The 121,896-nt window shown below is 36.3% G+C and overlaps 21 protein-coding genes, 1 long non-coding RNA gene, 5 other non-coding genes and 1 pseudogene across 42 annotated transcripts in view; 10 read left to right on the top strand and 18 right to left on the bottom strand.

Moving 5' to 3' along the window:
• The window catches only part of LOC111801357 (ATP synthase subunit beta, mitochondrial), a 4,002-nt gene extending 1,557 nt beyond the window's left edge, over window positions 1-2,445 (top strand). Inside the window, exons 3-9 of the mRNA XM_023685327.1 lie at window positions 1-20; window positions 120-237; window positions 322-425; window positions 525-683; window positions 811-1,035; window positions 1,116-1,427; window positions 1,982-2,445. The exon at window positions 1-20 is cut by the window's left edge and continues 69 nt beyond it. Of these exons, the coding sequence (XP_023541095.1) occupies window positions 1-20; window positions 120-237; window positions 322-425; window positions 525-683; window positions 811-1,035; window positions 1,116-1,427; window positions 1,982-2,095 (1,052 nt within the window). The 3' untranslated portion in view covers window positions 2,096-2,445. The remainder of the gene's footprint in view (window positions 21-119; window positions 238-321; window positions 426-524; window positions 684-810; window positions 1,036-1,115; window positions 1,428-1,981) is intronic.
• Window positions 2,446-3,182: 737 nt separating this feature from the next.
• LOC111801358 (fruit protein pKIWI502-like) lies at window positions 3,183-8,215 on the top strand. The gene is made up of 5 exons (XM_023685329.1): window positions 3,183-3,940; window positions 7,024-7,123; window positions 7,209-7,304; window positions 7,396-7,476; window positions 7,674-8,215. Exons 1-5 carry the CDS (start codon window positions 3,369-3,371, stop codon window positions 7,734-7,736), a joined length of 912 nt encoding a protein of 303 aa, XP_023541097.1. The 5' UTR covers window positions 3,183-3,368; the 3' UTR covers window positions 7,737-8,215.
• Window positions 8,216-8,406: 191 nt separating this feature from the next.
• Window positions 8,407-10,960, bottom strand: LOC111801359 (uncharacterized zinc finger CCHC domain-containing protein At4g19190-like). 2 transcript variants are annotated; one of them, XM_023685331.1, is made up of 2 exons: window positions 10,754-10,960; window positions 8,407-9,446 (listed from the first exon to the last, which is right to left on the bottom strand). In XM_023685331.1, the coding sequence occupies exon 2, from the start codon at window positions 9,419-9,421 to the stop codon at window positions 8,612-8,614; it is 810 nt and encodes a 269-aa protein (XP_023541099.1). In that variant the 5' UTR covers window positions 9,422-9,446; window positions 10,754-10,960; the 3' UTR covers window positions 8,407-8,611. The 2 variants fall into 2 exon arrangements, with proteins under 2 accessions (XP_023541099.1, XP_023541098.1); XM_023685330.1 differs by having other exon boundaries at window positions 8,407-9,480; window positions 10,754-10,959.
• Window positions 10,961-11,747: 787 nt separating this feature from the next.
• LOC111801360 (repressor of RNA polymerase III transcription MAF1 homolog) lies at window positions 11,748-15,671 on the bottom strand. 3 transcript variants are annotated; one of them, XM_023685332.1, is made up of 11 exons: window positions 15,526-15,671; window positions 14,452-14,554; window positions 14,260-14,330; window positions 14,102-14,151; window positions 13,744-13,817; window positions 13,600-13,662; window positions 13,145-13,232; window positions 12,573-12,635; window positions 12,421-12,500; window positions 12,249-12,320; window positions 11,748-12,164 (listed from the first exon to the last, which is right to left on the bottom strand). In XM_023685332.1, the coding sequence occupies exons 2-11, from the start codon at window positions 14,481-14,483 to the stop codon at window positions 12,083-12,085; spliced, it is 675 nt and encodes a 224-aa protein (XP_023541100.1). In that variant the 5' UTR covers window positions 14,484-14,554; window positions 15,526-15,671; the 3' UTR covers window positions 11,748-12,082. The 3 variants fall into 3 exon arrangements, with proteins under 3 accessions (XP_023541100.1, XP_023541102.1, XP_023541101.1); XM_023685334.1 differs by having other exon boundaries at window positions 11,748-12,178; XM_023685333.1 differs by having other exon boundaries at window positions 14,452-14,549; window positions 15,526-15,670.
• Window positions 15,672-16,313: 642 nt separating this feature from the next.
• On the top strand, window positions 16,314-22,317 carry LOC111801361 (sulfhydryl oxidase 2-like). Of its 5 annotated transcripts, none has more exons than XR_002816126.1 (13): window positions 16,314-16,834; window positions 17,353-17,377; window positions 17,471-17,563; window positions 18,749-18,930; window positions 19,018-19,087; window positions 19,192-19,260; window positions 19,363-19,436; window positions 19,519-19,660; window positions 20,219-20,259; window positions 20,672-20,818; window positions 20,893-21,370; window positions 21,512-21,617; window positions 22,168-22,317. XR_002816126.1 is itself a non-coding variant. In XM_023685336.1 (13 exons), exons 1-12 carry the CDS (start codon window positions 16,629-16,631, stop codon window positions 21,570-21,572), a joined length of 1,539 nt encoding a protein of 512 aa, XP_023541104.1. In that variant the 5' UTR covers window positions 16,314-16,628; the 3' UTR covers window positions 21,573-21,617; window positions 22,168-22,317. The 5 variants fall into 5 exon arrangements, 3 of the variants coding, with proteins under 3 accessions (XP_023541104.1, XP_023541105.1, XP_023541103.1); XM_023685336.1 differs by having other exon boundaries at window positions 20,893-21,321; XR_002816127.1 differs by lacking the exon at window positions 22,168-22,317 and having other exon boundaries at window positions 20,893-21,435; window positions 21,512-22,030.
• Window positions 22,318-22,685: 368 nt separating this feature from the next.
• On the top strand, window positions 22,686-23,896 carry LOC111801363 (putative fasciclin-like arabinogalactan protein 20). Its single transcript, XM_023685338.1, has one exon. The coding sequence runs from the start codon at window positions 23,047-23,049 to the stop codon at window positions 23,635-23,637; it is 591 nt and encodes a 196-aa protein (XP_023541106.1). The 5' UTR covers window positions 22,686-23,046; the 3' UTR covers window positions 23,638-23,896.
• Window positions 23,897-24,515: 619 nt separating this feature from the next.
• Window positions 24,516-29,975, bottom strand: LOC111801364. Its single transcript, XM_023685339.1, has 9 exons — window positions 29,679-29,975; window positions 29,114-29,298; window positions 27,883-28,061; window positions 27,229-27,513; window positions 27,086-27,144; window positions 26,971-27,007; window positions 26,810-26,881; window positions 25,836-26,157; window positions 24,516-25,152 (listed from the first exon to the last, which is right to left on the bottom strand). The coding sequence occupies exons 1-9, from the start codon at window positions 29,800-29,802 to the stop codon at window positions 24,709-24,711; spliced, it is 1,707 nt and encodes a 568-aa protein (XP_023541107.1). The 5' UTR covers window positions 29,803-29,975; the 3' UTR covers window positions 24,516-24,708.
• A 3,761-nt stretch (window positions 29,976-33,736) lies between these two features.
• On the bottom strand, window positions 33,737-35,297 carry LOC111801420 (annotated as a pseudogene).
• Window positions 35,298-37,038: 1,741 nt separating this feature from the next.
• On the bottom strand, window positions 37,039-39,214 carry LOC111801514 (protein PIN-LIKES 2-like). 5 transcript variants are annotated; one of them, XM_023685534.1, is made up of 4 exons: window positions 39,091-39,208; window positions 37,513-38,676; window positions 37,329-37,409; window positions 37,148-37,222 (listed from the first exon to the last, which is right to left on the bottom strand). In XM_023685534.1, exons 2-3 carry the CDS (start codon window positions 38,633-38,635, stop codon window positions 37,354-37,356), a joined length of 1,179 nt encoding a protein of 392 aa, XP_023541302.1. In that variant the 5' UTR covers window positions 38,636-38,676; window positions 39,091-39,208; the 3' UTR covers window positions 37,148-37,222; window positions 37,329-37,353. The 5 variants fall into 5 exon arrangements, with proteins under 5 accessions (XP_023541299.1, XP_023541298.1, XP_023541302.1 ...); XM_023685531.1 differs by having other exon boundaries at window positions 37,039-37,222; window positions 37,329-38,676; window positions 39,148-39,214; XM_023685530.1 differs by having other exon boundaries at window positions 37,039-37,222; window positions 37,329-38,676.
• A 1,068-nt stretch (window positions 39,215-40,282) lies between these two features.
• LOC111801383 (ABC transporter G family member 7) lies at window positions 40,283-47,248 on the bottom strand. Its single transcript, XM_023685359.1, has 11 exons — window positions 46,735-47,248; window positions 45,644-45,837; window positions 45,419-45,569; window positions 44,655-44,787; window positions 44,032-44,233; window positions 43,304-43,574; window positions 42,651-42,782; window positions 42,182-42,402; window positions 41,873-42,085; window positions 41,687-41,771; window positions 40,283-40,720 (listed from the first exon to the last, which is right to left on the bottom strand). Exons 1-11 carry the CDS (start codon window positions 47,017-47,019, stop codon window positions 40,445-40,447), a joined length of 2,163 nt encoding a protein of 720 aa, XP_023541127.1. The 5' UTR covers window positions 47,020-47,248; the 3' UTR covers window positions 40,283-40,444.
• Window positions 47,249-52,149: 4,901 nt separating this feature from the next.
• On the top strand, window positions 52,150-53,820 carry LOC111801389 (heavy metal-associated isoprenylated plant protein 20-like). Its single transcript, XM_023685368.1, has 3 exons — window positions 52,150-52,315; window positions 53,230-53,308; window positions 53,403-53,820. Exons 1-3 carry the CDS (start codon window positions 52,235-52,237, stop codon window positions 53,693-53,695), a joined length of 453 nt encoding a protein of 150 aa, XP_023541136.1. The 5' UTR covers window positions 52,150-52,234; the 3' UTR covers window positions 53,696-53,820.
• Window positions 53,821-59,541: 5,721 nt separating this feature from the next.
• On the top strand, window positions 59,542-65,494 carry LOC111801390. Its single transcript, XM_023685369.1, has 8 exons — window positions 59,542-60,458; window positions 60,563-60,757; window positions 60,850-60,939; window positions 61,044-61,154; window positions 62,222-62,347; window positions 62,563-62,682; window positions 63,351-63,527; window positions 65,012-65,494. Exons 1-8 carry the CDS (start codon window positions 59,949-59,951, stop codon window positions 65,381-65,383), a joined length of 1,701 nt encoding a protein of 566 aa, XP_023541137.1. The 5' UTR covers window positions 59,542-59,948; the 3' UTR covers window positions 65,384-65,494.
• A 1,490-nt stretch (window positions 65,495-66,984) lies between these two features.
• On the bottom strand, window positions 66,985-69,519 carry LOC111801391 (uncharacterized protein C19orf60 homolog). The gene is made up of 4 exons (XM_023685370.1): window positions 69,300-69,519; window positions 68,908-69,001; window positions 68,703-68,807; window positions 66,985-67,471 (listed from the first exon to the last, which is right to left on the bottom strand). The coding sequence occupies exons 1-4, from the start codon at window positions 69,455-69,457 to the stop codon at window positions 67,202-67,204; spliced, it is 627 nt and encodes a 208-aa protein (XP_023541138.1). The 5' UTR covers window positions 69,458-69,519; the 3' UTR covers window positions 66,985-67,201.
• A 1,139-nt stretch (window positions 69,520-70,658) lies between these two features.
• On the bottom strand, window positions 70,659-74,490 carry LOC111801393 (pentatricopeptide repeat-containing protein At1g77170, mitochondrial). 3 transcript variants are annotated; one of them, XM_023685372.1, is made up of 3 exons: window positions 74,103-74,490; window positions 70,921-72,477; window positions 70,659-70,776 (listed from the first exon to the last, which is right to left on the bottom strand). In XM_023685372.1, the coding sequence occupies exons 1-3, from the start codon at window positions 74,316-74,318 to the stop codon at window positions 70,756-70,758; spliced, it is 1,794 nt and encodes a 597-aa protein (XP_023541140.1). In that variant the 5' UTR covers window positions 74,319-74,490; the 3' UTR covers window positions 70,659-70,755. The 3 variants fall into 3 exon arrangements, with proteins under 3 accessions (XP_023541140.1, XP_023541141.1, XP_023541139.1); XM_023685373.1 differs by having other exon boundaries at window positions 70,683-71,369; window positions 71,448-72,477; XM_023685371.1 differs by having other exon boundaries at window positions 70,683-72,477.
• A 1,201-nt stretch (window positions 74,491-75,691) lies between these two features.
• LOC111801394 (protein RBL-like) lies at window positions 75,692-81,233 on the top strand. Of its 2 annotated transcripts, XM_023685376.1 has the most exons (6): window positions 75,692-75,955; window positions 76,066-76,164; window positions 77,353-78,431; window positions 78,500-78,761; window positions 79,808-79,896; window positions 81,146-81,233. In XM_023685376.1, exons 1-6 carry the CDS (start codon window positions 75,937-75,939, stop codon window positions 81,185-81,187), a joined length of 1,590 nt encoding a protein of 529 aa, XP_023541144.1. In that variant the 5' UTR covers window positions 75,692-75,936; the 3' UTR covers window positions 81,188-81,233. The 2 variants fall into 2 exon arrangements, with proteins under 2 accessions (XP_023541144.1, XP_023541143.1); XM_023685375.1 differs by lacking the exon at window positions 81,146-81,233 and having other exon boundaries at window positions 79,808-80,087.
• On the bottom strand, window positions 81,065-83,292 carry LOC111801396. Its single transcript, XR_002816130.1, has 2 exons — window positions 82,999-83,292; window positions 81,065-81,400 (listed from the first exon to the last, which is right to left on the bottom strand). It is a non-coding gene; the product is annotated as an uncharacterized LOC111801396 (long non-coding RNA).
• Window positions 83,293-84,129: 837 nt separating this feature from the next.
• LOC111801395 (ethylene-responsive transcription factor WRI1-like) lies at window positions 84,130-87,962 on the top strand. The gene is made up of 6 exons (XM_023685377.1): window positions 84,130-84,537; window positions 84,639-84,721; window positions 84,913-84,925; window positions 85,672-85,756; window positions 86,006-86,207; window positions 87,245-87,962. The coding sequence occupies exons 1-6, from the start codon at window positions 84,275-84,277 to the stop codon at window positions 87,811-87,813; spliced, it is 1,215 nt and encodes a 404-aa protein (XP_023541145.1). The 5' UTR covers window positions 84,130-84,274; the 3' UTR covers window positions 87,814-87,962.
• Window positions 87,963-89,546: 1,584 nt separating this feature from the next.
• On the top strand, window positions 89,547-94,955 carry LOC111801316 (probable pectinesterase/pectinesterase inhibitor 25). Its single transcript, XM_023685264.1, has 3 exons — window positions 89,547-90,202; window positions 92,145-92,499; window positions 93,694-94,955. The coding sequence occupies exons 1-3, from the start codon at window positions 89,558-89,560 to the stop codon at window positions 94,389-94,391; spliced, it is 1,698 nt and encodes a 565-aa protein (XP_023541032.1). The 5' UTR covers window positions 89,547-89,557; the 3' UTR covers window positions 94,392-94,955.
• Window positions 94,956-95,114: 159 nt separating this feature from the next.
• On the bottom strand, window positions 95,115-97,258 carry LOC111801317 (proteoglycan 4). The gene is made up of 2 exons (XM_023685265.1): window positions 97,032-97,258; window positions 95,115-96,259 (listed from the first exon to the last, which is right to left on the bottom strand). Exons 1-2 carry the CDS (start codon window positions 97,168-97,170, stop codon window positions 95,172-95,174), a joined length of 1,227 nt encoding a protein of 408 aa, XP_023541033.1. The 5' UTR covers window positions 97,171-97,258; the 3' UTR covers window positions 95,115-95,171.
• Window positions 97,259-99,037: 1,779 nt separating this feature from the next.
• LOC111801784 (beta-glucosidase BoGH3B) lies at window positions 99,038-105,997 on the top strand. 2 transcript variants are annotated; one of them, XM_023685940.1, is made up of 12 exons: window positions 99,038-99,110; window positions 99,854-99,920; window positions 101,252-101,504; window positions 102,369-102,573; window positions 102,953-103,043; window positions 103,124-103,269; window positions 103,422-103,665; window positions 103,750-103,854; window positions 103,966-104,148; window positions 104,261-104,465; window positions 105,064-105,556; window positions 105,719-105,997. In XM_023685940.1, exons 2-12 carry the CDS (start codon window positions 99,879-99,881, stop codon window positions 105,807-105,809), a joined length of 2,058 nt encoding a protein of 685 aa, XP_023541708.1. In that variant the 5' UTR covers window positions 99,038-99,110; window positions 99,854-99,878; the 3' UTR covers window positions 105,810-105,997. The 2 variants fall into 2 exon arrangements, with proteins under 2 accessions (XP_023541708.1, XP_023541709.1); XM_023685941.1 differs by lacking the exons at window positions 99,038-99,110; window positions 99,854-99,920 and adding an exon at window positions 100,632-100,875.
• A 693-nt stretch (window positions 105,998-106,690) lies between these two features.
• On the bottom strand, window positions 106,691-110,066 carry LOC111801786 (sucrose-phosphatase 1-like). Its single transcript, XM_023685942.1, has 7 exons — window positions 109,859-110,066; window positions 109,482-109,781; window positions 109,215-109,316; window positions 107,750-107,944; window positions 107,153-107,657; window positions 107,018-107,064; window positions 106,691-106,920 (listed from the first exon to the last, which is right to left on the bottom strand). The coding sequence occupies exons 1-7, from the start codon at window positions 109,916-109,918 to the stop codon at window positions 106,813-106,815; spliced, it is 1,317 nt and encodes a 438-aa protein (XP_023541710.1). The 5' UTR covers window positions 109,919-110,066; the 3' UTR covers window positions 106,691-106,812.
• A 762-nt stretch (window positions 110,067-110,828) lies between these two features.
• On the bottom strand, window positions 110,829-110,900 carry TRNAC-ACA. Its single transcript has one exon. It is a non-coding gene; the product is annotated as a tRNA-Cys (tRNA).
• An 89-nt stretch (window positions 110,901-110,989) lies between these two features.
• Window positions 110,990-111,061, bottom strand: TRNAC-ACA. The gene has a single exon. It is a non-coding gene; the product is annotated as a tRNA-Cys (tRNA).
• Window positions 111,062-111,150: 89 nt separating this feature from the next.
• Window positions 111,151-111,222, bottom strand: TRNAC-GCA. The gene has a single exon. It is a non-coding gene; the product is annotated as a tRNA-Cys (tRNA).
• Window positions 111,223-111,300: 78 nt separating this feature from the next.
• Window positions 111,301-111,372, bottom strand: TRNAC-GCA. The gene has a single exon. It is a non-coding gene; the product is annotated as a tRNA-Cys (tRNA).
• Window positions 111,373-111,461: 89 nt separating this feature from the next.
• Window positions 111,462-111,533, bottom strand: TRNAY-GUA. Its single transcript has one exon. It is a non-coding gene; the product is annotated as a tRNA-Tyr (tRNA).
• Window positions 111,534-112,862: 1,329 nt separating this feature from the next.
• Window positions 112,863-115,185, bottom strand: LOC111801787 (plastidial lipoyltransferase 2-like). The gene is made up of 4 exons (XM_023685943.1): window positions 114,866-115,185; window positions 114,514-114,778; window positions 114,073-114,223; window positions 112,863-113,449 (listed from the first exon to the last, which is right to left on the bottom strand). The coding sequence occupies exons 1-4, from the start codon at window positions 115,036-115,038 to the stop codon at window positions 113,112-113,114; spliced, it is 927 nt and encodes a 308-aa protein (XP_023541711.1). The 5' UTR covers window positions 115,039-115,185; the 3' UTR covers window positions 112,863-113,111.
• Window positions 115,186-116,045: 860 nt separating this feature from the next.
• LOC111802180 (3-oxo-5-alpha-steroid 4-dehydrogenase 1-like) lies at window positions 116,046-117,714 on the bottom strand. Its single transcript, XM_023686447.1, has 2 exons — window positions 117,317-117,714; window positions 116,046-116,666 (listed from the first exon to the last, which is right to left on the bottom strand). Exons 1-2 carry the CDS (start codon window positions 117,641-117,643, stop codon window positions 116,196-116,198), a joined length of 798 nt encoding a protein of 265 aa, XP_023542215.1. The 5' UTR covers window positions 117,644-117,714; the 3' UTR covers window positions 116,046-116,195.
• Window positions 117,715-121,896: the final 4,182 nt, after the last annotated feature.

Consider the following 121,896-nt stretch of genomic DNA (forward strand, 5'->3'; position numbering starts at 1 on the left):
TTCTTGTCACTGGAATCAAGGTACAATGATGAATTTAGATTAGTCTATGTTATACTTGGATGACTTTACAAATGTCGCTCGTGTGCAATTATGTCATGTATACTGCTTGTTGGTTATAGGTTGTTGACCTTCTTGCACCATACCAAAGAGGTGGAAAGATTGGGCTGTTTGGTGGTGCTGGTGTAGGAAAAACTGTGCTCATTATGGAACTTATTAACAATGTCGCTAAAGCTCATGGTTTGTTTTGTGAAATACTTTCCATATAATGCTTTACTACGTCTATTTTCGTTCATTTAGCGCTTAATGTTCTCCTTTGATCAGGTGGTTTCTCTGTGTTTGCTGGTGTCGGGGAACGAACTCGTGAGGGCAATGACTTGTACAGGGAAATGATTGAAAGTGGTGTGATTAAGCTAGGTGACAAGCAGGTATCAATGGCTTTGATCACGATGAATTTCTTCATCTCCCTTTCTTTTCCCTGATTTTCTTTCCTACATAAATGAGTAATTGTACTTTTTCTTTATTAGGCTGAAAGCAAGTGTGCCCTTGTCTACGGTCAAATGAATGAGCCCCCAGGTGCTCGTGCTCGTGTTGGTCTTACTGGACTTACTGTGGCTGAGCACTTCCGTGATGCTGAAGGGCAAGACGTGCTTCTCTTCATTGACAACATTTTCCGTTTTACCCAGGTAAGCTTGCCTACCGAGGATCTTATCCATTGCCTGTTTCATCAAGATCCAGCCGTGCCATTGACATGTTGAGATTCTTATCAATATCTTGTCTTGTTATAACGTTTCTTTTTCTTCTGGCTCACAGGCTAACTCAGAGGTGTCTGCTTTGCTCGGACGTATCCCATCTGCTGTCGGTTACCAACCAACCTTGGCAACTGATCTTGGAGGCCTTCAAGAGCGTATCACAACCACAAAGAAAGGTTCTATCACTTCAGTTCAAGCTATCTACGTGCCTGCTGATGACTTGACAGATCCTGCTCCTGCTACCACATTTGCTCACTTGGATGCCACAACTGTGCTGTCACGACAGGTGCAATCCCTTCCATTTCCGAGATGGTTTCGTACGCTAAATTTTAATCCCTTTTTATCTGACTCATTTCATGTAAACAGATCTCTGAGCTTGGTATTTATCCTGCTGTCGATCCATTGGACTCTACATCTCGTATGCTTTCTCCTCACATTTTGGGAGAGGATCACTACAATACTGCTCGTGGAGTACAAAAAGTCCTTCAAAACTACAAGAACTTGCAAGATATCATTGCCATTTTGGGTATGGATGAGCTTAGTGAAGATGACAAGTTGACGGTTGCACGTGCACGTAAGATCCAAAGGTTCTTGAGTCAGCCTTTCCACGTTGCAGAAGTTTTCACGGGTGCTCCTGGAAAATACGTCGACTTGAAAGAGAGTATCACCAGCTTCCAGGTAACCTTCAGAATCAATCAATCCTTGTTTAGTCTTTATTTGCGGAGAGGATTCTTTCATTTAGTTTTCAATAACATGATAAAAAAAAAAATGATCTCACCCAGCTGAATCATGCAATCCCCTCTCACAAGCCACGAGAGCATATGCTCAAAGTGGACAATATCATACCATTGTGGAGAGTCGTGTTCATCTAACATGGACTTAGTATTGTGAGCCTCAGTAAAAAATGACTAAGACTCCAAAAGAAAAGGAGGCTCGATTAAGGGGAAATGTTCCTCAAACGTCGAACAAAGTATTGTGAGCCTCGCCAATTTAGAGGGGAAATGTTGGATGAAAGTCCCACGATTATGAGTTTTTATAATCAAGGAATACTATCTCCATTGGTATGAGGCCCAAGGCTTGCCCAAAACCAAACCATGAGAGCTTATGTTCAAAGTGGAGAGTCGTGTTCAGTTTGATGCGAAAATAGTTTATATAAACTAAGAACAAACTAGTTTATATAAACTAAGAACTAATAATGGGTTTATTACTGTTGTTTGTTTGAATGAATATAGGGTGTGTTGGATGGAAAGTACGACGATCTTTCAGAGCAATCATTTTACATGGTCGGAGGAATTGAGGAAGTGATAGCCAAAGCAGAGAAGATTGCGAGGGAATCTGCTGCGTAGTTGACTCTGTTTTTTCCTTTGATAATTATGAAAATTAATAATTTAGATGATGTGTTGGCGATGCCAGCAACAGAGAGGCATTTTCAAATTTTTTTTTCTTTTTTGTTGCGCGGTGTAACGGAACCAGAGATCTGCTTTGATGTTTTAGTCTGAAAGAGAGGGTTTATCTCCACCGGCCTTGCCGTCGGCCTTCTTCCTCCGCCCCCTCCCACCATTGCTTTTCTTGTGTCTGTTTTTTTTTCTTCAATAAGGTGGGAGGAAACAGGACAGGACAGGACAGGACATGTACAATTTTTCCCTTTTCACAACAACTTCTTTTACCTTATTATCAAATCCCTTCTTTTATATAATACAATTCCTCATCTTTTTCTTTGAAAACTCCTTTTTAGTCTATCAAATTGCTTGATAGTTCGAAGTTGGATAGGTATGAGGATCATTGCTATGTCTATGAGGTGTAGATGGAGAAGCCTCTTCTGCTTCTCGTCTTAACGATGTGGAGATAAGGGACGAGTAATCATCACTGGTTTCTTTCATTTCTCGAGAACCTGCATTTATTTATTTGNCTTATTTTTTTTGGAAATTAAACTTCCTCAATTTGGGTAAAGTTTTAATATATTTTTTTTGTCCGTTAATTTCATCATTCTTAATTAAATATTTTAATTACAAGTAACGTTTTTAAAAACTAAAACTTTAGAGTTTTTAAATTATTTGGTAAATTTTTTTGAATTTGATTCACAAATTGATTTTTTCTTTCTCTACCCCTTTTAATTTGTCAACTTATCCTTGAAATATATTCAATATAAAATATAAAATTTAAAATATAATATACCTTTTTTTCAGAAATGATTGGTGAAGAAATATATTCAATATAAAATATAAAATATAATATACCTTTTGTAATTTACTTTTTTTTTTTTTAAATCTACAAATTTGTTTTACAATATAAACTGTGAGTGATATGAAAATATTAAAATAGGAAAAACTATATTAATATTTTTTAAATAAAAAAATTAAAACCTACTTTCGTACCTTTCAATTTTCATATCAAACGCCCGAGAATGCTCCAAACCAAGGCGATCGATCCAACATCGTCTCATATCTCGCCACGTGTAACTTCAAATAAGTTCGCCCCCACTCGATTATTGCTTTTAGCGGCGCGTTTTATCCAATCGCCACCCATCGCAACCTACCTTCCCGCCGAAGTTACCGGTCAGCTTTGTCCCTTCCCCGCCATTAACGCCCAAACTCCAAATTATAACAAAGCTCCGTGTCCATGTCGATCTCCATTTCCTCAACTCTTTCCCTTTCCGCTTCCTCTTCTCTTCCCCATGCTCTCTTTCCTCCTCCCCATTCTTCCATGTCTCTCCTCCGCCGCCTGAGACCCGGCCGTCTTAGATTCAACATCCCTCAACCTCCCAGACGATTCGCCACTGCTGCTGCTGCAGCCGTACGCCAGGATACTGCTTCTTGGACCCAAGCTCCTCTCGTCGAAGTCGAGCCTGCTGCCGAGTCTCTCTTCCACGCTTCCATAGACGTGTCCGACGCGCCGGACCTCGTTGCTTCACACACGCGTGCTGGTCAGTACCTGCAGCTTCGTGTCCCTGACGTGGAGAAACCGACGTTCCTAGCCATCGCGTCTCCTCCATCTCTTGCGTCTTCGGAAGGCGTGTTTCAGTTCCTGGTGAAAAACGTGGAGGGATCGATCGCTGAGCTTTTATGTGGATTAAAGAAAGGAGATGTCGTGCAACTCAATCAGGTCATGGGAAGCGGATTCGACGTCGATCAAATCGCGCCGCCGCAGAATTACCCAACCGTTTTCATTTTTGCCACTGGATCTGCAATCAGGTGCGCCACTTATTCTCGTTGCAGAAGTTTAATCTCTTAAGCTTCGCTTTTCCCCATGCCTTGCTTTCTAGTTGTAGGTTCTATGTTAAATTTGTAGTTAAGAACGAATTGGACTCAGAAGATTCTGAAACTCGAATGCATACAGGCATAGCAAGATTATATATTGAATTTGTATCCTTTAGCTTTAGCTCCTGGTGTAGAAAGCAGAAAGCGAAGAGCTAAACGTGGTTGATTAAGGGAAGGGAAGGTTTGAGTAGAACAACCATTAAAGGCAGTTTGTGATAGTAGTTTCTTTGCTTGGAACTCAGATGTTGATCAGGTTCCTGGACAAAAGTATGTAAAAAATGAGAGCGGTTCATGTTTTGCATTGTTTATATGTCTGAAATGTGTAGCTCGTTCTTTCTTTTTCTATTGATTCTCAATTTGGATTCGCCTTCCTGTTCTTCTTTTCCTCTCCTCTTGTGACTTCTTCATAATCAACTATACAAAAGTCCCTTCATTATCTGGCTTTCTCTCCCTTGAAATGGCTTCCTCCCCTGCTATGAGTTCTCCTTTCGACTGGTTGACGCTTACAGCTGAACTACCACCTAGCGCACTAAGGCACCTCATAAGGCTGGATCAATTGAATCCGATAGTAGTTGTTTGTCTCTGTCCACTAGAGTTGTGAATGAAAAGCGTATTCTCCTATTGCAAGAGTGCTTGCGGAGGCGCTTGCTTAGATCGCGCTTGGCTTAGAATAAGCTGTTACATTCATATGAAAAAGAAGATGAAAAAGAAGAGAAGAAGAAAAAGGTATCGAAGATAGAAGTTTAATCAAAAGAGAAACAAACAACTACATTGTGGATAACTACAAGCAAGATTGAAGAAATTTATCAGAAGCTAACATAAACACTCAAAGAATCTCCCTTTATAGTATCATCTTATATTCAAAATCTTAAGATCGTTTTAGTACGAAAGATATAGTTATTGTTGGATAATGAAAGTCCCACCTCGGCTAATTTAAGGAATGATGATGGGTTTATAAGTGAGGAATACTAACTCCATCAGGATGAGGCCTTTTGGGGAAGCCCAAAGCAAAGCCATGAGAGCTTATGTTCAAAGTGGACAATATCATACCATTGTGGAGAGTCGTGTTCGTCTAACAGTTATAACAAGGATTAGATCTATTGGAGAGTCGTCTTCGTTTAACAGTTGTAACAAGGATTAGATCTATTGGAGATTATTGAAAAGCCTAAAGAACGGCCTGCTAGTTGATGGGAAACACAGGAATTTGGAATCTCAGGAGATTTTACATGTAAATATTTCTCTGTCTTCCTCACTAACAGAATCACGATTCAATGTGGCAGACTGTCTAAACTCTAAAGACATTGATGCAGCGTACGGTTTCTTGTGTAAAGGGAGTATATGTTTGAGATGAGGTCAAGATCAATTTTGTCTCAAAGATTGTTCAAATTAAGTAGTTTGAATGTGTCTAAACTTTGCTGCTGTGCAGAGTTCACTTCACCGAAATTATTATCATTGTGACACCCAATTAAAAGAGGGATACGTGAAGGAACCGAGACCAGATTAGAATGAGAGTGATTCTAAGGATATGATGGTTAAGAAATGCTTAAAAGAACTAAAAATGATTACTTGTATCATCAAAGTGCACTTTTCTTTTTGGTGGCTCAATCATAGGAACTCTAAAGTTAAGTGTGTTTAGTACTCAATTCGTGAGATCTTATGTATTTAGATTAGAAACATTGTGGATTATCAATTCAGTGAAGTTAGAAGTCAGGGCTGTAAATGTGACTAGGTGGATAGATTCCCTCTTCAATGCCTCGTTGTTGTCCTTGTTAGGGATTCTGGTAGATTCCAACATTACCTCTGTCTGCCCCTTCCCAAGAATAGGAAACGGGGGATTGTCACAGTTTATAACCTTATTTGGTTTCTGTTTTCGTAGTGACTTCTCAGTGGTTGAATTTGTTATATATCTTGGATATTTCCTCTTTGTATGAACCTTTAAATAACCCTTCTATACTTCTCAAAAAAAAAAAGAAAAAAGAAAAAAAAAAGCTACATTTATGATGTTCCTGTTAATTATTTTCCTTCTGATAAACTAAATGATCACTTGGACACAACCGACTTGTATTTTGCGGACTTTGTATAACAGCCCTAGCCCACCGTTATCAGATATTGTCCTATTTGAGCTTTTTCTTTCGTGCTTCCCCTCAAGATTTTTAAAATGCATATGCTAAGGAGAGGTTTCCACACCCGAATGCTTTGTTCCCTCCCCAACCGACGTGGGATCTCACAGTCCACCCCCTTCGGGGCCCAGCGTCCTCGCTGGCAATCGTTTTCTTCTCTAATCGATGTGGGACCCCCCAATCCCACCTCCCTTTGGGGTCCAACGTCCTTGCTGGCGCACTGTCTCTTGTCCATCCCCCTTCGGAGCTCAACTTCCTCGCTGGCACATCGCATAGTGTCTGGCTCTGATACCATTTGTAATATCCCAAATTCACCTCTAGCAGATATTGTCCACTTTGAGCTTTTCCTTTCGGGCTTCCCCTCAAGGTTTTTAAAACGCGTCCGCTAGGAAGAGTTTTCCACACCCCTTATAAAGAATGTTTCGTTCTCCTCCCCAATTGATTTGGGATCTCATACTTTGGCTGAAGACATTGAGATACTATATTTTGTTAGTTGGTAATTGGATTCTGAAGTATAGGACGTGACATGGTTATTAGTCTAGTTTTTCATAATCTTTATAGGCCCAGTACCCTGGTGGTGCATTCCTTAGCTATAGGATAAGATGGTGTTGTAGGTCTAGCATTTCATTTGTAACCAATCCTTATCGAACCATTCACTCTACTGCTTCTCCTACTTCATTGTTTATTTTAACGTTTTCAAGTACACAATCACACATACAACGTGAGTGTTGATACACTCATTTGCTGCTCAATGTGCCAGTTATTCCACACCTCAAGAACTTCGGTATATTTTTTTGTGAACAATATTGATCCGTCAATAGTAGGAACTAACTTCAGTTTGTTTACTTTTTCATTTGCTTTACTGGTCTAACTGTTTACTTGTCTATTTTTGTTTAGTCCAATACGATCTCTAATCGAGTCGGGCTTCGGGGCGATTAAAAGGTCTGATGTGAGGCTATATTATGGGGCAAGAAACCTCAAAAGGATGGCTTATCAGGTTTAGTCAGTATTTGCTTCTTGCATTGCAGCTTACCATCTACCCAACAAGATCTATGAAATTCATTTGTTTCTTCCTTTTATAGGATAGATTTAAAGATTGGGAGTCTTCTGGAATTAAGGTTGTGCCAGTATTGTCAGAACCTGAAAATGATTGGACTGGTGAAAGTGGCTATGTCCAGGTAGGTGTGGTCTGACCTTAGACGTCCTACTTCTGTTGAACTCGTAGGAATTTTTGTTAATGGGAACGAAATGTTTTTGTTCTTGTTATAGGCTGCCTTCACTAGAGCAAAGAAAGCCTTCGACCCTCTCTCTACTGGTGTCATACTCTGTGGTCAGAAACAGATGGCTGAGGTAGTCTCTGCGCCATGGTTATTATCACCCCTTAGTTCATTGCTATCTCTGGATTGTTCTATGATTCTTGAAAAGATTTCTAACTTGAATCATAAATCTGATACTTTTGAACGCAAGTCATTCTGTGTAATGTCTCGGCTCGACTAAAGAGATGATCTCTAACGCAAGCGCTTCGTTTTTCTTGTCTTTCTTTACAGGAAGTTACGTCAATTCTTTTAGCAGATGGAGTCTCTAGTGAGAAGATACTAAAGAATTTTTGAACAAACGAACAGAGTATAGTATTGTTGTTGTAGCATCAATTTGGCCAAGAATGTTTATATTCATCTTTTCACCCTACTGATGAAGGTACGCACCTCAGCTTGAACTACATAATAAATGTATTTTAGGGACTAGAAGATGAACACTACATATATGCCAGAATTTTCAGGACTGATGCTAATACCTAGCCAATTTCAAATTGAGTGATTTTGCTGGTCTGTTGCTACTGTTTTTATGTTATTTGGTTGCCAACCACTTTCAACACCCAAGGCATTAAGTGATTCCTAAACATAAACCCTAAATGTTGTCAAATCAAGACATTAGCGTTTTCTATGGAGGGTAAGGTAAGATGTGACCTGTCTCGACCTTGGTCTAATCGGATATGTAATTATTGGAATAATTGTTAGAGACTCAAATGGTGGATATGTAAGCATGATAACTTATATGCTGTTATCTCCATGAATCTATTAACTTTTGCTTGCATTGTATCGCACCGAAACTGATAACATTTGAGATTATGCAGGATTATACACAAAAGATCCATCTCCTTAGCCCAATATCTCGTCTCTTATCCTTAGGTCTTCCACTGGAAGGTTTTTCGAAAAGTTCCCTTTATTCGGGTGTGGGTCTTCAAATATTCACACAGTGCAAGTGTATCAGAGGAGCAAAAGATTGATCAAAAGATTTAGGTTATAACTATAAGAATGGAGTAGCTGTAGAATTAGCAGCCAAGAGTCGTGCGGCCTATATAATGTGATATATAATTGTAATGCCTAAATTACAAGCAACAAGCCATTCAGAAGCAATCCACATAAAACAAACATATGCAGCCGGAATCCTGGAATGATCAACCCAATATCAGAATATCATTACGAGTTTAATGAGAATTCTTGGATCGATCGTGGTTATTCCCATCAGGGTCATCGTCGTTATATTTTTCATCGATCTCGGTCGACCCATTGAATGAATGCTTGTTCTCACTTGAATGATGGTGGTGCCGATGTTTGTGATGGTGATTTTCTCTCTTGTGCCGAGATTGTAGTGCTGATTCTTCTTCATGATTATCATCAGATGACTTCCCTGAAGACTGGCTTCTAGCCTCATGCCTGCCATAATTACAATCTAAAGAATCGATACTACACGATCGATGGGATTGCCCGTGTCGATGGTGGGGCCTGTGGTGCCTTACATGCCTTTTCCTTCGCAAACTAGTATCATCCTCACTGCTAGAATCGTCAGATGATGAATAGTTAGGTCGCCTATGATGTTTGTGACGCCGGGAGTGACTTCTTTTAGTTGTCTCAATATCATTGTTAGAAGAACCGGAGTAACTTTCATCGGAACTTGAATCATCATGAATATGTCTTCTATGGTTTCTCTTCTTCCTCCTATCTTCTTCAGAGTGGCCACCAAATTCATCACTGCTGACATCATTAGACGAGCGACGACGTTTCGGTTTTCTCTTGGATTTTCTATCCTTCATCTTCTCATAGTCACCTGAATCAGAGTGGCTATGTTTCCTGTGCTTCTTATGAATTCTCTTACCTGCTCTCCGGCCTCCCTCATGATCAGCCTTTGCCTTGGCAGCAGCTTCAAGTTTTTGTTCCCATTTCAATGGAGCTTCCTTCTTCTCCAAAGCTCTCTTCTTCTTCTCCTCAACCAATTGGAAGAATTTCTTGGTGTCCATTCAGATACAAAAACCAGCTCAATACCTGCATTTTGGTATGACAATGGCCGGAAGTGCATCTCACAGAAGAGAAAAAACAATGTTAGTTCTTCCCATCAAAATATGCACTTCAATAACATCTCTGCTATATTGCAATTATATCCAATTTCAACAAACACAAAAGATAACGTAGGATGCTACTTTCTCGTACTAAAAAATTATGAGACCCCACATCAGTAGTTGGGAACGAGAACGAAAACGAAAAGGTGTAGAAACCTCTCCCTAGCAGACACGTTTTAGAAACCTTCCCTAGCAGACACGTTTTAGAAACCTTCCCTAGCAGACACGTTTTAGAAACCTTCCCTAGCAGACACGTTTTAGAAACCTTCCCTAGCAGACACGTTTTAGAAACCTTCCCTAGCAGACACGTTTTAGAAACCTTCCCTAGCAGACACGTTTTAGAAACCTTCCCTAGCAGACACGTTTTAGAAACCTTCCCTAGCAGACACGTTTTAGAAACCTTCCCTAGCAGACACGTTTTAGAAACCTTCCCTAGCAGACACGTTTTAGAAACCTTCCCTAGCAGACACGTTTTAGAAACCTTCCCTAGCAGACACGTTTTAGAAACCTTCCCTAGCAGACACGTTTTAGAAACCTTGAGGGGAGCTCAAAAGGAAAGCCCAAAGAGGACAATATCTTCTAATGGTGAACTTGGGCCGTTACAAAAATACACAGCAGACCAGAAAATGATTCAAGTAGTTGAAGCACATAATAATCAATGCAACTTGACATAGAGACCAACCATTCAGCTAGCCAATTTGACATAAGACACCAACCACTATGATCATTCATATACCTAGCTAAGTTGAAACAAGACCCAGTTGATACCCAAAACATCATATAATTTAATCTCATTGTTCTAACAAGAATTTACCAACATACATTCATCAGAAAAAGGTAAGTTCCGTGGCGATAATTACAAAACTAAGAGAACTGTTCTATAATGTTTCCGACCTTGGTTTTGATCAACTTCAACTTGTCAGCCACAAACGTATTAGCGCCAAACACATACATTAAGAACATAAGCAGCACAATTCGCGTAAAACCCCAAAAACAAAGAACCCAAAACCCTTGGCAAAAGAGGTTTTGTTCAGAAGAACTCTAAACTAGAAAAAGAAAAACATCAACACGCGATCCATACCACAAGATTACTCGCAAGTATATAAACGCATCAAGCAGCAGAAATCAACCATCCATAAAACTCAGATCTATCCAAAACGGAAAAAGACGAAGAACAGAAAACCATCGCTAGACATGATGAGCAAGGGACATAATTAGGAATTGGAACCGTACCTGATCCTGAAGGAGAGGGGAAACAAGATTGCAAGAGAAATCGGAAGATCGAAGAAAGAAGAAGAAGGAGAAGAAGGAGATGATGATTAGGGTTTTGTTTGACTTCGCGTCGACTCAAGTTCAGCTTTCCAGAGACGCCCGGTGGATGACCGAATTGGGGAGCAAAGGGCCCTTTTTATAGACAGAAAAGACGTTCATGCTCTACGCGTTCTCTACCGCCACCGTTCACCACGTGCTCTTCTCTTTCCTTTTCCTTTCCTCCGCCTCCCTAAATTAAATGTTAATCAAATTTCATTCTAATAACTGATAATTAATTATTTCAACCTTTTTAAATTGTTAAATTTTACTCAATATATTATATTACAAAAATATTTTTAGGCTAAAGACCCTTAAAATTTTATTTAACGACAAACTGCGAAGGTAACGTGCAGACTTGATAATATATAAATCAAGGAGAGCCACTGAGCTAATAGCCCGTCGTGCGGGCCTCCCGCTGGGGCGAAGCACTACTGAGCAATTCACGTATCACGTCGAGACGGACAACTTATGTTTTTCCACTACAGGCTCTTTTTTGAATTTTAGTGTTGTTATGGGGCTGTCGATACATAGACGGAGGCTTTGATATTGTGTAGGTTAAACAAACCTGTGTTATCACTAAAATATTAATTCATTATATGAGACTCGTTAAAATAGTCAATAAATCAAAACAAAATCAAATTCTTACTGTTACAAGACTACATGAAAACAAATTTATAATTTATTAAACTTTATTGACGGAAAAATAGACTAAATATATGTTTAATCTATAAGGTTCGAAAATTTAATCTTAAAAAAAAAAAAAATGAGTGGAGGTGGATATGCAATTTTAGAATGCAAACACTACGAAGAGAGATCTAAAGTTACCACCTCTACAAACTAGTGATGAATAATTGAACGTTCATGTCGTGCACGTTCATTAAGGTAATATCTACTATCTAGTAGTCATTTTTTAGGTGCAAAAACCAGAACATTCTGCATCACATTACCTCAGAGATAAGTCTCTTCAATATATTTGCAAATATAATATATCACAACAGCTCATAATCCTCGTCTACAGGTTTCTCTATCGTTACGTTACATCTAGGGGACGGGGACGGGGACGGGGACGGATTGTACAATTTATTCCTATATACGAGAATAAACGTCATCCCACCATACGAACACAGATCAAGCGAAAGGGTTGACCCAACACCGAAACCATATGGATTCAGTAGTAAGGTCTCGAGAATTAGCGATGCATGCATGCACACAAGTCTTCATTTATGCACAGATTGCTTACAGGAGTATGTCTCAGATATCCATGTTATCGAAGATATCTTCATCTTCCTCGTAGGCTCTCCCGTCCAAATGGAATCCCTCGGCCATCAAATTACTGCCACACCAAAGCTGATGATAAATATAAGGGTCGTTATAAATTAGTTGAAAGTTTTGGAGCAAGAAACTTAGCGTGGCATACCTTAAACACCAGAAGCGGAAGCTAACGACACGCTTTAACTTTCGATTATAAAAGAAGAAATTGAAGGACCATCTGATGAAGCACACAAGTATACCAAAGGTTACATAAATATATACATTCCTAGATGTTGAACTAACATTTTAGGCCACAATATAAATCGAAATACACATACGTTGCCCCTCTCTCTATGGACGGATCCGCATCAGAATTCGGGTTGTAACTGTAAATTTCACATTCTGCTAGTTTTACAACCTGCATGTGCAAGGCAAGGGGTTATTAATATGCCTAATATCGCCATCTACAATCCATTTAAACCACACATACCTCATCAAGAGCCTTATATGTCATATCGAGTAAGGAACCACCCTCATTATTCTCAACCCATTCCTGCAATCGGTATTCGAGGATTTACAAACGTATTGATAAGAAGTTGTTGGCAAGTGAGTTCTTCATCAAGGCATTATTGCTAAATACTATGATATAGAAATCTGCCGCCACATTAGGGGCCCAAACCTCTCCACTCCAGTTCTTACAATGAAAAATCAACCATAATAATAGCCACATCTCCATAAACATTCAAATCAACAAAAGATCCAAAAGTAGGTAGACATATTTTGATCCAAAACCAATCGAGTGTATAAGAAATAAGATGGCGATTTTTCGTGCAGATATTCATGGCTGCCCAAACTAACAGGAAAAAAGAAAAGTAAAATTGCAGCCTACTCTACATTCGAGGAAAGGGAGAATTTAACAGAAGCTAATTAAGCAAAAATAATCTTGAATAATACCCAAACCATGCTAGAGAATTAATACTTGAGCAGCTAGGTTATTATGTATTCACACAGACATCTCACGACATCAATTAGCACAAACAAGTGTGCCCAGAGAAATAGTACCTTAGATGCTTCTAACATGTACGCATCAAAGATCTGTTTGAAACTGTCCCAGCTTTCCTCTGTAAAGAACTGGTGTGCTTGCATTGCACTAGTAAACAACAGAGATGTAGGCAAATATCATAGTAAGGAAGCACAATGAAACTATAGAAACTTCAGTATAATTCAGATAAAGCAAAAGTTCAGCACCAACGGACTAACTGGAGAGTATTAGACTTGGAAATGGAGAGACTTGAACTCTCAGCTCCTAGAGCAACAGTTCATTGAAACTGTCTGTCATTCCTTTTGACAACACTCCCAATACAATTTTTATAAAAGGGAGGAATATAAAGTGGGTTGCCATGTCGCCCAATAAGCTGACAGTAGCATTACCCATAATCCTCCGTCATAGTTCTTTATAAAAACTAATGATGCCACGCATGAAGTGGTGCACGATCATTTTGGCAGATATGAGATACCTGAAGTCATAATCCGGGTACACATGATTGAGGGTGAGAACCAAGTATATCAGAGTTTTTCGGCTGCCATGAAGTTAAACTTGTCAAGGAACCATATAATACAATAACCACCAAGGACATCATATCCAGGTTGGCATTCAATACCTTGATCTGCTCAATAAAAATTCATCTGGTGAAGAAGAGTCTGCATCGGATGATTTCCCAAGATAGTCAAGAATCTGAAGAAGTCGAAGACAAACAATAAGAAACCAGCTGAGAATATTTTTCTACCTCAAACATATGGCAGCACATTCACATATGTATGCATATAATATGCAACAGCATACATATGAAATTGAAAGTCGGGCAGTTTGAACGCAAAGTTGCCCGTTATTACCATGAGTCTAATGATAGATACTACAGGGGAAAAACTTCCAATAAATGTTTTAAAAGCTTTTTAACAACATACGACAAGAAGTGAGAAATAAACAACCATGTCATAAATATATTGCAACATGTTTACCTCATTCTCCAAGCTTAAAGATAGTTTCTTGTCTATTCCTGTATGTTTACCTTAAGAAACATAAAAAATAGTGGGGGTTTACATTTCAAGAAATCTTAAATATATAGACCAGATGAGCATAAATTTTCAGTTATGCACCCAAGCACACATATTCTTACAAGAATAAGCTTCTAGGCATCCCTTGATAGTACGTTCTCCAAGATTCAAATGGCTCAAGAAATCATTCAACCTATAACAACAGTCATACAAAATAAAAATTTGAGTAAGAGAGAAAAAAAAAAAGTGCCTGAAGAAAATATGAGAAGGGATAATCATTGAAATAGACCATGATTTGATTTCACTAGACAAACCTATCAAACGGGGTGTATTCTAGGAACTTCATTGGCTAACTTGCGGGCAGATACAGAAACTTCCGTGCTTACTCCTGAGTAGTTTGGTGCAAATTCGCCTGATCTTTGTGATTGCATATAACAGAGCATTATATGTAAATAGAAAAAATATAATGTATAAAACTTTGGGTCTGCTAAGAACAATACGAGATGATCACGAACCTATTATAAAAGTCACCAACCATTGCGAAAACTGATAATATTGAATACACTTCTAATAAATTAACAATCATCTTAACCGAGAAATAAAGTAATGACCCAGTAGCATACTAATTCATATTGAATCACGCATCAAATTACACAGCTATAGAACCCATGCTACTAATGGTACGCAAAAATCACCAGCACGTAAAATTAATAAAAGCAAAAGGCAGCAACAATCGAAGCCGATCACAAGGAGTGAACACGAAATTAGAACAAATCTTCATAATGGACCAAATTATCAAAGTAACGCCAAGTATTTTTCTAAAACAAAATTAAAATTTATTAAAAAAACATGAAATTAGAATGCTGCACGAGAACGAAGGCTGCCACTTTCATCTAATAACCCATTTCTTCTCAAGCCAGTAATTCACCCTCGCATCACGCAATGTGCTTCAAAACTAATGAATTAGATTCTTAAATCAAGGTCGCCCTAGAACTAACATTTCAATCCCCGTGCGACATTTTTTAGCTCCGAATGAGCAAAGCAACCTAATATTCATCTAATAATCCACTTCTTCTCAAGCCAGTAATTCACCCTCGCATCACGCAATGTCCTTCAAAACTAATGAATTAGATTCTTAAATCAAGCTCGCCCTAGAACTAACATTTCAATCCCCGTGCAACATTTTTTAGCTCCGAATGAGCAAAACAACCTAATATTCATCCCTACACACCTTGATTGAATTAAAAAATTCCCCAAAAATATCAATAACAAGGAGAACATACAGTGATTTTTCAACAAAAACAAATCACCACCAAACAAACAAAAAAGATCCCCAAACGAGCAATCGAACGAAATGTAAACAAAACAAACATGAAATGAGAGCACACCTTGCAATCAAAAGCGCTCGAACGAAGATGTATTTGACGAGTAAACGACTGGTTTACATCCAAAATCTGATTATTGCGATGGAATTGAACAGGTTACAGAAATCTCGAAAATGGGTTCTATGAGCCCTATATTCGAATATTCTACCGAAAAATTTCGGGTATGTATCGGTGACCGGTGGTTGTTGGGTCGTGATTACCGAACGACGTCGTTTTCAGCCTTTTAAGAACTATGGGCCGAATTATAAAAGCCCAGCCCAATTAAAACGCATGCTTGGCCCAATTTTTAAGGCGGGTCGTGAAAATTGTGTAATTAAAAAAATAATAATAATCAAAACAATTATAAAAATAATTAATGAATTTTGTTATAATAATAAACCTCACGAATATGGGACACGTGTAATTAAAACATTTTAATTTTTTTAAATAAAAATTCATTTTTATTTATCGACTATTTTATTTTTTATTTTTACAAAATTTTTAATTTATTTTTATAGGAATCGGAACATTCAAAATTTCCTCCATTTTTATATTTTTTTAAAAAAATAAAATAAAATTTTTTAGTAATTCCTATTTTATAATATAATTTCTATTAAAAAAAAAATCATAATAGATCGATAAATATTTCACAAAAAGTAATATAATGTTAAAGTAATTTAAAAAAATTCAAACTTAAATAATAATAATGATAATAATAATAATAATAATAATAATATAATTATATTTTGTTTAATTTCTATTTTCATTTATTTAACCGGCTGGTGCCGTTTGTCCAAAGATGAGCGAAAAGGCGCGGATGACATGACCCCGCGCTCAGACGTAAAGCCCACTCTTTTTCCCGCGCGTGTATTATACTCGTCTCCCTACCATTTCCGACTGTCGGAGGTCCTTTTCACATCCCTACATCTCCGGCAACGGCATATTCTTCCTTTTTCTCTCAGATCTCTCTCTCTCTCTCTTAAATTTATCCACCGGTCTCCATCATTTATCTGTTGAATCCATTAATTTCTCTTAGTATCATACTTCCTTTTTGAAATTTTGTTAGATCCTCTGCGGATTCTTCCCCCCTTGTTTGAATCATTTATTGCAGCCGGTGGTTCATTTCAATGTCTCGGACACTTTTGGTTTTGATTGTGTGTCTGAGTGCGTTGAGGTTTGGAACTTCGTTGGGATCGCGTTCGATCCTTAGAACGGTTGCTGATAAGAACGGGGATTCTGAAGACTACGCCATTGATTTGAACGCCACCAATTTCGATGCGGTTTTTAGGGATGCTCCAGCCTCCTTTGCGGTCGTTGAATTCTTTGCTCACTGGTTAGGAGTTCTTTTCCTTCTCCCACATGTTTGTTGATTTGAAATTGTTCGGCGATTTTCTTTCTAGTTGTTGTACTTGTTGCATGTTTTGCTGCTTGGGTTGGGAGCTACGGAAATTTGAGTGTTGCCTAGTATGTGAATTTATTTGTCATTTTGAGAAACCTTGGCACCTCATTCAGTTCTTGGTCTACGTATGATCATTTACCGGTGCAAAGCTAGAATGATAGAATAACAATGGGTGGTGCTTCGTGGCTGATTTTTTAGTTAGTGTTCAGTGAAATCTGTTGCCAAGCAACGGAATTGTGGATTATGGGGAAAGCCCGTAGCTTCTTAAAGAAGAGTAATCCAATGAACTATTTTGCCCATGTCATATGACTCGTGATGCCTTTTCTTTTACCTTCAGAGAACTCAAACGGTAGAATGTTGAAATCAAATACACATGTGATTTGTTATTTAAAGTAATCTCAATGCTTCTGTTCAAGTACACTTGTGATATGTTCTAATTGTTACTCTTGTAGGTGCCCTGCTTGCAGAAACTATAAGGTTAGACATCATATTCATATGCTCAAATTTATGTTCAAGAGCTATAGCTACAAGTTATCTAATCTTGCTTTTTGGTTGAACATCAACCTGTAGCCCCATTATGAAAGAGTTGCTAGGCTTTTCAATGGACCTAATGCTGTGCACCCAGGGAAAGTATTAATGACAAGAGTTGACTGCGCATTGAAGGTATAGTGATTCTGCACTATTGATTCCATCACTCTTAGGGATCTTTGTAGTACTTTCTACTTGCCCTTTTGATTTTATGAAGTATCATTTTTTTACTAGCTTGCGCTGGTTCATTTTTGCTATGAGGTATAATGAGTTTGCATTGTGACACCCGAGTAAAGAGAGGTACATGAATGAATCTAGGTCAAATTCAAATGAAAGCGATCTTGAGTATAGGATGGCTAAGAAAGACTTGAAAAAAAATTGAAAAGTATTACCTATACCAACGAGGTGTACCTTCCTTTTCAGTAGGTCAATCATAGGAACTCTATAGTGAAAGCGTATTTTGTTTGGAGCAATTTATGTTAGGTGATCTCTTGAGAATTTTCCTATGATGTATGTGAGTGAGGATAAAGCATGTTGAAAGGACTCGTATTGGTTTGTGGGGATAATCATAGAACAATCATAGAACTGAATGATTCACATAATTAACTTGTTGATTGAATTTTGATTAGTATACAAAGATAATTTGTTGCAAGTCGCAACTTTCTGTCGATTGGCATAGCATGCATGTACACTTGAAGCTGCGAGGGGGTCATCATCACACATCTGGTTCATAATTGGGGTCATCATCACACATCTGGTTCATAAATTTAATCATATCATGCTATTGACATTTGCTTTAATTTTTTATAGCTTTTATAATGAGGATGTACATTACAAAAACTTGTTAAATTTATAGTCTAGTCTTATCTTATAAATTTCTCCAACTTTTAAAAACATGTTTCATATCGGGTGATATGCAAATTGCAACCTTATATTGTGCGTTAACCAATAATGATTTGAGTCGGTGTACCGTATCCGTTTTGGGGTCCTCATAGTGAATGGCCAATATTACTAATTCTTTACCATGCATGAATTTGAGATCTAGAAGGATGGTATCAGCTTATCCTTTGTTGTTGACTTCACTTTTTTTTTTAAATCTTGTTTATAGTTTTCACTATTTTGGCTAATTTTCTCATGTGTGATTGTTTTGAAAATTTTAGCAGTCTGCGCAACTTTTACCCATTGCTAAATGAGGTCCAAGAAAAAAGATAGTTCTGGCTTTAGTATACAACATTTGTTGAGTCTCCTTGTTCGTAATTTGAATTTTACAAATATCATCTTGGTGATTAGTCCTTGTCGTTTACTTGTCTGCCAGCACAGATGAATACCAATCTCTGTGATAAATTTTCGGTGGGTCACTTTCCTATGCTCTTTTGGGGTCCTCCTTCCAACTTTGTGTCTGGTAGTTGGAATCCTAAGGAAGAGAAAAGTGAAATTCGTAACATCGATGATGGACGGACTGCTGAGAAGTTACTAAATTGGATGAACAAGCAAATGGGCAGGTAGGAGGTACTTTCAATCATTTCTTAATTTGCTCGATCAAGTTTTGCATAGTTGAAGCGAGCAATAAGCAGTTAACTGACTTCCAGCTCATATGGCTTGGATGACCAAACATTTGAAAATGAGCATCTGTCATCCAATATCTCAGATCCAGGACAGGTTGGTTCAGCCATCATGATAGAACTTTGATTTGCTTATATGACAAATGAAACAATTTTTCTTCACTCCTGATGTTGACAATTGAAATGATTTGATGATGATAGATTGCTCGAGCAGTCTATGATGTTGAGGAGGCAACATCCACTGCCTTTGATATTATCTTGGAACACAAGGTAATTAGTTTTTTGTACCACATGCTTACATATACGTATATAAACGTGTATGTGTTATTTCCAGCAATTATAGACCGATAACTTACACATGCATGCTTTCAGATGATCAACTCTGAAACTCGAGCACCCTTTATAAAATTTCTTCAACTTCTGGTGGTTCATCATCCTTCTGTGAGGTGCATATTTGTCTCATCCTTGTCTTCACCTAAGTGATATTTTCCTGTTTCATTATCGGGATGTTTCTTCTCTTTCTCTTAGGTGTCGAAGAGGTAGCGCTGAGATACTTGTAAACTTCGACGAGTTGAGCCTTGCAGATATGAAACAAGAAGAGGTTGCTAGTGAAAAAGGTGCAGTTAAAAACTTTCAAATATGTGGAAAAGATGTTCCTCGTGGATATTGGGTGGGTACACAAACCATAAAATTTAACCAGACTATTTTTGGAATTATGAGTTGCATTCTTTGATGTATCTTGTCGACCACTATCTGGTATTCCCTGGGTATTGATATGAACTGTATTTTCATTTTCTATCGAATACAAGAAACATGGTCAACTATCTTTTTTGTTTGATGGTAGTGAAGTCTTAGAATCTTTACCTTGGCAGAGGGTTAGATGACCTCCTAAGATATATGTTGAGCATGATTAAGATACATGGATTTCGTCATCCACCGTGAAATCTTTGTGGCATGATTAAGATACTTTATTTCGTATGATCAAGGTAGGCACGACCTACAGAACAGTTTGAAGAGAAACCTCCAATTTTAAGATTGTTTCTTTCATATCAACGAATTGTTTGTGTTTCAAAACCTCCATTTGTTTGAGACGCTTGAAACTCTCACTATACATAATACTTCTCTTTCTACTGACTACCTGATCATTTTCTCTCTCCTTCCCTTGTATTATACACACACACACAAAGAGTCCTATAATTCTCATTATCTTTGAATGTCATGTTTGCAGATTTTCTGCCGCGGTAGCAAGAACGATACGAGGGGATTTAGGTAACTTTTTCTCGTACTTTTATTTGATGTGCCAGATAGTACCCAATTGTTCTTCCCAAATGTGTGGAAAAGCTTAGCTATCTCTAGAAATTAATTTACACTCGGTTCCTTTATCTAAATCTGGAGAAAATTAGCAACATTCTCTATACAAAAGTGACAATGCCTTCGAATTCCTAGCCATTTACATTCCATTAAGGAGAATGCAGTTGGAATTTCGTGCGGAGTTTCATATGATTGTTCTTATTCGCTCCATTGTGCTTCCTGAAAAGAAAAGAAAAATGGAAAAATAAAAGGAAAAACAAATTAATGATCCAAATCAGAGTATAGTTGCTAAACCTATTGATGTTGTAGTTAACGTTTAGATGGTTGGTTGTCTTTCTACAATCCTGTGATTTATTACCTCTTTCTGCAGTTGTGGATTATGGGTTCTACTGCATTCTCTTTCTGTGAGAATTGAGGACGGAGAAAGCCAGTTTGCGTTCACAGCTATATGCGATTTCATCCGTAACTTCTTCGTTTGCGAGGAATGTCGTCAGCACTTTCACGAAATGTGTTCGAGGTAAGATTGGAGTAAATATTTGGTATAATTTTCTTAATATATCCTTACCATCTAACTCAAGGTACTATCTTCAGTGTGTCTAGTCCTTTCAACAAAGCTCGTGACTTTGCCCTCTGGTTGTGGAGGGCACACAACAAAGTCAATGAAAGATTATTAAAAGAAGAAGAATCCATGGGAACCGCAGACCCGAAATTTCCCAAGATGATCTGGCCTCCGCCGCAACTTTGCTCATCTTGCTATCTCTCTCACAGCAGCAAGCAGATAAAATGGGACGAGAATGTAGTACATAAATTCTTGACCAACTACTATGGTAAAATGCTTGTATCTCTATACAAAAGCAACAGTTCTCTTGGGAATGTTGGTGTCGATGGGGCACTCGACGAGTTAGCGACATCAACAAACGCAGTTGCAGTCCCGGTGGGGGCTGCTTTGGCAATCGCTCTTGCAAGCTGTGCCTTCGGAGTACTTGCGTGTTACTGGCGTTCGCAGCAGAAGAGTCGGAAGTATTACCACCAACGACATTCTTTAAAGAAATATGATTATTAGGAGAGGGTAATTGGCTCTTTCAAAAAGACTTAAAAAGCATATAATAAGGGAAAGAAACCAAAAAATGAAAGGTATCAAAAGAGAGAAAGAGCCTCCAACAATGTTCTTGTCATCCTATAATTTATCTTCCATTTGTGACATTTTCAGGCCAAGGAGAAGCTCGGAGCTGAAGTTTTGTGAAGGATATGACTCAACAGAAGTAAAATAATGAAGAAGCTCTGGAGATTTGGAGCATTCAACCGTCTAAGATGAGGTTTGTTGGGTGTATTCAATTCGATTCAATTCGATTCAATTCCGTGCATCACACAGTGACCATACAAATACGTATCATGAACTAATTTTCGAGTTCAAATCATTCGAAATTTGCCTTTTTTGTTCCTTTTTCTTGCCTTCACAGTGACATATAGCTTAAACTTGGTTGCTCCAAAGAGATAGGAGAAATATAGAGAAGCATATGTAACTTAGCATATCTGAGGCTTTAAATAATTTGTTTGATTGGCTTTTGGCTTTTGGACACACAGCTTCTTCAATATGGTATTTAGATTCATTGTAGCCTTTGATAATTAAGTTTGTTTAAACCTTTTTGAAATCATAGTCAAAATCCGTAGCTTATGTACCTTGATCTCCCGATCAAATGAAACATGAAATGAAAACGTAGTTCGATTCTATGTGGGTTATGGGCTTGCCACGTTTCTTGTGTACCACTCTAATTTGTGGGTTTTGTGGGTTATGGGCTTGCCACGTTTCTTTTGTGCCACTCTAATTTGTTGATACAATAAATAATACTTGTTTTGTTGTTATAGGGTTATGGGCTTACCACGTCTTCGTTGCACCACTCAATGGTTGATACAATAAATACATGTGTTTTATTATTATTAGGTTATGGGCTCACCACGTTTTCGCTTTACCATTCTAATTGTTGATATAATAAATATACGTGTTTTGTTATTAAATATATGTTGAGTCGACGTCTCGTAGAGAATGGCAAAGCAATGACATTTCTTGACTTTAATGTAACTATTAAATTAAAGACGTTTTGATCCTATGACCTTAGGGTTATGGCCCCACGTCCTATTCTACTTTGGTGGTGTAATAAATAAATAAATAAATAAATATATATATATATATATATATATATGTGTGTGTTTAAAAATTATAATTGTGTTTAAAAATTATAATTTTTGAGTCACACAAAGAAGGGCATTTTCGAACAATTTTCTAACTACTAATTTCAGCGAATCCATACTCGCCACGTGTCAAACTTTTCGCGCCAAAATAAGACTGTCCAAAGCCGCAAAATTCTCCCCTTCGTCTCTGCAAACAAATTCCGAAGCTTAAACACAGCCTCTTCAATGGCTTCCACACTCTTCATCTCTCTCACTCCTCTCTATCTTGTCCGACAATAGCTTCGTCTCCATGGCCGTGATGCTCCAGCTCATAGCCAAATCCTTGCTCTCTCAATCCAATTCAATCACAATCTTCTCACCTTCAGATACTGCTTTCGCCCAATCCGGTCAGCCTTCTCTCTCTCTCTTCTTCGATTCCATTTCTTGCCTCTCTACTTATCTCCCGAATGCCTCAAATCGCTCGCGTTAAGCACCAAGATTCCCACGATGTTGGCCGATTGATCGCTCACGGTAACCTCTTCCCGATAATTTCATGAAATTTCTTTGAATCGAGTCATGATCAGTAGCTCGCCGATTTACGATGACGGTTCGCTCGTTGTTTTTGGCACCGAGAAGTTTTTTGACCTGAAATTCCAAGTGTTTCCGGTTATTCGGAATCTGAGTGCGGGATTCCGGTGTGGTCCAATGACGGAGAAGAATTCATTCGGTGAAGCAATAGAAACCCTAAGATCTAATGGATATTCTTCAATGGCGTTGTTTCTTGAATCTCAGATTTTAAGGTTTAGTAATGGTCAGTCCATGATGACAGTCTTTGCTCCTTCAGATGATACATTGGCCGCTCGCATTGATGACTTTACCGATTATCCTTCTCTGTATTGTAGAATCTTATGGAATGATCTTGTGGATCTTGAGAAAGGCACGAAGTTATCTACATATTCAAAGGGATCTGCAATTTCCGTTGCGAAATCAAACGGCATATTGATGATCAATGGAGTTGCAGTCATCTATCCCAACATGTATGTGAACGATTGGCTGGTTGCTCATGACCTCCTCGATGTTACTTCTGTGGCAGAGAGACTCTCAGCAAAGGAATCAGGCTCAGAAATGAGAAACATCACTCATGGTAAGGCACTGGATCATTGGTAAGTTCTGAAGCCATGAAAATCTTTTGCTCCCATTTCACAACATATACATTCACCATTTGTAAATTTCTAGAGCTTTTCCTGCCTTCTTATGCATCTGTGATGAAGAAATCTTTACCAGAAAGCTGTAATATAGAAGTTGTCAATTTTCCTACGAGTTTCAGCTCGTTTCTGTAGTTGTTTCAAGGATTGGCATCACTGTAATTTCGAGTGTGCCAATGAAACAATCATTGGGATGTATGATGATGAGTTAAAGAAAGAGCTTTTGTATGTGAAATTATAGGTTTATTGCCTTGTGAATGATGTGTTTTTAGGGTATTAAATTTTAATTTTATGTAGTCAACTCAACGTAGGCATGAACCAAAGTCATCTATTAAAATAAGGAGTTCCGGTATATTTGATGAGAACCATAGTCTAAAGAATCTTGAGACGGATACCCACGAATGAAATTGAGAGAGAGGCAGGGAATGATCAAATATGGTTAGACGGATTTCTTTTGCGAGACTTTAATCGGGATGCATAGGAAAGTCAACAGCCAAATAACTACAAGATTATCATTGGTCTACTCTATCACAAGGAGGTCCGAGCGCGTGTGTAGAGGTGATCCAGCCGCATCTTCCAGTGCGGCTACCTAGTTACGACTTCAGTCCAGTCACTAGCTAGCACCTTCTAGTATGGCTACCTAGTTACGACTTCACTAGCCTTGTTTTCAACATCCCCTCCTTATGGTTAAGGTAACGGCTTTGAGTTGGTAATGACATAACCAAAAGAGGGGTAAGGGAAAAAAGGTTACGCGTTGGTTAATGCAACGGGCCAATAACAGAGCCTACCAGTAGGACATATCGAGATATACCTATCTAATTTCGCAAAGTGCTGTCGGTACACAATTTTAAAATATTGGATCTTTCGTTATTTAGATCATAATTCATTATATTTCCACCCAAAATGGCGCTTCGCCCCACCTTGGTTTCATCCCTTGAAAGGGGTATATATACTACATGTGCATATAGCTACTCACTCTACCATTCCAGGAGGAAACTTAAGCTTCCAACCTGCTATCTATTTTTTCCTTTCTCTACCTCTCTAAGCTCCTCTTCTGATGCTTGATGTTGCTGGATTCGTCGTTTCCACCAGAATTACTCAAATTTTGGCTCGTATTTCTCCATCGGTTTATCGACAACGATATCTTCGCAGACACATCACTCCTCCTTTGGAGGTGGTTTGCATATAGTATCCATAGCAAGAGACAGAGCAATACTCCAACAGAGATCATTGCAAGTCCAACATTCACAATCTTGAGATGATGGTGCAGATGAGGACAGTAACCTGTGGTGATGTTGTGAAACGTTTCCCTAACGAAATTGCAGTTCTGGAGGCTAAGCAAAGGGGGAGTGTAATGCTGAAGTGCATAACTCTCATTCACTGCAGCCACCATCTGGGAATAGATGTCCGGTGTGACTCTCCCAACCGTGGTGCACAGTTTCGATTCCGATACTTGGCACACAAACTTCTGCCAAACCTGCATTTATAACCGAAGTATCGATCATTATCGAAACAAAGACAGATGAACACACAGAAAGATGATTAAATGAGAAAGGCACCATAAACACTGATATGTTTTGGTTGTTCTCCCCACCGCTAGCGGATATTGTCCTCTTTGGGCTTTCCCTTCTGAGATTCCTCTCTAGGGAGAGGTTTCCACACCCTTATAAAGAATGTTTCGTTCCCCTCTCCAACCGATGTGGGGTCTCACACAGTTAGACTAAGATCTAGATCTAGTCATGACGTTGATTCAATACACATACAGACACCTATAAACATCGCCCTATTATTTGGTGGCCCAGCGTCCTCTCTAGGGGGCCCAGCGTCCTCATTGGCACATCGCCCGATGACTGGCTTTGTACCATTCATGATAGTTCAAGCCCACCACTAGTAGATATTGTCTTCTTTGGACTTTCTCTTCTAGGCTTCCTCAAAGTTTTAAAACGTGTATGATAGGGAGAGATTTCCACACACCCTTATAAAGAATGCTTCGTTCCCCTCTCCAACCGATGTGGGATCTCACACAGTTAGACTAAGATCTAGATCTAGTCATGACGTTGATTCAATACACATACAGACACCTATAAACATCGCCCTATTATTTGGTGCATAGACATTCCCAAGTTAAAATGCAGCCAGAATGCGTTGTATGAATCTTACTGTTGATGCATTGTCGATAGTCACGTCGTTATCGCCACATCTACTTTCTTCCAGCTGAGAGTTATATGGGTAACAGAGAGCTGGCATTGGAGGTCCAGACTGGTTGCAGTAGTTGGGAAGTCCTGGGGGAGGATTTGCATTGGCGAAGTTGTACACAAATTGATCGACAACGCTCACAATGTCGTTTACAATCTTTTTACTTTGGATTAGCGTCCGGTTTGTGGTTTTATGATCAACACAAGGAAGGATATTGCTAAGAGCTGTTTCTGCATGAGGATTATCCACCCATTCTTCCATTGCCATACAAGTATCAGAAACTGCACTGAAAAAGAGAGAAACAGAGCAAAAAATAGACAGAAACTCAGTTTATCCTTTTAATTTTGAAGAAATTAGAAGTGATGACAGTAAATGTGAGATCACCGGGAATGAAACATTCTTTATAAGGGTATGGAAACCTCTCCCTAGCAGATGCGTTTTAAAAACCTTAAGGGGAAACCCCAAAGAGAACAATATTTGTTAGCGGTAGGCTTGGGACGTTACAAATGGTATCAGAGCCAGACACCGGACGATAATGCCAATGAGGAGGCTGAGCCTTGAAGGAGGTGGACATGAGGCAGTGTGCCAGCAAGGACGCTGGGCCCCGAATAGGGGAGGATTGGGGAGTTCCACATCGATTGGAGAATGGAACGAGTGCCTACGAGGACATTGGACACCAAAGTGGGTGGATTGTGAGATCCCACGTTGGTTGGGGAGGAGAACGAAATATTCTTTATAAGGGTGTAGAAAACTCTCCATAGCATACGCGTTTTAAAAATCTTGAGGGGAAGTCCGAAAGGGAAAGTCCAAAGAAGACAATATCTGCTAGCGGTGGGCTTGGGCCGTTAAAGTAAATATAGCAATTTCATTAAACCAATATGAGGGTTATTAGTTAATAAGACTATGCAACTATATAGCCAAATTGTAAGCCAACTTACCTGTCAAGGATTACAAACAATCCATAAAGAACAAATGTAATTGTCACAAGTAGCCAACCACTGAGTATTAATCTGCAAAATATAACAACATACTTTTATTCTACCAATATATAGATGAATCTGAAAAGTAAACTAAATCAGTCACACGACGAACAACTTACATATACATTGCATGTTGATATCCAAAGAACGACAGAACTGCAACAACAATTCCAGCAAGTTAAAAATACGCACACGTCAAGTAAACGAGAAAACAAAACAATAAGAATTACGTACAAAGACCGACGAGAGCCAGAAGAAGCATGAGCGCAGCAACGGTAATTAATGCTGAACGCCTATACGAACAATATTTATGTTAGCTTTTAGGTGTGGTAAAAGAACATGAACTTGATTGAAAGGAGTAAGATGAAGATACATACATAGCAATGAAAACTCTTGTTATTTTATTAGAATTTATACTCGTCTGCTCTGCCACTGTATCTGCAGCGGTATTTAAATCCGCGTTTAACTCGTCAATGTCGTTGATTACATCAATTGGAAGAAACACCTCGGCCACGCTAATGGTCTTTGCGAGTGAGAGATATTCTGTAACGTTTTTAAGCGTATCCACAGTATAGTCTGACTGGTTTACAACATACTTCAAAGTATGCAAACCTTCATTGTAAAAATCATTCTGTCCAATACATAGAAGTATACAGCCAATGCTGCGAAGAAGGATAAGCTTTGTGTCAGAATGGAGTTGAGACAATTCGAACATATAGTTGAGATTAAAATAACACTCAAGTCCACCGCTAGCAGATATTGTCCGCTTTGGCCCGTTAAGTATCGCCGTTAGCCTCACGGTTATAAAACGCGTCTACTAGGGAGAGGTTTCAACACCCTTAAAAGGAATGCTTCGTTCCCCTCTCCAACCAATGTGAGACCTCACATATTAACAACATAAATAAGATGTATTGCCAATGAAAACGATGGCTTCATGCACCAAACGATGTAAAAAGACGACAAGTAAAATAGATTTAGAAGAAGCTTTCAAAATCTAAGTGTATCATTGAGACAAGAGTGTAGAGTATTACGTGGCAGCACATGTCAAAACTACAAGTAACGCGAGGCAAATCCGCTGTGAAGTCTTCGATTCTTCGCCTTTAATGTTTAACTTCCATCCACAGCAAAGATGAATAAAAAGAGCAATGCCAAAGGAAATGAACCAGAGGATGGAAAGAATGAAGCCAATGGCACCAGTAAATCCAACAGACTGCAGAAACATATTAACACAAAAGAAATGACTACAGGTTGAGAACTAATTAGCAGCAATGCCAAGGAAGAGCCAATACAAGCTAAGATCATATACTAAAATGTAAGCACACTGCAGACAAAATGACAACAAAAACATACTATAGCTATTTGATTCTACGGTGTGATACGACAGGTATGAAGCCAAAAATTAGTGACGACAGGTATGAAGCCAAAAATTAGTGACCACCCCAATGAAACATCATGCTAGCATACATACTATACATCACTGCTAGCATATATTGTCCGCTTTGGCCCGTTACGTATCGCGTTAGCCTCACGGCTTTAAAATGCGTCTGCTAGGGAGAGATTTCCACACCCTTATAAAAAATGTTTTGTTCCCCTCTCTAACCGATGTGGAATCTCACAGTCCACCCCCCCTTAGGGGCCCAGTCTCACAATCCATGATGCGATTGTGCCCCAAGGAAGTCATCGAGGACGATGACTAATACAACCTACTCACTTCATAGTATGGTTGTGACACCCAGCGTCCTCGCTAGCACACCGCCCGATGTCTGGCTCTGAAACCATTTGTAACAACCCAAGTCTACCACTAGCAAATATTGTCCGCTTTGGCCCGTTACGTATCGCGTCAACCTCACTATTTTAAAACATGTCTCTATTAGGAAGAGGTTTTCACACGTTGTAAAGAATGTTTCGTTCCCCTCTCCAACTAATATGAGATCTCACACTCCACCCTCTTGGGGCCCAACATCCTCATTGGCACACACCTAGTGTCTGGCTCTAATACCACTGGTAATAGCCCAAGCACACCACTAGCAAATATTGCCGACTTTGGCCCGTTACGTATCGCCATCAGCCTCATGGTTTTAAAACGCATCTGCGAGGGAGAGGTTTCCACACCCATATAAAGAATGTTTCGTTCCCCTCTCCAACCGATGTAGGATCTCACACATACACAAACATATAACAAGAAATTGCATAGAACAGTATGATTTGAAGCCAAATATATCAAACACAGTTAGTAAAATAAATTATGAGAACAACGCTTACAGCCCAGTAATCCCGATTGGCAATGTCCCAGCCACCTTCATACACCCTAAACCCATGAAGAATATCTGGACGCTTCGTTCTATTTGCTGCCAATAGAAGAGGGCCTTGAGAGTCGTTATTTGCAGATCCTGGAGCTTCAGCAGTCTCCAATATCTCATTCCTCCAAGGACCCAAGTTTTCTTGTCCTGCAAATAAAAAGCATCATCAATAAACAAAAGCCAACACAAAGAACATAGAACCAACAAACAGGGAATAAATATCAGGCACAATGTGGCAGCTCAGAATCCAAAAACGAAGAACAAGATTGCAGGAATCCCAAAGTTTACACACATCAATTCATAGAATCAAGAAATAAAGCAACAAAATACGCCTCAAACACCTTTAACCTCCTTTAAGTTAGAGGAGAGCATCCATTTCTTCGGACAATAAACAAACAGAAAACACAAATAACATATAATAATTTTCCCACAGCTACTTTCAGCAAAAATCTCGATCAAATTCACAAGAAAACCACACTCGAATCAGAAAACAGGACCAAATCCAGCAAGACAGAAAATGTGCAGACCTAAGACGAATTTTCCAGAATCTTTAGGCACCAAATCGTGAGATAAAGCCAAAACCGAGAAGAACGCGGCAAAATCCACCAAAAACAAAAGCGAAATCGAAGCAGATATCGATAAACCCCTCATCGGCAACCGCAAAATCACAGCTACCTCATTAGAAGAAATCAGTAAGCGAAGAACAGAGAAGAGCAGTACCAGTCCGATCAACGATCTTCAGAGCGAAGTAATGGAGATTAATAGAACTCTGAAGAGGAACTCACATGAAAGTGTGGTGGGGACAGTGAATTAGTGATCATGAGAAACCAAAAAAAGCTGGCTTTACATTAAATTAGTTAAACAAAATCAGGCAGCGCCTTAATTTTTAATTAATCAATTAATCATTTAATTAATTAAATTAATTAATTGCGTTAAAATCAGTAATTAAGTCAAAAAAGCATGGCCAAATCCCTAAATATTTATTTTCTTATATTATTCCATTTTGTCCCATACTACTTTTCCTTATTATTTCTTTTTCACACTCCTGTACACGTGTCATCCTTATATTTGTTGAAATTACCATTTTGCCCTCGTACCCGTCCACTCTAAGTCTAAGCTCTCGTAGCTCCCTCTCAATAACTCTCAACAAATAATTTCTAATCAAATAATAAATTCAATAAATATTTTGATTAATTTTTTAATTTTATTAAAAATAAATTATTAATATATAAACATTTATTTATTTATTTTCGTAAATGGAAAGGAAGATTTTCCATTTAATTTCAATATATATTTTTATAAAATAAATTTATTTTTAAGAGATGATGTAGAATAAATAAACAATAAAATAATTATAAAATATATATTATCATAATAAAAAATAATAAATTAAATTATCATTTGTTAATTCTAAAAAAAAAAAATCATAAACTAACCCAAATTTTATCAACCGTTCGATTTGATCGTAATAAAACATCTAAACAGTGTACGGTGAGATATGATCACCTGCAACACGATCTACGTAAAATATAATGCACCCTTCTCCTAACCGAGATCCCGCCAAATTAGATGGATCAGATTTTTACCGTGTGGGGCCCACTGGAAAGTCAATCATTGAATTTGGACATGATCAGAAGGCAATGATCCAGTGTATTATTACCTATGATATCATAATGTTTTCAGTGGGCCCCACCGATAATGGATCCAAAGTAGGACTAAAAATTTAATTAAAAAAAACTAAAATTTCAAATTTTAATTTTCATACTAATTTGGTGTTTATTTAAAATATTAAATAATATAATTTCTATATATAACTAAACTAAAAATAAATAAATTGAATTGGGTGACTCATAATATTTAAATGAAATTAAATTATGTTTTAAATGGATTTAAAAATTAAATAATTTTATTATTTTAATTTTAATTTTGGTACAAATCTTTTTTCTTTTTTTCTTTTTTTTTTCGCCTAATTTTTAACAAATTATCACAAACTAAATTTATATAAAATAAATAAATAATAATATTATTTTTAGAATTAATAAATAATTATTATCAAAACAAATAAATGAAAGGAGAAACGGAGTGGTTAGATACAATCTTAGGGTTGATGGAATAATTGAAGTAGAATGTCACGCGATCATATAATATAAAATAAAACTATATATTATAATATAATATGATGCATTATATTATAGGTTGGAGCCTTTGGTAAGAAAAATCATCATTTTATAAGGCATTATGAAACTACACATTATTGGGCATTATTACAATTTTTTTTTTTTTTTTTTTTTTACAATTGATTATATCATATTATGTGTAAGTCAATTATTCACGATATATTTGAATATAAGTGGGTTAAAAGTTCGATTTACGTGTATATAATTACATCATACACTATTAATTTTACAAAATTTATAATAAACTATTTTGTTAGGATCAAATCATTAATTAAGTCCCTCTTGGACTCGTAAAGGTGCGGGGCTTATTGTTAAAATCTCGAAATTATGTTGTTCACCTCATTGTTTGATCGTGTTTCCCAAAACGGTATGTTTCTTAAATTGGCTATAATTGTCATTCTCACTCGTGAAAACCCACTTATATAGAATGAGTCCTCTAATGCTGGACTTCATAACTCACTAAGGATTGAAATCGAGTCGTACATGATCATCTTATAAAATATTTTTTTAATTAACAAGTTTATAAAAATATATTATACATCAACTCACATATCTCCATATAAACAATTTGAATCAAATCAATGGTATATTCAACATTATCCATATGTTATAGACATTTTAGGTTTTTTTAACATGATTATCTCGTACGGCAACTGTTGGATGAAAGTCTCACATCGGCTAATTTAGGGAATGATCCTAGGTTTATAATTAAGGAATACTGTCTTCATTGGTTTGATGTTTTATGGAAAAGCCTAAACCAAAGCCATGAGAGCTTATGCATCATTGTAGAGAGTCGTGTTCGTGTTACACGAACAAGGTAATAATCAAGATTACACCGACAATTCATTAGGTCTCCAAGCAAGTGGAATTTTTGGGTATGTGTGCAAATCAAGAAATTTTTTTTTTTCTACAATTTCTTGTTTTAGGGGTTATAATTTCTACTTCTAAAAATGGGTCTAAGAAAAAACTTTATAAAGTTGCAAAAGAGTCCCTGAAAAGAGGCAATTTGTGTTAGTGTGTGGGGCCAAATCATTATTTTCCCAAACTTTAGGGCCATAGAGCAAAATTGTCATTAAAAGGGGAGGAAATAGAAAAGCAAAACCTATAAAGGTTAGCCCTATTCCACTTTATTTTTTTATTTTTAATTTATTTTAATTAGTTTGGTTGTAAAATATAATCTAATTTGTGGAGTTGGTAACCTAAATTTTATTAGGTAATAATAATAAATATAACATGCTTTTAACTTTATAATTAAAAATAAGTAATTAAAATATTGTCAATTTGATTGATTTATTTATTAATATATTAACTATAAAAATATTTATATAGCTCAAAATGGTTACACGTGCTCCACTCCACGCACGTGTGGACATTTTCCACCACCATTTTTTTAATGGGCCCAGTATAATGTTTATTAGGGCTCAGAGGAAAATGGGCCCATTATAAGATTACAGTGGAAAATGGGCCCATAGCAAGATTCTTGGTTCACAAAGCTTATCATCATGGGCCTAGTTTTGGGCCCAGTTGTCGCTGTATGAGAATGCAGCTTCCTCTGGTCTGCCAGCTCATTTTATTTGAAAATTAGTGACGAAAATAATTAGTTGTAAAAAAAATATTTTATGAATTAAATTGTTTAAATAAAATTCTCTATTTCAACCCCTTCGAATTTCCACATGTACTTGACACGTTACCGTGTTGGTGCAATCATCCTTCGACCTTAAACCCGACATGAAAAAAATTGCAAATAGAAAAATAAACGATCAAAAATTTAAGAAAAGTCATGCTTAAGGTGCGGGCTTCATTATGAGAGCCTCGTGCGTGCTTCAACAGACTTTTTGGAACACTGATACCTACAGCTTTAGAAGAGAAACGTCATCGACTTCTATATACTTGAAATTAATTGAGCTTCCTATTCTTTGTCGATCTTCTAAGTCGACTATCAAGCACAGTACCTTCAAAAGGGATCCTCTTGAATATCTTGTTGCTCTCTTCTAGAGCGCCATGCATCACTCTTTGTCAACGGGTAGCAGGTTTTGGGCTTTTTTCTTTCTGTCAGGAGGGTTTCGTGTATCGTGTAGTCCAAACACACTTCTAGAAAGATCAGAGCTGTAATTGTACAGACTTGTAAAGAACTAAAACGAGAAAGTGGTATGATAATACAATAGGATGACTAAAACGACTCTTCCAACAATATCAATAGCCCAAGAGGGTCGTTGAAACTTGCTAGCTTTCTCTTTCTTTTGCTCCAAAGAATCTGTCCATTAATACCATTTAGGGAAGTTGCAAGACTCGTGTCCTCCCAACCCACTTTTCGAAGCAAAGATGACGACAAAGACCATACACTTAAAGAGGATACAACGAGCAATCGACTCCTAACACCATGTTTGGAACACGTAACCCACCACATATCTCCATAGCAATATGACATTAAAGATAACATGCTACGTATATACCATTCAATGCAACGTACATTTTAACGCGATTTTAGCATTTCCAAAACTAAAAGTAGAACCAAAGTCAAGCTCTAAGCTAACCCCACATTTCCAAAGTTCCCTCAAGACATACAATGGCCGAGTTCGATAAAGAACCGGCACAAGCTTAGAGTGTTCGATACCGCGAGGGGCAACAACGAACACGAACCATCGACTAACGAAAACATCAGACCAACAGATCACAACAGACCAACAGCCAATTTTCAAACATAATCAAACCAAATCTGTGTAAATGAACTATGCAACTGATAAGCTATGGTTTTATGAACACTAATTCATAGCTCTTCTTGGTGTATGCTGTTCATCTGAGAGGCCATTTCGGATCTTAAAGTGTTCTAATGGTTCTACTTATCCTTGATGGCAATGCCAAGTTTGCCAGCAACAATCAAAGTGGTAGCCATCCCAAGAAACATCCCATGTTCAACAACACCAGCAAGCCGCAAAATCTCATCGCTCGCAGCATTCAAATCCCCAATATCTTTCTTCAAAAACAAGTCCACAATGTAATTGCCATTATCAGTAACAAAGGGTTCTCCACTTTCATCTTTGATTCTCAGCTTAGCAACGCAACCAGATTCTTCAAACATCCTCTGCAGCCGCACGGCGGTGAAATTCCAGCAAAAAGGCACAATCTCCACCGGCAGAGCAAGCCCACTTCCGCCCAAATACTTAACCAATTTCGACTCATCAACAATCACCACGAACTTCTTACAAGCCCCCTCCACCATTTTCTCCCTCAAAAGAGAACCTCCTCGGCCCTTCACCAGATTCAGATGCGGATCGACCTCGTCCGCGCCGTCAATCGCAAGATCAAGAATCGGGTGCGAATCTAGGTCTGAGAGAGGGATTCCCAACGCAACGGCTTGTTCGTGAGTTTTCTTGGAAGTAGGGATTCCTATAATGTTCTTGAGCTTCCCTTGACGCAAGAGCTCGCCGATTCGATCAACGGCGTGCTTGGCGGTGGAGCCAGTGCCAAGGCCAAGAACCATGCCGGATTCGACATATTCAACGGCCTTATACGCAGCAATCTTCTTCAGTTCATCTTGAGTCAGAATCCCCGACGATAATGGCGTAGAAGAAGGCATCAGAATGCCGATTCGCAAGCCGCCTTTCTAGGACGCAGCAAATCGGCAGTAATTAGGAATCGCCATAACCCGAAAAATAAAAAAACCTTCAAAAACAAATCGAAAAAAAGACGAGGTGAATTACGTAAAAGAAGATGAATTACGCAAAAGTGAAAGAAACGGAGGAAGAAGGAGAAGATTAATCGAGGACGGAAGTGATTTTGAGTTTGATTCAGGGGAGAAACGTGGAAGAATTGGGTCCATTTAATAGGGGAAGGGAGGAGGAAGCAGCGGCGTGGTTGCTTTGCCCTAACAAATAAAGCAAGATTTTCTTGGAATGTTGACAGATTACAGGAGGCGGTGCAGGAAAATGGGCTTCGTCTAGTACCCGACGCCGGTGGTACTACTATTTTATTCTATTTTGAATTTGCGGGGAAATTATCAGTTTAATTTTCGATTTTGTCTTTTTCCTTTTTAAATAATATTAAAATTAAATTAATAAACAATATCTTCTCTTAAAAAAATATATATATATTTATAAAATTCATTTAAATATTTTATTTCATAAATATCTTTGATTTTTAAAAATTTAATTAATGCCTTTCTACTTTTTAAAATACCCTTTAAATTTTTTTAAAATATTTAAGGATATTTAGTAAAACTTTTTTCAAAAATTTTTTAATCACTTTTTTTTTCTTTTTTCAAATTAACAATTTATTAAAATTTTAAAATTAATTAGACATAAATTTTAACTTTATATTAAATCTAATTTTTATGGCGGGACAGAGTGGGATGTATAACCTTAGTAGTCAATATTATATAATCGAGTCTAAGAACTTTTGTTTTTTTTTTGCAGTCCGCTATTAGTCTGGATACAGCAAAATAATTTTATTAGATCTATTAAGTACCTTGTGTCAGAATTGAGAATTTCAGTACCTTGTGTCAGAATTGAGAAGAATTTCAGTACCTTGTGTCAGAATTGAGAAATTCTGTGGCTCAAATCTTTAGTATTCTCTTATTTATCTCAATTTTGTGGCTCAAATCTTTAGTATTCTCTTATTTATCTCAATTCTGTCGCTCAAATCTTTAGTATTCTCTTATTTATCTCTACTTCAAATCTTTAGTATTCTCTTATTTATCTCTACTTCAAATCTTTAGTATTCTCTTATTTATCTCTACTATTTAGGCAGAACAACTGTCACTCATTCTTATTAAGAAAACTGAAAAAACGGAGGGAACTAAACCAGAACAAGAGGGATCCTCCGACTCTTATTTATTACCTGTGTCTACTATTTAGGCAGAATACCGTCACCCATTCTTACTAAGAAATCGAAAGAAACGGAGGGGATTAAACAGGAACAAAAGGGATCCACCGAAGAAGATATTTCTCCGTCCCTTTTTTCAAAAGAAAAGGAGGATCCGAACAAAATCGATGTAATGCATGTTCTTATCCATTTCAATTTAAACTTTTAGATATTAAATTTTTATTAGCCATTAAACAAAAATTGATATAATAGTTGTGATATTTGTTGATGAGAAAAATTGTTTAAGAATCGTAATAAAATCTACACAACCAATAAAATATTGGTGGAGGTATGATTATCATACCTCCATTTTACTTTATTTTTTATTGCACATTGCCCAAACAAAAGAAACAAAGCGATGAAATTTGCCTTCATTACAATGCTCCTCACCAGACATTGTTATCACCTCCATGATATACTGCTGCTCTCAATCATACCTTTTGCTTCATCTTATCATTAAACATTATTGCACTTATACATATATAATTATAGAACCTTATACTAATCTATTGATAATAAGAGCTTAAAAAAGAAATGTATGTATATGTATTCTGATCTATATTGTAACCGTCTAAGCCCATCGCTAGCAGATATTGTCCGTTTTAGCTCGTTACATATCTTTGCCAATCTCACATGTTAGGGAGAGGTTTCCACATACTTATAAGGAATGTTTCGTTTCCCTCTCCAACCGACGTGGGATCTCACAATTCACTCCCTTGGAGGTCCATCGTCCCTACTGGCACACCATTCATGTCTGACTCTGATACTATCTGTAATAATTCAAACCTACCGCTAGCAGATATTGTCCTCAACAGATTTGAGCAACTAAGTCCTTGCCATCATGGATGAATTTGTTTCAAAAGTTACTCAAATCTTATTCATCTGAACAGTTCATACAGCAGCAAGGGAGGGGGGAAACTTACAAATAATCATTCAGTGTCAATTTGTTTGAACACGAGCAGAGGATAAGCAATGGCGCAAGCAAATATCCATCAGGCTTTCCAACAGACATCATCAGGAGCAAGGCATGAATCCTGTAATAATCAAACGTATGATACTAACTTGAAATATATAACTACATAGACAGAAAGGGAGAAGAGAGCAAATATATGTTGCCAGAAGAGAAGTGCAGAAACTTCCCTAATTGCATATCCTCCCAAGCTGGCTAGTGCTCCCAATAAAATAGCACTTGGGGTAGTGTATTGTAACAGAAGCACAAATCTGTACATTTGATCCCCAGAAACAAGAAAATTCAGTTTATCAGCCAACAAGACCATCCCAATTCCCAACACGGGGAGGACCAAGAGCCTTGCTATGATTATACCGATTGTGGTTCGATGGCCTAGTGTAGATGTGTTTGAGCATTCTGCAAGCAAGCCCCCAAGAATGAGCATAACAGAAGGCACGGTAGCACGGGCTAGAATCTCTAGACTGTCTTTGACAACTGATAATGGAGCATTATAGTCAAAGAAGAGTGATTTCAGTGGTGGAATTAGCCCAATAATGATGGCTGCTAGAAAAGCAATTGTTGGGGGTTGAAGGATGTGCTGTATTGGAGTTTGCTCAGCAAGATGGCTCAGCCTCCTCACGACTCTCGGCTTAGCCAAGAACTCGGTGGATTTGGGACTGTTAGTCCTGTTATCCCCTGCAAGTTCGATATCATTAGGCTTGGGATTGTCAGTACAGTCGCCGCCTCCTGAGATTTCGATATCAGTAGAAGTGGTCTGCGGTGTAATCGAAATGCTATTGAGAATTCTAGGGATAAAGGATGTCATGGAATGTTCTGTTTCTTTGTCCTCAATGCTTGGCCATTCAGCTTCTGCAAGGAGAGGCCTGCTCAAATCATTATCAGCTCGTTCTTCTTCAATTTCAATGCCTTCATCTAAAACTACATTGCACTCCGGTGGAGGTTTCATCATGTGATAAACGAGGGTATAGGCCAGAATCACCGAAACCCATTGAGCAAGTGAGACGTAAGTCACCCCACTAGAGTGACAATTTGGTCCAAAAGGGTTATCTGCAGTGTGGCAAACTGACCCCACAACTGCAAGAGTGAGGTTTCCTGTATTACCAAATGCTGTCATAACAACAGTCAATCTATTAAACTCAGGGGGTGGATGACATAGAGCAACCACTAAATACCCAAGAACACAGCCGATGGCCGTGCTGAGTAGCACATTTACTGGGATAAACCACCACTGAGTAACACTTTCGAGAGTAATACTTTGGCCTAGTTCAGTAAAAATCAGGCAGGGCAAGAACAAGGCAAAAACAAGTTTGCAAAGCAGGCTAAATGTTTCTTTTGGGATGATTTTTGTCTTTGGATGAGCAAGAATCAATCCAATTACTGCGAGGCAGAGAAGCTTCATTAATGGCACAATTGCAGCAAGTAGGTCTTCTTCACTAAACTCGATGCCCGTTTCATAAAGCAATCTGAAGTATCCCATCCTTTCTTCCGGTATAACAGGAAGGATGGAAGTTTCCTTTTCTACAAACAGGACAACAAGAGGTCCAAAAACACAGAAACTCAATCCATTAAAAATTTTCTTCCTAGAGATAATTTCGATTTTCGGACACAGGTTTAGCAAAATGCATATAGAATCAACCAAAAATCATTTCAAAAAAATGACGATAACGTGTTGGAGATATCAGAAGACGATTATTCTAACGCGCAATGTTGAATCAACTAACATTTGCTAAGAAATCGAGACAGATCGTAAGAAAATCGACAAGGAAACGATTGAGATCGAACAGGTTATTATGAATGATAAACACAAGCAAACTCGACGAATTAACATGAATCATCACGTCAAGAAAATCAACATAAAAACAGAAGCAAGGAAAAACTAGAAATCAAAACCAATTGTGAAACTGAGAATTGGCATAGCGATGAAGAACTTACGTAGCGAGCGCGAGAGAGAATGTCGGAAGGAAGCAAGAGATCGTAGATGAAGCTTACCAACGAGGTTGGTAGTAATGAATCGAATGGGAAGGCAAGCCTGGGCGAAGTTCTTGATTCATCCAACAAATTACGCACATTTTTTTAAAATAATATATAAAATATTAACACAACAATTGAAAATAATAATAAATAAATAAATAAACTCACGTGATTAATATGAATTTTATTTGGAGGAAGGAAAATTGAAATAAAGCTTTATAGTTTGTGAGCGTCAAATTTACTTCAAACAATAAATTAAAAATAATATATAAAATATTAAAATAATTTTTTTAATGCTCGATTGGTTTATTTTGTTTTAAAAAATTATTTTAATCCTTCTTCCATTCTTGAATAATCCACATCACTCGAATCCTCTTGGAAGAGAGGGGTGCCTTCGGGAACACGGACACAGGTGGTGCATGGCTGTCGTCTCAGCTCGTGCCGTAAGATGTGATTTTAAACACTTGAAATCAAAATTTAGAGAAAAAAGTGTTATTAAATATTTACGTAGAAATTTCTCCAAAATTCTCACACTATCGTTGCAACCGTCTACTATCGCTTGTGACTGTCACAATCGCATTTTGATAGCAACAGCGGACTTGCGATTGTGTTGCACTCACTTCTCAGCAGCAAGTGAGTTAAGCTCATTCGTTCTCGCGTTACCTACGACCAAGCGACATATGCTTGAGCCTCTAGCCCAGTTCAAGAAGAAAGTTTTAAAAAACGGAAGCAGAAAGATTTCAAAATAGAGTTTTGAAAGCCAGATTTGAGAAATTGAAATTAGTGATATATGAGAATATAAACAAAAGGCAAGAACAATGGCTTACTGCATACAACTATCGGGTTGAGAAATGGGGATTCCCAATCCCCACCAAACCTCGATAGAATCAAACCAAGTTGCTTTAACTCCATAACTAAAAAATCGAACCAAGTTTCGATAACTAAAAAATTCTCAACTTGAGAATTTAACCAAGTTGGCTTTAGCACGTGAACCGAACACTTCTAGTTACTTTAAATCGTGGTTTTAATGTTCGTTTGAAATATGTTACAGAGAAATAGGTTACAAAAGCTCGAGTTTGTATAATCTATAATTTGGGATTGACCATTATATGCTAAAGTTTAACGAACTATGATCATAAAACATTACCAAATATATAGTTACCTTATTCGGATTATTATAACCTACGGCTTAAAAACATTACAAAATCATAAAAAACCACAAGAAGCGTTTGAAAGTATAAGGATCAAAATAAAACATACGTAAAAGCTTGAAGCCAACTAAAGCTAAGCTAAACGAAATGAATCAAGAAAACGCTTATAGGAATTTAAAACTCGGCACCCTTCGACTCAACTCGCTCGAGAGACGGCGAGTCAGCTGGGGTTTCTCCATGTTGTCATCGTTAAACGATTCAATTTGTCGATCACGTTGATCTTGGTTTTCACCCAGGGGCAGTGGCTCAAGCTGCTGGTATTTGGGCTTATTTTTTTCCAGGAGAAGGTAAGTGGTGTAATACCAGAACAAAAGTATCCTACTTTGTGCTATCAATGTGTCCCTAATACGCCTTTGACCAAAGGAAAGTCGTTCCAGTGCCTGCAAATAAGAGAAAAGCCAAGGCATTAGGATGGAAACATGTGGCTCCTCGATTTACGCTGCAACCAATCCACATTTTCTTTCATGTAACGGACCAAGCCCACGGTTGACAGATATGTTTTTTTTTAGTTTTTCCTTTTGGGCTTCCCCGTAAAAAGCATCGGTTTCCACACCCTTACAAAAGAATGTTTTTTTCTCCTTCCCAACCAATGTGGGATCTTACATTTTTTTGAGTATCGTTTGGTCTCAGAAGTCTCCCCGTCTACAACCAATCAGAGAAAAGCGTAGGCATTAGGATGGAAACATGTGGCTCCTCGATCCACGCTACAACCAATCCACATTTTCTTTCATGTAACGGCCAAGTCCACGGCCGGCAGATATTGTCTTTTTTTAGCTTTTCCTCCTGGGCTTCCCTTAAAAAGCATTTGCATTTGTTAGGGAGAGGTTTCAACACCCTTATAAAAGAATGTTTCGTTTTCCTCCTCAACCAATGTGGAATCTCACATTTTGAGTCTCGTTTGGTCTCAAAAGCCTTCCCGTCTACAACCAATCTAAGAAAAGCGTAGGCATTAGGATGGAAACATGTTTTATTATGTTTCCACATTTTCTCGGGATCGATGTAAGATGCTAAACCAAAACCGAGCTCAATCGAGAGGGCAGCCTCTTTGTTGGCTCTTTGAGACAAACACTTAATAGGAATGGTGCTAATTCCTAAGTTCTTTCAATTCTTGTTTGGTTTCGCGAGCCTCCCCCACTCCGTCCCTTACTCGACATGACCAAATAACAAACTAATTATGTAAAGATATCTTCACAGCAACTCAGAAGATCACTACAAAGAGGAAATAAGTCGTGAAATGAAAAGACAATTTTTATGGACTCTATCATGCTCAATCGTTTCAGTATCTTACACAATAGTGAAGATTTTCATACTCAAGTTTAGATAATAAAATTCATGCTCTCGCCTACCTGTTCTCCAGTTTGAATATCAATTGAATGCTGACAATCAAATTGAAGACCTTTAAATTCATTGATGCAAAGCCCTTGAAAGGCCCTGAAAGATGAGATATCATTGAAGTTATAAGAATTAATAGAGAGATAATTTTGAAATTTAACATGATATCCAAAATCTTTTAGTGGATCCGACGCACTTACCATCTTATGAGAGAAACATTAGGAATCCAACGAAAGATGATCGGCGTGCTGTCTGCATTGACATAATAGCCACCAAATACAATAAAAACTGTCATAAGTGAGGGCCCCACTGCCATGGCGGCTTCTGTGCTAGGAGCCATAGCTCCAACAGTGAGACCCATAGCAGACGCGGCAAAAGATTCAACAGTAATGATACTGCAGAACTTCCCAAACCTATATAATAAGTGCAGAAGTTTCAATCATTATTTGTGGCAACGAATGTATGATTTTAAAGTTAATTACGAATTTAAGTAACGATCAAATCCTGACCTTGAGGCAGTTGAGTGAAGACGAGCCATGGGGTATAAGATAACCCCAAATAACAGTGGAAAAGCAGCTCCAATTGGGATCTCGGCCAACAATTTAGAAAGCAAATATGGGCCTAACGTATAAGATCCCTTTGAACGCTCCCTATCAACAATTGCACGTTCTTTCGAAAAAACACCCACAGTTTTGGTGAGAGCAGCCATTGCAGTGTTGATTGCTGCAACCTGAAGTGAAACATATTTATAGCCACAAATTGGATCAAGAAAATTGTACAAGTTCTATTTTTGTCTAGGAATCTTCTCAATTCTAGCAACTTGAGGCAGGGGAGGGGGTGGGGGAACTCCTTTGATTATCATTGCAAGCATAATATTGGTTCGTAACTGTGGTACAAAAAGCAGCAATGGAATATCATAATTATACAATATAGCAATGTAACCATAATGTTTGAATGACTCCAAAGATACTATTATACCTGAAGCAAACCCATCCTATCCTGGATTGATGTCTGAGATCTTTCAATTCTCCAAAAAACTGAACCAAATATGATCGCTGATGCAATGGACATTCGTGCTCGAACCTTATTTGTTGGTCCATCCCGAAAAGCCTGGAAATTCATTAAAAGATTCAACCAAGTAAAATAACTAAAAGAATTGTATTCACACAATAGCGTAACCCTGTCAGCATTCCACTTTTGACCAAGAGGTATCTCTCTCCACAATGTCTATGAGATGCAAACCGGAGATGAGGACTCGATGTTGAGAATTATTGGGGGTGAGTCCCACGTTGGTTAATTTAGTGGAAGATCATGGGTTTATAAGTGAGGAATACTATCTCCATTGGTATGAGGCCTTTTGGGGAAGCCCAAAGCAAAGCCATGAGAGCTTATGCTCAAAGTGACAATATCATACCATTGTGGAGAGTAGTGATTCCTAACCCATGACCGCTTATATCTATATTTTTTTAAAAACTGAAGATTGCATCAAAATAAAATTCACAGGTCATTGTTATAATATCAAAACCTGCACAGGCTGCATTTCCCTCTCTTGTAGCTTTTGTTTCTAATATTTTACTGAACGAGAACAATGTAGAACTTTAAAGCAAGCTACATATATAGAAAGGAAAAACCTGCATCCATGCACGCTTGAGGAGCAAGCAGAATTGCCTCCACCAGCCTCCTCTCTTCAAAAGCTTATTTTCCCTGAATTTCATACGTGCCGAAATCTGCCTTTTCTCACTTGAAGTTGCATACAAAATTGTCGAAGAGTGTCGTGAGAATGACTCAACAAAACCGTAGATCCTCTTCTGGGAGGAGTACACACTTTCTGGAGAACTATAGTCAATTGATATAAGATCGGCCAGAAACTCAGCAGGATTAACATGGTCAGGGCAACTATACCTGTTCGACTAAACAGCAACTAGTGAGTTACAATATCTGGAGTCCAATTGAGCTTACTGAGATTATTTATTTTTGAAAGAAGAAGAACAAGACCAAAGAAAACATTGAAAGGCATGCACGGAAGAACCCAATTTCTTTAGTTTATAAAGATACAAAACAAAACAAATGAACAGGAAGAAGAAGACAAAGCGCTAACAAGATTGAATAATATTGATCGGTACATGCGGAACAAANGCTTTAAAAACCTCGTATGTGAAAATAGAGTTAAAAAGATTTCAAAGTCTAATAATAGAACAAAAAAATCAGAAGCCATTGTCAAAGTTCATCAAGAGGCATGGACCTAAAATGTCAAAACAAAAAAAAAAAAAATGCTGAACGATGATGGGGAATATATTGAAAACAAGGAAAATGCTCAAATGAAAACACATTTGTTGAAAGTATGGATAGAGCTCACGACCCAAATTTAGAGAAGTATTCCACAGGTTCCTCATGAGCAGGACCAGCATAGACAAGAGCACCCTCTGTCAGCAATATAATATCATCAAATTTGCTATACACAGAGCCTCTAGGTTGGTGTATGGAGCAGATCACAGTATGTCCATCCTTTGCAAGTTGTTGAAGTGTCAGGACTACTTTTTCAGCCTGGAATGCATCAAGTCCTGGAAGCCCCATGTTTATAATTTATTTATAAGACATTTAGATTATAGTTATCAGTGTTTTGATCAACACTCACTAGTGAACCTTATCATTCATGTTGGCACATGACTAAAAAAAAGGTTAAAAATGTGATGAATTTCTATAAGCTAGAAACTTGGTCATCACAAAGAATCAGATAGTAGGATTTGAATCCCTAGCTAAATTCCACACCTTTAATTATGGAAGTTGCATTTGATTTTATAGTATCAAAGATTGGATACAGTATTAAAGGCTAAACTTATATAAAATGGTGAAGCTAAAAACATGTAGACAGATAATGTTTCCAAAAGTACATGGCAACTGAATTAGCAGATAATGTTCTATTATAAAATGGATACAAACTCCACACGGGAGTGAAGACATAAACAGAAAAGAGATACAAACCTGTTGTAGGTTCATCAACAAATATAATAGATGGGCTGGCAATCAGCTCACATCCTAGAGACAATCGTTTCTTTTCACCCCCGCTGATTCCACGAATTCTTGTATCACCAACAAATGATTCAGCACAATTTACCTTTTTCATGAAAAATATAAAATTAGCATGAACATGCTTAAGCTAAGATAGATCAAAGCACGTTGCAGTGACTCAGAAGAGACTAAGATCCTCATTATTCAACCAGTTAATAATACTATAATTAGCAAAGAAAACTCTTGTTCAGCATTTCAGCCAATAAATTTATTAAGCATTGTTTGCTAAGATCCAAGGAGCTAGCTATGAACATATGGCACTGGTCAATTAAGGTAAATCAAATTCAAAATATATAATACATCCACAACATATGAAGAACTTATTTCAGCTATCTTAGAAGAACAAACTTCGATCATCAATCTTACCAAACCTAGTTTCAAGAGCAGATTGTCACATATTCTTCCTTAATCAAAGCATGTTGCAGTGACTCAGAAGAGGCTAAGACCCTCATTATCCAACCAGTTAATAATACTATAATGAGCAAAGAAAATTCTTGTTAAGCATTTCAGCCAATAAATTTATTAATCATTGTTTGCTAAGATCCAAGGAGCTAGCTATGAACATATGGCACTGGTCAATTAAGGTAAATCAAATTCAAAATATATAATACATCCACAACATATGAAGAACTTATTTCAGCTATCTTAGAAAAACAAACTTCGATCATCAATCTTACCAAACCTAGTTTCAAGAGCAGACTGTTCACATATTCTTCCTTCTCTTCTTCGGAAGATATCTTAGTAAGCTGAAGCTCAGCAGCAAGCTTCAGTGTCTCTCGGACAGTTAGCTGTGAGAAAAAGAGGTCCTCCTGTCTCACATATGCGAACCTACAATATAGATAATAATGAAGCAGTCTTCTAAGCATAATGTTGTAGAATGTTTTATTGACAAGAAAACATACTTGTAAGCTCTCTTATTTGAATAAGCGTTTCCATTGTAATCTATAATGCCAGTGAGATGTAACCGTGGAGAAGCCGCTAGCTGGCCCGCCAAAATATTGAGCAACGTTGTTTTTCCTGAACCTGACGGTCCCATTATCGCTAACAATCTTCCTGGTTTTGCTTCTCCGCTTACATTCTTAAGCAGAAATCTCACCTACCAATAGTTTCTTCTATCAGTAATTGATCATGCTCTACTTTTAAAAGCATGAAAATTATTGGTCCAGCTTCACAAAATTGTGTTAGACGAACACGACTCTCCACAATGGCATGATATTGTCTACTTTGAGCATAAGCTCTCATGGCTTTGCTTTGGGCTTCCCCACACCAATGGAGGTAGTATTCCTAGATTATAAACCCATGATCTTCCTAGATTATAAACTCATGATCTTCCTAGATTATAAACTCATGATCTTTCTAGATTATAAACCCATGATCATTCCCTAAATTAGCCGGTGTGAGACTTTTCTTTTCATCCAACACCTCCCCTCGAACAAAGTTAGTTCGTCTCCCCTTAATCGAGGCTCGACTCCTTTTCTTTTGGAGTCTTAGTCATTTTTTACTTTTAGGAGCCTCCTTTTGGAATCCTTAGTTCAATATTTGAGTATTCTATTGACATGACTAAGTTTAGGGCATGACTCTCCACGATTGTATGATATTGTCCATTTTGAGCATAAGCTCTCATGGCTATGCTTTGGGCTTCCCTAAAAGACCTCACACCACGTAGAAAGTATTCTTAGATTATAAACCCATGATCATTTCCTAAATTAGTAAAACAGGGGATGGGTGACTTTTCTTTTCATTCTAACAAATTGAACTTAGCCAGAAATTCAAGTCATTCTAGGCAACTGATTAGCCAATCGAAAGCAGAGATCGGCCAACGAACTTATAAGAATCGCAAATCATAGCATTTTCTTTCGATTTCTTTCCCTAAAAAGTGAAATCCTAACGGTGAAAAACAAAGAGAAACGCCATATTCACTATCCTCATACTCTACTGCATTTTCAATAACACAAATGGACTTAAAGAATGAAGAAAACGCCAAGAAAATTACTGATTTGGAGGATTTATCAGATAGAGAGCACGTGATGTTGCGCCACCGGATTGTCACTGGACTGACTTTCCTGGAGGCAGGAGATTCTTCGCCAACTTCGATGTCTCCATCTACCTCCTCCCAATCCTCGAGCTCGATATCGTGTTCCAACAGAAGAGCAGGTTCTGGTCCGGAGAAAATACGGACAAGAAAAGCCGCCGCCACAGCAACCAAAACTTGGCCAACACCGTTCCCGCCAATGCTCATGATCGCCTGGCCCACTCTTTCCCGGTCAAATTTCACCATAGTCTATACCTCCTGGTTCCCCTCGGACAGAGATTAGCAGTGCACCGCCGCACTTCACACTGCCGTACGATCCCCGTATGAGACGGAAACTCCGACGCCGTCGTCGTTTATCAGTCGGAAATGGCCGGATTCTCGCAATGGACGAGCGTAACGGACGTAGAAGATCACGATGGGTGAATTTTTTGTACGTGTAAGAACTCACTCACGCAGGAACGGAAGCATAGTTGAAATTACCATTTTACCCGTTCAAAGTGGTTAAAAATGAGGGAATTTATGTATTTACTTATTTATTTATTTATTTATTAAAAAAGTAATCATAAACCTACAAAAAATAAAAATAATTTTTTTTTTAAAAAAAAAAAAAGAAGTCAAAGTAACGTTAATATAGCCAAAATTTTACAAATTCAAAATTATCATCTTACCCGTTCAAAGCGGTAAAAAAAACTAGTTAATTTTTTAATTCATTTTTAAGTTTTTTATTTTTACTAAATTAATAAAAATACTTTTTAATTTTCACATTATTTTCAAAAATATTTAAAATTTTAAATCATTAATAGTTTAAATTTTAAGAAAATTTAAAAAATACTGACCATTTTTTTAAAAAAATTTAGAAATAATCTATGAGAGCGAGTACACCGTAATTTAGAAATAATCTATGAGAGCTGAGTACACCGTTTTCCGCTATATATTGAATGTAATAATTTTTTTAATTTTTTTTTTATATAAAAATAAATGATGTTAATGTTATTTTTAAAATTTTATGAGTATTTTTTTAAATATAATATAAATAAAATTAATATGATATTTTTGAAATATTTTATAAACAAAGGAGTAATAATTATAATATTATTTTTCGATTTTTTTTTTTAATTTTAAAGTAATATTGAAGAACCTATCTCAGTTAGATTTCAAGTCTATCTTCTTAGCTACTAGAACATATCAGCCTTTGTTGAAAGACCTTATTATTTTTAGTCTCATAAATTATGTAAGGGTCAAATTGACTTCGTATTTTGGGAGATTAAAGGGGATCGAGATTGTATTCTGGTCGCATATCTTTTGTTAGGAGACTATAAATACTCACAATATATTAGGTAAAAATCAGATTCGTTGATTAATGAAATTGAGATCTCAATTGAGACGTTTCTCTTAAAAATCCGAGCATCAATTTTGTTATTTCTAAGTTTCATGCAATTCTTGTGGTAGATTACATTCGAGTCATTCAATAAGTCTTGATCAAGTTCGATGATAGAGTGACTCAATTTAGAACAAGGTTTCAAATCTTCGTTCTAAATCTTCAATCGTAAAAGCTTGAATCGTTGGGCTAAGGATTAGAGTTGTCTATCACTCATTTGTAATTAATTTCGTGGGTTGTAACTTTTTTGATCACGTCAGTCAATAGAGTTCTTAACCCAATCCTATTTCATTTTTCAGATTAAAAATATCTGACATTTGTAACATATGTTAGCGATGAGTTGTAACTCGGGAATATTTGATATTTGAGTTTCACGAAATTTGAGTATAATTTTTTTAATAATTAAAAAATTGAATAATCCGACAACCAAACTCAACCAGTTCTGATGGGTGTGAAACGTCATTGAAGGCACCGACCCCAATCAACTCAAAAGGTACGAGATTGTTAAATTATTATTATTTAATTTAATAAAAATAATTATGAGAATCTATTTGTTAGCTTCAATATTAAGTCTTTCAAATAGACAATGATTGATGTTTAAATATAGATCATATAATGTGGAATGGAGACTAAAATCAACATTTTTTTTTTTTTTTTGATATTGCCAATAATAAAATAATTATTATAATTATTATTCAAAATTTTAAAAAATAAAAATAAAAATAAAATTTTAAATTATACGATAAAAAAAGGTACGAGATCGATTTAGTACGACCAGATGGGAATCAACATCCTTGTTTATTTCTCATTAATCTGCATTGTTTACTAACTTTATCAAACGATGATGTGTAACGACCCATGTGTAACAGCTCAAGCCCACCACTAATAGATATTGTCTGTTTTGGCTCGTTACACATTATCATCGGTTTCACGGTTTTAAAACGCGTCTACTATGAAAAGGGTTTAGCCCTACTTCGACCAGTGCCTCGCACCATCTGGTGATTGTCTCTAGGCTTCCTCTCAATATTTCGTTTCCCTCTTCAACCAATGTGGGATCTCACAATCCACCCTCTTAGGGGTCAGCGTCCTTGCTAGGACACCGTGCAGTGCCTGACTCTGATACCATTTATAACAACCCAAAGCTAACAGATATTGTCCGTTTTAGCCCGTTACGTATCGTCGTCAACTTCACGATTTTAAAACGCATCTACTAGGGAGAGGTTTCCACACTTTTATAAGAAATGTTTCGTTCTTCTCTCCAACCGACGTAGAATCTCACACCTTTACTTGAGTGTCACACGACAAACGATACTTAGTTTGTAAGACACTCGTCTAAATATAAAAATTATTCTCTAATCATTGTTTTAAGAAACTGCTTGAAAGAAGCTTTGTTTTACAGCTAAGGCCAAGAAAACAAAAGGTGCCTTTTCTTTAGCTTTTTATATATATATATATATATATATATATATATATGTGTATATATACACACACACATACATATATACATACATGTGTATATATATATATGTATATATATATGTATGTATGAATATATATATGTATGTATATATATACACATATATATTTGGAACTATAAATTTTGTCCTAATAATTTAAAAAAAAAATATATATATAAGAGTTGGTCGCTCAAATTTTAAAAATTACAATTACGTCCTTATAATTTAATAAATTCTCAAAGATGTTAAGATCCTCGTCTTAAATTATAATTTTAAAAAATTATAGGGACTAAATTATAAAGTGGAATATGAGTTTTTGATCCTCTTCTGTAAAATGGAATATGAGAAGAAAAATGCAATCTTTATCGTTTTCGGCCAAAGATCGGGACCATTTTTGTTTCTTATTTTGTACTTTTAGAAAAGAAAAGTTAAATATTTGTTCGGTCGTTGTTATTATTTTTTTTCTCAACGTTAGATTCTTTCTCCTTTTTTTTCCTTCCGATAGACTCAACGATATTCTGAAATTTGCATAAATTTTAGCATATAATTTAAAGCGAGTTCGAGATATGACTTCCGGTTGCACGTCCGTGTTAGTTCTTGACCAAGGCAATGAGTCCATGCGTCAAACTAACTTGCAAGGAAGAAGCTAACATCGGTGTCTGTTATGTCTTATACTCTTTGATATTTAAGTCAATACTTATAATATCCAAGTCCACCGCTAACAAATATTGTCCGTTTTAAAACATGTTTGATAGAAAGAGGTTTTCACGCCCTTATAAGGAATGTTTCATTTCCCTCTCCAACCAATATAGGATCTCACAATCCACCCCTTTGGGACTAACGTTCTTGCTGGCATACCGTCCGATGTCTGGCTCTGATACTAATTGTAACAGCCTAAATTCACTGCTAGCATATATTGTCCACGTGACTCGTTACGTATGATAGTCAACCTCACAATTTTAAAACATGTCTACTATGGAGAGGGTCTAGCCCTATCTTGACCAGTGATTGGCTCTAATACAATTTGCAACAGCTCAAACCACCACTAACAAATATTGTCTGTTTTGACTCGTTACGTATTGTCATCATCCTCACGATCTTAAAACACGTCTGTTAAAGAGATGTTTCTATACCGTTATAAGAAATGTTTCGTTCCCCTGTTCAACTGATCTCACAATTGCATATATGATAACGGGACGAGTCACTATTTCAGGGTACCCGAGATCCTACCTAGATTGATGCTTCGAGCTCGGGTTGAAACACGTCTGTTAAAGAGATGTTTCTATACCCTTATAAGAAATGTTCCGTTCCCCTCTTCAACCAATGCGGGATCTCACAATTGCATATATGATAACGGGACAAGTCACTATTTCAGGGTACCCGAGATCCTACCTAGACGGATGCTTCGAGCTCGGGTTGGGTTCTTAGCTCCACTTATAAAAGAATTTGAACCAAATGGCTTAAAAGAATTTGAACTCCTTTACTTTAAATACCTTTCTAAAAGGGAAAGAAACCCAATTCATTTTTGTAAGGGATGGCATCAACTCCATAGTTTGTAAAGATAAAGGAATACCCTTTTTCTAATTTTTATTTATTTATTTATTTATTTATAAAACTCCCAAAAGTATGGAATCAATTCAATTCAAACAACCTAATTTTTTATTTATTAAATTAAAAAAACATCTGAGTTTTATTTATTTTTATTGCTAACTTTATAAATTCAATAATAAGTGTTTATTTTTTGAAAATATATTTTTATTTTAAAAAAATTGTTAGCAAACAGTGTCCGCTTTGACCTGTTACGTATCGTCGTCACTTTTACGATTTTACAATTGAGTTACATTCTCGATAAAAAACTATGAACTACAACACGAAAATAATTTTATAATATATTTTTTTTATCGTAACTATAGCGAATATTGTGACAATTTTACGGAATAATTTTTTTTAATCCCCATTTTTTTTAAGGAATAATTTAGCTACCATCAACCACCGAAGGTCACCAAAATGGTAGCACGTGGTGGTTGCAAGAGCGGTAATTGGAGGCGGGCAACGGTGATTGCCCAATTATGGGTGATGAGCAGTGGTTGTAGTCGTTGGATGTAAGCGATAAATGGTAAGCGATGATAATGGTCTCCGATAATAACATGAGACTATGAAAGTGAAATGTAAGGGTATTTTGGTCATTTTACTCTAAAAATTTCAACAAATATTTCAAATTAAACGCCTAAAAATCATTTTTTAAAAAAACTGTTTCAAATAAATGTTCTAAATGAATTTTTTTCTTTTATAATTTATCAAAAACAAATAAATAAATAAATATATATTTAAAATTTAAAATTTGGATTTTCTCTCTCTTAATCAACATTAATTATTATTATTATTATTTAAAATTATTTGAGGACACAGTTCATTCTGGGTGTCTTTGTTAAAGCCATTTTAATTCCTTCTTTGCACTAAAAAGATCCCACATATATTTATATATATATATAATATATATATATATATATATATATATATATATACCCCTCCTTCCTCTGAGCTTCGCAATTATAACCATTTCTTCAAACCCTTCTCTCTCTAGAGCTCTCCTTTTCTCTCTCCAGGCTTAGAGAGAGAAAAACCAATGGGGATTTTCGACTCTGTGTCGGATTTAATCTCCGATTACGTGGCCACTTCCCGGCAGAGGAAGAAAAAACCGTTTCAGGTTCCGACCAATATTCTCTGTCTTTTTTTTTTTTTTTTTTTATTNATTTATTCTTACTTTTAAATGCTTTTTTTTTATACATCTACCTATATTTATTTTAATTTTATTCCATTTATATTTATTTATTTTTTAATTACTCTTAAATTGTTCTTATAATGTATTTTTAGTAACTCTTAATTTAATATTTAAAAATAAATAAATATTACATGTTACTTTAATTATAAATAAAATTTTGAATAAATAATTTGAGCCATCTGATAACCTAAATATTTTATAGTTGAATTGAGTTTAATTCGTTATTTAATAAATTTTTATAACTCGAACAATTGAGTTAAAGTCTAAATTATTAACCTATAAATAAAATATTATTTAAAAAATAAAAGAAAATTATTTTTATTTTTTAATTACTCTTACAAAGTTTTTGTAACGATGTAAATTTTAATTTAATATTTAAAAATAAATAAATATTACATTCTACTATCGTTAAAAATATGTTAAGTTTGGGTTGAGTTTAGTTAATTATTTAATAATTTTTTACCATTGGAACAAAAAAAAATTCAACTCGATCCAATTTAACTAATAAATAAAATATTTAAAAAAGCGAAATTAATTATTTACTTTTTTTTTTGNTCAAAAATTAAACCCAATCCAAATCGTAAAAAAAAAAAAAAAAGCTAACCCAACCCTCCAAATTGGTCGGGTTATCAGATTATATGAACGTCTCTACAAACATCTACTCGAATCACGTAACTAGCTAGGTTAAAAAAATGAAAAATATTATTTTTTTAATAATAATTTTAAATAGTAAAAATATTTATAGAAAAAATAAATAAAAAAAAGTTTGATGCTTCCATCCATCTCATAAAAGTTAAAGTTAAGACAATTATACTTACATTCCCCATATTATCCCTTAGGCACTTTATTTATTTATTNTGAAAATGGACTGTGACGGGTGCGAACGAAGAGTAAAAAACGCCGTTTCCAGAATGAAAGGTGGGATTTAATAAATAATATAAAATTAAATTAAAAAACATTTTGGATTTTTAAGAATAATTATTTATTATTTATTTATTTGGATTTTGTACAGGTACGAAAACGGTGGAGATAAACAGAAAACAGAGCAAAGTGACGGTAACGGGGTTCGTTGAAGCGAACAGAGTGTTGAAGAAAGTGAGAAGAACGGGAAAAAGGGCGGAGTTTTGGCCGTACGTACCGCACAATGTGGTGGCGTATCCGTACGTCACGCAGGCGTACGACAAGAGAGCGCCGGCGGGGTTCGTCAAAAACGCCGTTCAGGCACTCCCAAGCCCTAACGGCGTTGACGACAAGCTCGCCACCATGTTCAGTGATGACAATCCCAATGGCTGTTCCGTTATGTAATGCAACATCCACCCGAACCCTTTTTTTTTTACTTTGGTGTAAAAGTTAATTTTTACTCCAATTGCTTTTTACCCTTCAACTTTTATCTCTTATTTTTATCCTAGAGTTAAATTTTTTTACTTTCACTCCATATTTAAATTTAAATTCAACCTTATAATTTGAAACTATAAAGCTTTAGAGTAAAAAATATAATTTTTACTTTTAAACTTGGTAAAAAATTGATCTTATTAACTTAATATATGTTAAAAATTTGCATAAAATGGTAAAAAAATGTACGAATTATATTGATANGCCCTTCAAATTTTAATTAATTATTTGAGTCGCCCAAATCCACCGCTACTAGATATTGTCTACTTTGACCCGTTACGTACTGTCGTCAGTCTCATAGTTTTAAAACGTGTCTACTAAGAAAATGTTTTGTTCCTCTCTCAAACCGAGGTGGATTGGGGTCCAGCATCTCTGATGGCACACCGCTTGATGTGTCTGTGTCTAATACCATTTTTATAACAGCTCAAGCTCGTCGCTAACAGATATTGCTTGCTTTGCACCGATTTTAAAACTCGTCTATTAGGGAGGAGTTTCCACACCCTTATAAGGAATGTTTCGTTCTCCTCTCCAACNTAATAATAAATTTTATTCGTTTATTGAGAACGTCCGTAGTGATCTTCAAGAAACGATGTTGTCTCTTTAAGAAACGAGACGTAAGATGCATAGTGTGACACCCGAGTAAAAGAGAGGTACATGAATGAACCGAGACCACATCCAAATGAGAGTGATCTTAAAATAGAATGGTTGAGAAAGACTAATTGAAACCCGAACAACACGAATAGATTTTACAACCCAACTCTATGTTTTTAGGTCAGGTTGGGTTGTCGGGTTGTTCCTTTTTAATTATTTAAAGAGAATTATACTTATCCACTATACATGTTACATTAATAACTAAAACCTCGTAAAACTTAAATATCAAATATTTACAAGTAAGGTTGAGTTGAATTGTAACCTGGTTCTCGAGTTGGTCGAGTAACTCGACCAAAAAATGTCAACCCGTGAACCAATCAAAATTCTCGACTTTTCAAAAATTAAACCCAATCCAAATCGTAAAAAAAAAAAAAAAAGCTAACCCAACCCTCCAAATTGGTCGGGTTATCAGATTATATGAACGTCTCTACAAACATCTACTCGAATCACGTAACTAGCTAGGTTAAAAAAATGAAAAATATTATTTTTTTAATAATAATTTTAAATAGTAAAAATATTTATAGAAAAAATAAATAAAAAAAAGTTTGATGCTTCCATCCATCTCATAAAAGTTAAAGTTAAGACAATTATACTTACATTCCCCATATTATCCCTTAGGCACTTTATTTATTTATTTATTTATTTTCTTTTTTTCCAATAATGATGGGGACACACATTTATATTTTTAGTGGTTTAGAATAATTTAATTATATTATCAATATTAAATAATTATTAGATTTTTAGATTTAAAAAAATAGATTATATTTCCAAAATTATTTTATTATACGAAATTATAAATGTTTGCTTCAAATAAATAAAAAAAAAAACATATGATAATTGATATGATGTATTATGTAATATAGTTCACTATAAAAAATATAATTATATTTTTAGCCCTTCAAATTTTAATTAATTATTTGAGTCGCCCAAATCCACCGCTACTAGATATTGTCTACTTTGACCCGTTACGTACTGTCGTCAGTCTCATAGTTTTAAAACGTGTCTACTAAGAAAATGTTTTGTTCCTCTCTCAAACCGAGGTGGATTGGGGTCCAGCATCTCTGATGGCACACCGCTTGATGTGTCTGTGTCTAATACCATTTTTATAACAGCTCAAGCTCGTCGCTAACAGATATTGCTTGCTTTGCACCGATTTTAAAACTCGTCTATTAGGGAGGAGTTTCCACACCCTTATAAGGAATGTTTCGTTCTCCTCTCCAACCGATATGGGATCAGTTGAATCGAGAGAAATAATTTCAAAGACGAGATATTGAAATGAAATCAATAAAATTAAACTACATAAAGATTCTCAACTAATCAAAAGGTTTCTCAATAGTTAACCGTTATTTAGAAAAGTGTCATTCATCGCGTCTCGTGAATGTCGAGAATCTCAAAATTTTGTATGTCCAAAATGTGACGTGACTTTGATTTGAATAAATTAACAAAAAAAAAAAAAAAAAAAAAAAAAAAAAAAAAAAAAAAAAAAAAAAAAANCTCAAATGATTGTGTGTTTAACTCTAAAAGATGATTACGACATAGATTTTAATTTTCTATATATAATAAAAATGACAAATAATATATATATATATATATATATATATATATATATATTTATTTATTTATTTATTGGCATTTGCTTGTTGGGGAAGATTTTGAAAAAGTAAGTAATAAGATGAAATGGAATATTAATATGAAAACTTGTGGAGCAATAAAAGCTTAAAATTTATAAATAAATAAAAATTAAAATTAAAAATTAAAAAAAAAAATGGAAAGAATTAAAGAAGCTAATGCTATTTATATCACTTAAAAGATGCCCACATTTAATGGTTAAACCTAATGATTTTTTATTTTTCACTTTATTTCATATTTTTCCATTTAAACTCATTAAAATAACAAAATAATTACTTCGACCGGTCGAGTTAAGACATTTCTTTTTTTAAAATTCAACCTAATTACTCGGGTCGTAAATTATTTCAACCCAATCTCACCTAAATTTTTTGTGTTGAATTGGTTCGGGTTATTCGAGTCTATTATTAAAAAATAATAATTTAATTAAAAAAATATTAGTCAGTAAAACATCTATTTATTTATTTTATAACGCTCGATGAATATTATATATATATATATATATATATATATATATATATATAATGAAAAATTACGTTATAAATAATTAAAAATTATTTTTAAGAGTTTTGTTCAGAATAAATAATCAAAAAATAATAATGAAATTAAATAAATATATGTATATATAATTGTATCGTAAACAAAAATATTATTTAAACTCGACCTAACCCAAATAAGTTCATAATCGAACCGAAACCGTATAGATTGAGTTGGGTCAATTGGGGTTTTTTTTTTTTAAACGACCCTATTCACCTTAATCTAAACCTAATTTCTTTTTCCGACTAGTTGTTGTAGTCTACGAAACTTATCTTAAATCCGGGCGTTATGAAGTTTAGCAAGAACATATGATACTTTTTGTAAAATATAAAAGTCGAGAATATATTTTAAATTCATAGCTAATGCAATAGGTAAATATTCTCTTTTCGAGCAAGGTTCGAAACTTATCTTAAACCCAGATGTTAGAAAATTTGATAAGGACGTATGATATATATATATTTTAATGAAAAATAAAAGTCGAGAATGACTTTTAAAATTCATAAAGTCTTACGTGTTTGAAATTGATCGAACGTGGACGTGAAAACTATTTTATGTTCATAACCTAAATTACCGAAACGAGAAAGTATATAAGAAATTACATTAAAAAAGAAAGATTCTTTTTTAAGTCAAAGTTCTAAAAACCCTCCAATTTATTAGAATCTTTTTTTTTCTGTCAAATTACAATCATTTTTATATCTTAAAATTAAAATAATTTTAAATATACTTTACAAATTATAAAGTATATTTTAAATTAATTTAAAAACTTTAAAAATTATATTTAGAGAAATAATTGATTTTATTAGAAAAAATAATTAAAATTAACTGTTACATCATTTAATTATTCGGAGTAATATTGGAATATAAACTTCCCCTTTGGAAGAATCCATTTAATAGCCACAAACTTTATGCTTATTATTTTGACCAATAATTAACGTCCACGTAAGCCCAAGAAAAAAATAGCAAAAATAAAATAAAAAATTATTGAATTGTAGATGTTTCTTGAACGGACTTTGGTAAGGAAAAAAAAAATGTTCCTATTAATTAATTTTAAAAAATAAAATATTTTGTATCGATTCAACTATTCGGGTTAGTAAATTTTAAAACTTAAATAACTATGGTTAGGTTATGAATCGACCTAAATTAATGTATAAACAATGAATTTAGATTGGTTCGGTTCCCGTAGGTCGAACGGTGGCATTGACGATGTCTATTGGAGAAAAAGGGAGAAGGATACTCTTAGCTAATTTGCTACCTTATTAAAGATCAATCAACTCGTTAATTTTCACGTTAGTCTTTTGTTGAGTCAACTAACGACTGCACGAACCATTTAAGAACAAGATTGGTTCAGATCAGACCAGGATGAATCGGATTGGTCAGACCTTCGAATATCAGACTCCCACTATTGAAATATGTCCCATGCCAACTTTCATGAACAGTTCCGAAAGTGAATGAATTGTGATATTATCACCGAATACGCCATAACTATATTCCCGACTCGAAATCTATCGAGAATTTGTTGGGAGAGAAAACAGGGAGCCTATAGCATACATCATGTTGCCTCGGGACGTCTGCATGTTACATCCTAACAACACGACAAAAGGAATGTGGAAACTTAGTTGGGTTCTTTTCTTTTTCCGTTCATATTCGTATGAATTGGGTCGTACTTATTACGATTCAAAATGAGAAAAGAATACGACATTTTTGAAATGACTAAAATGCCCTTTTTAAAACCTCTTAGGCATGTCTTTTGACGTAATTTTCAGGAAAAAAAAAAAAAGCCCAATAAACCTTAATTGTAAACGGGCTTTCTTAACCACATGACAAATGTGACAAAGCCCAGCCCATTATGAAACGGACTCGGACTTGTCCGATATGGAACCCGTTTTGTTTGTTGGGCTGCTGATTAATTAGTTGAAACTGGAAGGTCCTAATTGAAAACAAAAACTTATCCAAGGACCGTTTAAAAAATCAAATTAACTTAAATAAGATTTTGATTTTTTTAATTTAACATAAAAAAATTTAATTAAAACACTTATTAATATTTAGTAAGATTTATATGTAGATTTATAAATATTAAATACTAACATATAAAAATATTTAAAATAATGTCTACTTTAATTATGATAGCTAAATGACAAAAATTTGTATAATTTTACTAAATATAATAAATGCCTTTTAAAATTTACTGAATACTAATTTACTTTTTAGTGGTTTTCTAAAGGTAAAGTCGACAATAATTGATTTAAATTTACCGCAACCCCAAACTGCGACTGAGAGTAAAAAAAAAGGTAATTCTAAGATAATTTTAATTGCCTAGGCTATTTATTAAAACGAATTTTTGCTTTATTAAATTTTCAAATAATATAGGTTATAGAAAATTAGATGCAATTTATTTTGTTTATTTTAAAATAATTACTTTATAATAATTATAAATTAAATATCAATATCTTGATTAAATTAATAAAATTTTTCAAAAGTTCCAATGATTTTAAATTAAAAAAAAAATATAAAATATACTTTTAACTTTAAAGAAATTACGGTTAGTTTTAAATATAAACTATTAATTTTTTGTTTCATAAATAATTTTAAACTTTCAAAAAAAGAAAAAATTCAAAAATATTCAACTTTTTAAAAATAGTTTAAATTTCAAAAGTTTGATTAATATATTTAATTAAAAATCAGAAATATATGTGAAACTTTTTTAAAAATTTCAAAAATACCTTTAATTTTTTTTAAATATTAAAAAATGTATTTACCAAATATTTATAAATTTTTTGTTCGATTTTTTTTTTTTTTTGGAAAGTTGAACCTAATTGAAAATTTAAAAAATTTAAGAATATTTTTAAAAATAAAATATAAATTTAGGGGTATTTTTGTCAATTTACACTAGTCAATTAAAAGCACAAACAATTATTTTGGATGCATTTACCGAAATTTGACAAAATTCGCGTCTGAAATGCGTTCATACTTTATATGATGCGAAAGAAACGCTTATTTTGCATAAAGCACGTGTCGTCTCGGTGGTTTGTGCTTGGCACGATTTCGAATTTTCCGATCAGTGTGGCGGCGCCATCAAGAAAACTTGGCGGAAGCTGAGCGGTTTCCGGTCGGCTCCGTCGCCTCCTCCCTCTCGGCATCCTTCTGTATAATCATTGCTTTCTGTTTTTTTCAGTCAATCATACTCTGTAATCTCCGCCTTCTACACCTATATTTTACTCGTATGAATGCTTCATCGAAACATCATCGCTTTGACTATTACCGCGTACCTTATTGGATGCTTTCTGAAGTCATCTGGACTCGCCATTTCCTATTATTGTGTTAGTTCCATTGTTATTTTGATTGTCGATTAGTAATGGCGATGGCTGCTTTCAAATCGTCGTCTAGAAGAGGTAGTTCGACTTCGGCGACACCTTCTTCGAGTAGCGGCGTGTCAACTTCGGTTAAGGATAGTAAGCAGAATGACAATTCTCTCAAGAAAGCTACTATGCGTAGATCACGAAGCGTCAGTGCTTTTCCTAGATCTAGTACAGTGGATGTTTCCGCTGATTTTTCGAATAGTAGAGATAATCCGCTTTTCTGGAGCAATGGTTCGCCCCCGTCGGAGGAAGCTCGTTCTGTCAACCTTGAATTAGATGACAGTTCTGCCAGAGTCAGATCAGGAAGTTCGAAACGTGTGAGTTCCGGTGGTGTTGAGAGTACGAGGGGACGATCTGTGTCGAGAAATTCTGATTCTGGAAGTGTAGGTTCAGGAAACAGGAAAACCGGTTGTCGAAGCTTGTCGAGGGTAGGTGCTGAGCGGCGGGACCGTTCGGCGTCTGTGTCTCGATATACTGTTTCATCGCAGTCCGTTGTGAACTCTGAGGTTAGACATTAAATTTATTCCATGCTTCATTGTCTGTTCGTCTTGGATTAGATACTTTTAGCTGAACTAGAACTTAACTCTCATCTCTTTTTTCTGATATTAAGAGTGAGGCTGAGAGAGAGAGTTGTTACAGTACGAAATCCAATAGTAGAAAGACTCCAGATTCTGTTCTTCGTGGTCGGAGAGAGGCTGGTTCAGTTAGAAGTAGTTCAGATGCTTTGCAGCGATCGAAAGGCCTTCAGATTCGGTCCAGTCAACTTTCGCCCTTCGATTTATCGGATAACTGCGATGTATCAGTGGTAAGAGATCTCCAGGCCACTGTTAATTCTTCTTTGAATTCTATAAGATCTTTCCTGTGCTACATTGTGACCAAGTGTTGGAACAAGTTCAGTCTTGTAGTTTTGAGGATAGGCTGTCCACCGCTAGTTCTTTATCTGAAGCTGAAGAGAAAACTATAAGAGCTGTTTGTGAGCAAATGAAGGTGAGCTATGTCAATTTTTGGTTATTTTCAGTTTGAATTTACTCATATAAGTAGTGCCAAGCCTTGTTTTAGTCGTTTAATCATAATTTGCTTTCCTTTCATAGTCAATGAAGGGGGATTGTTTGCAAGGGCAATCCAGTGCTAGTGACATATATGACATTATTCAATACGAAGTTAGACGTGCTGTCCAAGATATTCAGAATGATCTTCTCATTGTAAGTTTTGATCTTTTGCTGATATTTATGTTTTTTACTTCAATTGTTCTTTTAACTTCGAGACTCTTGTAGGCATCGTTAATGTTCTGGGTACTATCATAAGAATATGAATAACGTCATTTGCTTTTCTTCCCCAAGAAACTCTTTTCAACAACTTAGTGACAAGGACATGCAACATTTTAAATTGTTCTCTTGTTCTCTGGACTTTTTATCAATATGAGATGATCGTAACATAGTATAGTTGACTCGTGATTCAGGCAATCCAATCTTATGCGTGTAAGGAAGTGACGAAAGTGTTGTCAACCGTGATGGGAGTAATTATAAAATGAATTATGTATGGAATATCAAGTGAACTACGAATGTTGCTTGGCCAAAAGCTTCTTCATAGTCTTGCTTGTTCTTGAATGATACATTGTTTCTCTCTAACCATAAACCCCAAACAGGACCTTCACCACCAAAATCCATAGAATTTTTATCTTCCTTTTCAAGAAGTTCCCACATAGTAGTTGAGTAATATTGGTCTTTGCGAATCTATCCATCCCTCAATTGTAGTTACAAGTAATTTTCAAGCCTCTTGAACCGTAAGGGAAAAAAAGATGGTCTGACGCTTTGGCACAAAACACGATGGCCAGGGTAGAGTGACTTGTTTGGGCAGTAGTTTCATGGAGGTTGTCTGAACATTTTTGTTAGTTTTTCTATTTATGTATGCCTTTTTATTTGTACTTGGTTTCGCCAAAGTACCTCTTTTGTAATTCCATGTTTGGTTTTATTTTACTTGATTGGAACCTTTTACCTTTTGTGAGATTGGTTTTTTGGATGTCCTTTTTTTCTTTTATTTTTTCTCGATGAAAGCTCTGTTTCTTATGAAAAAACCAGGAACAAGAATAGTTGATTAGATTATTTGCTTCTGTTTAACTAGTAAGACTTCTCTACAATCTTCTTGCATGTCTAGATGACTTATTCCTGGAATGAGATGCCCGTTTATATTGTACAACATGACATATCTAAATTTCAAATATGTTAATAAGACAATTTACTTCCATTTCTGTCATGGTTTGTAATTTCAGGCTTCACAAAGTGGTGCTGATGCTATAGGAAGTTCAAATATTGACATCCCTCCCGAATTGGTGAATCCAGGAGCAGTTGAAATGGTGATGGACTTGAGAAGCGAGTATTCCAAGAAGCTTGAGCTGGTAGTACTTTCTTGTTCATTGTGCTGGATTGCTGATGATTACTCTTAATTCATTTAACTTCGACAACCCCTCTCACTGTTTTTGATTCTTCCTTCCTTCAGATTTGCTTTATATTTTGTGTTTCTGCATTATTTTGTTTTTATCTTCAAGTTTTCAACTTAATTCAATTACATCATTGACAACTAGAAATTAATATATTCTTCTTCTACTGGTAGTCACAAGACCGAGCTAGAAAACTTCGAGCAGACTTGGCAGTAGAGGAGCAGCGTGGATTAGAGCTAAGTAGAATTTTACGGGAAGTAATACCGGCTCCTAAGACTTCTATGAGACGAAAAGTATGCTCTCTTGGTTTCTTCATCAATTTTACATCAACTTAGTACCTTCTTTTGGCATAATCTGTTTAAACTTCTCCTGATGGGTTTCATTCTTTAACATGCTGAATATTTTTCCTTATGAATTTGGATACTTCACCTGCCCCAAAGACTATGGGGTTATTTGGAAGTAATGTTTAAAATAAGTTTGTTCGTTTGTGTGTGTGTGTGTGTTTTATTTATTTATTTTTATTTTATTTTATAAATGCAATAACAATTTTTAAAAGTATTATCAAAACAAAAAAAGGCTGGAAACGTAGTAATTTATTATTTTCATGGGTTCTCTTTGGTGTTAAAAAAGTCTCTCCTGTAAATACAAAAGAGACAATAGCTCTCTTTTACTTTTAAATTGCAATCTAATGGAAAAAAGTAAAATTTCCCCAACACGTACAAAGTCCCTATACTTGTCACAAAAGAATCTTATAGAAATAATTGATTTATTGCATATAATGATAGAAAGATCATATGATGACTGAGCAATTACCATAAACAAATGATTGAAGGATTGGTTTCCCCCATTATGAATTTAGCATGTTTACATTCTGGTCTTTCTGATGGATATCTTGCATACAGGAATGGCAGCTTGCCATTCTGATACAGAGAAATTGATCAATTGTTCAATTTCAAAACAGGCTAGCATTGAAAGAAGAAGGATGTCAAAACGTCTAACTGATGATGCCTTGGCATATTTTGATGAGTGTGTATCATTATCAACATTTGATGGTTCTGATTTCTCATCAATGGAAGAAACCCCCCCACCAATTCACCAAGTTTCTTCCACTACCCAGGTGCTAGATGGTACCCCCCAGGCAAGTTCCAAGTGATTTAGTCATGATTTGAGCATTTTTTTTTCTTTTGACAATTTGGTTCACTTGCGAATCACATATCATGAACTTTTTTCTTTTTTATTTGTGCAATGTGTACTAGGCATTTTATTAGGTTAATGAAATGCTAGTGACAGGACTGAATGAAAGGGAGAGAATAGTTGCTAAGAAAAGCCTATAATAGCTCTCTGAAGAGGGATAGTACAATCAATAATATCCTCTTTTATCTCATTAACAGCTCCCATACCTCAATAAGCTTCTTGAGGTTGTTCTGACCGTGTTAAGCCAGGAAATAGTAGCTTTACCCTTCGAAAGGAAGAACTTTAAACATGAGAAAACTCCTCACGTTTCTAGGGTAGAGAGTGCCGAGGATGACGATACTAAGAATCTTCTATCATAATAGTGGGAGCTTGTGAGGCACCTACCGGACACAAAAACTGTAATAGCCAAGTCTACAGCTAACCGATATTGTCTTTTTTAGGTTTTCCCTTTCGACCTTTTCCTCAAGGTTTTTAAAATATGTCTACTAGGGAGAGGTTTCTAAATTATAAAGAATGCTTCGTTCTCCTCCCCAACCGATGTGGGATCTCACAATCCCCACCCCCTTCAGGGCCCAGCATCTTGGCTGACACTCGTTCCCTTCTCCAATTGATGTGGGACCCCCCAATCCATCCCAACGTTCTTGTTGGCACACTGCCTTGTGTCCACCCTCTTTAGGGCTTAGCCTCCTCACTGACACATCATTCGGTGTCTAGCTTTGATACCATTTGTAATAGCCCAAGTCTACCACTTGCAGGTATTGTCCTTTTTGGGTTTTTCCTTCCGGGCTTCCCTTCAAGGTTTTTAAAACGTGTCTGCTAGGGAGAGGTTTCCACACCCTTATAAAGAATGCTTCTTTTCCTCCCCAACCAACGTGGAATCTCACAAAAACGATCCGTTGCCCAACTTTGATAGGGAAAGCTGTCCTGATTTCTAACTCAAACATGATCATAAAACCTTAAAACCAAGCAAGTTTGAGAGTTCGAATAAGACATTCTTTGCATACTTGCTCTCAAACAAAGTAGGTGATATCCGGGGACCAAGATATCATACAAGGGAATTTACATGAAACCTAGCACCACTTTTCCAATCTTCATTTCTCACGTCCCATTATAGAGCATGAGTTTCCACTTTCAACCATTGCTCCAAGTTTCCTCTTTTAGTTCTCTCAGCCAATTACCTCACGAGTGCTATGCTCAAGCAAACAGTTGGGGTATTTAAAAATCCCCATTCGATGTTTGAAGTGCGTTCTTGATAGATCACGAGGTCGAACAATTGTTCTACACTTACAATGCAAACTTATAAAGTTCCTAACCAATCTCTGATACATCCTGTAATATAACATTCCTATCGTCGGAGAATTGCTTTTAATAACTGGTTTTTATGGACGTCGAGTCGCTAATAGATTTCCCACGTCGAATGCCTTGCAGTTTCAGGAATCAGCAACAATTGAAACTGCATCTGAGAGCGAGCAATACAATTTAGGACAGACATCTTACAGAAGCAGTAATCTCAGCAAATCTCAGTTCTCCTTCAGTAATAAACCACAAGAAACGTATGGAATAATCCAACAGGACATTGGGAAGTACATTCAGAAGTGCGAGAAAGATGGTAATAAATCGAGGGTTGTAAGCATGAAGAAGCAATGCGATATTGCTATGAATGATAGGAATATGGAGAAGGCAAGTGAAAGCCTGTTGTTCGATCGACTTGTTTTCAGAAACAGAATAGAGTCGGGAAGTATACTACTCTGCGGTGTAAGCTCTTCTGCAACTTCCTCTTATTATGCTTCTATTATCTGAATGTCGTCAATAAGGTATAAATTTATACTTTCTATGTGATAATTTTATTGTATTGTAATGTATTGTATTGGTTAAGCTGTTGGTATATATATTTCATAGAATTGAGCTAAATTGAAATTGGCCAATTCTGATGGCTGGATCTTAGGTGTGATCTGGCTGTTGCCCATTCGAAGTCGACGACATCGGATTGTTGGGACGAAATGTGGACAATTGAACCAAATTGAAGAACCGAACTGAATCGACTCGACTTGACTCGAATCGGTTAGTAAATTTGGTTCAGTTGGAAGTCATGTTCAATGGAAATAATTGGTCAATTTTACCTTAAATCAAGACATTAAAAATATTAATTTTTAAAAAAGAATTAGAGTATTTCTAATTTTTCTCTAACTTTTTACTAATATTATGTATAAGGGTATGTACGATGATTAAATTAAAAACCCTTTTATAAATATTAGAGACTAATTTTTATTTTTAGAGAAATATATTGGTCGGTAGATAACAATCGAAAGTGATTTGTTTTGTAAATATATTTTTTAGACCAAAGGCCACAATGTACCTCGTTCCTTGTCATCATAGCCTTGATCTAGAGGCAGTCTTAACGATTGGAACTACGCAAAATTGAACCCAATCAAACTCGTATCAACCTACATGTTAATTTGATTAAAATCACTTTTTGATTATGAAACAATATTTAAATACCAATAAATTAATTTTGATTAATGAGCAAAATTGGAGAGGGGTTAAATCAAGATGAAAATAATACATTAAAAGAGGGGTTAAATCAAGATGAAAATACGTCGTTAAAATTTTCATGATTCTTTTTTTCTTTTTTGATCCGATCTTTTTATTATTATCCAGACAAAAGGTCGAGAATCCGATCTTCTTTTCTAATCCGATCTTTTTATTATTATCCAGACAAGGTCGAGAATCCAAGATGAAAATACGTCGTTAAAAGAGGGGAAGATGAAAATACGTCGTTAAAAGAGGGGTTAAATCAAGATGAAAATACGTCTTTAAAATTTTCATGTTTCTTTTCTGATCCGATCTTTTTATTATTATCCAGACAAAAGGTCGAGAATCCGATCTTTTTATTATTTATTCCGATCTTTTTATTATTATCCAGACAAAAGGTCGAGAATCCGATCTTTTTATTATTTATTACTGCAACTTATTTTTGTCCAAGACGAGAGGTCGATTTATATACAATTGTAGCCAATTTATATACAAAAATGACTTATTTTTGTCTTTGACAAAAAGTCGATTTATATACAATAATTGCATTGTAGCCAATTTATATACAAAAATTGCATTATAGCGGATATAGTTTTAGTAGTAAAAGTGCTATTCGTTCCATTAATCCCTTTATTAAAAGAATTTAATCGAGCATTTATAAAATAAAGTTCAATATTTGTGGCCATATTTACCGACTTCACAATCTCATGTATCTCACAATAGTAAAAGCTGAAGAGAGATAGATCTGTTACGGTATGCAGCAAAAGGCTATGTAAAAAAGGTTTGCAGGCTTGAACCATACCCTTTCACCTTCTCCCACGTCTATTACCTGTCCCTGCTTTACTTCCAATCTAAAGGAGACATAAAAATTGGGGCTAAAAATTGAGAATTCAGTGGATATATCTCGTAAAAGATAGCGACATACCGGGCCAAACACGAAGAAAGTAAACTTTTCGCTTTATCCCTACGTCGAGCGAATGCTCGTTAGTAAAGAACCAATTCTGTGTATCTTTACAGGTACGTTTCAATAACCAATTCAATTGCAGAGCAAGATGTTACCAATGAACATATACATATGTCACAAGATTACTTATCTTCAAGAGCTGCAATCTCATATCTCACTTCCTCCATGTGCTCATTAATGGTCGTCACAGCATCTTGCACACCTTTGATTGCTTCCTTGAGAGCATTGTCATATTCGGCATCTGCTTCTGCTTCCTCGGTACCTGAAGCTTCAGTTATCTCGTGGACATGCAGACACTCGTGCTCTCGAGGTGTCTTGAATCTGCAATTCTCGTGGCTCACCAAGCGCTCCGATGGGCGACCAGCCTTCTTCAATAACTGAATTTGAGCTGTCTATAAAAAAGGAATAATTGTTAGGTAAAGATGATGGCAGGACCTCTCAACTCTTGAACTTTATACGATGAGGTTCCTATCTAGCAAAAGTACACATTCAATGTCCAAGAAAACCCACCCGCAACACAAACACGCGGTAATGTGTCTTATCTCATCGTTTGCTTATTCGTATGCATTCTCAGCTTTCAAATTAACTAACTAATAGATGATCAGCAGACTTCTGGTACTGTTTTTTAGCATTGGAAATGGCATTAGACAACTGTGTAAAGCATTGAAGGATAAGCTATATGTACCACTACTGAGGACCTGAATTCTAGCCAGAATAATGTAATGCTTAGGAGATGGAAGTAAGGGCAGTGGTTGAGAGAAGAGAATCTGAACTACATGGAGCTGGCTTTGGTGTTTATTTCAATGAATTGCATTTCTAAAAGTTAATCCAAGAAAGGAAATCACTCTACACATTATTGCCTGTTACTCATTCGATGTTTAATCAGAGCTTTTAAGACAACTCGAGAAGGAATTTCAAAGGTGGAGTAGCCTTGTTGTAAGACAAGGTGCACAACATCTAAAGGAATCAACAATAAGACAAAAATAGTGAAATATTGTGAGATCCCACATTAGTTGGGGAGGAGAACGAAACATTCTTTATAAGGGTGTGGAAATCTCTCCCTAGCAGACGCGTTTTAAAAACTTTGAGAGGAAACTCGAAAGGGAAAGCCCAAAGAGGACAATATTTGCTAACAGTAGGCTTGGGCCGTTACAACCTTGTGACTTTACATGCAGCAACCATGGAATGCTCATCTTCACTCGAAAACGCTAGAATCAAGGTTGCTACTTAATGGCCATCTTTCTATAATTTTCTAGAATCAAGAAGGTAAGAATGCTTTACATGATCCAGATTTATCCATAGGCCATGTCTCTAATCTGAACAATGTTTCAAAAGTCTTTTAATTATTACGCCTTGAGGATAAAAACTTGTGCCTTATTTTCAAAAGAAAATACTGATTGATCCTACAAAATTTATAATTACAATTTTCCAAAGCATATACTGTTTGATCCTACAAAATTTATAATTACAAGTTTAACTGACCAATTGGAATTCTGTGAAGCACGTCATATATTTTCAGGTTTGGAATAATACTACTCGTCAACCCTATTCAGTGCAGAGAAGGAAAAGGTGCTTAAAAAATATAACCAAAGCATTCTAGAGAATTTCCTGGAGGTGGCATACCAGATGCAATTTCTGCTTTTCTTGTTCTTGAACAGATCTAAGCAGGCTGGCTAACTCGATCCTGTCATGATCTGGACTACAGAAGTTCGACTCAATGTCAATGACCTACAACAAGAGAGAGTCCATAGTCCAAAAAGTAAAACCTCAGAAGGAAGCTCAAAGAAGACTACGCTTAACTGAAATGCTATGAAATTGCAAAACGAACTTGTTTGGAGCAATTACTGAATTCTGCAGTGATCTCACCGCAAAGCTGTTGGTAAGATATCTCCCTTCCTGAAGTCATATACTCATCGAAACCCCTGCGAATCAACAGAATAATGAAGACTTGCAAAATTCAATCCGCCTTGTTTAAATAAGTAGCAGCAACACGCTCGAAACTTTGTCACTAAGTTAATTTAGATCTAACAAAAATTCTTTGAGCTAGATTTTCCAATGATCGAACCATATGGAATCAACAGGAAAGAAAATGCATCGACATCGCGTTCGAGGACAAGAACTATAACAGAAATACGCATACACATTACTCGAGTCATCAATTCGCCATCGATTATCCAAACACAATGATCGAGGTTTCAAACGAAATCAAATCAATGATACCTCTTAAGCCTGGCATAAGCTTCTGCTCTACGCTGCTGGATTTCAAGAAACTTGCGGAGCAAAGTGAGAGTGTTGGAGGAACCGCTAGAATCGCCAGAGGTTCTTCCGTCTTCCTCCATTTGCTCAGCGAGAGAGAGCTTCTTATCAAAATCTTCCATTCTTTAGGGCGTCTGCTCCAAGCGAGTTTTCCCTTCAGTTTCAGTCTTCAACCTGAAGCCTCCATGTCCAAGACTACTATTTAAGTAGATTTTTTTTTTTCTTTTAAATTTCTTTTTAATTAATGACTTTTTTACTATTATTTTATTTCAATTATTACAAAAAATAAAAAATCCATTTCAATTTTATTCTTTAAAATAGTTTATTTTCATGTAGGTTTTTTTTATTACAAAAATATAATAATAATAATAATAATAATAATAATAATATATCCTAATACAAAAATTTTAAAATTAGGATTAACTATCTTTTCAACACAATAATTAAGATTAAAATTTAAACTTAATTTGATTTAATTTGATTAATAATTATTTTTAATATAGATTAATCTCCATATTTACAAATATTCACAAAATAATTTAATTTAATTTAATTTAATCTAAATTTTTTTACGACTAATCAAGTAAATGTATAAAAAAATTCAACTTAATTTTTTATTTTATATTTAATAAATTCATAATTCTCAATTTTACTTCAACCAAAAAAAAAAAATGAAGATCTCATTTTATGCCTAATAAATTCATTAATTTCGAAAAATATCGAGTCCCACCCGAACTTATTTGACACAAAAGTGAGCTTTTAATAGCTCCTTAAAACACTTATTAAAATTCATGAACCTATCAGACACGATCACTCCTTATAATTTAGCCTAAAGTTAATCAGCTCTGGACGATCACGACTGCTGCACCAGTCTTCCGAGTCAAAATAAAGCCAATAATTTACACAGAAACTATGATGTCCCACGTTGGTTGGGGATGAGAACAAAACACCCTTTACAAGTGTGTGAAAACCTCCCCTAGCATACGCGTTTAAAAAGTCTTGAGGGGAAGCCCGAAAGGGAAAGCCCAAAGAGGACAATATCTGCTAACAGTGGTCTGGGCCGTTACAAATGGTATCAGAGCTAGACATTTGATGATGTATCAGTTTTCTCGCTGTTCCCCGAAGGTGGTAGACACGAGGCGGTGTGCCACTAAGGATGCTGGTCCCAAAGGGGGTGGATTTGGTGAGGTCCCACATCAATTAGAGAAAGGAACGAGTGCCAGCAAGGACGCTAGGCCCCAAAGGGCGGTGGATTGTGATGTCCTACATTGGTTGGAGATGAGAACAAAACACTATTTATAAGAGTGTAAAAACATTCCCCTAACAGACGCGTTTCAAAGCCTTGAGGGGAAGCCCGAAAGGAAAAGTCCAAAGAGAACAATATCTGCTAGCGGTGGTCGGTGGTCGGTGGTCTAGGCCGTTACGGAATTGGCTGAAAAACCTGTAAAATTATTATCAAAGAATCACTATGAAGAACAGTAGAAAATTATGACCAAAATCTAACAGAAACACTTCAATCCAATTTTGTTGCCAAGCTATATCCAGGAACTTTAGCGAGCTGCCTCTGTTTCATGAACTCTCTCACCTTCTGCACCTCTTTCCACAGCCCATTAGAGGCATAAATATTTGAAAGAACCACATAAACACCATCATTCCAAGGCTCCAATTCCTGTAAATGCTTTGCTGCCCACTCCCCCATCTCCACATTCCCATGTTTCTCACACGCCCCGATCAAACATCCCCATATTATCGAGTTCGCCTTCATCGGCATCTCGTCAATCATCCTTCTTGCCTCTTCTAGCAACCCCGCTTTACCGAGCAAATCAACCATGCATCCATAATGTGGCAGCTGGGGCTTGTAGCCATAAACAGATTTCATCATTTCAAAGTAATGTCTTCCCTCTTTGACCATCCCACCGTGTACACATGCGCTCAACACCCCGATGAACGTAACGTTATTAGGAGGAACTCCTGCCTCTCTCATGCATCGGAAGTTCTCGAGCGCTTGTTTCACCTGTCCGTGCATTGCATAACCTACAATCAGAGATGTCCAGGATGATACATTTCTATGATCCATGTTCGAAAATACTTTCAATGCTAAGTCCATCCTACCACATTTTCCATACATGTCTATGAGGGAATTCAGCATCAAAATGTCTGATTTTCCTGTGGCTTTAACTTGGAAAACAAATTTGTGCATTTGGAGAGACAGTTCTAGGTCTCCTAGACTGCCACAAGCTGATGTTACACTAACAATTGTAACATCATCTGGTTCGAGCCCACTTCGTCTTAACTTAATGAACATATCGACTGCCTCTTTCGCACGCCCACCTTGAGATAGACCAGCTATAATGGCATTCCAAGAACCCAACTTTCTGTGATGATTTTGCTCGAACACCTTACATGCACACTCGAGATCTCCTAACTTCGAATACAGACTGATGAGGCCACTTTCGCTATATTGGTCGAACTCAAGACCAAGCCGTATAGCAACTGAATGCAATTGTAATCCTAAACCAAAAGCATAAACCAGTGATAGAGCCTTGAATACAATTGGGAGTGTGTAAGAATCAGGGAAGACGCCTGCTCGTAACATGGCGATATATACAGAGAGGGCTTTTCTTGGGGCCTCCTGTCTAGTATATGATCTAATAATGTTGTTCCAGCTAAATGAAGAAGGGTAGTTTTCCAACATGTTGGTTCTTAAAATATGGGCATGAATTTGAGACAATTCTAGCAAATGAGTACAATTCATCAATAAGGTTGCAACAATACTCACTTGATCCACATTATTGTCAGAGGTGTATGTCGACTGGATGGGAGCGTCTATACGAGCATCCCTCTCTGCAAGCTGCTTATTTATCTTGAGCTTATCGATGAATCGCACGTCGTTAAATTCTACAAGTGGCCTAAAATCATCTGTTGCAAGATGCTTGGAATTGTATATTGGAGGGGAATGTCCTCCCCTCATTAGCAAGGTTTGTAGAGAGCTATCTGGAGAGCTGCCAACATTTGTGAATTTGCTTTTGTTGTTGTCACCATAAACAAATTGTCCTTCGCATTTGTCACCCGACACAACGTCTTGAACAGGAAGCACGTGGCGCTTGGCTTCTTGGTGAATATCGAGGCCTTGGATTTCAAGCTGAAATGACACAGAACGGAACAGCCTTAACCTTTCTAAAACTGGAAAGTAGATTTATTCAAAATATGCCTTTGAAATCAAACAATATGTCTAGATATTACAAACTCAGCTAAAAATCCAAGAGGAAAAAAATTTCATACCAAGAAAATAAGAAGAAATTTAAGATTGTTTGCCAATATCAAGCTTAACAAGATCACAATCTACTCTAACCCTTGTGGGTTTGTCTCTATTACGTTTCAGAATGAAGACAGTTCAATGAAACTAGGAATTTAGTACAAAGGGCTCCCCCTTACTCGAACTAAGCCACAATTCTCCCGTAAGTCCCTCAACTAAGCCACAATTCATGGCCTTGGGTATTGATCATCTCAAGACATCAATGCCAATGGTAACAATAAAAGGCATAAGGACGAGAAGAACGCCAATAGCGAAACTACTCAGTTTTACAAGACTGTTCTAATGTAAAATCCAAGTGCAGTGGCTTTAAAGTTCTCACTGGACAACATTTGGTTGGTATGGAACACCATTGTTGGCTAAAAAAACTGCAACGATTCACCGTTGAATGATACAATCTTGGTTAAGAAAATAAGGCTCTTTCCTTTGGGAGTGACCCTCGTCACTATTTCACTTTCAAATTGTGAGATCCCACATTGGTTGGAGTGGAGAACAAAACATTCCTTATAAGAGTGTGGAAACCTGGAAACCTGGAAACCTCTCTCTAACAGACACGTTTTAAAACCTTGAGGGAAGCCCTTGAAGGGAAAGTCCAAAGAGAACAATATCTGCTAGCGGTGAACTTGGGCTATTACAAATTGTATCAAAGCCAGACACCAAGCGGTGTGCAAGCGAAGATGAATTGTGAGATCCCACATCGGTTGGAGAGAGGAACGAAGCATTCCTTATAAGGGTGTGGAAACCTGAAAACCTCTCCCTAATAGACGCGTTTTAATACCTTGAGGGGAAGCCCTTGAAAACAAAGTCCAAATAGGATAATATTTGCTAGCGATGGGCTTGGGCTGTTACAAATGGTATTAGAGCCAGACACCGAGTGGTGTGCCAGCGAGGATGTTGGGCCCCTAAGGGGGGTGGATAGTAAGATCCCACATCGGTTGGAGAGGGGAACGAAACATTCTCTATAAGGGTGTGAAAACTTAGAAACCTTTCTCTAACAGACACGTATTAAAACTTTGAGGGGAAGCCCTTAAAGGTTAAACTCAAAGAGACCAATTTCGGCTAGCGGTGGACTTGGGCGGTTACACAGATACTTTCAATTTGTCCACACTGCAACAAGTTACAGAAACATTCCTTCCTCACCAAAATTGAAACAATTCTTACCACCAAGAATGGCTCGACTAGCACTCTCACATGCCATTGAACTCAAAAAATATGCAGATACCTCTCCATCTCATCCTCGGTGAACCAATGGCTACTAAATTTTACAGAGGGCTATATTGTTTCTAGAGGATCACCTACGATTCAATTACTTAAAGAGTATAACTGGAGTAAACGCAAGAGAATCGAAGACGCTAATTTCTCTAATATCAACGTCAAACCTTTCAGTTCACGAAAATTCTACTCCATGAAACTAAAAAATACATAAACAAGAGAGAAACAAAAGAAACAAACACCTTATTGTTCTCAATACCGCACTCGTACTCATTGCCGAAGAATTTCCCCGCAGCGTATCGACAGAAACCCCGCCGGGCACAGGAATCGGTACAAGATAGAGATGGTAGAGGCAGTATATATGGCCCTGCAGTGAAGCCGGAATTGCACAGTAGGTTGTAGTCGATGTTCTTCGATGAAACTAGGAGGAAGTTTCGAAGTGGTTTGAAATTATGCATTCTAACGAAGAAGATTCATACATGGCGGACGTTCTAGTGCTCCATCACGCCACCGACTACTACTCCCCGACGAGCTTTCTGAACTGCACCACCGCCGCCGCCGGAAGAAATTCCCGCCTTCGCACTCCGCCTCCGCTCTATGATAGAGCCTTTGCTCCAGCTCATCACGGACTTCAACCATGCCCTATTGAAACATTAAAGCTATTTCTTTATCGATTTAATTTTAGCTTTTTTTTTTTATTATTAATTATTTAATTTTAATTTTCTCTTTGAAATTTGAATTAAATTTTTATTTAATCCTAAGTTAAAATTGAAAATTTTAATTTCCTTTTTCGATATTCATTTAGGAAATTCTTTTCTTATTTTTCAATATTTTTAATTAAAAAATCTTCACTTAAAATTAGATAATCTTCCTTTTTCAATAATTTTATATTAAAAAATATACAAAATTACCCTAAATTTAATAATATTCTATAAACGAGGATATTATCACACTAATTTTATATTAAAAAATATAAAACATCACGAAAAATTTAATAATATTTTATGAACAAAAATATTATCATTAGTTAGAAAGATCTTTTGTCTCGAGTTTCGCAAAGAGGTCTACTATCGCCCGAACAATAAATTTTTTAAAATGCAATGCATCCAGATAAATAAGGACGTAGATAAAGTGAAGAAGATCCGCTTACAGTAATTTTATATTAAAAAATATAAAACATCACGATAAATTTAATAATATTTGTGAAATATTATTTAATATTTCATAAGTAAAATTATTATCACAATAATTTTATATTAAAAAATATAAAACAGAAACAAAAATATTATAATTTTATATTAAAATAATATTTTATCAATAAAAATATTATTTAATAATATTTCATAAATAAAAATATTATCACAATAATTTTATATTAAAAAATATAAACGATAAATTTAATAATATTTCACAAGTAAAAATATAAAACATAAGCAAAAATATTATAATTTTATTTCTAACTATATTTTTTAATATAAAATTATAATATTTTTGCTTATATCATAACGACAAATTTAATAATATATCATAAATAAAAATATTATTTTTAGTTATAAATAAGATTTTTTGTCTCGAGCTCGGAAGGAGACCTCTCGAACATGCAGTTTGCAGCTATCACCCGGACAATAAACGAAGACTGGAAGCTTTTGAAAATACAGTATAGCCAGGTAAATAAGTACGTGGTTAGAGTCAAGAAGACCCGCTTACAGTAATTTTATATTAAAAAATATAAAATATCACGATAAATTTAATAATATTTCATCAGTAAAAATAAATATTATTTGATAATATTTTATAAATAAAAAAAAAATTTCACGACTGAATTCAGACGTAGGAATGGCTGTGATGATGGCGATAAAAGTTGGATTGATTTCATGATTTGAAGCAATTGGCGAAGAAAATTGAGAAAAAAGAAAGAACTTTTGAACCAAAAAGCTCTATAAATTGAAGGGTTTTTGGCGCCGGCCGTTCCCTCCATGCCCTTGTTTTGTTCTTCAACATAGCGCGCAAATCCCAACCTCACTTCACTTCGGCGGAAGCGATTTTCAGTTCTGGCGCCTTCAGCCGCAAGCGGCCATGAATGCTCCAATAATCGGTGAGTTTCTGCTCTTTCTCTCCCCTTTTCTGGCCCTAATTTCAAACCAAAATTCTCCGTTTTAGGTTTTTTTTTTCTCTGTTCTTATTTCATTTCTTTCTTTTGCGAAGATCCACTGCAGGGAGATTTCCCCGAGGTTATCGAAGAGTTCTTGGAACATGGTGTAATGAAATGCATCGCGTTTAATCGTCGCGGTACTCTTCTAGCAGGTATCCATGGCTGTCTTTGATTATATGTGAATTGGCATGTTTCAGTTCGTGATTTACTGTTAATAGCTGAAGTTATTGTTCTTGATGAGTTCATATCTTCATTTGGTTGAAGTTTGTGACGAAAAATATTAGTTTTTATGCCTGCGAGCAAGAATGAGTTCATATGTTCATGTGTTCATGTGTCCTGTGGTGATTTCTCGATGTCGTGTTCATTTGCAACAAAATATTTTCTTTGTGTGGCCGTAAAAAAAAGAAAAAATGCTTTTTTGAAGAGAGATACTATTTCACGAATCGAGTCACGCATTAACTCAGTATCTCCACAGCACCATCTGAACCAAGTTCTTGTGCCATAAACAACCCAGCATTGTTTTAGAGTGAAAGGATTGCGCACGCAATCCATTCCATTGGCCCAAGATTATGAATTTCATTGTAATCTCCTTAGCTTAGTTAGGTTTCCACGTTCTTACTTGTGTTTCTTCGTTAAGACCGTTAAGATAAATGAAAGAACAAAGACATAACACAAGCTCAAGAGAGATGGAGCCAAAAAATATAGAAAGAGGCTTCGATGTTTGAGAATTAGGAAACAAGGAGAAATGCCTTTATACGTTGACTAAAAGCTGTACGTATAGATGTATATTTTACGTATTTCTGAATTCCTTGTATCGATTGTTGATGGTTCGACATGAAGCGGTTTTTTAATGCTGGAAGCCACGGGATGTAAACAAACCCCATTTTAGAAGTCTCTGCTTCTTGAGGTAGCCTGACCGAACACTTTCATTCGGTGGGTTATCACCTGTCGCTATGTATTGGTGGAAAATGCTGTTATGATAGGATGATTAGTTGGAGGGGGAAAATGGTGAAATTCTTTAAGACGAGGTTGAATATGCTTGATTTATTGTGGGTATACCATATACGTATGCATTACACCGTGTTGTTTTTCTTGATTGAGCTCATATAAACATATGCAGCTTTACTCTGTGTGTAACAGCTCAAGCTCACTGTTAGCAGATATTGTTTTAAACCTTGAGGGGAAGCCCGAAAGGAAAAGCCCAAAAAGGACAATATCTGTTAGTGGTGAGCTTGGACCGTTACGTGCACTGGTGTTGATTACTAAACTTTCTTGCTGTATGGTAGCCATTTAGGCAATACCGAGTAAAAATATTAACGCATTTGTGATATCGTTGGCAGCTGGATGCTCCGATGGAAGCTGTGTTATCTGGGATTTCGAGACCAGAGGCATCGCTAAGGAGCTTAAAGATAAAGATTGTGTTTCTGCAATAACGAGTGTCTGTTGGTCGAAATATGGCCATCAAATTCTTGTATCTGCTGCTGATAGGTCATTAACTCTGTGGGACGTTCTCAAGGGGGAGAAGATAAACCGCATAACTCTGCAGCAGACCCCTTTACAGGCTCGGTTGCATCCTGGCTCGTCTAGTCCATCTCTCTGCTTGGCATGCCCTCTCTCATCTGCTCCTATGATTGTCGACTTAAAGACGGGAAGCACGACCCTACTTCCAGTTTGTATTTCTGATACTGATACAGCTTCTTCTCGTGGCAAAGTATTAGATGGAACTCAGCCGTTCACTCCTACGGCAGCTTGCTTTAACAAATACGGTGACCTAGTTTATGTCGGGAATTCGAAAGGTGAAATACTCGTAATAGATTACGAAAGAGTTCGGATAGAGGCCATGGTTCCAATTTCGGGAGGTGCTGTTGTCAAGAACATAGTATTTAGCCGAAATGGACAATATCTGCTCACTAATTCTAATGACAGAACGATTAGAATCTATGAAAATCTCCTGCCTAACAAAGATGGATTAAAATTCATTGATGAGATTACGAAAGAGCTCGATGAGCTCGATGGTGCTGAGAAGCTGAAGGCTGTTGGAACGAAGTGTTTAACTCTTTTCCGGGAGTTTCAAGATTCGATCACTAGAATGCATTGGAAAGCACCTTGCTTTAGTGGTGACGGTGAGTGGGTCGTTGGAGGTTCTGCGAGCAAAGGCGAACACAAGATTTACATTTGGGATAGGGCAGGTTATCTCGTAAAGATCCTCGAAGGTCCGAAGGAAGCATTGATTGATTTAAGCTGGCATCCCGTTCATCCCATTGTCGTCTCGGTTTCTCTGACTGGCTTGATTTATATTTGGGCTAAAGATTATACTGAGAATTGGAGTGCTTTTGCTCCTGATTTCAAAGAGCTCGAGGAAAATGAAGAATACGTAGAACGAGAAGACGAATTTGATCTGAATCCCGAAACCGAAAAGGTTATAATTGTTGTTTTCGTCGAGTCTTAGTTTGCTTGCCTAGTCATATGACATATTTGTTGTTTCAGGTGAAGGAACTTGATGTCAACGAAGACGAAGAAGTTGATATCGTAAATGTCGAGAAGGATTCAGCTTTCAGTGATTCAGATGCTTCACAGGATGAACTATGCTTCTTGCCAGCAATCCCATGTCCCGACATTGTCGAGCAGCACGATAAGTGCGTAGAAATTTCTTCAAAAATGATCGATGATGACAATTCCGGATCCCCGCTATCCGAGGAGGCTGCTGTAAATGGTCGTACAACCAATCATGCATCAAGTCCTTTGGAAGGTAACATTTATCTTGCTCGGTTGCTTCTGATACCATTTTCATGTCTTGTTTTCTTTCCTACCCTACGAAAAGAACCCTTAGGCTCAGTTTCCTTATTAACTAGGTTCATTACTTAGTGGTGACGGTGAGTGGGTCGTGAGAGGGGAACAAAGCATTCCTTATAAAGGTGTGAAAACATCTCCCTAGTAGATACGTTTTAAAATCGTTAGGCTGATAGCAATACGTAACGGGCCAAAGCAGACAATATCTGTTAGCGGTGGGCTTGGGCTGTTACAAATGGTATCAGAGTCAAACATTGGGCGGTGTGCCAGCGAGGACGCTGGGCCCCTAAGGGGGTGGATTGTGAGATCCCACATTGGTTGGAGAGGGGAACGAAACATTCCTTATAGGGGTGTGGAAACCTCTCCCTAGTAGACGCATTTTAAAACTGTGAGGCTGACACAATACGTAACGGGCTGAAGCGGACAATATCTGCTAGCAACGGGTTTGGACTGTTACAAATGGTATCAGAGCCAGACATGGGTGGTGTGCCAACGAGGACGTTGGGTCCCAAGAGGGGTGGATTAGGAGATCCCACATCGGTTGGAGAGGGGAACGAAGCATTGCTTATAAGGGTGTGGAAACCTCTCCCTAGTAGACACATTTTAAAATCACGAGGTTGACAACGATACGTAATGCCCCAAAGCGGACAATATCTACTAGCGGTGGGCTTGGGTTGTTACAACTTATATGTTGGATCTAAAATTGTAGGAGTAGGGGATCGAACCATAAGTCTTTAGAATGGTAACCGACACCTTATTCCATGAACTATGCTCAGATTGACCCGTGCCCTTGTATGTCGGAAAAAGTGGAAAACTAAGGATGCAATCTTAAGAAGTCTTTGTTTAGCTACTTTGTTTAGCTTAATGTACATTGGCTCGATCGAGCGAATCTTCCTCTCCAACCTTACATAAAATGTATATCTTTGAACGATGTGAATTAACGGTATCTATGTTCGGTTCGCTTAATCTTTCTTCATTGTCAACAAGTAGTCGTTTGTTTTGCAGTGTTAGATAACCCCGATGATGCTGGAGGAACCCGAGCGAAAAGAAGACGGAAACCATCAGAGAAAGGACTCGAGTTGCAAGCGGAAAAGGTGAAGAAACCCTCTAAACCTTCAAGTAGATTGTCAAAATTTAAAACCAAGTCCATAGGTCATCAGGATCATGGTAATGGTAGATATGCTGATGACAATTCTGATGAATAGCAGTGGAAAAAATCTGGCTTTTTTTTTATTTATATTTTTTTACTGCATCAAATCAATTAGCAAAATGATCCTAATTCCAATTTTTCATTTGCATTGAATTTAATTTACTGAATGAAAGTGGTGACATCAGGTGTAAAAATACCCAAAAAAAACCAACTTGATGGCACTTAGGTAGGTTTTTGTTTGTGTAGGACGGTATAACAACTCAAGCCTACCGCTAGTAGATATTATCATTTTTGGTTTTCTCTCGGCGGATATTATCATTTTTTGGGCTTTCTTTTAGCATATATTGTTATTTTGGGGTTTTCTCTTGGCGGATATTGTCATTTTGGGGTTTTCTCTTTCATGTTTCTCCTTAAAATGCGTTTGCTAGGGAGAAGTTTTCAGGGTCTTCACGTTTCTTATAAAAAAAAATGCTTCGTTTCCTTCACCAATGTGAGATCTCATAGACTGAAACCTTTCTCTTAGAGATATTGTCATTTTGGGGTTTTCTCTTTCATGTTTCCTCTTAAAACGTGTTTGCTAGGAAGAGGTTTTCAAAGTTTTCACGTTTTTTTATAAAAAATGCTTCGTTTCCTTCACCAATGTGAGATCTTTTCCTTTGTCAACGTGAGATCTCATAGACTGAAATATGAAAATTTGTCTGAATTTACCTATGCTTGAATTATTTAGAATCATTTATTCAAATTTTTGTTTTTAATAAAAAAAAAAATTATTTAAAATATTAATGAAAGTGACTTATTGAGTAGATTATTTAAAAAAATAAATAAATTATATACAAGCAAAGAATTTAATTCTTCCACATTTAATTCCCATTTCTAACTATAAATAATCAACATTTAATTCAACTACCCTACACTGAATTCCAAATATTTTATTGCAATACGCATACCCATTCAATAATCTTTTAATAATTATTTAGATATTTTAAATATTTTTAATAAAGGAAAATAAAATTTAAAAGCTTACGTTTATTTATTTATAATAAGAATTTGTATGAAAATAAGTCTCGAGACCTTAAGAGTCCACTCTTGGATTTATAATATCACAGACTTGATTAAAAAAAAAAAAAAAAGAGGTAACTTCGAATTAACTGTAACATATTTAGTTAACAATAATATCGGATTTCTTTTTTCAGATGCCAAAAGAAGTGTCGAAAAAGGTCGGAAAAGCATCATAAAAGGATTTTCTCAACGCACGAAAAGCTGTCAAAACAACATCGACACAACCTCGTCTGTATTACCATTGCCAGCAGTAGGGGGCGGCGTCCACATTTACTAGATATGCAAGCTAACGAAAATGGTGTCGACATCTTCGGATATTGTTGTCTTCATGTTATCTTCTTCAAAAGTAGCTTTCGAAAATAATATCGACCCAACCTGACACGACCCACCTAAGAAAACAAAGTCAATACTTCATTAAATTAAAACAAGTATTTTAAAAACAATTATAACGAACAAAAACAATCAATTTGAACTAACTTTACGAAGTAATCGAAGTTATAAAACATAATAGATTTGGCATCAAAGTTAACCGACCTTAAACACTCGAACAAGCCAAATAAACGCAAAGCTCGTAACTTAACTTATCCAAATTTAAGAACGTAAACTCAAAATTTCAAGCATTGACAACCAAACTCATCCAATGAGCAGACCCCTATACTCGATTCATCAGCTACCATAATTGCAGGATAGCCACACACAACAACAAGCTTCACGAAGTATAAGCATCATGCCCTAATCCACCGAACACTTCGAAAGGAAATTCTAACCACCTATGAGTCTCCAAGTGTAACGACCCAAGTCCACCGCTAACAGATATTGTCCTCTTTGGACTATCCCCTCCAGGCTTCCTCTCAGGGTTTTAAAACGTGTTTGCTAGAGAGAATTTCCACACTCTTCTAAAGGACATTTTGTTCTCCTCTCCAACTGATGTGGGATCTCACAATGCCCAAAAAGGACTATATCTGCTAGCTGTGGGCTTGGGCTATTACAAATGATATCAGAGCCAGACACCGGGAGATGTGCCAACGAGGAGGCTGAGCCCCAAAGGGGGGTGGACACGAGGTGCTGGATGGATTGGGGGGTCTCACAACAATTGGAGAAGGGAACGAGTGCCAACGAGAAGCTAGGCCCCGAATGGGGATGGATTGTGAGATCCCACATCGGTTGGGGAGGAGAACTAAACATTTTTATGAGAGTGTGGAATTCTCTCCCTAGCAAATGCGTTTCAAAACCTCGAGGAGAAGCCCGGAAGGAAAAATCCAAAGAGGACAATATTTGCTAGCGGAGGGCTCGAGCCATTACACCAACCAAGAACAAAAATTCAAAAATTCAGCTAATAAAGAAAGAAAAATTCAGCTAATAAAGAAAGAAAGGGTAAAATTCTCACCTCAAGCAAGAAATCACCACTGAAATCAACCCAAAATTTACCTTCAACTCAATTCCAGCACTTCAAAACAGAATCAAATTCTAAAACAAAGGAATTATAAGGATTGAGACCAATTTATTGGGTTATCATATAGTTCAAATCTATTCAATACCCATGAATTCATAAGCAACATCACAAAACAACTAAAAATAAGTTATAAAGTACAAATAGACCAAAACATATACATATACATATATTTGAAGCTAAACTAGAACCGCTAGCTTGGCTGTCCACTCTACATGTGATAAATTGCAAATCCACTTCCTCCATGAGCTCAAAATATACATAGATTCGTAGCATTGCAAGTGGCGTATATACACAAATCATAGAGTGAGAGATATGCAAGCATAGACAACATGATGATTTTAATACTCCAAAACAGAGAAACCCCACACATCGGAGATTTTCGATAGGAAAAAACACAAAAGAATCTTCAATTCTGTAAACTGAATAATCATTTCAGATACTTAAATTCCAAACAAGACACATACAGACTATATTATATAGAAACAGCAAGCACTCTCCGAAGTAATAAGATTTGCAAGAAGAAAAAGAACTCACAGCGAAGGAAGAAGTGGTTAGAGGCCGTGCGGGTGGCCAATGACGAAGGAACAAATATGTAGGCGCAGCGGCGAGGCAAGCGACCGGCGATGCGAGGTGGTCGATCGACGGCGGCGGGGCTGCAGGAGAGGGCTAGGACGGTGCCTCGAAGGGAAGAAAGAAGAGGCACGGGAAGAGAGGGGTCGGCGTGGGGCAATTTCAATTTTAGGGCAAAAAAACGGCTAAGGCCAAGGGAATTGCCGACGGTTCGGTTGAACCGTCGGCATAACTTCCGGTTTGTCGTTGTTTAATCAAACCGACCGTTCCATCTCAACGTCGGCATTTGCATTTCCCATAAAACCTTTTATTCTCAACAAAAAAAAAAAAAAACAAAAATTGTTTGGATAATCTTAAATTATTTGTATTTAATTAAAAATTAATTAATAAATAAAATAAATATATTTATAAATTTGAATTTAACAACTAACAAAATATTTATTTGGTATTTATTAATATAAAATTATTTAAAACTACGACCCATTCGAACTAATCATCCAAATCCATAAAAGTTAAGTTCGATTAGCTTTTTTTCAGTCTGGGTTCGATTTAATTTTTGAAATATCGAAAAAAAATTGGGTCGGTTAGTGGGCTGACATACTTTGGTCTGATCAACCCAACTAACCCGAGTGCAGTGTTAAAACAACAACCTAGGATAAGTAAATTTTTTAATAAAATAATTAAAAAAAAATATCCGGATAACCCAGCTCGAAAATAGAAGTTGAGTTGAGCTGCATTTTTAACTCTATTCGGGTTGCTCGAATCATGGACCTGACTCGACCGATATTTATAAATTTTTCAAAAAAAAGAAAGTATTATAATTAAAAACGATTAAATTGGAATATTTATGATAAAAAATAATATTTAGCAATCACTTTATTAATTTGTTTTTGTAATAAATAGTAAAAGAAACACGAAATCAAATTTGGAAAGGCAGCAAATAGAAACAATATGATTGGTAGCATGGCTGCCCCTATAGCCAAATGTTTGGCAGTCTCATAACTCACCTGGTTAATTAACTCTCATTATTCTAACCCTGGTTACCTTCTTCTTCTTCTTCCTCTTCTTTAACTTCCCCCCCACCCCCTGCTTCACTTTAGGTTACCAAAACTCTCCTCAAAATGTCCCTCACTGTTCAATCCAATCCAACTCCATCGCCATTTTCTTACTGCATTTCTTCACTCCTCTCCTTCTCTTGAATCGCAATCGGAAATCGGAAATCTCTCCGCCGTCTGCTGCGATGAGTATCTCTCCCTCTGCTTCTTCTTGCTCTTCGTCTTCCTCTTCTTGCGTCGGTTCAGATTCCGCCATTAATATTAAGAAGAAGAAGAATAATCTCTCCGCTCCTCTCCGGCCGCACTCGGAGAAGGCCAGAATCAAGCGGCGACGGAGGAATCAGGACGAATCGAAACGCGAGATTCATAATAACAACAGCAGTGGAATCAACAACAACAACAACGCATCTTCCGCTCGTCGGAGTTCCATTTACAGAGGAGTCACGAGGTAATTTCCTTCTCATTTTTTCTTTTTTCAATTTGATTTGTGTTTTCGATTTGCATGTTGAATTGAGATTGAGAAATCGCTGTTCCGAATCGAAATCTCAGGCATCGATGGACCGGCCGGTTCGAAGCTCATCTTTGGGACAAGAGTTCATGGAATAGCATTCAGAACAAAAAAGGAAGGCAAGGTAAAAAATAAAAAATAAAAAAATAAAAAAAATTACAAATTAATTAATTAATTAAAGTAGAGATCTAAAAAATTATTTGTTTATTCGGTTAATTTTTATTTAATTATATATAATGAAGCCCTGATTTTGTTTTGCTGACTGTGTATTGGGACCTCCCCCTGTCATCGCCAACGTTCATAATCGCTGCTCAGTTTATTTGGGTAAGCTCTCTCTATTTTTAAAATTACATAAATTTCTGGACACGTGTCAGGATAATAGTGGTGTCTTATTCTTCGAGTTAAAAATTTAGGGACGTTTAGAGCACTAATTCGAAATCGAAAGTCTTAGAATTGTTAAACAGGAATAAAAAACGCGGAACTATTTTAAAATCTGTGTTTAGAGTACCGAGTTCATTGAATTTCGAGAGAAATTATGAGTTTAGAGAGAGTTCGGTACTTAACCAACGAGCTTATAGTTAAAAATTTAGGGACGTTTAGGCACTAGTTCGAAATCAGAATCTTGGAATTGTTAGATAGGAATATTAGTTTAGAGGGAGTTCGGTACTTAAATTCGGCAAACGAGCTTAGAGACGTTTAGGGTACTAGTTCGGAATTGAAAATCATGAATAAAAGTTACCGTACTATTTTAAAATCTGTATTTAGAGTACTGGGTTAGCTGAATTCGGAGTGAAACTATTAGTTTAGAGGGAGTTCGGTACTTAAATCCGACAAACGAGCTTAGAGTTAAAAATTTAGGGACGTTTAGGGGACTAATTTGGATCGAAAATCTTAAAATTTTAAAATAGGAATAAAAAGTACCGAACTATTCTGAAATCTGTGTTTGGAATACAAAATTAGCTGAATTCCGAGAGAAACGATGTGTTTGAGGGATTTGGTACCTAAACCCGACAACCGAGCTAAGATTTAGAACCCGATTTCACTCGAATCCGAACTTGTGTTTCAAACCACTAGTNATGATAACGAGGAAGCTGCAGCACGAACTTATGACCTTGCTGCCCTCAAATACTGGGGACCGGAAACCACTCTCAATTTCCCGGTACTGCTAATCTTCAAGGCTAAAACTGACATTTCACATTTTATTTTCAGTTTTTTTCCTCAATTTATCTCATTAAATTTCCCAATTTCGTAATTAATTTCGAATCATATTGTTAAAAAAAAAAAAAAAAAAGACGGAATATAATAAGGACCGCAATTTAAAGAAGTCAATTTAAAAATATGGGATTTTCCTTTTTTAGTTAATTAAACATGTGAATTAAATATTAAATGTGGGGGCAAAAAAATGCAGGCAGAGTCGTACACGAATGAAATGGAAGAAATGCGGAAAGTAACGAAGGAAGAATATTTGGCGTCGTTGCGGCGGCGGAGCAGTGGCTTTTCTAGAGGCGTTTCTAAGTACCGCGGCGTGGCCCGACACCACTACAATGGCCGGTGGGAGGCTCGGATTGGCCGCGTTTTTGGAAGCAAGTATCTTTACTTGGGAACTTACAGTACGTTTTCTCTCTCTACTTTTTCAAACTCCACGTGGCATGCCCCACGTGGATTTTAGTCTTAGCTGACGCCTACTTATAACTACGTGGACTACTCTGTCAGCTAACGTGGCACCGTCCTTCTTACTTTCTTTTTTAAAATTGAATTTCTCCTAATAATTGGTTAAGAAATATTTAAAATTATTAGGGTTTTTTGTTAATTGGTTAGCTACTGGACATAGAAAAATGAGGTCGGTAATTTAAAATATATATATTAATTAATTAAATACTATTTTTATTTTTTTAAAATAATATATCTCAGTGGATTCTAATTTTTAATCCTTTTTCAATTATTAAAAGCAATTTTAAGCCACGAGTGGTCCACGTGGGTAAATAATTTGGGGGCTCGGAGGGGTTGTACGGCACGTGATCCTTCTCTGCTGGCCCTATTAAAAAATCGAATAAAACAGAACTTTTCGTCCACAGCTTTCCAAAAGTAACGGAAAAGCAGTATGTGTCACGTGCCATTTTTTTAAATTAATATTTTTAAAATTAATTTATTTTTTTGGGTTTTATTAGTTTTTCTTTTTCTTTTTTTAATAAAAACCAAAAATCACCGGAAATTCTTATGGACCAGTTGTTCTGTATTCCTGCTTTCAATATTTTGACTTTTTTTTTTTTTTAATTATTTTTTAATCTATTTTCTTTATAAAATATACATACATACATACATACATATACATACATACATACATACATACATGTATGTATATATATATATATATATATATATATATATATATATATATATTTCTTTTTCGCTTCCATGAATAAACTGTTGTTTACTGAGAAATGAAGAGAATATGATCTGTTTCTCTGATACGTTTGTAATTAATTAATTAATTTAGATTAAAAAAACAAGCATGGTCACGTGATTTCTTATCAAAATCCTTCCCAAACCAAACGGCATTTAAACTTCTTTAATCCCATTTAATGAAGTAATTAAATTAATCTTCTTACTTAAGCTTAGTTTAATCACATTTTATTATTATGATTAGACACACAAGAAGAAGCAGCTGCAGCATATGACATGGCTGCAATTGAATACAGAGGACCCAATGCAGTTACCAACTTTGACATTAGCAATTACATTGGGAGGAGATTAGAGACCAAATCATCAGTTTTTGAAGCAGCTGAGCTACCAAAAGAGGAGCCCAATGATTCCCCTGTTTCTTCTGAGGGAGAAGTTGTGTATCAGCCCGAAGAACAGCAAACGACGTCGTGGCCGAGCCTTCAATTCTCGACGATGCTTCCGTCGATCGAGAATAGCCCGTCAATGGGTGTCATGGGAGACGATCAGGATCTCAATTGGTCTTTCTTAGACACCGGATTCGTCGAGGTGCCTGACCTCCCGCTTGAGAAAACGAGTGAGTTAGCTGATCTCTACTTCGATGAGATCGGATTTGAAGACGACATTGGCTTGATGTTCGAAACGAGCATTGAGGATGGTAAAGAAGATCTTAATGTTGGGAAGATGGAGATGAACAATGCTCCTTCGCCATCGTCTTCGTCGATAATAACCAACTCGGTTTCGTGCGAAAAAGATGAGATTGTTGGGTTTTGTTGAAGAGTATCTTATAAGTTTCTTCCTTTTTTTTTTCAGGTTTGATTTAGAGAGGGAGGGACAAAAAAAATGTTGGAGATTTGCTTAGGTGTTTTTTTGTTTTAAATTTGTTTACTTAAGTTTGCAGCTAGAAAGAGCTTTACTTTTCTCAAGGATCTTTGTCACAACATATTTCTTAACGAAAAAACCTAGGAAAATCGAAGTAAAACGGCCCGAAGGAGGCTTCCACATTGGAATGGTATCTGCTCGAGGAGCCTGTCCATGCTTGCTTATCCAGACCAAACATCAACCTTTGGTCTAGGTAGCCCACTGGACGACACACCTCCAATCCAAGAAGTACGAGACGTAACAGTAGACTGAACAATAGAAATAATAGCTTAAAGAGAGGAGCGTCCAAGACCCATGTGAACGCAAATTCTGCTCATGTCGGTCTAAGAAAAACAACGAGACGTAACATTAGACCGAACAATAAAAATAAGAGCGTCCCAAACCCATGCAAATACTACTTTTGCCCATGAAAGCACATTGTGACGAACCATTAGAAGGGCTAGGGCTAGAGCCTCTACCGATAACACATCCACACGGTATGTAACGCGCTCAACCATAGCCACCACAAGGCTCATGTGGGCATCACGAATCACTGCACTCAATCCCTTTCAATCTATGTTGAGTTAAGGAAGCGTCGACGTTGAGCTTAAGGAAATAGATTTCACCCTCGACCTGGTTCAAGTTAATCCAACTTTTCTCGAGCGGAAAGTCAATTCTATTATAAAGTCAACTATTAAATATTGAAGATTTATTTAAAAGGAAAAATGGAAGATATTCAAACAATATTATAAAAAAAAATAAAAATGGAAATAATTCATGTCTAATCAATTATTCAATTTTACATTATTGGCTCAATAATTTTACCCAAAAGTACTAAATAATGAAAACCATTTACAGCAATCCATTTAATAATATGAACTTATTTGTTCAACTTGTTGATGTACAGATATTTTCTTTATTTCAATTAAATTAATTTCTATAATATAAATATATATTTATATATTATATATATACTTATTTTAAAATTTAAAATAAATAAAAATTCTAAATTTTCGTGTATTAATATTTACACCATAGGTTAGATTTCGAAATGGGTACAGCCTAAACCGTGAAAACGGGGTTGTGGGAGAGCAATACAAGCGTCGTGCTGCTAGGCGAAGCGGTGGAGTGCTGCACCCTAGATGGNGAAAAACACTTGCCATTCGTGGGTTATAAGGAGCATCCCGAAAACGTCCCGACAAACTTATAATTCTATCAATTAAATACCGAATCCGCTACAACTGAATCAATTTAGATTCTTAATTTGAAAATCCTTTGTACATCCATTCTTACATGTGTGTAGATTTTTTGAAAAATTTAGACAGTTGATCTGAAAAATAGTCAATTATTTGAAATGATGAGTATTTAATTGATATAATTTTTTTTTTTTTTGTGAGTAAATATTAAAATTTATGAGTATGAATTAATTTTTATTGATACAATTGTTAATTTTCAAACAAATAATTTAAATATCAAAATAATTTAAAAAAAAAATTAAAAAATATATTTTATTTTTACTCTGAAAAAGAGAGAAAATATATTTATTTTAAAAAAATATTTTAATTTCTATTACCTTGATTATCCGTACTTTCTCCCCGCCCTCTATATAAACCCTCTCCCCTTTCTTCAGTCACCGAGTCACTCCCGACTTGAATAAATTATGAACTCAGTTCTCATTTTCCTTCTCCTTCTCTCTCTCCGCCGCGCCGGAGCTTTCGATTCTCCTCCACCACCACCACCACCATCCGCCGACCTCTGTAAATCCACTCTCTACCCTAAGCTCTGCCGCTCCATTCTCTCCTCCATCCGATTCTCTCCCTCCGATCCCTACGGCTACGGGAAATTCTCCGTCAAGAACTGCCTCAAACAGGCGATCAAAATGTCGAGCGTAATCGGCGACTATCTCGATCGAGGAAGCGATTCGAGGCTGAATCAGCGGGAGGCCGGCGCTCTGGAAGATTGCAGAGATCTTTCCGATTCAAACGTGGAGTTTCTCCGGTCGATTGAGAGCGTATTGGAGGCGGCGAAGAGCGTGGATGAGGAACTAGTGGAGCGCGTTCAGAGTATTTTGAGCGCGATCGTCACGAACGGCCAGACTTGTATAGACGGATTGGTGGAATCGAGGAGTAGTTTGGGGAATGCGCTAACGGCGCCGATGTCGAGCGCCGGGCAACTGTACAGTGTGTCGTTGGGATTGGTTACGAACTCGTTGTCGCGACTGTGGAAGAAGCGGCGGATGAAGGGAGACGGAGGGGATTCCGCGGCGGGCGCGCGGAACAGAGAGCCTCTGAACACGCTGATCAAGGTACGAATTACGCTGTTTGTCTGTTCGTTCAGTTACACGGAACTTTTCATTTGCTTTATTCAATGCATAAAACAAAAATTGGGGAAAATATATATATATATATTGGTTTAAAAAAAATAAATTAAAATGTAGCCCCTACCATTTTCAAAATTACAGTTTTGTCCCCTATGATAAAATTTTATAAATAGTTTGAAAACTATATTTATGAAATTTTCTAATTTTTAAAATTATATAGACTAAATTTTAATTTTTTCTATATTATAGGGATGAAATTTGTAATTTATGGTTATTTTTTTAAAAATATTACCATATCTATAAGAGGATAATTTGGATCAAGAAAGGGTAAAAATGTAATTACACTCGTGGATAAATATGATTTAAGAAGAAGAAAAAAGAAAATATTAAATAGAAAAAACATTTAAAAATATCTAATAAAATTATAAAATTTTAATTTTGATCTATTTTGTGTTAAAATAAGTTTTTTTTTTATTATTTTTTTTTAATTTCGTGTTTAATTGACATTTAAACTTTTAATAATTAGTAAAATAAAATTTAATTACAGAATTAAAAATTCTTAAAAATTTATTAAATATATATTTGTAAAAAGGGTATGAAATTCACCTATTATTACACACATTCAATTTCTTTGATTATGCACTATGTTTAAAAGAAAATTAGTTGAATTATTATTTTGACTTTCAAATTTAATTCTATTTTAACATTTTTTTAATATTCAAATTTAGTTCAAGATCTTAAAATTAGTTCATTATGTTAAATTATTAATAAATTTTCTAAAAAAATATTATAGGTTATTCTTATATTTATAAATTTTAGAAATATATTTATCTTCGTAAAATAATAATATTATTTATCTATATTCTGTAAGTACATACTTCATTTTTTTTTTTTTAAATGTATTGCTTTAAAAGTGGATCCAACTCTCCCATGACCTTATTATTCTCCCCCACAAAGGGATATTAATGGGGCAAAAACCAGTTGTTTATATTAAAATATTAATTGTATTAAATATCCTTCAACCATATGAAATTAAATTGTGGGTAGATATTATTTAGAGGAGTTAGGAGTTGGGAAGTGGTACATAATTATATAATGTAAAAACTATACATTAATTTTATTTAATAACTTTATCCTGTTTTGGCTTCTTGGCGGAGCTGTAGACTTATCTCTCTTAATACTGTTAATTAACGTGTGAAATTAGGGGGAAAAAACAGAGGCATGTGCAAATATTAATGGAATTTAATATCCACCAACCAAAATAATTTAAATATGGAGGAAAATTATCACAAGAGGGGTGGAATATAATAATAAATTATGCACAAATTTAGCTTAATCTGTATTTAATTAATTGCTGATCTCTCTTAATTAGAATATTAGTATGAATATATTTGTTCTCTTTCTTGGATGATGAAAGTGATGAAAGTACCACGTCAGTTCATTTAGGGAATGATCGTGGGTTTATAAACAAAGAATACTCTCTCCATTGGTATGAGGCCTTTTGGGGAAGTCCAAAATAAAGCCACGAGAGCTTATACTAGTGGACAATATCAAAAAAAAAGAAAAAGTACGGAGGTGTTAGATGATGAAAGTCCCACGTCGGCTAATTTAGGGAATGAGGCTTTTGGAGAAGTCCAAAGCAAAGTCATGAATACCATTATGGAGAGTCATGTTCTTTTCATTTATTTATGTTTTCTCGGTGTCACGAGAGAAATTTAACTTAGTTTAATATTGTTTTATTCTTATCTAGACATTTGGTTCTTGAAATTTAAAATGGACATATTTGATGGAGATATTTGAAGTAATCGATATAATAGAACGATGACATAACCGATCGAATAGGGTGACTAGAAATTGCTTGCATTTATTAAATTTGTTGGCTGATTCTTTAGGAAACTATAGGCTTAATGGGTTAAGTTTGCATCAGGGACTACATAAAATGGGTTCATGCAACCAATCCACGGGCTGCTCAGGAAGGAAGCGTTTGTTGGCTGATTTAGGCACCACAGGAATCTTCATCAACGATACTGTGGTTGTTAGCTCTACTGGTGCAGACAACTTCACCTCAATTGGAGATGCTATTGCCTTTGCTCCCAACAATTCAATGCCTCAAGATGGCTACTTTGTTATCTATGTTAGAGGAGGATACTATGAAGAATACGTCGTCGTCCCCAAATACAAAACCAACATAATGCTCGTTGGTGATGGCATTAACCGAACCGTCATCACTGGGAACCATAGCGTTGTCGATGGTTGGACGACGTATAATTCCTCTACATTTAGTAAGTAAATCGTAAACTCATAACCTGTTTACTTATTTTCGCTGAATTCTAAGTAGAGATCTTCATGAGGTAGGATGAAGACGGGGAAACTGTGAGATCCCATATTAGTTGGAGAGGAGACTGAAACATTCTTTATTAAGTGTGTGGAATCCTCTCTCTCTAACAGATGCGTTTTAAAAATCTCAAGGGGAAGTCTCAAAGAGGACCATATTTGTGAGTGGTGGGCTTGAGCTGTTACTAATGGTATTAGAGCTAAACACGGGGTGATGTGTTAGCAAGGAGGTTGAGCCCCAAAGGGGGGTGGACACGAGGTGGTGTGCCAAGAAGGACATTGGGCCCCGAAGGGTGGTGGATTGGAGGGTCCCACATCGATTGGAGAGGGAAATGAATGCCAGCGAGGACGCTGGGGATCGAAAGGGGGTGGATTGTGAGATCCCACATCAGTTGGGGAGGAGAACGAAACATTCCTTATAAGAGTGTGGAAACCTCTCCCTAGGAGACGTGTTTTAAAAACCTTGAGGGGAAGCTCGAAAGGGAAAGCCTAAAGAAGACCATATTTGCTAGCACTGGGTTTGGGTTGTTATTAATGGTATCAGAGCCAGACACTGGGCGATGCGTTAGCGAGGAGGCTAAGCCCCGAAGGGGGGTGGACACGAGGCGGTGTACCAGCAAGGACGCTGGACCCCGAAGGGTGGTAGACACGAGACAGTGTACCAACAAGGACACTAGACCTCGAAGGGTGGTGGAGTGGGTAGTCCCATGTCGATTGGACAAATGAATGTCAGCTAGGACGCTGAGCCCTGAAGGGGGGGGGGGGGGGNGGAGGAGAACGAAGCATTCTTTATAAGAGCGTGGAAACCTCTCCGTAGCAGACGCGTTTTACAAACTTTGAGGGAAAGTCCGAAAGAGAATGCCCAAAGAGGACAATATTTGCTAGCGATGAACTTGAGTTCTTACATAAGCCTGCTTTGTCTCTGTCCTCACTTCCTATTCATACATCATCCTCACGATGGCGGTCCAATCTAGTTGACAGGGACGCCCAGCCTCGTTTAACTAATAGGAAGAAATCTCTCACCACTCCCTCTCCATTCTTCGACCCGTTCAGTGCAGTTCCCGTGTATCATGTTAGTTTTACGCTGTTTGATATATAAATCTTAGTTTAATGCTTGGATTTTATGTGCTATATGTTTGCAGCTGTTTGTGGGGATAGATTTGTAGCAATAGATGTGACATTTAGGAACACAGCAGGGCCAGAGAAGCACCAAGCAGTAGCACTAAGGAGCAGTGCAGATCTCTCAACATTCTACCGCTGCAGCTTCGAGGGCTATCAAGACACTCTCTACGTCCATTCCCTAAGACAATTCTACCGAGAATGCGACATTTACGGCACAGTAGATTTCATATTTGGCAATGCCGCTGCAGTTTTCCAAAAATGCAATCTATACGCCAGAAAGCCACTCCCGAACCAAAAGATCGCCATCACGGCACAGGGCCGAACCGATCCGAACCAAAACACAGGTATCTCGATCCACGACTGCACGATCAAGGCAGCCCCCGACTGGGAAACGGATTACTCAAACTCGACGACGACAAACTATCTTGGACGGCCGTGGAAGCAGTACTCAAGAACAGTGTATATGCAGTGTTACATTGGGGATTTGATCAACCCTGTGGGGTGGTTGGAGTGGAATGGAACAGCAGGGTTGGACACTTTGTATTATGGGGAGTTTGAGAATTATGGGCCAGGAGCTAACACAAGCTTGAGGGTGGATTGGCCTGGCTATAGCTTGATGAATATTACTCAAGCTATGAACTTTACTGTCTATAATCTTACTATGGGAGATACATGGCTGCCTTACACTGATATTCCCTTCTCTGGTGGTTTGGTCTAAATGAATTTACTGCTACCCATGTCCGAGGAAACTTGATCAACTGCTACCGGTGTTTGGATGAACTGCTACCCATGTTTGGAAGAACTGCTACCCATTTTTGGAAGAACTGCTACCCATGTTTGGATGAACTGCTACCCATGTTTTGATGAACTGCTACCCATGTTTGGAAGAACTGCTACCCATGTTTGGATGAACTGCTACCCATGGTTTCTAAGCTCACTACTCTACGAGATTGCAGAAGAAACGCTTAAATTTTTGCCTTTACTCAGGATTTGAAGCCAAAAGTTGCCACTTCCAATATTTATAATTTTAGAAGGAAGAGGGGATTCAAATCTTTATTGGTTGGTTGGATTTTGAAATAATGATTTTGAAGTCTGAAATTTCACACGAGTTTATGCTCAAAGTGGACAATATCATATTGTTGCAGAGAGTCGTGACATGGTATTAGAGTCATGCTCTTAACTTAGTGATGTCAATAAAATTCTCAACAAAGTAGTTGGGAGTCTCAAAGATATAGTCAAAAGTGACTCATGTGTCGAATAAAATGTGTACTTTGTTCGAGGACTCCTTGATTAAGGAGCGGCTATTCGAGGGTTACATAGACCTCGGAGGTGGCTCTACGGTGTACTTTGTTCGATGAGAGGATTATTGAGGATGAGTGACACATTAACTCATTTTTTATTTTTAATATAGTTAACTATATTATAAATAAGGGTAATGACGTTAGAAAAATTATTTAAAGTTTTGTTTATTCTTTTGAAGCCATTGCGAATTTCAGCTTCATTCCATAGCGAACGAAAATCCGTAATATGCAAATGCTAAATATGCGGCCGCTACTGTCACAACCGCCGCCGCGACACTCGCCGTCACCGGTAAGACCCTCCTTGTGTTCGTGAAGCCGGTGGCATATTTCTTACCAGTTGTCGCTTTCTGAGATGGAGTTCCGGTGCCGATCTTGCCGGTTTTTTCATTCTTACCCACTTCCTCTGTTTTTGATTCCTTCCCCTTTTCTGGATTTTGATTTCCTTTCTCTGTTGGTTTCTGATTTGGGTTGTTGATTTTCTCATCCGGTGGCGTTTTCTCCTTGCCGGATTCTCCTTGTACCGGCCCATTTTTAGCTGCCGCAGGCGGTGGCACCTCCGTCGGCGCCGGTGTTGGAGCTTCTTCTTCAGCCTTCACTGAGCCCTTCTTTTGGAGTTCTGCAGATTTTCCCTTATCTTCCTCCTCCGGCGAGATTTCCTCACTCTCCTTTTTCGGGGTTGTTTGTTCTGGTTCTTTGGGCGGCGGAGTAGCGTTTCCCGGCGAGGTTTCTTCACTCCCCTTTTCTAGGCTCGTCTGTTTTGGTCCTTTCGGCGGTGGAGTAGCATTTCCCGGCGAGGTTTCTTCACTCCCCTTTTTTAGGCTTGCTTGTTCTGGTTCTTTGAGCGGCGGAGAAGCATTTCCCGGCGAGGTTTCTTCACTCCCCTTTTCTGGGGTTATTTGTTCTGGTTCTTTCTGCGGCGGAGAAGCATTTTCCGGCGAGGTTTCTTCACTCCCCTTTTCTGGGGTTTTTTGCTCTGGTTCTTTCTGCGGCGGAGTAGCGTTTTCCGGCGTGGTTTCTCCACTCCCCTTTTCTGGGGTTGTTTGTTCTGGATCCTTGGGCGCCGCCGTGGCCACCGCCGCCGGTGGCGCAGTTTGTTTGGGCATTGTAATGGTGAGAAATCCAGCCTCTAATTTATGATGAACTTTGTCGATTGAGCAATCTTGTGGGATTGGATACGTTTTATTCAATATGAGCAATCTGTTAGTTGCGAGAAGCCGATCTCCGGTCACCACCACCGTCCGTGCCCCTTCTTCCACTTTAACCTTAACATGTTGCTCGTTGAAATCTGAAAACACAATTCCATCACAAAACAAAATTATCAGATTAAAAAATAATAATAATATATATATATATCTTCAAATTCCCCTATATTTTTATTTTTAAAAAATATTTCTTCCTTAAAAACAATATTATCAATTTTATTGACTATTTATCACAATTTCATTACAATATTAGACGGAAATTCAACCCGAGGTATGATTTTGACTAAAAAGTTTGTTTGAATGAAGATTTAGGGACTTTTTCGTCTCCGTTATTGCCTCTTATTTCAATCTCGTAAAAATTTGGTGAAAATAGGAGCGTAATTCTAAAATTTACTGAGATTAAAATTTGGTTGAGAATATATATTATATTTTCATATAATATTAAAAAAAAACGTTAATTTAAAAATAATTTTAATATATATATATATATATATATTTTTTTTTTTTTTTTTAACTAATAAATTCAATAATATTTTCTAAAATAATTTTTAAAAATTCAAAATTTAAAATTTCTATATATATATATAAAAAAGTGAGTAGGTGGAGATTTGGCCGAGTCGAGAACGAGACCCATTTAGCCAATGGGGAAAAATCTCTCTCGGTTCTCTCCCTCCTTTCTAGTTTAAATCGAAATTCCCGAAGTAATTTAATATTTAAGGAAATAATTTTAAAATTTTGATAATATTGTAATGGTTGAAAAAAATAAAAATATTTTTGAAAGTTATTTTTTAATATTATAAATTAAAAAAATAAAATAAAACTCATTAAATAAAAATTGAATGCAAAATTTGGGACCAGGAAGTTCGAGCCGGAGAATGTGGGCTTCGTTTTCATCTTTTTCTACAACATTAGGAGTGAACGGCTCGTTGTAAGCCCGGAGGGATTGACGGCGGAGGGCGCCGAGTCCGACGGTTCTTGGTCGTCCTGTTGCCATTCTGGTCGCCGGAAAAAATGGCGGTTCTGTTGCTGTTGTTGGGTCGGGTTTTTTGTTTTGTTTTGACGGGTCGGGTTGATTTTCGTAATGGGTTGAAATTAGGGCTTTGTTTGGGCGGTATTTATGGGGCTTGGAAATTGGTTGCTTCGAATTGGGATTATACCTTTTTTGATTTGTTTGATAAAGAGGACATATTTTCCCCCTTTTATGCACTAAAGTATAACTTTTCTGTTCCATTTTCCCCTTTTAGTGTGCTTCGATCGCTTTCCCGTTCTTATGCGAAATGTTAGATTTAGGGTTACATGCTCGAGAAGCTCGTTGTATGTTTGAATCATGTCGAGAAAAGTTCGATTTATGTTTGATTTTTTAGTTCTCGAGCTGTGACAATAAACATATAATACAAAATTTAAATATACGTTACTGGTAAATTTATGGGTAGAGTGAACAAGGGAGAGGATGAATCGGGAATCTGCACGGTTTGAATTGAGAGAAAAATTTAGACCTACTCGAGATTCAGGTTGGTTGGGTGGGTAAGCTATCCAAAGCAAGCTAATATGGTTCGGTATCCAATCCAACTATATTCTCTACTTTTTTCGAGTTGTTCGGGTTATCAATTCGTTTGGTGAAAATTGAAGAAATAAATCTAGCCAAATTTGGTTCGAGTTGATTCGGGTTGGGTCTAATGACAAAAAATTTCAACCTAAGACCGAACCAAATTTTCGATTCTAAAAAAAAGAAAACCCAACGTAACATTTACGTTTGAGTTGGGTAATTTGAGTTGTTCGAGTTTGAGCTCAATTTAGTCTCGAGAAATGTAATCCCAATTTATCGTAATAGTATCTAAATTGTGTTAGAGCTGGTTTTGTTATTTTCTCGGGCTTATTTGTCTATTTTAGAGATTGAGCAACTTGGTGGAATGAGTCAAGAAATTTTGAAGTCAAAACGAGAAAACTCGAGCGCATAGCATTGAGGCGCCAATCGGGCATCTAAATGCTGGCTTGCAGGTAGCATTAAGGCAATACTTCATACTCTCTCAACGATACAAAATGCAGGCTCTCGCCTCACTCAGCACCGTCGTTTCTCCTTCAATGCTACCTTTAATGCTAGTCGTGTCTCAACGCTTAATACGTGTGCATCCAACATGTTTCAGTAGCATCTTCGACAAGTTCTTACCTTAATTGAAGATGAAGCATCTCGATGCTGCAATTGGGTATTGTTGTGAAGAATGTTCGAACTCGATTTCAACACGTACGATCCTCAACCAACACCCAAAAAATGGTCTCGCTCTCGACAAATTTTCGTTCGATCGGCGTCGGATACCATTGGCAGCCTTTTGTTCCCATTTTAGGGTAGAGTAGTTCCGAGAAGCTACTTTCTCTTTCTATCCATATGCCACCGTTTCGAGTTCTTAGAACAATCCAGAGGTTTTAATCACTTAATTTTCATCGAACCATGACGAATTTCAGCTATATCGTCACAATGAGCAGCTAGAGCTCGTTTCTCTAATTCGAGACTGAGCTCAAGTCTCCAATCGTAAGATTACGAGACTTTCAGCTTCATAAGTTCGAAATTATTTTCTAAATAATCTCCACGAACAACTAACGGATTGTCGATCGAACAAAACCGTGACATTTTAGTCGAAACACGAACAATTAAAAATCAAATCTAAAACTCGAGAACCGATTAGAATAATAAAAGCTATTTATTTTAGTTGAAATTTGAAAATGAATGTAAATTAAAGGCAGCACGTTGTGGTTCAAAGCAAGGCATCTCTCTGCCTCTAATATATATATAGAAAACAGAGAGCTCCGATCTAGCATTCCACTGATCTGATCTTCTTTTGCCTTCTCTCTTCCCGTCGGCGATCTGATCGGCCGCTGAACCAGAGAGAGCCGCCGCCTCCGCCGCCGCTGTTGCCGCCGGAAGATCGCCGGTTTCAGGTAATTTAACTTTACGAAGCTTTCTCCTCTTGTGAGCATTAGCATTTTCACTTTCTTACTCATTTTATTCCCTTCTTGCAAAACAAGGAAATCTAAGGTAAAATCAAACGGCAAAATATTTATTTTTTAATTTTTAAAATTAATTAATTAATTAATTATATATATATATATATAATATTTACGGAACAGAGTCGGGATTTACAAGGAAAAGAAAGTTACCGAATGAATAAAACTCGAAATTTCTACTAATTTCTTAAACATTTGGATTAAGGATTAAAAATAATTTTTTTTATTAAATTTTCGCCATTAATTTATAAATATTATGCTATTTAAGTTTATTATTTACAAAAATTTAGTATTTATTTTAAAGAATTAAATTGAAAAAAAATTAAAATATATGTTTAACCTTTGCATTAATATTTTTTTTTGTATATATAAAATTAATTAATTAGGAACTAAAATTAAATTTGAGCTATAAATCTATAATATTCTTATAATTAATTAATCCATATTAATGGATAGTGAAGTAATTTCACTATAATTATTTAAGACTAATTTATTATAATTTCAAGATAATTTTTTAAAAATAATAATTATATTCATTTGCTTATTTTAGCTTACATTTAATGGATTTATATTAAAATTAGAACTAAAAAAATAATCTATAATTCACTGAATAAAATTTTATAATTTATCTAGAAATTTATATTTATAAATGTTTTATTGATTTTATTTATTTTTAGGTTGAAGCGGAGGATTGTATTCATAATGCTTAACTTAAAACCGCCATGGAAATGGAAGTGGAAAGAGGTACATTTTCTTTCCTTTTCTTCTCGATCAATGAAAAACTAAATGCGAAAACGTTCTATCAGTGAAAACATAAGATCCTCGAGTTGCTCCATGACTAACTTTTCTACTATACTTGTGACTTCCGTGACACGGTCTCGCCCGGAAATCATTTAAAAAACAGAGTGAGTATTAAAATAGAACTGTCTAAAAATTTAATACATAAACCATCACATGACTGATCAAACGAAATCAAGAGATCTTAGTGATTAATTACGCGAAACACAGTAAGTAATTTTTCCACTCAAACTATTTTCAGCAATCACTCTGGAGAGTGACCATTGGTGGCTAGTTACTCTGTGCACAAAATGTGTAACCCTTACTTTTATAACCATTTTCTGCAATCACCTGCGGAGCGACCAATAGTGGTTGGTTACTAGATTCCTAACTAACTATTACCACCATCTCCTTAAATCATCGAACATAATATGCATACAATAGGTCACTGAATTATTTTCGTATAATTTTATTAAATCTAATTTATTCGATCTTCAAAAATTTTAATTTTATCGATTTTAATTTGATCATCAAATAATATTTTTATAAGATTTAGATCGTACATTATCTATTTATTTTTTAATATACAATTTATTTATGATCCGACCATGAAAGGGTAAGGGTGTTTGGAATTGGAGCTTGTATTTAAGTCCCTTAATCTACACTTGGATTAACAAGGAAGCTCATTAATGGCGGAAGAAGCTTGAGGAATCTGTTCTCTCTGTTTCGCTCCCACTTTTTCCAAGAACGTCCATTATCCCACGACTAACCTTTCTCTTTCCCACCAACTTACTCTACTTTTACGGATTCACCATTCCCCAGCTTTCTCTCACCATTACAACCGGCTTTTTCCATTGCTTTAACTTAACTTCCTCTTCCGTATTCGGATTTCTGCCATTGCCACTCTCATTTACGCTTTCAGGTAACCTCTCTCTCTCTTCTTCGCCCTATTGCCTCTGTTTTTGATTCGGATAATTGCTGAAGCAGGGTTTGGACGGTAATTGTTAGTAGTGTTTCAATCTTCGCTGATTGTAATGTAGTTTTGTCTTGATTCTACCTGATGCTGTTTGTTCTTCGATTTACTGAAAGAATACTGATTCCTGCTAATTAAAAACTGAGAGAGATTGCACAAAAACTTCCAGGAAATGAGGCAGCGACTCTGGATTTAGAGGGTTTTATGAAACAACAACGTAGTTGAACATCGATCTTTGAGTCTCATTTCTAATTTTAATTGAAATATCTGTAAGTTCAATGTTGAAGAAGTGGGTTCAATTTGTGTATGTTTTTGTTCTTGACAGTGTGGGTTTAACTCTTCGGGAAAGAAGATGGCCAAAATTTTTGTTCAGGTGGTTGTGATTCTGTGCTTGGGTTGGTGGTGGTGGGCTATAATGGTGGGCGCTGAGAATTTGAAGTACAAAGACCCTAAGCAGCCAGTTTCGGTTCGAGTTAAGGATCTTCTTGGCCGAATGACTCTGGAAGAGAAAATTGGTCAGATGGTTCAGATTGACAGGAGCGTTGCCAATGCTACAGTTATGAAAAATTATTTTATTGGTAAAGCAATAGTCTCTCGCTCTCTCTTCCCTTTACACTCTCAGTTTTATCCATATGTTCTTGAATATTTGCACGTTTAATGATAGAGTAGTTCATACTTCAGTGTACTGTTTGGTGCTATTTTCAATTTAGGGAGTGCTAAGTTCCTGATTTGGTTTATGTCTACTCTGAATGGATGCTGTTCTTGGCTACATTTGATTCTTGTGGCCAATAACTGAGGTGGTGAGCTAGTCATGCTTGCCACTTTGTCACTAAATTGATGCTCTATATGATATCTTAGAATATTATAGTTTTTCTTAGTGTTCATTCAGTTCCAAGGAGAAGAAAGCTGAAGTTTAATTGATATCATTTTCTTCATAATAAAACCTTTGAAGTGAACTTTTTAAGAGTTTAATCGTTACATGAGTAGCATGCTGTTAGATTATATTTGAAGCATTGTAGCTGTTATAATGTTGTGACGGTGAGTTCTGAAGTTTTGTAACTATATTTGGTGCGATCTCACATTGGTTGGAGGGGAGAATGAAGCATTCCTTATAAGAGTGTGGAAATCTCTCCCTAACAGACGCGTTTTAAAACCGTGAGGTTGACAGCGATACGTAATGGGCCAAAGCGGACAATATCTGCTAGCAGTGGACTACAATATTACTATATATTTGTATGTGTCAGTTTGTTGAATTGATCTGTCTAATTCATGTTCAAGGGCATATAATCTAGAGGGTATTGAGTTCCATTATGACTTGTCACAACTAACGAATGATTGAAGAGCTTCTCATTCATACAAAACCCACACATTTACTATTCAAAATTTGATTGGAATCAAATGACTGAACTTTTCTAAGAGCATGAACTGTGAAATTTGTGCAGGAAGTGTGCTAAGTGGTGGTGGAAGTGTGCCGCTGCCAGATGCTCGTGCTCAAGATTGGGTTGACATGATCAATGATTTCCAGAAGGGTTCTCTTTCTAGTCGATTGGGCATCCCAATGATTTATGGCATTGATGCTGTTCACGGCCATAACAACGTTTACAATGCTACAGTATTTCCTCATAATGTTGGACTGGGAGCTACCAGGCAAGTTTGCAACTCTGATCTAACAACCTTGACCTTTACATCTAAAATCCAAAAATTTCAATGCGAATTTAGAAATTAACTCATGAGAAATAAGAACTGAATTAGCTCGTTAATTAGATATCTCAAGGCAAGAAAACTTGTTTGAGATTCGAATCACTCCACTAGTGATTGATCTAGTCAAGGTTGAATGATTCTAAACATATAAACTATATTACATAGAATTGCAAAGAAGCTTGAACTAGCTTGAAACCCTTGTTCCTTAAATGAAACTTGACTTCACTTAACGTGACTCGACATTATCTTGTTGTAAATTTGGATAACTTCACATTTTACTTAAAAGTTCATATTACATGATTGAGATGTTTTAGTTTCTACACAGGAACCCTGACCTACTTCGAAGGATTGGTGCAGCAACAGCACTAGAAGTTAGAGCCACAGGGATTTCTTATACCTTTGCTCCTTGCCTTGCGGTAAACCCATGTTTCTTATTGAATATCTCACTATTTGTTTGAGTAGTAAGCTGGATATATAACAGGGAAACTTCTTTTAGGTTTGTAGGGACCCGAGGTGGGGGCGGTGTTATGAAAGCTACAGTGAGGATCCAAAACTTGTGCAAAATATGACTGAGATTATTATTGGTTTGCAAGGAGAGCCTCCTGCTAATTATCGGAAGGGGATTCCTTATGTTGGTGGAACGTATGGCCTTTGAACATGTTGAATTTTAAAACTGTGAATTCATTGCAAAATGTTATACTTCAACCAAATTAATGAGATAATATCTGATTTCTTTGTGAAATCCTTTCCTCCTCTCTGCACATTTATTTAAAACACTTCAAATTTTCTTTCAGGAAGAAAGTTATCGCCTGTGCAAAGCACTTTGTTGGAGATGGTGGGACAACTCATGGCATCAATGAGAATAACACCGTTATTGACAGGCATGGACTGCTCGGCGTTCACATGCCTGCCTATTTAGATTCGATCATCAAGGGCGTTTCATCGGTAATGGTTTCGTATTCTAGTTGGAATGGAGTAAAGATGCATGCCAACCGTGAGCTGATTACTCGCTTCCTCAAGGGTACCCTTAAATTTAAGGTATGTATGAAAATTTAAGGTATGTCTGACAATTTAATGATGCTGCTGACTGATGTTTTCTAATTTTACTATGAGTATTTTCAGGGTTTTGTCATCTCAGATTGGGAGGGTCTCGACAGAATAACTTCTACGCCGCATTCTAATTACACGTACTCTGTCCAAGCTGCAATTTCAGCTGGCATTGACATGGTTGGTGGCTCTCTTTAAGGATACCTTAAATCAAACTTGGTCTGATTATATGATTGATGCATTGCTTTGAAATGTTGGAGTATTTAGGCTTTGGTTCTGTGTGTTTTGCAGGTCATGGTTCCTTACAAATATGTGGAGTTCATTGATGATCTTACGTTGTTAGTGAAGAACAATGTCGTATCGATGGATCGAATTGACGATGCTGTTGCCAGAATTTTATCAGTCAAGTTCACAATGGGACTTTTTGAAAGCCCCTTGGGTGATTACAGCCTCGTCAATGAGCTTGGGAGTCAGGTCTTACTAAAAAACATATAACTGACTTCGTTTTTGATTGGCTATTCAATTTACATGAAGTTGATCTTTACTTATGTTCACATGGACATAATTTTGCATCTATAATTAATAGGCACATAGAGACTTGGCAAGAGATGCTGTGAGGCAGTCACTCGTACTGCTGAAGAATGGTAAAAATGATAGCGATCCGTTGCTACCCCTTTCAAAGAAGGCCCCAAAGATCCTTGTTTCTGGTACTCATGCTGATAATTTAGGATATCAATGTGGTGGGTGGACAATTGCATGGCAAGGATTCAGCGGCAACAATGCTACAAGGGGTATGTTTCTTTTCACTCATGCTTCAGAACCATATTTGAGATTTCTTCACGCATTAAAAATGTTTCCTGACTAGTCGGGAAGATCTCTGGGGAAGTTTTGAAAGTGCATATAATAGCTCAAGCCCACCGCTAGTAGATATTGTCCTCTTTGAGATTTCCCTTCTGGGCTTCCCTTCAAGGTTTTTAAAACGCGTATGCTAGGGAGAGGTTTCCATACCCTTATAAATAACACTTCGTTCTCCTCTCCAATAGATATGGGATCTCAATGCTAAAATAGCATTGTTCCAATAATTTGGAGGTTAACAATTTGGAGGTTTATGTCCTCTCCAACTGATATGAGATCTCAATGCTAAAATAGCATTGTTCCAATAATTTGGAGGTTTATGCTAGTCTAAACGGGCTCAAAAGCACATTCTTATTAATTGTACATATCTATAGTATTAGTTGTAGATAACAAAGATTTTTTCTTATGGACTTCTTGAATGCCAAAACTTACTCGGATAAGCCAGATTATTCTCTCCTTTATGTTCATTCTTCAGGGCTTTCCCTTTGATATTAGAGTAGAAACAAATTTAGATTTCCTTTTCCTGATCGACAGGAACTACCATCCTAGCTGCCATTAAATCAACAGTTGATCCGAGCACAGAGGTTGTATTCCGTGAGGATCCCGACAGTGACTTTGTTAAGTCGAATGGCTTCTCATATGCCATTGTCGTTATTGGCGAAGCCCCGTATGCCGAGACAGAAGGGGATAGTACGACGCTTACCATGTTAGATCCAGGTCCAAGCATCATAAAAAATGTTTGTGAGTCTGTAAAGTGTGTGGTGGTTGTCATTTCTGGGAGGCCAATTGTGATGGAACCATACGTTTCATCCATGGATGCTCTTGTAGCAGCTTGGTTACCTGGGACTGAAGGCCTGGGAGTCACTGATGCCCTCTATGGAGACCATGGGTTTAGTGGGAAGCTTCCAAGAACATGGTTTAAATCTGTAGATCAACTGCCAATGAACTTTGGAGATCGACACTACGATCCACTTTTTCCTTTGGGTTTCGGTCTCACGACTGGATCGGTCAAGGACATCGTTGCGAGGTAAGTACTACTATTACTCCATCTTTATGGTGTTTGTGTGATTTAAATTTGCTAATCTATGTTCAAGCATCTTCACGTTCTTCTTTGTTCATCCGTTGCATCTGAATTTCAAATCTTTCAACATCATTAAGATGTCAATTTTCGATTTCATTTTATGCATAGGTCGACATCGGCAGGAGCTCAAGCAACACCATCCTTTATTGCAATGATCGTTGCTACAATCGCCATTTGTGTACTACAGGTACACTTCTAGTTCTATCTAGTAGGCATTAGTTTGTTGCAAACTTTGGTAGCTATTTTTAGGAAATTTTGAGCTCTATGAGGGTTACAATATCATCAGCCTCAGATGCTTTGCCATTTATTTTAGCGACTGGTTATATTATGGATTTGTAGTAGCAAAGACTTTTCAGTTCCATTTATATATTAACCTTTATTTTCTTCTTCATGGTTCTCCATTGATCGATCCCAGACATGAAATCATGATATTTTTCATAAAACAAAAAGATAATAGACAATGAATATATACTTTATACCAGGATAAAATTCGGTTTGGTCATTCATATATTCGATGTCAATGGTTATGTATATTTTTCTTGAATCGTAATGTGCAAAGAATATAGATGCTATAATTATCATACTATATATTTTAGTTCATAAACATTACTATATACATGGGGTATACAATATAAATGAACTGTTTGTAGGTTTCTCCATCTATTCTCCTTGTTTGTAACATTGCATAGAATGATATGCATAAACACACATACATATAGTATGCCTACAATTTGCTACTATATGGTATATATATGTTATTACTCACTAGAATGGTAAATTTTCATTTTGAAAATGTTGGCTATATAATATATATTTCATCACTTAATCATATAGAACACATATTTTACCGAGTAGAGAAGGTCCCAGAGATTCGTATAAATTATGATAATTTTGGACTAAACTAGAAAATTAGATTATTATGAACTTCTTGTGAATAGAATATTAGACAAAAAAATCAATGTGTCTAACTATTGTCTTTAAAAGGAAAAATTTATAGTTCGAAATCTTCCTTGCCCTTAAAATTTTTAATCTTCAAATGAGCAACGCTCGTGTATGTTTTATCCAATTGAGTCATGCTTGTGTTGACAATAATTAAAAGAAAAACCGTGATTTTAATGTTCAATATGATTTATTCTAACATTTAAATAACTACAAACAATTTCTAAATTGAAATTAAGAATGGAAATAGATACATACTTCTTTTAGGAGAAGCAGGAAGACTGGTGTTGTGATTCTGGATGTGAATGTGAACCATCCAAGCACGTGTGATGCACGTGCATCCATATCAAACCATCCTCTGATCCTTTTCTCTGTTACATATTCATAGAGTGAGATGGACGAAAATGCAAACATCATAAAACAACCAAACAATGAAATAAAATAAAGGACTTTCGTGTTAGTTTTTACTTGTAAGTTCATTAGAATTGTAGTTGAGCTCCCCATGAACTGATTCACTGTAAAAAGAACAATCAGTAACGGAATGGATCGTTAGAAGATATCTTATGATGACAACGATGATGATGCGAAGATCTTGATTCTTACCTGACGACGATGATGAGGAAGAAAATGATTCCCACTTATTGAACCTGAGAAGCCAAGAATCCGATCCGATCTCCGAGGAGGAGAGTCCATCGACCCAGCATCGAAATCGGGTGCCCTTCATGTCACCATATAACCCTCTCATTCCATCTACCAATTCCTCTCTACTTTGCTCGTTCCCGCTCGTATCCACAACTACCCCTTCTGCATGAAAGATGGACTTCAGATGTTCAAGATACACCTCCGACTTCTCGACTTCACCACGCCTCCATCTTTCGTAAAGCACGTAAAATTTCACGCCTTCAAAATAAGGATCAGTCGTCTCCACTTTGCAGCAGCAGCCTTTGAAATCTACAATGTCTCTAGGGGACATCTTTGGACCAAGTTGGAAGCGGCCTATAGCCTCTATGATCCCTCCTGCACATCTCTCAGCTGCATGAGTTATTTTCGGGTTGTCCTTCGCATTCTCGGCGTACCATTGCAGTAGCTCCTCCTGTGCATTGCTTACCTACACAGACGAGGGAAACATTTGACACCATAAATCTAACGGTTCACCGTTGATATGTACTTAGACGATGAAGAGTTTTCAAGGCCACAGACCATTACACCATAGACATTGGGGACGCTAAAAAGCTCGGTGTCGTTTCCAGAGTCGCCGCAAACAAGAACATTGGCTGGAACTTTCCCATCAGCTTTGAACTTCTTGAGAAGATATGCAAGTGCCTCTCCTTTTCCAGCTCGTTTTGGCAATATATCTAAAGCAATTCCACTGCTGTAGATTACTTTTACATCCAACTGACAGAATACATTCAATGAGTTAACAGGGTAACACAGGACAAGCAAATGAGTGCAGAAGAGAAAGATTTGCAGCATAAACCATCTCGGAGAGAGCAAGCAAGAGTGTTGTTCTAGTTTTTTTCTTCTTATTGTTGAACAGGCATCTAAGCTCACTCCTTGCTCATGACCCAATTTCCATTGATTCAGGAAGATCCTCCCCACACCCAAGACGAGAACAAACCGTGTTTTTTTTGTAATTTTAAATACCATTTTTGTAACATGGCAATGCACCGCTAGCAGATATTGTCTTTTTTTGGATTTTTCCTACTGAACTTTCCCTCAAGATTTTAAAAAGCGTATGCTAGGGAGAGGTTTCCACACCCTTATAAAGAATGCTTCATTCCTTTGTCCAGTCAATGTGGGATCTCACGATCCACCCCCTTGGGGGCCCACCGTCCTCACTGTCACACCGCCTGATGTCTAGTTCTGATACTTTTTGTAATAGCCCGAGCCCACCGCTAGCAAATCTTGTCTTCTTTGGCTTTCTCTTCCAAGCTTCCCCTCAAGGTTTTAAAACGCATCTGCTAGGAAGAAGTTTCCACACTCTTGTAAAAATGTTTCGTTCCCCTCTCCAACTAATGTGGGATCTCACAATCCACCCCCTTGGGAGCCCAACGTGTACACCACCCAGTGTCTGGCTCTGATATCATTTGTAATAGCCCGAGCCCACCGCTAGCAAATATTGTCTTCTTTGGTCTTTCTCTTCCAAGCTTCCCCTCAAGGTTTTAAAACGCATCTGCTAGGAAAGAGTTTCCACACTCTTGTAAGGAATGTTTCGTTCCCCTCTCCAACCAATGTAATATCGCACAATCCACCCCCTTGGGAGCCCGGTATCTGGTTCTGATACCATTTGTAACAGCCCAAGCCCACCAAAGTTTTAAAATGCATCTACTAAGAAGAGGTTTCCACACCCTTATAAGGAATGATTCATTCCCCTCTCAAACCAACGTGGGATCTCACAATTTTAGTCCTAAAACTTCTAAGTTCCGTCTTGATCTCTGAACTTTCAAAATGTCTTTACTGTCTAAAATTCTAAGTTTATTCCATTTTAGTCTCTAAACTTTTAAGGCATCGATATTACTTCTTCTAGTTCATAAACTCTTAGAACGTCTACATTACTACTTTTAGTTCCTAAACTTTCAAGATGTAAAAAAGAAAACAATCATTTTGGTCCAGTTGAATTCAGCAACAAATCCAGTTCAGACCAACAAAATAAGCATCAACTTACCCCTCGTTTCTCCAAGCAATCAGACAGAGCATCCGCCACTTGGGGACCTTTATCCTTCTCTATGAAGAAGCTAACCTTGAAAGGCCGTTGCTCCGTTTCTGACTGTAATATCCTCATTTTGTGCAGTAGGTTGAAGAAACATCCCAATCAAACCAATTAGGGCTAAAAACAAAAGCATCCTCAAGAAGCAATGAGATATACAGAACATCAATTCAATGCATAACTAAGGAATGAAAAACAAAAAACAAATCAAATTATCATCTCTACCTGCGGCTTGAGTTCCGGAAATCTTAGGGTTTCCTCCACAACTACATCTCGATTCCACTTCCAATTCAGAAATCCTTCCCATTCCTCATCTGAAACCATCAAATCGCCATAAGCAATCTCGGTTCCAACCGACATTATCGTCAAATCTGGAGTCAACAGAGGCCTTTCCCTTCTCAACTTTCGGTAACTCGTCGGCGATCTTCCAGTTGAGAACACAAGAAGAGAATTCCGACGGTAGTAAGCTTCCCATAGAGCATTAAACTTGAGAAGCGATGTGTTCTCATCATCGTCATGATCGACCTGTATGTACAATCTTCAATTAGTTAAAATTTCGAGATGGAAAATGAAAAGGTGTTCGCGAGGTTGAAGAAACTCACCATTGTTAAATCAAGATCGGAAACTATCATGAGCTTCGCTGAAACATCCAGTCGATCCATTGATGATGAGTCCGTTATTCGAGATTCAGATTAGCCCAACTCAGGGGACGAAAAATCGTGATGTCTGCTGAATATTTATACCTTTTTCGCCGTTCAAATGGCCGACTGTTGCAGTTCTCAAGCAAATTACTGTAAGGTTGAACTTCACGTTTAGATATTGAATTTGTGTCTATTTGAAGAATAAATAAATAAATAAATAAATAAAAAGCTTTTTTGATATATGACGTAATTTTAAATATTTAATTTTTGTTAAATTAATCTTTATTATTAATTTTTTAAAAACTTATTTCACACAAAGGGCTGAGCCGAGTTCAAACTAGCGACCTCTAACTTATTTCACACAAAGGGCTCAACCGAGTTCAAACTAGTAACCTCTTGATTTGCAATCAAATGCTCTACCACTGAGCTATGAACCATTGCATACCTGCATATTTATTAAAAACTTTTTGACCTATTGATCTGCAAGTTTGAACCTCTTGATCTATAATATCCCAGCATATTTATTAAAATTCACAACTTTGAAATCGCTATGAAGGCTTAATCGAGTTTGAACCTCTTGATCTACAATATCCCAGCATATTTAAATGAGTTTGAACCTCTTGATCTACAATATCCCAGCATATTTAAATGAGTTTGAGCCTCTTGATCTACAATATCCCAGCATATTTATTAAAATTCACACCTTTGAACTCTGAATTTCAAAGACAAATGCCCTACCACTGAGGTTCATAAAAAAAAAGTAATTGAAAAGGGCACAACCGAGTTCGAACCGATGACCTCTTGATCTGCAGTCAAATGCTCTACCACTGAGCTGTAAACCCTTGCATTTCTGCATGTTTATTAAAATTCATACCTTTGAAATCGCTCCAAATTTCAAAGCACTTAGGTTCATAAAAAATAGTAATTGGAAAGGGCTCAACCGGGTTCAAATCGGTGACCTCTTGATCTGTAGTCAAATGCTCTACCACTGAGCTATGAACCCTTGCATTTCTGCATGTTTATTAAAATTCACACCTTTGAAATCGCTCGAAATTTCAAAGCACTTAGGTTCATAAAAAATAGTAATTGAAAAGGGCTCAACTGGGTTTGAACCGGTGACCTCTTGATCTGTAGTCAAATGCTCTACCACTGAGCTATGAACCCTTGCATTTCTGCATGTTTATTAAAATTCACACCTTTGAAATCGCTCGAAATTTCAAAGCACTTAGGTTCATAAAAAATAGTAATTGAAAAGGGCTCAACCGGGTTCGAACCGGTGACCTCTTGATCTGCAGTCAAATGCTCTACCACTAAGCTATGAACCCTTGCATTTCTGCATGTTTATTAAAATTCACACCTTTGAAATCGCTCCAAATTTCAAAGCACTTAGGTTCATAAAAACAAGGGCTCAACCGAGTTCGAACCGGTGACGTCTTGATCTGCAGTCAAATGCTCTACCACTGAGCTATGAACCCTTGCATTTCTGCATGTTTATTAAAATTCACACCTTTGAAATCGCTCCAAATTTCAAAGCACTTAGGTTCATAAAAAATAGTAATTGAAAAGAGCTCAACCGAGTTTGAACCGGTGACATCTTGATCTACAGTCAAATGCTCTACCACTGAGCTATGAACCCTTGCATCCTTACATATTTATTAAAATTCACACCTTTGAAATCGCTCGAAATTTCAAAGACAAATGTTCTACCAATAATGTTCATACCTGATAGAAAAATAGTAATAGAAAAAGTTTAGTTCGAACTGATGACCTCTTGATCTAGAAAAGTCAAATGCTCTACCACTAAGCTATGGATAGTGTATACATGTGAGAATGTTTACAGAAGTGGCTAATTATGGTCATTATTATAAATTTTGGGTAGATAATAATTTAGAGTAATTTAAAGACTTATTTACCTAATAGCTAATTAGGGTCATAAAGTATCGTAGTCATGTATGTTATCTTTTGTAAAATAGACTTGGAAAATAGAGTAAAAGAAGCCATGTGCTTTCCTTTAGACAATGACCTTTTATAGTTTAGGTTGCGAATTTCAAATAACTGTTCTTACCTAAAAATATTTGATCGGACCAAATTTAGATTTCATGTTTATAATTATTCAAGGTAGACATGATCTTGCTTGTGGAGTGATTCGAATCTCAAACAAGTGTTCTTGCCTTGAAATATTCGATCAACAAGGTAATCTGAATTTCAAGATAATCTGAATTCTGAATCTTACTCCCCTGGTAGCAATTTAATATTATTTGGTATCAAAGTCCTTGTGCTGATTTCATATCATAGAGACTGCGCGTGTTTAATTAGTGAGTCTTAGCGACTTTACCTTTCCTTCATTTCATGGCGAGAGCAGGTTGGTGCGTGCTGGTTGGGGGACAGATTGGGAATGGCTCATTCAGGGGCATTCTTCGGTAGTGAACAATCAATTCATAACGGATACAAACAAGTGAAATCTGATTGCGCATCTCTATTCATGATTTCATCGATCTCAACTCGTGTTTTCCACCACTAAATGTCTAGGCGTCAACCCCCTATAAGTCCTATTAAAATTTGGGTGCCCACTTGACAGTTCTACCCGATAAAGCCAATGATTAAAGAATTAGGGGCACAATACCTCGAGGCAAAAAGAAATCACTATATGAGGTGTGCTCACTCACTCACAAGGATGAGTCTTCTTATTTGGGTCGTGATGGCACTGGAGAATGAGGCGAGCGTGTTGAGGTCATGATGCAGAACCAAGGTTGGATCAACCACCATAATATCACAACAAAAGATATCGAGCACCCTAATTTTGGTTTAGGTCATGACGTAAAACCGAGCTGAGGTCATGTCACTCATACAATCTTGGTAGGGGTATTTTGGTCATTATGCACCCATAATTTTGGTTTAGATCCTAAACATACTTCAATTACTCTGAAACCATGCCTAGTCACTTATATTCTTGAAAATAGGCCTCATATAAAATCTTAAGTTAATCGGAGTTTAACCATCTCCTCAGAGTTATGTCGAAAAAAGTTTATCATCATAGCACGTTCTAAACGTGCTTAAATTTATATTTTACAAGCTATAAATTCAGATTTATCCCTATAAATTTTCTGGAGAGCTGCAACATTTTCAAAAGCTTGATGCCTCAAGACAGACAGTATAAAAAATGAAGCAAATGGGAAACATTTTAGCAGCTAAAGCTTTAGAGGGTAAGAGATATCTAACCAGGGGAGCTTGGCGGAGCTTGTTTTAGGGACTCCAAAAATGGGGGCGGGGTGGTTTTCTGATGGATGTCAACTTGGAAGACTTGAGCGAATTGGTGTATTAGAGCTTCAAAAGTGATATCAATCAATTGGGAATCCTTGTCAAAATGTATGCTGTTCTTGGCTTCTCTCAGCAGCAGCAGCAGCTCCTTGATGTTTCCGACCTGCCGGTTTCTTATTCCACATGGAACTATCAAATTAAATGGACTTAGATCAGTGGTGACGTTCAGTGCTAATCCATGAAATGTTATCCATTTAGATACCCTAATTCCAATTGCTGCCAGTTTCTGGTTTCCTGCATGGGTAAAACAGAGGACAGTCATTCAGCTTTCGAGATTTCGTGCAAACGAAAACAAAAAACATTCGACTTTTGAAAACTATGCATATTTTCTCGTCATTTCTCTACAATAAGTTTCATCGTTCTTCAGAAAAAAATTTTGAATTCTCAACCAAATTTCAAAAAGAGATCTAGATCGAACTCAATAGCGCCACTGCCAAGCAGTAGGTTCATAGGAGTAGTACTATCGAGCTAGCCCTAAGCCGGATAAACAAGAAAACTCATAGGTGGAAGTAGTATTCATAGGCTTGATTTTTAAAAATCAAATGGTTATCCAACCTAGCCTATTTTTTTGAGTTTTCGAACTTGACTTGGACAAATTCGTGTGTGAAAATAGTGTTTATAATCTCAATTTTTTAAAACCAAATGGTTATGCATAGAACCCTCAAGAAATTGGCAATGTTTTGTAGAAAAGAAAAACAAAAATTTCCTATTAAGGATACTGAATATTAGCTCAAGAACAACAATGTTTGCCATTGCCAAGTAAACAACACAAGCAAGATAATCTAGAATCAAAACAGAAAAGGTGTGTATTTGCAATATGCAACATACAAATTTCAGCCAAAATCTACAAGGAATACCTGCCCAGACGCCCGTTAAACCATCGACCCGATTAGCATTCATCGAGAACGTCGAGGAAAGAACACGTATAATGACCTCCTCAAGTGCCCTGAGGTACCAATGAAGATCCATCTTGTGATTTCGTAGATTGATAATAGGGTACATAACTATCTACAGCACAGGACAAATCCTATCAATGTCATGTAAACGACCCTCAGAAACAAAAACAACCAAACCAGTAACGTTGAGTTTTAAATCCTGAATTACCAAAACATTGGGAAAACAAGCATCACATTGCAATGTGAAGAACACAGCTTAAAATTCATACGGGAAAAAGATGCATATACTCTTAAGTTTAATGTGAAATGATTCAAATAAAAATTACCCAGTAAATGCAATACATCCTTAACCAAGTTCATATCAAATCCTTAGGTCAATGATTAGAAACCACTATCAATTACCTGGCCAGGGCCATGATATGTAACTTCCCCTCCACGCTCGGTGCGGTAAATGGAAAAGGGAGAATCCTTGGGATCAAAATTAAGAAACTCTTCAGTACTGTTAGTGCCCAATGTGTACACAGGAGGATGCTGCAAGACAATTAGCGAATCTGGGCAATCCTCGTTCGCATCGATCAATGCTATTTTTTCTTTCACGATGTTCTTTTGCCAAGACCATGCATCGTGATATGGAATTAGATCTCTGTGCAAATCGAAACATTCGCACCTGCAAAATCCCAATCCATACATATAGGTAGATACCACAGAATGCGCACATAACCTGTTTGTGAAAATGCGCGAAAGAGAAACTTACGTTCTTTGCTGCGCATTCGGCGTTAAGCGTGATTTTGAAGCTTTTGGATGAAGAACTCGATCGAATTTAGCGATTACCTTTCGAGGATGAGACCGTGGTGATTCCGGCCGACGGTGGGTGCGTCGGCAGCTTGGAAGAAAGCTGGCAGAGGGCGTAGACAGAATCATTTCCATGTTAAATCAATAGAAAGATCAGTAAAATCAAGACTCATTGCATTAGGGCATGATCTCGAACCAGAAGATGGAAAGAAAACAAAATTTGAACTGAAGAAGGAGAACTAAATTGAACAGCTTTAGACTGCAACTGGAGCGGAGTTTGCAAGGAATTTAGATTGCCGATATTTATAGGTGGTCGATATCGGTTGGTTTTTTAAAAAAACCGGACCGAACCAATTGTTTTTGGTGGCTAAGGGTGTATGTAGGGAGATGCTCACCTAACCCATGGGAACCGCCTCAAACCGGGAGGGGAGGGAGTGAGAAATATTTTTAACCGGTTACATAAATGTGGCTCCCACGCTTAATATAAATATATTTTTAATACATATTTTATATATATATATATATATATATATATATATATATAGAGGCTTTTTTGTAGTATTAAAAAAATAAATTAATTAATTTTTAAACTTTAATACTAATATTTAAATTAAATATTATGGGCCTTTTTAATTTAAATTTTAAAAAATTAGGTTAGTAAAAGATATTATATATATATATATATATTTTACAATTTTTTAATAAAGATTACATTGAAAAATGAAAATTTTAAAATAACTATTTATTTAAAGAAAAAATAAACGGGTAAAAATTACGTGAAACTTAATCCCACAAAAATAAATAAAAAATTATACAATATAATTTTTATTAAAAAATTGTAAACATAATGTTTTATCATATAATTTCTAAAAAATAAAAAATTAATATTTTACCTACAAAAAAAATTAATCGGGAAAGTTTAGATGTTACAATTTATAAATAATAATATTTTTAACAAACTCAGAAAAAAAAAACCATTTTAGCATTAAAATGTGCAGCCCACCGTGGTCCACGACATCCCTAATCATACAATTTCATAGTCATTCAAATTAATTAGCCATTAAATGCCACTATACTATGTTTACCACATTTAATTAGTCATTGTATATTTGGAATCAACTAATTAACCATTGTCACTAAAAGAACCCAATATTATTTTATATTAATTAGGTTAATGTTGGATAATAAAATGCGTATTAATTAACATTTTAATCAACGTTAATATCGTAAATTTAAACATAATACGATTAAAAAAATTAAAATTAAAATACGATACACAACTATTTGAAAGGCTAAAAGACGAAGGGGAGAAGGGCTTTGATATGGTTGGGGAAGTCCTCAAATTTGGAGGCATACCATCTCTTAGTGGCAGAGCTCCTCCCAGCCAAATAGAAAGCAGTACCAAAGGCAAAGCTGAGCGAGAAGAATGTCTGAGAGATGAGAGCAAATCCGAAGTACTCGATGATTTCAAACAGATAGTGAGGGCAGATCACAGTGTTGAAGAGACCTCCTTGGGGAATTTTGTAGCCAGTTTCTCCTTGTTTTCTGGTTTTGGACAAGAGGAAGTGATGGTAGAAGTTCCCAATGATGCCTATCAGAAACAAAGCAATTCCAATGTTTTTCAGATCAATGGATGGCTCAGGAAGCGCTTTTGATAGGTGTTGAGTGTAGATCATGAGTGCTGTAGAGGAGAAGTAGCTGGAGGAGATTGTAATTGCTGTGTCAAATACCATTTTGCTGCTGTATTTGTGAACAAACAGTACCTATACAATTTTTCAGACAGATAGAGAGAGTTAAGCCTTTGGGACTTCCATGAATTATGTGTAGTGCCAATTTGAAAATATTTTATGAGCTGAAGGAGTAAAGTTCATACGACTTTGAAACAAAAACTAGTAAGGCAATTAAACAAAAAGACAGAGAGAAAAACGAATGTCAAATGAAAAGAAAATTACAAAAAAATCAAGTCAAAACAATGTTCCTGGTTCACAAGATGTATAGTGAAATGGTAAGAAGCAGGGAAAATTTCTAGGTCAATTTCACAAGGCTATGATCTCCACTAATTACTCTGCGCGGGAATTTTCATTTGGTTTTCAAAAACTAGAGAAGATTGCGAAGAACAAATTCAAAAAACGGATCAAACTAGTTTGAACAATCGATTCTTCACGAGTAGATGAATAGTTAATCAAATGAATCGAGAAGAAAGCGCGTTCGAGCATAGTTTTTCCGGATTAGATCAAACTAGAGCATGAATAACTAATTCTTCACGAGAAAACGAACAGCCAATCAGTAAGTCACGAATTAATGCAAGAACAGAAAGTTCAATCTGCAATCCACACTCTCTATTTCCATGATCAGATCGACATTCAGAACACAATCAGGAGCACAGAGAGATAATCAGAAACAGAGACATTACCTCAAGGTCTCTCTTCAAGAAATGCAAGGTGAGAGCGGACTTCAGCAGAAGCGTCCTCCGATCCTCATTCGGAAAGAACCACAACGACACAACGCCGGCCAATAACGCCGGAGTATAAGCCAATAGCATCCCTAACCAGGACGGAAGCTTGAACTGCTCCAACGATTTCGGAGCACTATTCGCATTCCAGAACTTCGAATACTGCAAATGCCTTCCCCTCGCTTCGGAAAGTCCTAACATCGCCACCACCACCGGAATCACCACCGTCACCACGTTCAAGAACAGTGAAGGCGGCGGCGCGAAAACAAACTCCGATAATGCATCCATTGACGTTGTAAACCAGAATGATAAAACTTCTCTGAGTAAATATTTCTCTAGAAATCTGTATTGAGCTTCGAACCACATGCTTGAGGGTTTTATAGAATTGGCTAACCGACCTTTGGGATATCTAAAGGAGACGACATGGGTATTTTCGTAATTTCATTTCAAGGTCATATCATAGTACGCGTCGCAGTGGGGAACCGCCCATGCCGCTTTATTAAATGTAAATCCATTTCTTATTTTTCAACGCTAAAATTCTATTTTGTTTTTTTTATAATTCTAAAAAAGTAATTTTTCGAATTATTTATTGTAAAACTAAAATAAATTTTTGATAAATTTAAATATAATATTATGTTTAAAATTATGGTTAAAAAGTAATGAAAATTAAATTAAATTAAATTTAAAAAAATCCAAAAAATATTTATTTTTAAAGTACCAAAATTTACGTAAAACGTGATTTTGGACAATAGGATCAAGATCAAAGGGATAGAGGACAAATCGAGAACGGTGTAAAACTTGAAGCAAGCCTAGACCTAGTAGACCCCGAGGCTTGAGAGCCTACCTAGACATCGGTGGACCTGATATGGACACCCACGACCCAATTGGTCCTCAAAGGGGGACAAATCTAACTTTCTCGACTTTCTCCTAACCCTATTCGAAATCAGAGAAATTCTACTAAACGTAATTAAAATCTCGTACTCAAAATTCTTAGCTTTCTAGGGTTTTCTTTATTTTACGGGTCACATACACGTGTTATTTATTTATAAAATTTAAAGTGTGTGTATATAATTAAAAAAAAAAATTATAGATTAATTGTGAAAGAAAATTGGCCATGTACTCGAGGGTAATTTAGTCAAACAAGCAAAAGTTCAAATTGGCCTTTGTATTGGAAAACGGCGTAGTTTTATTTCACACGGCAAGAAAATCAAATAAACGTTGCAGCGGCGTGAAATCTCGAGCCTCCAACGTTTTCACACACAAATGACTGAAATTAGTGGTCACCATCTACGTAAGAGAACTTTGATACATATACCAATTGACAAAATTGCTTTATAACCGAGATATCACGTGACGTCCAAGTAAAGGAGAAATACATGAATGAACTGAGATCACACCCGAATAATTAAGAAATACTAAGAATTGAAAGTCGCTACTAGCTAACAAGGTTTGCTTTTCTTTTTAGTAGCTCGATCGTAGGAACTTAATAGTTAAACGTGTTTAGTTTTGCTTGGAGCAATTTTATCTTGGGTGATCTCGTAAGTGAAAACAAAATATACTGGAATGACTCGTGTTGGTTTGTGAGGTCGTGACCATCAGGTACCAAATCCAGATTTTGAATCCTAATATGATTCCTGGGCATGAGACGTTCTTGGTTTAAATCGTTTTAGGGTTTAGGGGACCATCAGGTACTAAATCCAGATTTTGAATCTTAATCTGATTCATGGGTATGGGACGTTCCTGGTTTAAATCATTTTAGGGTTTAGGGGACCATCAAGTACCAAATCCAGATTTTGATTCCTGGGCATAGGACGTTCCTGTTTAAATCGTTTTAGGGTTTAGGGTTTAGGGGACCATCAGGTACCAAATCCAGATTTTGAATCCTAATATGATTCCTGGGTATGAGACGTTCCTGGTTTAAAATCGTTTTAAGGTTTAGGGGACCACCATATACCAAATCCAGATTTTGAATCCTAATCTGATTTCTGGGCATGAGTCGTTCCTGGTTTAAATCGTTTTAGGGTTTAGGGGACCATCAGGTACCAAATCCAGATTTTGAATCCTAATCTGATTCCTGTGCATCGGACGTTCTTGGTTTAAATCGCTTTAGGGTTTAGGGTTCAAGGGACCATCATGTACCAAATCCAAATTTTGAATCCTAATATGATTCCTGAGCATGGGACGTTCCTAGGCATGTGAACGGTTTAAATTGTTTTAGGGTTTAGGGGACCATCAGTACCAAATCCAAATTTTGAATCCTAATATGATTCCTGAGCATGGGACGTTCCTAGGCATGTGAATGGTTTAAATTGTTTTAGGGTTTAGGGGACCATCAGTACCAAATCCAAATTTTGAATCCTAATATGATTCCTGAGCATGGGACGTTCCTAGGCATGTGAACGGTTTAAATTGTTTTAGGGTTTAGGGGACCATCAGTACCAAATCCAAATTTTGAATCCTAATCTGATTCCTGGGCGTGAATCATGTTTTAAATCGTTTTTTTTTTTTAATCTATTTAACGGTTAATTAATCTAACAAAATCGATGATGATTGGATTAACGATGTAGTTTTCTTGTCTCTCTTTTTAATCTCTCATCTTCATGTCTCTCTTTCCTCGCTCTTCTTTCCCATAGATCTGTGGTTGCCGCTCTGTCGTTGTTGTTGTCTGTCACTCTAGACACGTGTGCTGCCATCACCATTGCTTAACAGATAAGGTCTATTTTTCAATATAATTTTATTAAAAAATATAAAAATATATATTAATAAATTGTATTTTACAAACATCATCATAATTTTTAAATTTTTAAATTTAAATATTAGTCTTTCACACTTTAAAAAAATATATTCATTTTTTATTTACTAAATATAATTTTTTTTATTTTGTTTTAACTTTTTAAAAAAATTTCAATTTCATACCATATATATATATATTAAAAATATTTTCATGGGATTCTTACAATAATTTAATATTATAAAATATATTTATGAATTTAATAATACTAATTTTCTATTTGTTAAATTTTCTCATTAATTTATAATTTTAAATCAAATAAGTTATTTAAATTTGACTATCACTTTCTTAACGGTTTGCAAAAGTCGTTAAAAGTAGCTTTTGGGTTTTTTTAAATATTATTTTCTATAATTAATATTATCTCATCTTTTAATTTTTTAAATTAATTTGTTGCTGGAAATAATTTTTTTATTGATATTTTTATCCCATTATTTTAATTAACTTAAATTATATAAAATTTCAAACTAAATATTAATATATATAAAAAATATTATGTATATATGTACTAATATGTTAATAATGTCACGGACATATATTTTCAACCGTGCAGCGTCGTGATCTTGATACGCTCACGACAAGCTTTGAGGAGAACTCAAGTTTCATATTCATTTGTTGTCCGGTGGCTTCGTCGGACCTTAAGTCGTGTTTGTCTTAGCCTACCGAACATTGTTCATGCAGAATCCAAGCTTGTTCGGCCACACATACTTTAATGGTATATGTTTGTTCATTCATGTATTTTCATTTATTTAAACGTTTTAACATTAATTCAAAATAACTAAAGCTTTATTTTATTATTTATTTAACTGAGTAATATTTATTTAATGTAAATGGGAACTTCCATCATTGCTCATTTATTTAAATAATTATATTAATATTAATTTAATATGTGGAAATTAAAATAATATTAATGACAAAAATCTTAAGCTGAAAGTCAAGCAACCTCTCTCTATATATATATTACGGTCAAGCGATGCATGCTCGAGCTTCTGGCCTCGTTTCAAGAAGAAAGTTTTAGAAAATGGGGTAGAGAGATTTCGAAATAGAGTTTTGAAAGTAAAATTTGAGAAATTGAAAATGGTATTGGAATGTAAGCAAAAAAAAAAAAAAAAAAAAAAAAAAAAAAAAAAAAAAAAAAAANCGGCTTACTGCATATAACTATCGGGTAGGAAGAAGTTAACAACTAGTCATATCCCCTGTAGTACATTTTGGGGCATTTTAGCCCTTGCAGGTGTAGACACAATTTTGGTGAACGGACATACACCATCATACTGACTCAATATGAAATGGTAAAAACCTATCTAAGATGAAAGCATGTAAAAGGGGTTTGGAACAAGCATACAACCATAGACAACACGTCCTGGACAAGCAAGACTGAGATATTTGTTAGGCCGTCGTTAACAACATCCACAAGGAACAAGGAACAAGTAAAAGTATAGACAAAAAAAAAAAATAATAATAATTTATTTGTACAGAAAAACCCATTATTTTACCACGGTAAAAATCATACAAAAAAAAAAAATAATTAAAAATATCTCATAACAAATGATTCAAAAATTGGAAAAAGTCAACGGTAACCATTTTTTTTTTATTTCACCATAATTTACTTAATAAAAATAATATAATTTTATCTGAAATCAGAGATTCTAAATTACATTTTCTACGTAAATATCAGAAACGACCGCTTAGAGATAAAAAAAGGTAGACGTGTAGATATAGTAAACAAGTTAGCCTAAAAGGCACCACCGAGTAG

The sequence above is a fragment of the Cucurbita pepo genome, chromosome LG09 (assembly GCF_002806865.2).
Source record: "Cucurbita pepo subsp. pepo cultivar mu-cu-16 chromosome LG09, ASM280686v2, whole genome shotgun sequence".
NCBI classification, from domain to species: domain Eukaryota; kingdom Viridiplantae; phylum Streptophyta; class Magnoliopsida; order Cucurbitales; family Cucurbitaceae; genus Cucurbita; species Cucurbita pepo.

Bases quoted from the DNA above. Each gene is read 5' to 3' on its own strand.
- LOC111801317 (XM_023685265.1), bottom strand. From the start codon at position 97,170: ATGGCAACAGGACGACCAAGAACCGTCGGACTCGGCGCCCTCCGCCGT. The intron at 96,260-97,031 runs GTCCCAAATTTT...TTGTGTTTTCAG, and splicing joins TCTCCGGCTCGAACTTCCTG to ATTTCAACGAGCAACATGTT.
- LOC111801393 (XM_023685371.1), bottom strand. From the start codon at position 74,318: ATGCATAATTTCAAACCACTTCGAAACTTCCTCCTAGTTTCATCGAAG. The intron at 72,478-74,102 runs GTGTTTGTTTCT...GTGTCATTTCAG, and splicing joins GCGGTATTGAGAACAATAAG to CTTGAAATCCAAGGCCTCGA.
- LOC111801391 (XM_023685370.1), bottom strand. From the start codon at position 69,457: ATGGAAGATTTTGATAAGAAGCTCTCTCTCGCTGAGCAAATGGAGGAA. The intron at 69,002-69,299 runs GTATCATTGATT...GTTGATTCGCAG, and splicing joins GCTTATGCCAGGCTTAAGAG to GGGTTTCGATGAGTATATGA. The intron at 67,472-68,702 runs GTATGCCACCTC...CCTTTTTTATAG, and splicing joins AAAAGCAGAAATTGCATCTG to ACAGCTCAAATTCAGTTATT.
- LOC111801359 (XM_023685331.1), bottom strand. From the start codon at position 9,421: ATGGACACCAAGAAATTCTTCCAATTGGTTGAGGAGAAGAAGAAGAGA.
- LOC111802180 (XM_023686447.1), bottom strand. From the start codon at position 117,643: ATGGATGCATTATCGGAGTTTGTTTTCGCGCCGCCGCCTTCACTGTTC. The intron at 116,667-117,316 runs GTAATGTCTCTG...AAAATTGTATAG, and splicing joins TCTTGAAGAGAGACCTTGAG to GTACTGTTTGTTCACAAATA.
- LOC111801360 (XM_023685332.1), bottom strand. From the start codon at position 14,483: ATGAAGTTCCTAGAATACACCCCGTTTGATAG. The intron at 13,818-14,101 runs GTAAACATGTTG...CGACTTCTTCAG, and splicing joins CTTTAAGCTTGGAGAATGAG to ATTCTTGACTATCTTGGGAA. The intron at 13,663-13,743 runs GTATTGAATGCC...ACTTCATGGCAG, and splicing joins TTTTTATTGAGCAGATCAAG to CCGAAAAACTCTGATATACT.
- LOC111801316 (XM_023685264.1), top strand. From the start codon at position 89,558: ATGAACTCAGTTCTCATTTTCCTTCTCCTTCTCTCTCTCCGCCGCGCC. The intron at 90,203-92,144 runs GTACGAATTACG...AGTTTGCATCAG, and splicing joins CTCTGAACACGCTGATCAAG to GGACTACATAAAATGGGTTC. The intron at 92,500-93,693 runs GTAAGTAAATCG...ATATGTTTGCAG, and splicing joins GTATAATTCCTCTACATTTA to CTGTTTGTGGGGATAGATTT.
- LOC111801514 (XM_023685531.1), bottom strand. From the start codon at position 38,635: ATGGGATACTTCAGATTGCTTTATGAAACGGGCATCGAGTTTAGTGAA. The intron at 37,223-37,328 runs GGAAGTTTCTGC...TGATTATTACAG, and splicing joins TTGGGAGGATATGCAATTAG to GATTCATGCCTTGCTCCTGA.
- LOC111801361 (XM_023685336.1), top strand. From the start codon at position 16,629: ATGTCTCGGACACTTTTGGTTTTGATTGTGTGTCTGAGTGCGTTGAGG. The intron at 16,835-17,352 runs GTTAGGAGTTCT...TTACTCTTGTAG, and splicing joins GTTGAATTCTTTGCTCACTG to GTGCCCTGCTTGCAGAAACT. The intron at 19,088-19,191 runs GTTGGTTCAGCC...TGATGATGATAG, and splicing joins ATATCTCAGATCCAGGACAG to ATTGCTCGAGCAGTCTATGA.
- LOC111801383 (XM_023685359.1), bottom strand. From the start codon at position 47,019: ATGGTGAAATTTGACCGGGAAAGAGTGGGCCAGGCGATCATGAGCATT. The intron at 45,838-46,734 runs GTAATTTTCTTG...AACTATTGGTAG, and splicing joins CTGATAAATCCTCCAAATCA to GTGAGATTTCTGCTTAAGAA. The intron at 42,086-42,181 runs GTCAGGATTTGA...CTTATTATATAG, and splicing joins CTTCACTCAACTGCCTCAAG to GTTTGGGAAGTTCTGCAGTA.
- LOC111801787 (XM_023685943.1), bottom strand. From the start codon at position 115,038: ATGGAAATGATTCTGTCTACGCCCTCTGCCAGCTTTCTTCCAAGCTGC. The intron at 114,779-114,865 runs GTAAGTTTCTCT...GGGATTTTGCAG, and splicing joins CCGAATGCGCAGCAAAGAAC to GTGCGAATGTTTCGATTTGC. The intron at 113,450-114,072 runs GTATTCCTTGTA...TTACCCATGCAG, and splicing joins TTTAACGGGCGTCTGGGCAG to GAAACCAGAAACTGGCAGCA.
- LOC111801364 (XM_023685339.1), bottom strand. From the start codon at position 29,802: ATGAGGGGTTTATCGATATCTGCTTCGATTTCGCTTTTGTTTTTGGTG. The intron at 27,514-27,882 runs GTAATACTCTAC...CCTTCTTCGCAG, and splicing joins GTTTTGACATGTGCTGCCAC to CATTGGCTGTATACTTCTAT. The intron at 25,153-25,835 runs GTAAGATTCATA...TTATAAATGCAG, and splicing joins CTATCGACAATGCATCAACA to GTTTGGCAGAAGTTTGTGTG.
- LOC111801784 (XM_023685940.1), top strand. From the start codon at position 99,879: ATGCTTAACTTAAAACCGCCATGGAAATGGAAGTGGAAAGAG. The intron at 103,270-103,421 runs GTATGGCCTTTG...ATTTTCTTTCAG, and splicing joins ATTCCTTATGTTGGTGGAAC to GAAGAAAGTTATCGCCTGTG. The intron at 105,557-105,718 runs GTAAGTACTACT...TTTTATGCATAG, and splicing joins GTCAAGGACATCGTTGCGAG to GTCGACATCGGCAGGAGCTC.
- LOC111801786 (XM_023685942.1), bottom strand. From the start codon at position 109,918: ATGGATCGACTGGATGTTTCAGCGAAGCTCATGATAGTTTCCGATCTT. The intron at 109,782-109,858 runs GTGAGTTTCTTC...TTGTACATACAG, and splicing joins CCGATCTTGATTTAACAATG to GTCGATCATGACGATGATGA. The intron at 107,658-107,749 runs GTCTGTGGCCTT...TCGTCTGTGTAG, and splicing joins CCAATGTCTATGGTGTAATG to GTAAGCAATGCACAGGAGGA.
- LOC111801358 (XM_023685329.1), top strand. From the start codon at position 3,369: ATGTCGATCTCCATTTCCTCAACTCTTTCCCTTTCCGCTTCCTCTTCT. The intron at 3,941-7,023 runs GTGCGCCACTTA...ATTTTTGTTTAG, and splicing joins GCCACTGGATCTGCAATCAG to TCCAATACGATCTCTAATCG. The intron at 7,477-7,673 runs GTAGTCTCTGCG...CTTTCTTTACAG, and splicing joins GTCAGAAACAGATGGCTGAG to GAAGTTACGTCAATTCTTTT.
- LOC111801390 (XM_023685369.1), top strand. From the start codon at position 59,949: ATGGCGATGGCTGCTTTCAAATCGTCGTCTAGAAGAGGTAGTTCGACT. The intron at 62,348-62,562 runs GTAGTACTTTCT...TTCTACTGGTAG, and splicing joins ATTCCAAGAAGCTTGAGCTG to TCACAAGACCGAGCTAGAAA. The intron at 62,683-63,350 runs GTATGCTCTCTT...ATTTCAAAACAG, and splicing joins AGACTTCTATGAGACGAAAA to GCTAGCATTGAAAGAAGAAG.
- LOC111801363 (XM_023685338.1), top strand. From the start codon at position 23,047: ATGATCAGTAGCTCGCCGATTTACGATGACGGTTCGCTCGTTGTTTTT.
- LOC111801394 (XM_023685375.1), top strand. The intron at 76,165-77,352 runs GTATCCATGGCT...TATCGTTGGCAG, and splicing joins TCGCGGTACTCTTCTAGCAG to CTGGATGCTCCGATGGAAGC. The intron at 78,432-78,499 runs GTTATAATTGTT...TTGTTGTTTCAG, and splicing joins TGAATCCCGAAACCGAAAAG to GTGAAGGAACTTGATGTCAA.